The sequence below is a fragment of the Phasianus colchicus genome, chromosome 1, assembly GCF_987193195.1.
Source record: "Phasianus colchicus chromosome 1, bPhaCol1.hap1.1, whole genome shotgun sequence".
Taxonomy (NCBI): domain Eukaryota; kingdom Metazoa; phylum Chordata; class Aves; order Galliformes; family Phasianidae; genus Phasianus; species Phasianus colchicus.
Genome location: NC_143436.1, coordinates 111854435 through 111970716, shown reverse-complemented (window position 1 = coordinate 111970716; position 116282 = coordinate 111854435). Strand labels below are relative to the sequence as shown.

The 116282-nt window shown below is 41.7% G+C and overlaps 1 protein-coding gene across 22 annotated transcripts; it reads right to left on the bottom strand.

The window, feature by feature from the left end:
* Positions 1 to 15581: 15581 nt before the first annotated feature.
* AGPAT3 (1-acylglycerol-3-phosphate O-acyltransferase 3) lies at positions 15582 to 107108 on the bottom strand. Of its 22 annotated transcripts, XM_090123284.1 has the most exons (13): positions 93372 to 93596; positions 91704 to 91778; positions 91202 to 91377; positions 65721 to 65841; positions 62844 to 62910; positions 29556 to 29782; positions 24501 to 24670; positions 24169 to 24330; positions 21637 to 21790; positions 21109 to 21211; positions 18370 to 18445; positions 16261 to 16459; positions 15582 to 15767 (listed from the first exon to the last, which is right to left on the bottom strand). In XM_090123284.1, exons 6-13 carry the CDS (start codon positions 29731 to 29733, stop codon positions 15679 to 15681), a joined length of 1131 nt encoding a protein of 376 aa, XP_089979410.1. In that variant the 5' UTR covers positions 29734 to 29782; positions 62844 to 62910; positions 65721 to 65841; positions 91202 to 91377; positions 91704 to 91778; positions 93372 to 93596; the 3' UTR covers positions 15582 to 15678. The 22 variants fall into 22 exon arrangements, with proteins under 22 accessions (XP_089979410.1, XP_089979380.1, XP_031450480.1 ...); XM_090123254.1 differs by lacking the exons at positions 91202 to 91377; positions 91704 to 91778; positions 93372 to 93596 and adding exons at positions 103357 to 103427; positions 106651 to 107107; XM_031594620.2 differs by lacking the exon at positions 91704 to 91778.
* Positions 107109 to 116282: the final 9174 nt, after the last annotated feature.

The following is a 116282-nucleotide window of genomic DNA, read 5'->3' as shown; positions in this document are numbered from 1 at the left end:
CTCCTCAAATACCTGGAAGGTGCTTACAGCAAGAGCATGGTTGGTCTCTTCTCACTAGTGACAGGTGACAGGACGAGGGAAAATGGCCTCAGGGTAAGTTTAGGTTGGATATCAGGAAACATTTCTTTACAGAAAGGGTGGTTAAGCACTGGAATAGGCTCCCCAGGGAGGTGGTTGAATCACCATCCCTGGATGTGTTTAAAAACCATTTGGATGTGGTGCTCAGGGACATGATTTAGCAGAGGATTTTTAGAGTTAGGGTCGTATGGTTAGGTTGTGGTTGGACTTGATGATCTTTAAGGTCTTTTCCAACCTGAGCTATTCTATGATTCTATGACAAACCTTCCCCCTCTCCTAAGCAGTTTGCATTGAATAGCTCTCAATTAGTCATCAGAAGATACTACAATAAAGCAGCTTATCTGAGTTGTCAGAGGCAGTTTCCCCTTGCGGGCACAAAGGGAACAGCATTTGAATTCACAGAGCAAATGCTGAGAATGTTATAAGTTCATTTATCCATCTTAGTAAAGAAGAACAAACTCAAAGTATGTTCAGGATGGTAGTGAGGAGCATTTGAAGTTCCAAACAACCGTACCTCTCTCTGTATCCCATGAACAAAATGAAAGAAAAGAGGAGACAGGACATCTTTTGCTCCAAGCTAATTCTAAAGATCAGAGGAATTTGGCCCAATCACTCCTGCAGTTGAGCCATCATTATACTTGCCTCCTTTTCTTCACTTTGTCCATTTGTCCATTTCACACTTACAGTTTAGATACTAACTAGCAATGATGCAATGACCTTACAGCCTTTTGCAGCTCTGTTGAAGTCCAAACAACATTTCAGTCAGCAATCTTCCTCCACAGGCAGAAATTAAGTCAGCTGATTTCACAAAGACCCTCAAACCTCAGCAATTTCTACCGCTGTGGACTGATTTCAGGATGTCATTCTCGGGCCCAGGCTGCAAAACAGAAACATTTCTATTGTTACCAGGGAAGCATTAGGGCTGATTATCTGGTCTTAAACATGGAGATCCAAACCATTTGCACCCGTTAGATTCACCAGCATTTTGTGGGTGCCATTTCTCTGCATCACTTGCCTCTGAATGTGTTCCCTTAGTAGTTTCCTTTTTCATATTATGCAGCCCTGCTGAGCATGAAGTCACAACACCTACTGCAAGCTAACCAGTGTTTCATTAAGATTGAAAGCAGTTCTCCTAGGCCAAGAGAGAAAAGACTCAAATGGTATTTCTTTCTCAATTGCACTAAAAGTATGGGTGGGAGAGAGTTCTAGGCAGAGTCTCAGAACAGTCAGATCCCAAAGCGGGATTTTAGGCTTGCTCTCAGACTATAGGTCCGAGAAGAAAACAGGTTTTTTTCTTGTCTATCTGGAAAGTTAAACTAGGAAGGTGTTAGAAGCAGAGGAGGGTAAGAACTTGAACACTGGCTGTACTTCAGAAAAACTGAAGGCAGCATCAGGAGGAACTGGAGTATAGGAGCTTTGGGATTAGCAAGACAACTGCATTGCAACCTGCAGTGAAGGCTTCAAGAGACCGCAACTTGCTTAACCTGTTTCACAGCCAGACGATTCCCAGTTTGTAACCCAAGGTAAATCACTGTTACTGTAGCTGTGTTAGCAGCTGTACACTGTGGTCCATGCACCCAAACTTCCCAGCCTGCATAAGGAGGATGAAAGACAGCCCTTTTCTCTAGTGTACGTGTATGACAACACTTTTTCACCTAAAAATACTGTTGTTAAAGTAGGTGCATGGTCACATCTAGCAGTCACTTTAGAAAAGGTACTGAAACACTAGCAACACAAACCTTTACTGACAAATTGCATCTTTGCACGAATGTAACAGTGATTCTGGGTTTGTACTCCATTTATTCCCCTGCTTAGGATGAGCTTCCAAAGAGTACAGGTGAGTTAGACTGTAAAATTTCTAATTTGATTTTCTAGGCAATAAATATTTCTGTCTGCCCATCATACCAGCTCGGTGAAGTGCTCACAGATCCAAGCTACAATTAAAAAATGGTGAGAAAAGGAAGGAACCATAAAGCGAGTTGTACCATTATTTAAATACTCTGAATCCATCAAGGGATAGCTCATTTCATAATTAGCATGTCAAAAACTATTAGTTATTAAATTAAAATGCAGTATTAATTAGCAATCAGATTCCCTTGCAAGCTTACCTTAGGCAGGTCCTCCCTGGGTAGCAAAAATGGAACTATTACCACAGTTTTGAAGTATGAAGAGGCTCAGAAGGTCATCAGAATAAGCCTAGGAATGGATGCAAGTGGGAGTCTCCCACCTCAGAGTCCTAATTTTTCTGCAGTTCCATGAGGGAGACAATCAAGCAGCGTGCTTGGGTAGAGGGAGGATAGCTTCTGTGTGTACGCCGAAACATAATTGGAAGGATGGCAAAGGTGCTTGTTCTGGGAACGTTCGCCAAGAAAAGTATGGCTCCAGACCAGTAACAAACTGGTAACAAACAAAACCAAGCAGAGAGAGATGGTCATGTTCTTGGATTTAATTTGCAGAAATACTTCAAATGAGATAATTGCTCTGATTTTACAAGTAAAAACGGACTTTACTTTTTATTTTTAAATCCCGTTATCTCAATTATGACCTCTCTCCCTGGTTCCATACATTTCCCACCTGGTGAATAACTTCAGTGCACTGAAAAGTAGGTACAAAACTGCTTGATTTTATCATAGAATGGCTTGAGTTGGAAGGGACCTCAAGGATCATCAAGCTTCAACTCCCCTGCCACAGACAGGGCTGCTGACCTCCACATCTAATCGTAGACCAGGCTGCCCAGGGCCCCATCCAACCTGGCCTTGAACACCGCCAGGAATGGGGCATCAACCCCTGTTTTAGCTATGTTACATGAAATTCTGTTCTCGTCTTATCATTAAGTTGTATATTTCTGAAATGAGAGCTGTGCAGAACTGTCACACTTTGCTCCTTTATCTCCTCATGGTGGCCCTGTGCTTCTGTCTTGACCCTTGTTAGCACAGTAATAACTTCTCAGAGAGAACATGAACATTTTTTCTCTGTCCCCAAAGTGGACAAAGCTTAGCCTAACCCCTAGCTAGATGGGAAGAATGAAATAAAGAAGTTAGTTTTGTAGTACAGCCCAGAAGATGTGTAGATTTTTGGTATTTGTAACATGATGTAGATTTTTGGTATTTTTAATGTGCAGCAATTACAACAGAGCAGCAAGGTCCTAGGCTGCAGCAAGTGAGAATTTGCTCAAATTCTCCCATCTGGGGACACAGAAACAAAGGAAAAGAGCTGGTTATCTTCAGAAGACCTCAGCTATGCAGGGATCTCTAGCAAAGCCCTCTTGCTCCTCTGGCAATCTTTAAATGAGGTCTGGGAAGGGATGGATCCAGAAGGCTACACTCCTTCTGGTCACTCAGGCACATTACATGCACCTGAGCTCCCCTGGGTTGGCCCTGCCTTCACACCAGGTGCTTCATTACTGGTTCAGGCCATGACTTAGCATTTCTGCTACAGGTATTCATAGGCATCAGTTTCATCAGGAGGAAACTTTTCCTTACAGCACCATCAAATGGTAAGATGCTCTATTATCACTAACATTTGCTTTTGAAGAAAAGGTCTGATGCCTTAAATGCCATGATAGCAGCACCTCTTGAGTGGTAGACTGGCAGTTGCTACTTTTGATTTTAGAACATATGTGATTTTGCAAAGAAGGTGGATTAAGCATCCAAGTGCACAACGGTACTGTAAGTTGAGATTGCAGATACATCCAGGCAACACAGGGCTTTTCTGTCACAGGCTTCTGTTTCATGATCTGATCTTTTTAAACATTGATGCTTTTGGTAATAAAGATACTAAGATGACTGTAAAACAAGTAGTAACATTGATGGGTGAGAAAGGACAAGAAGGTCTGTCATTGATTCTTGCTCTGAACTCCACACCCCCAGGAATAGAGCTGTATATATTTCCTAAGGCTTACATCCAGAACCAACTAACAGCACCACAAAGAAGTGTTCACTACTATTACCTTTCTGTGTTGTAGAATATTTTTCAGCCATGCTGAACAATAAATTAAAGATGGATGGACACTGTGAACTTTATACTAAGCACCAGATGTAAACTAAGCAAGATTGAAAGCCCCTGCCAACTCAGTTGCTGGTCAGTGAAAACAGGTTTCCTCTCGTGAGTGAAAGAGTACAATCCTATTATTTAATTTTTGCAAAGATACTATTTGAATGTAGGTATTTTGTTTTGTTTTAAATCCTGAGTGGGAGCGAGTACTCTTTTATCACAGGCTACACAAGGTGCTCTCCCTAGGAAAGGCCACATACCCTTTTGATGGGGATTTTATCTCTTCTTGTTTGGGGGGCAGCCAGACAGCAAATCTGGGCATAAAGACATGTGGGTGCAGCTTATGAATCCAAGCTGAATCAATCTCTGAGAAGCCCAAGAGATTTAAGCACTTGACTCCCATCAGAAAGAGGAGGAAGTCATGTGCCTAATCCTATTAGTGCCTGTAATATTCCCAGATCAAATATTAGCTCCAGAGGTTGCTTCATTGAGGGATCCCTTAGAGAGTAAGAAAAAAACCCCGTTGCTTCAGTGCAATTTGTTCTCCCTAACTATGTTATCGCCTTGAAGTTAACAAGAATAATTTATGTTCCATTATGTGCTGTACTTAATTTAGATAGGCCAACTGCCTTCTTGAACAGTTGCCAGCAGGAGAGTGCACAGCCTCAGGAAATTACCAGTTTGCAGGTTTCCCATCTTGCTGGGCTCAGGTTGGTGGCGGTATGATTATTCTGATTGGACATGGACCTAACCCTGTCTGAGCAAATTTCTTTCCTCAAATGACAGGGTTACACTCTCTAGTGTATAAATGCTATTTTGTCCACACCTCACAGCTTCAGGGTATTCAAAAGCCCTCTCATGTAGGCATCTCCTAGTGGTCTGAGGAAGTCTTTTCCGTCCTTTAGTGAGCCATTATATTAAATTCATCAGATTAGAAATATGGGATTTGCTAAACAAAGTCATTTACTGTGGCCATTGTGTCTGGCTCCGAACCTAACAGCTGGCAGACAGAAGTGCTTCCCCACCTTCTGTACTGCATAACAAACAGGTCATGCCATTATGATTCCAATGAGCATACTGAAAATCTTCACTGTCTTTAAAAAGAGAAAGAGGAAAGGGAAAAGAATATACACCTTTATAATATTGGACATTTGAAATAAAGCTTTGTAAACAATGGAAGTTACATGATTACATGCTAGTCATAGCACAAGAACAAAGCAGCAAAACGGGAACCTAACAAAGAGAGAGTTGAGTCTACCTCTTTAGCACTGACTGCATTTTCTCCATGCCTCATTCTTCTACAATTGCTTCAAGTAATGCCTTACAGCCTTACCCACGCGTGCATAAAATGGCTCGGTGCTGTTTGCTCAAACATTACACTTGGAAGAGGTTGTTTGAAGAGAGGAGTCACCACAATGGAAAGATTTTCTCCTGGGAAGCTCCTGGAGAGCCAGCTGAGCTCTGCAGCACACACAGTCCACAGGACCCCACCATCCGCAATCTCTTTCCTATGCACTGAGGTAACCACAGCCCTGCCAGCTGTGTGGGGCTGTTTTCTGGCTGCTGATCTCTATGGGATGATTACACAAAGTCCAGTCACTGCAGTGGTCCAAGCAGGATGGGAAGCATACAAGAAATAGCATTTTCCTGAAAATATTTGTAGAGCTTGTACTTTGTTGCCAAAGTCAAGGAGGAGATTTACACGTGTTCTTAAATCCTGCCTAGTTTCTCTCTCCTACTGACTTTCCTTATAAAAATGGATCGGACCCTAACACATAGGTGTTTGTAACCTCATTGGACAAGTAAATAAAAGGTGTCACAAGTAGGCAATAACTGAAACCTGCTTATGCAAATGTTGCTCTGTATCAGCAAGATGAGAACCAAAGGCAGTTCACATCACAAGCCACAGTGAGGAAAAGCAAAGCGACCTCTCTTCAGAGTGAACTGTGCTCTTTGCTGTTCTCTTTGCTCTCAGTCCTCTGGAAGCCTTGCTCTCACATCCTATTCATTACAGGCTTGCATCTGTGCAAGACATTTAACACAGGTGGTGACAGTGAAAGGCAGAGGTGTGCTTTTGATGGTCTGCTTTCTGGCAAATACCTTGGGAAACCTCATGCTTTGCCTTTCCAGCGATGAGCAGAAGTGCCTGCTGCTTCAGCCTCACATCCACGCATGAGAGTGTCTGTATGCAAAAGGCAGGCTGTGGCAAATCATACCTGGACTAGATCCAATGCAGGATACTGAAAGAATCCTGAGGGAATGTAGCAGTAGTCCAAAAATGTGTCTCCTTTGTGGCCATTATGGTCTGTCTTTCAGTGTGTCAGTCGGACAGCCTGGGGTGGAAGACAGCTGTCCATGCAGGCACCCAGTAAGATGTACTCTTTAACTTCCCAGAAGGGTTAATTCACAGAAATAGGTTCTTTACAGAAATGACAGCTCTATGGCCCCTCTGGGCAGCTGGTCCCAGAGTTCACAGTCTAACCTCCATGTGTCTGACCCTCCTGCAGCAGCCATGATATTAACCTGAGGGTGCAGGAGGAGATGTGGGTGATCCTTGTGGACCCTCTGACACCTGGAACGAGAGCTATGTGCACATACCATCAGTCAGCCACCAGCTGTGAACTGCTTCAGGACATTACTGATGTCCTCTCTGTTTAAAGATATTGGAATTAAAAGACATTTAAAATTAGTTTTTTTTATAATAGGAATTCAGCTGCCCTTGTTGCCAACTAACAACCGAGATATCAATTTTTCTCTCAAACAGTGGTGAGAATGGAGATACACAGACATACTGCACGTACTCAGTTTACCATTACTGCCTTGCATGAAGGTGCAGCCATGTACAGTGTTATCTATCGGGACCATACCATTAAAATGTGACCTTCAACATTGGATAACATGTTGAGTAGTGTTACATTGCTGGCTGAAAAGGATTCCAACACAGCTTGCTCAGCCTGTTTGTTAGATCTCTTTTCCATGCTGTTTTCCTTGTCTGAGCAATTGTTGCCCTCCAGAAGAGATGCCAGGTCCTGCACTGTGGCTAGGAAGTTTGTGTTCCCAGCACAACATGGCTAAGTGTCACGTGCCACCCTGCCAAGAGTTAAGCATTCACTGGGTATCAGAGAACACCTGAGCCATGAATCTGGACAAACAACATCGATAACCTCCTTGCTCATCACCTTTCAGGTGAGAGGGACTCACCACCGGTGAACAAGCTTCCAACAGCAGTAGGTCAGCAGTAGTGCCAATCCCAGCAGGTTCACCATACAGCACACCACAATGCTGCCCCCTGGCATATAACATTACTTCAGCAGGAGCATGATGTTGCATTATAGGATATATAGAGAAACATTATAGGTTTATGGGTGTGAATCTGTAAGGTGGCAAAATCTAGAGAAGCATTTCATTAACCCATACCAGAGTAGTTAAACCACATCTACCTACAGATGTCTGCTATACTTGCATAAGGCTTTGATTCACAGGCTGTCAGCCTCTTGGGAACAGATTCAAGTTTCAGAAAGATGTAAAAATTCACCTTTGAACCCATCCCTCTTCTCCCTACAAAAAGACCTTTGCTGAACTTACCTGCAGCCAGGAGCATGGTGTATCTGAAACATAAATAGTACAGCAGCTGTTTGCATTTGGTGTTGAGAATACTGCACTGATTTTATGGAACTCCAGGCTATTCTCCCAAGTGTGTTAATGTGGTATTGGAAAAGAAATAGTAGAATAAATGAGAATCATGTTAACCTAGAAGAGCCAAGCCCAAAAAGCAAGCAGCTCAGTAAAAAGGATTTGCAGAAGAGCAGGTTAAGAGGCAATGAGGTAAGGCAGGCAAAGGGCTGTGTCTCTTCTGTAGTTCACAATAAGACAGCACACATGGAGGAACCAAGCTCTGCCTTCAATTGAAGTTTTGATTTTCATGGCTTGGCTTTTGCATGTATTAAAGATTATCTTAGTCAAATGAATTCTTCATTACACTTCACTGAGAGAAATCTCAACTCAGATTTTTCATTTTTAAGCTGAAAAAAATAGTCCTAAAAGAGCATTCAAGATTCCACATCAAAATAATTGGCTTTTAAAAATGAATTATGGATCTGAGGAGATTCAGTGTTGGCAAGGAACTATGAAAAGCTGTTTTTGTGCAAGCTAGTGAAGCAACAAAAACAAGTTTCTGCTTGCATACTTGTAAAATCAGAACCCATCCTCTGCCTTAGAAGTCTGCCTCTGTACAGTGAAACACGGTGCAACTGAGCTGACATCTTAAGGCAGCTCAGCATAACCTGGTATTTGCAAAGAGCAAGGGATCAGGGAAGGGAAAACTTACAGTGGAAGCCAAGAACTCAGAGCTGGCAGTTCAGCTAAAAGATGACAAGAGGAAAGGGATATTATTGCATGATGATCTGTTACAGGCACGAATATCATAAAGAAGAACTAATGCCTTAGGCGACAATATTAACACCTTGCAGGTACAGAAGCAGGCCAGGAATATGTCTGAGGTAGAAACTGTAGAGATCTGCTTCTCTTGGGCAGCCCTCTGAGAGAAATAAGAAGAGGGAAGCTAAGTCATCTTCCACTGGGTCTTCAATTGTCTTCAGGCAGACGCATAGGATGTGATGTACAGATTAGGAATGGGGATGGCCTTTAACTTCTGGTGAAAAATAGAAACTTGAAAGATGGCAGATTTGAAAAATTAGTTTAATCTACAGCATCTGTCTGTACAGCCAGCTTAACCTGCTGGATTCATTCCTAACATCATACAGCTTTGTACTTACTTGGGAAGACACATCCCATCCTTTCCCATCCTGGTAAAGTGAAGGAACCACGTGAAACTCCAGTATACCACTTACATGAATGCTGCAGTAATGCACAGTCCCTCCACAGTTCTTACCCACAGGCTTAGTGCAGCAATGGAAGTTGTGTTAAAGTTGTGTTAAGCTTGTTACTTACTCCCAGGATCCCAGCCCTGACCATAACGATCCACACAGATTATTGCTGCAGACACGTGGCCCTCACATGGATCAGTTTGCAGGACAGAGATTAAAAACAAAACAAAACAAAACAACAAACAAACAAACAAAAAAGCATAAAATGGAAACAAACCCAGACCCAAACCAAAGCAGAAGGAAAATAGCCCTTAGTGCATATTTAGTTACAAAAATCAGTGTGGCAAATAGGGAAGGAATGCAGATCTTCAATTTATGTATCAGCTACTTTTTCAGTAACACTGAAGAAAAGCACATGCTGGGCAGCCAACCTTTTTCACTTGAATACAATTTAAAAAAAAAAAAAAAGGATGCCAGCATATTATGTACAAAGTCACATACAAAGAGTTGAGCAACTGAAAGCATGAATGACATTCTACTATACAGTACTTTCACACAGCCAAAGCTATTTTATTTTACAAGATGAATCTTTTGCATTAATCCTTTTTTTTTTTTCCTGAAAGCTCAGTAAAAACAGTAAAATGAACCCCTTAAACAAGATTTAAGAGACAACTTACAAAATGAAATTTGCATAGCACTGTAAATCTGTGTAGTTTTTTGGGCACAGTTCTTTTTTGAAACTACAGCGGGTGACAGAGTGAGGGTTGTTTGTTTACTTTTCAAGCAGATTCTGATGCTTCTGAACACCAAAAAAAAAAAAAAAATCAAGTGTAGGAAATAACTGTAGAAGTGTACAAAAATATATACACATGCACAGTAAATGTGTACCCTGTATACAGTTTTATTACTCGTTAGATTTGGTTGCTAATGATCATCCAGGACTTTACACTTCCCTCCCAATTATGAGTTTGTAACAATCAGTCGAGGCTAAGGAGGGTTAGTTTCCTCAAAGAGATTTTCATTAAAGCTCAAGTACTTGCTGGTGATCTTGATAAGTGAGTAACATGTCAATTTACACAGCTTGCTGGCTTTCAGGCAAGCAGCATTCCATTGTCACAGCGTACATTTCTGACAAAGCTGAAGCAACATAATGCAAATGGGTACAGCTTGTCTCTGTGCACAGATGCAAATGCACATAATAAAGGAGATCTATCTGATGCCTTGGGAAAAATTTGCATTCCTGATTAGCTTGTGCTGCCCACTCTGCCACTCTTTTCAAATTAGATGGTGATGAAGCTAAATATGTTTTCCTTGAAAATATACCTTGGCTAAAAACAAAAATATAACCCAAAACCTCATATAAGACTGAAAATTGGTGCTAGCAGTCCCCACACTAAAGAATACTTTCAATTTAGATTTGAAAACTACCATTATGTTCCAGTTTCTGTTAAAGTTTCTATTTTTAAAATACATTTCCTCTTAAAAAAGATAGAATGCTTCTCTTGCTAATGGAGTTTGTAAAGTGTTGAAGAAATAGATGATCAGCTACACTCAAGTACTCTCAAAAATGAAAATGAAAAAATTAACCTTCTTCTGAGTTTCAGAAACTGCAGAGTAGCTTCTAACCATGGGGGTACATTCAAAGAAATCCAGGTAGTTCTCCGAAAACCTGGAGAGGTCAAGGATAAAAGGAAACATGACACATTTGGCGTATGGATGCCAACCCAATGTCTTCCCAACTCCAAAGTGTGAAGTATTTCCATGCCATTTTCTGGTGGTAGCAATTTGAGGCAGAACTGGTAAAGCTAGTTTCCAGAGCTTTCCCTCAAAATCATAGCAGTTAAAAGAAATCTGCAAGTATCTTGGTGCAGAGATTGCTGAGACGAACAGATAAACTATTCTTCAAAATAAATGGGGTGGCAGAACAGAAATTGCCATCTGTAATGAGGAGATAGTCCCTTGCAGACCAATTCTGACTTCAGTCGCATAGGAATAAGTGAGGGTTACCGTGTAAGTTGTCAGAGAGAGGTTTCACTTTTGTGTTAGGGATCAGAATTTGCTGCCCACAGATATATGCTCATCTCTGCTTTGCAGAGCTCTTGACAATCTTTCCGTTTCTTGGGGGCAGGAATTTAGCTGTATCTGTGCATGCTTCTCTGTTCAGCTGTGCGTACTGCAGCTCAGCTCTACTGTCAGCTGCTTCACATCCCTGCATCACACTTATTCAGAACTGGCAGCTCTGGAGCAGCCCATTATGGATCAGAATGTTCAGAAATAGGGAAATGAGCAGCTGTGATAAACTGCGTCAATGTACAAATCCAACCTTACCATGAAGAGGATGGACTTCTCTTCACGGACTTAAGCCAGGATTGTGCAGCTGGGACTGCCGTGCACAGCAAACTTCATACCAAGTGACATAAGTGGACATCCAGGAGATGATATGAGCTACTCCCATGCATCCAGTGTTCAAAAAGGAAACTGGAAATGGATTTTTCACTTGCATCTGTATTTATCTGTGGCATCCCAATGAGACACAGTTAGGCAAAGTCTGTCCAGTGTTGGCCTTATGCTCACCTACATATACTTCTCAAGATGTCAAAATAAATTATTGTCCATCTTCAATCTGAAACACTCCACACAGTGTGAACTCAGCATTACAAAAAGCTTCCATCCTTACATTTCTGTGATCAAAATGCACACGAAGCAAATACAGATTTTGGGGGTAGCCCTAGGAAGAAGGGCTTTACCTTTAGCAATTATCAGCTGTACATTGACCCCCACTTGCTTGTTGCTCCAACTATAATTGAAGAGCTTGTGCCAGCTTCCCTTTTACTGGTTTCATCAATGCCAGAAGAGATCTGTTGAGGTAATGAGTGCCTATTTGTGGCAGGCCTGGGAAGGACTTACACTCACTAACAACGTTTTGCTCAGAACCAGCAGAGTTGCATTTTCAGTAGACTTAAACACAACCTTCAGACCTACTGGGCACATCAACCAGTGACAAAATGCAGGAAGACAAAGCCCCAGCTATGCGAGGTGATTATAGGAGGACTGTTCAAACTGGAAAACTCCAAGTTCCAGCCAGGTTGTAAATGAACCATCTGCGGAAAATACAGACAAGCAAATATACAGACATCAGTAGGTGGTGACAAGTGGTAGGTATCACGTGGAAGTGAGCAGACACGTTCACTTTTTTTTTTTTTTTGTGAATACTAGGCAATTAGGACAAAGGTAGTGTCATATTCATTGGTCAGCAATTAAGTATAGAGCCCTTCGAGATATGTTAAAGCAGAACAAAGGAACGTTGCCAGTGCTTTTTGTGTCAGAGACAAATATTTTGCTCAGTAACACTAAGTCAATTGCAAGAGCACATTCAGCCCACAAAGAGCAACAGAGAACTGTAATCCCTGTTGAGCCAAGACGTCTGGATACCGGTTATCCAAACATATCACAACCGGTCCTTCTTCAGCATCAGCTTTTTGTGTCTTCCTCACTGAAAGACATCAGCACACCAGCAGTCTCAGAGCTCTCCCTTAGCTTCTCAGATGTAAGTCAACATGACGCCATCCTGGAACTGCAAATCCCACTCTGAGAACAATATTGTTGTTCATTACAGTGCTCAGTGCTGCCATGGCCCATTTCAGTCATCTTCAGAGCCGATGCTGAACTCCACGAGTCAGCTTGCAAGTCCATACTGAAAGACATGGTATTTAATCTAATCAAGCAATAAATGAATGTTTTGAAAGGTGGAGAGAGAAAATGCTCCTATAGCTTTGTGTTTATTAAACTTACACAGCATGTTGGAAAGCAAAAGACAAAAAACATGATATATTTTTATTTATTATTGCTCTTAAAGGGCTTGGTAGTCAAATATACAAGCTACGTTCTATTAAACCAGAAGAAAATTGTGTAAGATATAAAATCTACGCTCACTTTTCCAACCCAAGCCACTTGCTAATTTTCGTCAATGACATTAACTTTAGCTAGTTCAAGTTATTTTAATTTATACATACTGTGTATGTGTGCGTGCGTGTGTACATAAAAACCCCTATTTTAAGAGGCAGAATTCAAAATGAAGAGCTTTGTGTTGGTTTTGTACTGTTCTGTGCACTGCTGTATATTTCAGTTTCCCAAATGGTTACTGATATGTTTGCTTAGAAGAGCAAATTAATTAAATGATGATGCGTGTATCATATTTTCAAAAAGAAAGCATGACCAATAAGTTATAAGAAAATAAGAAACGTGGGTTATTCTCCCCTTGATGTACATGCATTAGTCCCATGATTCCTAGTAGGAAGTTGCATGCACTGAGAGGAGAAGAGTATCCCATAAAGAGAAAGGCTATTAATTCCTTTCTCCTTTAAACACTTCCCCTCTTCTCAACATTAAGAAGGGATTTATTTTGTGAAAATCTTGTCATGCCCCATTAATATACTGCTCAAAATGTAAGTATAAAACATAGTGATCAGCCTGCTTTGCAAGCCTCACTTTGCCAGTACAGTTTACTTATACTCAATATCATCTTCAGGAAGCAAGTATACAGCATTTGTAACACCTTTCTAAGAAACAAGAATTATACCCAATATGTCCATTAATGAATTATTTATGGGAAAAGAAAAGGGAAGGGGAAAGAAAAGAAAGAAAAGCCCACTGGTTTTAGCCTTCTGGTTAAAAAAGTGAAAAATCAGAGAGTTAGCTTTATCAGCATTTGGAATCCTAACCTTCTTTAAGTACAAAAGCATTCAGTAAGGAAAACAGAGTCATGGCTAGGATCTGTTCTCAATTCCTAAAGAGTATTCCAAATTTCACTAACAACAGTTGCTTATCCTCTCTTATAGGGAAGATTTTTGGGGGTAGAAAGATAACGTAGTAATGCTGAGGCTATGGGTTCAGTGATTCAGTGAGAATAAGTCTAAGCAAAGACAGACAACACAGGTCATCTTTCAAATTCCTTTTGTTGGAAAAATCACTAGTAAAAATTGAGTGCATGACAACGGTGATTGATGACCCTCAGTAAAATATTCTTCAAAGTTACAAAATTCCTCTTCCAGACTTTGAAAACAGAAAAAACATGTAGGAGAAGAGGTTACAGTCCAACAGAAGAAATATGAAAAGAAGGTAAATTATTACTTTTTTTTATCTTTGTTACTAGGGCAAAGATGAAAAATAACTATCAGTGCTCTGATAAGACCTGCTGTTTACAGAAGTGAGATAAATATTCTAGTGGCAGCTGGGTTAAACTGACAGACCTTGAGGGTCAGCTTCTGCCCTCAACTATGGATCTGCAACCCATTTCCAATTGTAGCTAAATGCAGATTTTGGCCATCAGACTTAAACTCGTAGGTAACTCCCATCTATCTGTAAATCGTTCTGTAGTTGTGCATACAGCAGCAATCTGCACAAATCTCAGAATGTGCATTTAGAGGGAAAAAAAAAAAACAAACAGGTACAGCCATAATTCTGATCTCTATTTTCAGTGGAAAAATCTAAAGGTCTACAAGTAAAACTAAAGGTATTTAATATCCCTGAAGAGACCCCATACTCATTCTAATGCTTAACAGCAATGAGTCACCTTGTAATATTCTTCACATTAATATCTAAAGCACAACCAAGTAGAAAGTGCAGCACACTCTACTGTTACACAGAGTACGATCCTGTTTTCATCTGTATCGACACCAAAACTCCCATTAGAAGTTCAAGAGATGCCAGTATTTGGAATCTGATTGCTACAGACCTTTCCTTTCAGAATTCTTGCAAAGGACAACATTATGAAAACTATTGTGCTCATTTCTGCTATTATCTCCCTTTTTACTAAGAGACATTGATTGAACCGGACTTAGGTGATGACAGACACCAACAGAAATAGGAGGAGAAAACATCAGGACAACTGAACAAATTTCCTTCTTTGCACAACTCCAAATCCTGTGATCAAAATTCAGAAAACAAACCAAACTCGAGCAAATTCAAAATTACATATGTGTATGTTGTGAAACAGGGCAAATAACATTCAAGACTGAAGTACTATTTTGTGATTAAACAGCCTTGAGCGGTTGGCAGGAGATCTGATGAGAAATCTATACTGGATAAATACTAGTGGATGTGTTCTATGGGATGTACTGATCAGTAACACAATGCTTCCAAACTCCGCTATCCATTCTCTAACGTTACAGAAGTTTTAAGAAGTTGCCTGAAAATAAAAAGTATCAGTGTAACATACAAATAGGATTTAATCTGTAGCCATGACAACACAACCTTTTCAAAATGACTAACCCGGTGAACATGTCAATTAACTCAAAAATGGTTGGTTTTTTTTTTCCTGGATTGTTAATTAAAAAAGTCGAAAATCAGTAAATGTTGTTGGCTTTAGCAAGAGGAAACGTTCTGTGGCTCCTCTTGTAAAAGTGAATGTAGTGCTCTTGACAGAAACCAGTGTATTCAGTCATCTGAAGATGCACACAGCCTATATTCAATGACATCTTTTCAACCCCTACCCCCAAATCCCCAACAAAGCAAGAAAATTTAGATTCATCCTCCCTCCGCCCTGATTTTCTCCCATAGTTTGACTACAGTAATCCTTAAACAGGCAGAAAGTCGATGCATTCTCTTCAGGTGATTCCTCCAAATTCTTCATTCTTGGCTCAAGTTTTATTCATTAATATTAGTCATCAGTTATTAAGAAAAAGATAGTTTCTAAATGTTTATTGTTTTTGTTTTTTTTGTTTTTAACTGAAGTTAATCGGATACCATAGTCTGGTTATATGTGCTGAACTGCAGCTGTCAGTTATTCCTTTTTCTTGAATTCTTGGTTGCCATAGCTGGAGCCTTTTTCTATTTCAGTTACTCCTATCAGTCTACGAACTCCAAAGGAAGCTTTAAAACATAACAGAGAAATGGGATGTATATTAAAGCCAGTTCAAGGATTCAGAAGATTACATTAAACACAGAAGCAGAACAGACATACAAATATGAGTTATTTCAAGCCTAACATCAGTAGACACTACAGAACGCTGCTTTTCAACTGCACACTGTATGAAGTTGCATGTAGACCACCTGTTTTTGTGTGTTTTCTTCTTTTTTTTTTTCTCCAAGATCATAGACAAGATGTGCAGTCTGAGTATTTTCTCCTTCAGACATGGACTACAAGACTCACTTGCTATTGATTGCTATAGATACTGCTTAAGATATGAAGGCAAGTCTGCCTGGATTAAAAGCTTTTCAGATAATAAAAACACTACACAAGGTAAAAGACTACATAATGAGCTCTTCTGCAAGTCCCATTCATATCCATAATGCACAGAACTTATTTGAGCTAATGGATCCTATTACATGTTACTGGGCTTAGCATCTTCTCTGCTTTTATTACCTGCTCCAACAAATCCCAGGAATGCAAGGATAAGGAGAGGTGATCCACTTGCAAAAACTCCAAAGCCAAATGTGAAGAGAGGGGAGAGAAGAACTGTGGCCCAGAAAAGAAAGTTTAGGAGGGTCCATGGTCTCCTAGGTGGTTTAAACTGCTGGCCAGGAAATGTGCCTTCTTGATTATACATCTCTTGCAAAGCATCCTGGAAGAAAGAGAAGATAGAGAAAACATAATCATATGTTTGCACTAAGCAATCCAAGACTAGTTAACTCTAGGACAACATCGAGGACATCCTCTGCAGTAAATACTTGTCAAGAGTACATGGCATTCATTTCCATCTGCTGTTGCAGTTTTTTTGCTGTTTGGGCATTTCAGTTGACTGCCAGAGCTACTACCAGCTGAGCCCTTTGAAGGCTGTGTTGGTCATGATCAGAAACTGAAACAGTATTGGCCTCCCCACCACCAAATAACTTCATCTGCTTTCTTAATCTCTTAGGAATTTAGGGCTGCATAAGGCCACAGTTCAGACAGCAGTTGCCTCTCTGCTGGATGCTTTTTCTTCCCATTTTTACTTCCAGAAAAGTCAGAGTGATTTGAGTAAATCACAGCACAAAAATGCTATATATTCAGCAAAAAAGAGGAAGACAAATCACAAACTGACCAGCAGAGACAGCACTGTACTAACCATAAATGCAAGACTTATTCTTCTCTTGGTGTGTAGGAGTGCTCTATAAGATATCCAAGCCACTACCAAGGATGGTTCAAGTTAGGTTATTTCTCTTTTTTTCTCCCCTGCTTAAGCTGTTTTTCTTTTAGCTTCCCTTATGAAGGGCTGAGATGTTCAAATTGTTCTTTGCCAATAACACAGCCTTTTGAGGCCATATCCATAGTACAGGAAGAACATTTTAAGGATTCCAGTTACAACATACTGCTACAATCGTAAGATCAATATATGAAATACCCACATATATAAATAATACCTCCCCTGACAACATCTCTCATATCTCTCAAGTTTAATGGAGGAGCAGCACACATCAGCAAGGAACACCAAGCCCTCAATTTGCAAGCAAAGCAGAGCATTCTGTCCAAAGAACGGAGCCAAGCAGAATGGATGCTCTGTGCTGCATCTGTTTAGCCCTGCCATTGGTTGTTTAACAAAGACACGGAGAAAGAAAGGCCCTGTAAAATACCTCATGAAGTTTGCTCTTCAAACCAGGCAATTTCAGCAGGAATTTTCATACCTAAGAGTATTCCAGACCCTTACAATTTGCTGCCTTCCTATAAACCTAAGGTTAAGTGTAAGGTTGGAAATGCTGCAGTGTAGGCTAACATAGCAGAAGAAAAGCAAAGACAGTTAATATGTGCTCCCCGTTCCCCACACACCCTCCAGGGAGGAGGAGTACAACAATAAAATACACATTTCAAGTTCAACAATCCACCAATTAGGGTTGGGCAATGTAAATTACAGTTCTTTCCTCTCTCCTGTTCAATCTGTGGTCATGAAATAAACCATCTAATGGGAAAAAAGATAAGAAATGAGAAAAAAGCTTTGAGTCCTCTGAAGACACTCTAGCCATTTGCAACATCTGTCCCTGGCAGCAGATCCCAGGGACTATCTGTACCATGCCACATACTGTTTCAAAGGTATTACAAGAAGACAGAGAAGAAAAGTGAGTGTGGAAGAAATATAAAAGCAAAGGACCAGTGTTGCTAAGAGCCTGTACTGGCTGCCCCTGGCACAGTTATTACTCTTCTTGAGTTCATAAAAGCATCCATGGGGAACATGGGGCCTTTAGAAATGTATGACAGAGACCCAAGAGCTGAAGAACATAAAGAGATGGTTGACTGCTATTAGTCTTCTGCAACAGTCTAGGAAGCCCATTGTGCTTCCCAACAATTTGAGACATACTCAATGGCTGTACAGGGATGGCTAAAGGGGTTCCCTTAACAGCACGCCTATACTGCTCCATTCAATAGTCTGAGGAATAGCTACCAAATTATATATATTTCCATCTCTTCTCTTCCTCTAGTGAAATGAAGTGCATTTCTTAATTCTTTAGTACACTACCCCTGAAAATTCTGAAAGAAAGAAAAGAAAGAAAAGCTATTTACCTTTTCTTGGTAAAGCTTATGAAGCCAGTTTGCAGCTTCCTTTTCATCTTGAGGGATATCTTCCAGAGGAAATCTCCTGGTTTAGTAGAGAGATGAAGGAATAAACAAAAAAAGGATTAAGAGAAAAATACAGGTGTTTGACTTTAGACCTCTGTTAGAGAAGATCTCTCATTGAATAAAAGACACGGACTAGATGTAATAATGTCATTGATGGCAAAGTTTTTTCTATGTACAGATGAATTGAGACCTAAATAACTGCTGATTCACCACCTAAAAACTTAGATTTTTAAGAAAAAAACAAACTGTACGGGCTCCCATCAATCTCAGAGCACATTAGTAAAAAAAGCATTTCACATTAAAACACTGTTACTTCCTCACTGGAGCCATCATCTGCTGATTCCCAGTGGGCTCAGACTGAGTCACCCAGGGCTGAAATAAAGATGAGCAAAAGTGACAAAACTCAGGAAAACTGTTACATTCTTTTAGTGAGGAAAAGAAACAAATTAGAAGGTATGGAAAGGGAGTAGTTACAAATTCACTTTGTACCCACTCCATGGAAATCACCTCCTACAGACTGCCTTCTTGCTCTCTCTCTCTGGCCATACAAATAAAAACATAAGTTCTGGTGCATATGAAAGCTACGCTCAGCTCTGGGCACTGACTTGACCTCACTGAGAACAGCTGCCTTTTAACAATCCCCTTCCTAGCAATGAAGAGCCAACCCATTTCCTGCATTCTTTTGTTTTCCGAGATATGCTGTTAACACATTCAAAAATGCATTGTCTCCTTTCTCAGTGGCACACATCTTGATGTCATTGATCAATTCAGAAAGAAGATGCATGATTTGTAGAGGTGAGGGACTCACATCTCCTACCCTCAGCTCAAGCATATTTCGGTAACACTCCAACAATATGAGGCCCCTCTTATAGCAGGGCATTAAGAACAGAAGTGTTATTTCTGGGAGAGCTCCAGACTCAGTGATAGCACATAAAATTTATTTGCTGCTGTTCAATCAGGGAATGTGTTTCCACAGCTCAAAGTGAAGCTTTTGAGCCTGCAGCAGCAGAGGGAAGATATTCTAACACATTTCTAATAATTTCTGCATCCCATAAACAAATGGAAAACTAGGGTTTACAGATTTCTTTTTAATAGCTCTAACAGGAGGAGATGCTCAATTAATATAAGTAATGCTCAGTAAGAGCTCAGTAAAAAGTCATTTGCTGAAAGCTCTTTGCTACAATTGTTGCTGTGATGATACCACCACTAGAGGGTACTCACAGCAACAACATTTACCAGTTTAGCTCTGGAGTCCCTCAGGACAAAGATTGGATCATCTGCTGCTTTGCACAGGTATCTGCATATGCATATATGAAGAACAAGAGCTTCCTTTCTCTATCTAAGCCATGTCTGCTGGTACATCAAGGACAGGTAAAGATTTAAAAACTGGTCTCCTCCCTAGTACAGAATAATAGCTTCAAGCATAGAAAAGCATGGTGAGAATGTTGATTCACTCCACGATCATATTATAGATCAAAATTACTGAACAAGATAATTACTAGCTTCTTTAACAGAGTATCATTAATAATTTCACCTGGCAGCCTTCCCTGACATAGCATTTCTTCCACAAAACCCTTGCTGTGTTACCTCGACACAGTGGATGACCACTGTGATTCCTACAGACCCTTTCAACCTTGGAAGATCTGGCACGACACACCTGCTTTCACTGAGACATTGTATAGAGCTGGTGCTATGCATCTACCATGCACAAACCCAAGGGCAGTGGTGAAAGGAGTGAGAGAAGTAGCAAGACTACCTGCTACCTCAAATAGCTGAAGTGAGCTGTCAGAAGAACAACGGAAAGAACAATCAGATGGTTTGTCAAGCCCAAACATAAAAGGGAAAGGAAGAGAATCAACAGGAAAGTGTCAGTAGCTTCTATTATCACAAGGAGGCCTTACAAGAAGAAGGCGACAAGAAGAAAGAAAGAAAGAAAGAAAGAAAGAAAGAAAGAAAGAAAGAAAGAAAGAAAGAAAGAAAGAAAGAAAGAAAGAAAGAAAGAAAGAAAGAAAGAAAGAAAGAAAGAAAGAAAGAAAGAAAGAAAGAAAGAAAGAGAGAGAAAGCACATGTATGTGTGCATGGGTGAAGCACATGCTGTAGTGTTAGGTGTTAGCAGTCGCTCTTTCAGGCAAAAAAGTAATGAGGAATGTGAGGAATATATCACCTCATTCATACAATGTTTGAAATTCAGCATTATTTAATTTCTAATCTGCTAGTCAAACCATGTGACATGAGAAGGAGAGAAACTGGCACAACAAAGAGCTTTACACCACTCACTATTAGAAACTACTAGTTTTGGACAGGCTATTCATACTATGTGTATGCTTTACAAGAGACTGGAAAGGGGACAGAAGAGTTAGTTGGCTTTCTGTTCCCAGCAGAGAAAAGAAGGCGGTATGTAAGTGTCCTCACTGCACAAAGCTTGGGGAATTCCCAGCTGGACTGACAGTGCAGTCATATCCAGCCTTAAAAACCTATCCAATGTGCTGTGACTTGCTAGGCAAAATCAGGGCATGATTTTCAAACATGAAAGCAAACTCAAGCAGGGGAGAAACAGGGAGATTTCAATGGCCCGCAGAGAAAAGAAAACTACAGCAAAAGACATTTCCCTCCAATGTCTGTATACACTTCAACATGCCAAAGCATGCATCTTCAGGCTCACCTCCATCATGAGATGCTCACCTTACACACATATCTGCTTCATATTTCTTTCCATAAAGAATTCCTAATAAAGATGGGTTCTTGTTTCCTCTGAAATTTAGTGTTACATCATACACTGCTGAAACTGTTGTAAAGAAGAAAAAAAATGGCTGTTACATCAGTGATTCTAGCAACCACGTTGCCAGCACCCTTGCAATAAACAGCACCAGGGCCCTGTGCAAGCCTTACATTAATGATGTCATGTGGCAGAGTCCTTCACCACTTTGTGCTTACATGCTGTATTTGTCTATTTCAGCCACCTGACGCTCCCAACTACACTGCACGTGTGTTACCAAAACACAAGGTGACTTGGTGAACTAGGCAACAATGGCATACATAAGAAGACTATTTTTTTTAAGCAGTAACAAAGTTACATGGCACAAATAACAATTGACACAGTGAATGTTTATTACTGCCAACTCACTAGTTGTAATTAATGTAATGAACAGAGCATACTACACTGTGCTACACATTATAGTTAACATGAAGAAAAAAACAGCTTGCCAGTACCTGTTCCCCTGAGACACTGGACAGCAGTGGTAAAACCTTTGGTTCTGGGCAACAGGTGGTACTTCAGTTTGGGCAGCCCCTTGGATTCAGCTACCTCCATACTGATACGATGCTTGGTCTCTGTAAAACGAGTTCCTTCACAATACAGGAGAAACTAGTACAGCAAGACAAAAGGCAAGAACAAGGATATCTTGTGACCACAAGAAACCAAGCAGAAAACCAACATTTTTTGTGTTATGAGCATATATCTGTGCATGTGTACATAAACACTTCAGGAAAAAGTGTATTAATCATTACCTTGCTCCTTTACAATTTGTACTGTACAAGCAGAATTACTCATCTGAGGACAGACCTGTTTGTCTGATAGCTTTTCCAATTGTTTTTTATTATTATTTGTACCAGTTGTGTTCATAAACAGTGATGTCTTTTCCTAAAACCTTTACCTTGTTCATCATGTAAAACATCAATCTAACTGCAAAATCCTCCCATACGGACTTCAGGCAGCACAAAACTATCTGTCCTTTTCCAGCCTCTACGTTACCACTGCTCTGCTTAAGAGAGAGACCAGAAGCAAAGCAAAGCCATGCCAAGAACCCACAAACAAAGCACATCTGAGCACCTTGGGGTGAAGATGTGTTTAGCCCTGGTCATTTTGAAAGGTGGACATCATTCCCATCACACTTGGATTTTACCTTGAAAACACTGCAGGACTGAAACACAAATCTCTGCACTATAGGTGCAACAGGCACAGGGGGAAAGCAAAGGTTGCTACTCCTCTTTCTCACAGCAGTACCATGCAATGCTGTAACATTGCAATTCAAACAGAGGACCTGTTGAATGAATCACTATATACCTGCAATTTGTTAGAGCTGCAGCTGCCCAACTTTTCCTTGGTATTGTATATAAATAATGTCCATCACAAAAGGTAAGTTAAACAAGTGTTAAAACTACAAAGCCATGCACACAATAGTTGGAAGTGCCTGAGTGTGTGACAGCATGGAGCAGGTCCTGCAATCTTTATTCTGCCCTTGAGGGAATACCCCTTATGAAAACAAGACCAACCACAGGCAGGTGCCACAGTTGGAGGTATAGAGGCTGATGCTGCACACTGAGCTTCTGGTCTTGAATTCAAGTTCTCTTTCCCATATACCAAACTCTCATCTTCTTGTAACTCAATGGAGAAGCAACCCTTTTGAACCAAGTACACAAGCAAGGCACAGACTGCACTGTGAAAATGACCTAATGAAGGAAGGTTGTACAGGCAGTGCTAATTACAACACTTGGAACGCAAAAAAAATAGGGAATTGATTTGTTCAAGTCAATTTTAATCATTTAAATTACGACGCAGGAAATCTTGATTTAAGTAATCAATGCTATCTATATTTTGCATTTATATTTTTTAAGTTGTTTTCTCCAGAGACCAGTCCTTGGATCTCAATACAGAGTCATTACAATATATGGATTTACAACTTTCATGCAGTCTTGATGAATATTAATGGGTATGTTTTTTTCTTCTTTTATTTTTAAACACTAATCAGAAGGATATATTAAATTTTGTTCATACTCACATATTCTAGTTATTCAATACTTGAAAATACATTGGCCAGAATCCTCTTTTTCTAAAGCTTGTAGTTTTGCAATGATAGAAAATCCTGAACGATGCACTCAGTGTGAACAAGGTAAGCCTACTATTTCACCATTCATTTTAATAAGCTGTGTTGAATGGCATCAAAATTCAGTTAAACTGTGCATAAAACCTCTTAAAATGTTTTATGAGCCAAATAACCGTACATTTAATGTACTGCTAGAAAATCAAAACAGTAAATTTATCTCAATATTTTAATTCAAAGCTGAAAGAAGTTTACTAGGTTGACTATTCCATAGCAAAGTCTAACAACATTGCATGTAATGAAATATACACGTTTACCCTTGGCTTCAAAAAATGTCAAAATAAAAAGGAAATACGGTAAGCTTACACTTGCTTTTGCAGTTGTGTATTTTCTCATACAGACTTTAAGGAAGCATATAATTTTACAGATCAAAGAACACACCAACACATGAACTTCCTATTAAAATCCATGGTGCGTGCATCCCTCCATCCCACCTCCTTTTCCAGCAGAGACTTTTGTTTGTGTTCTTTTATCCTACCACAAAAAATGTAACTTAATAATATACAGATTTAGTTGTCAAATATTGGCTTTTAATTAGACGGACAAGAAAGCATAAATGAACTTATTTTAAGCATTGCACAAGTTTGATTTCATAATCAAATTTAAGCCTGTGAATCATCTATGTAAGCTTCTGAAGTGCTTTCCAAATGCCTACCATTAAAAACAGGCAAACAGAGCAACACTTTGCATGCACATACTGAAAGATGCCCTGAAACAGAGCATGTTTTCCATGATAGCATGCAAAGAAAGTAGGGAGCAAACCTTCTCCTGATATATAAGGTATCGCACTGCAAGAGCACAACTTCACTGTTTCACTTCACTGTTCCAGCAGTCAGTACTAGAGGAGGAAGCTGACACTTACCCACATGTATTCAGGATAGTCAGCCAAACGTTTTAATCCCTCAATAACTGTATCCCTGTCTTCTTCCCATTTCCTTTTGCAGAAAACAATCTCAAGGAAGTACCATGTCCAGCCAATTAGGGGCACGTACAGTAGCTCTTTCTTAGCAAGAACTTTGGAACTCTTGGAGAAAGACAAAAACAACAATCCAAAAATGTCATTGGCTGATGTGTACGAAACGAAAGCATTAATGTTAAGGTGATAAAAAGCTGATGAGGTTTTATCTGAGAATCTGCATGGGTTTAAGTCAGACCTCTAGTCCTCCAGATGAAGGGAAAGCTTATGGCACATACCCCCAGCACTCCAAAGCGCTCCGTCATAGTCCAGCCACACAAGAAGTCAATTTCAAAGTTGTGATTCAAGATGATGATGACATGCTCTTTCCCAAAGGTATTCACCGTAGCCTCGTCAGAAAACAAGGTGCACTCTGTGCCCGACCACCATTCCAGCAGCATTACTAACTCTGAGAAACATGAAGAAGAGAGAGATGAGTTAGGGGTGATGCTTACTTACAGAAAACATCCAGTGTTTCAACAGCAGCCCCGTGCAGTGCCTGGTCTCTTCTGACTCCTGACAAGACTTGCCATCTTCTCAATTCAACCCAGCCGAGATTAAATGAGAGCTTGTAAATCTATAGACCAAATTACAATGCTATCCTTAAGCAGAATTTAGGTAACTGGATATATGCATTATGGATACTTTAACAAGTTTTTAACAGTGGCAAGTTTAGACATCGTACTATGAATGTGAAATTTTGTGATCACCAGAAAAAAAATAGCAAAAACTTCATGCCTGAAAACAGACAGCTGAGCTGTTGATTGCTCCACTAAATGAGTACACATTCTCCCAGGTGGAACACAAATTATGCATAGATGCAGCCTAATGCTTTTACTTAACATGAAACAAGTTTTATGGAGGTAAAGAGACCCATGAAGGGCTTTTAAAGGGATGTGATGCACAAATCTTCTGCAAGATATTTTAATATTAGAACACAGGATTCTTAACATTCTATATTATGGTCATCTACGGAGTAAGAAGCAACAGAGATTCAAGCTAATTTATCAAAATACTTGCACAAAGCCAGGAATGGTAAAGTGCTTCTTTTGTGTACAGCTAAAGAATGAACGAGCCCTTTCCCCTCTGTCTTCTCCAACTTTCAGTACACCAATGTATCTCTTCCTGCACTCTGTACCTTTCCTTCATTATCCACTCTTCTTATTTTCAGCTTCCATCCTTTTCATCTTAGAAAGACCTCCCATTTAAATTCAGCACAAATTTGCATAGTTGCTATGGTTTGCCTATTTATCTCCTTTCAGTACAACGAGGCAGATGGAAAGCATCGCTGGTATCATGGGACAACTATGAAAAGTATGAGAATAGTTCATTTTCCCAATATGAAGATTTGCTTTCATGCAAACTGTAGTCATTGGTATTTTCTCATTTCAATAAGTTATAGATGCAATCAAAATTTGTTTGCACAACTATGGCAGTTAAAAATTCCAGCTCTTATGACGCTACTATTACAAATATGCAGGGTCAAAACTAGGAGGAGTCCTTTCAGTTCTCTACATCAGATTCTGCCACACCACATTTCAACGTTCTGCCAGGAAACCTTGGTTTTGCAAAATGGAGCACTGCCATCCTGCATGAGGGCTTCTGATCACAATTCACACTATTCTGTCTTTTTTGCATCACATCAGAGAGAAGGCAAACATAGTACTTGGGTGAATAGTAAGGGAAAATGATCCTAATCTGCTGAAGACACATAGCTTCTGTAGCTTATCTTCCAGACTGTTCTCCTGTATAATTTTCAAGACTCACTTATTTGGAGGCCTGACAAATGTATGCAATTTGCTGACTGAGAGAATGCAACCCTGGCTGATTGGAATTGCAGCAGAGAAAAGAAAACTTTATACCAACTAGAGATTTTCATCATTTCTTTACAGCTTTATCTCCTTTGGGAAAGATGTTATTGCTTCCCTTTCTTGTTCTGATTATGCTGGTTCAGTGCAAGAATCATAGAATGGTTTGGGTTGGAAGGGACCTTTAAGATCATCTGTTTCCAACCCCCTGCTATAGGCAGGGACACCTCCCTCTAGACCAGGTTGCTCAAAGCCCAATCCAGCCTGGCCTTGAGTGCTTCCAGGGAGAGGGCATCCACAACCTCACTGGGCAACCTGTTTCACTCTCTCACCACAAGAATTTCTTCTTAATATGTAGTCTAATTCTACCCTCTTCCAGTTTAAAACCATTTCCCTGCCTGCTACATGCATTCAGAATGTCCTCAGCTTAGAGCTATGTTCTCCCATGTTGGCTTTTGGGAGAATAGAGTAGTAGTATCAAACACAGTGTAATGCTCCAAGCAATATCCCATTTTGAACAACTCTAGTAACTGCTATATTCACTGCATTTTCTTAACAAAAATAAAACGGGTCTATTTCTTTCTCAACATCAGGTAAAAAGTCTGCAGAGGCAGGTGTGGATGATTTTCTGCAAAGCATTCCTTGTACTATGGATTCCAAAATAGTGGAGGAAGCTTTGCTTAGATTTGCCAGATTTCACACTGAAAGAGGAGGGTTGATGAGCCAGAGAATTCATATGAGGAAACAGATTGTCCTTTACAAGTGTACTGATAAATGAAGCAATTATAACAAGGAGTGGGTTCATTTCCTTTTTCTTTTGGCGTGTGGGTTACAGCTATTTTGTGTGTACTGATCCTGTCAATGCTACAGCAAGCCCATATTTCTAAACCAAAAGAATGTACAACTTGCAATGTCTGGGATACTCCACGTAGCTGCCACTGAAAACTAATATTTTACTACAACAAAAATCCTTCTTATGGTGTGGAATCCAAAACACCAAAGCAAGTGGTTTTCTGACCTCCCAAACCATCCAGAAAAGAAAATAAACAAGAGGCTGCATAAAGTACTAAAATTTGAGTCTGGTTTTGGAGTTGGACTAAACTAAACATACTGCTATACAAGAGCATAAGTCATCAGAAAAGAGTTGACACAGGGAAACTTGGAATACAGACTACCCTTCATGAATTAAATATGCAGTGACGTGTTTACTTTCAGCCCAGAGTCTGACAGAAATCTCCAGCACCAAGTTACTCCAGGAAGGTGCTGGCAGAAAGGACAGGGAGGAGGGGATGCCACCTCACTAACGAAGGGCTAATCTGAACCATACCATAGATGAATGCATTTCTGAGCCATCCCTGATTACAAACAGCAGCTCTCTGAACACTGGCAACCCACCCCAGCATACAGTTACATACAGATGAGGGAAAGCAGTGCTTAAGGACAGCTGACTCTTGCTGCTCCCCATCTCTGCACCATGTCCAGGTTAAAGCTGAAAGGGGAGATGATGGAGAGGTGCTGAAAAAAGAGGGCAGGGCCAGGCTTACTGGAGCTTGTGGTGCGAAGACTCTTTGCAGGAGGGGATAAGATCTGCAGGGCTGCATTCCATCAGGGTCTGTGGGGTATGGCTTAGCCCTACTCCTGGAGTAGCACTGAGTGGGGATAAAATGCTTTGTGTGTGGCATAAAGAGAGAGCTCAACTATCACAGTGAGGAGAAGACAAAGGAGATTGAGCCCACTGGTCTGACTTGTCCTTAAATATCTGATTCACAGTTCCACCAGATTATTTGAATTCACTAGTTCTTACCATAAGAAAGTTTTCATGCCTAACCCACCTCTCTCTTCTACCTTTACTTTTTCCTTATCCAAAAACGTTTGCCATAGACACTAGATAGTCTATCTCCTTTACCTTTTGAAGCCATGCTTTATGTACTTAAGAAGATACAGTAATACAGCCTCATTTTCAGTGCACCACAATAATAGGTACACACATCAACCACTATATATCTACCTTTACACACCATTCTTCTGCCAGACTGGCAGAGAACCTCTTATTGAAGGCCATTACTGCTACAAAGAGATCCAACATGAAAAATTCTCAGCCTCAAATGAAACAGTTTCAAGAAAATGACCAAAATGAAGCATCTAGAATATAAAACCAAGCTGTAGATTGACTGCCAAAGGTTTCCTCATAATAGAACACATTTTGTTATGAAGGACAGCATTTGAACTGCCACATTTCCACAGCTTAATTATTATAAATCACAACCACAGTGCATATTCTCTGGCTCTTCCACTACAGGCCATCAGCACTGTGCAATCCCATGTAAACATTTACATTCATTTTCACAGCTTAATTTCTCGCTCATTGAATTTATAACAGGCTATACACAAGGGGTTATCCTAGGTACAATTCATCTATCTCCTTTGAATCATTTTGGACAATAATTTCCTTTCTCCTGTGCCTCTGAGACAGTAGTCTGAGTAGGTGGGACAAAAAGCACATGAAAAGGACAATAATCTTAAAACACAACCAAACTAGGTACTTCGGAGAATTTTTGTTGGTAGTACTTCACATTGATGACTTAAGAAATGTGGGTGCCTGTCAGTGGACTGCTCAGTGGTAATTTAAGTACTTGTTCAGGTGATTCATTTACCCAAAGCAGGATGCTGAGCACTAAGGTAAGTGTTGCACATACCGGATGGAAATGGAGAACAGAAATAAAATAGATGATTCACTACTGAAATAGGAGGTGACATTTGAACTAAGGAGCCTTCAGAATGTTCATTTCAGAAATCTAATTTCCTGTTAAACTGTATGCTGGCAAATGAAACCATCCGAGATGGGGAAGTTTTGCAAAGTCTTGAAAGAGGAAAGCAAAGCAGCTGAACTCACTGTGTAAAGTTCTCCCAGAGGGAGAAGAAGAAAACTGTTTACAAGAGACACAGGTGTCATCGACAGATACTGTGGGGTGTGAGAGAATTCTGAAGCTGTCACACAGTCCAGCTATAAAGGCATCTATTCTAGATACTTTAAGACAGACATCTGTCTTTGCAGACTACACAGTCAATTTGAGCTCCTAAATAAGAGGTCAACATGGTGCCTATTCTAAACACCTGAAGCAGTCTCTGTGAATTCCACCTGCTCACACTGCTTAGCAGGGGCTCCAAAACAGGGTAAAGATGTTACCCATCAGCAGTTTCCTACCCAACAAGGTAGGGTATATGGGGTGGTAAGGAGCTTCACTTCCCTCCTTTTATAGAACAGAGGGACAGTATGTCTCATTGACTTGACTTCTGTACATGTGCCCAATATTTCAGAAAACACAGTAGCTCTGAACTACTCAGAAACAGTCTACTTCCAACGTAGCAGCTCTCTTAAGTGTGTGCATATATATGTAGATTTTTTTTTTCTTCAATTAACAAAAAGAAACAAAAAACGCTCCCCTGCCCACCCCCAGACCTCATGTCTCCTTCAAGCATACTCACGGCTCCAAAGTGAATAGGCAAGGCGACAGTTTACTCGGCGATAAAACTGCTTGTTTATGGGCCAGAGGATTAGTGTGCATAGTTGAATGAAGTTAATGATCAGTCCACTCACAACAAAGACGAACCCAATGAGGAGGTGAACAATGAACTGGGTCTTCAGAAAGGCAATGAAGCCCATGATAACCACTCAGAAGCGTGTGCAAGGGCCGTCACTCAGAATAACTGTCCTGCAAGAGAAAGAAAAGCATCTAATTGAGTCTGGATTCACAAGCCCTGAGAAAGGGCAAAATAGGAGCGCAGAAACAGCTCATGCAACTTCAGCAACTGTAATCCAACCATATAAACTATTTTCTCTCCCAGTCTGCCTCGTTCAGGTTTTCATACAATCAATGGTACAAATCACTTCCAAAAAGGAACATTCATTTGCAATTTACAGCCCACCAAGAAGATCTGAAGATGAACTTCATACTTCTCTCTTCAGACAAAGATCATATAATCAGACAACAGTGGGAGGAACACAGACCCATGAACTCACACCAAACCAGCCAAGCCCTTACTAGTAAATAAGCTGGGCTGCAATTGCTGTGCCTTCTGGGGTTGCTGTCCCTGAACTGCAACAGGATTCTCATCTTCCCTGCACCCATAAACAGCATGCTGAGCCTCCAAGACTGTGTAAATGAACTGATGCCTTCCTAGCCTGCCCTCAAAGCTCAGCACACAATTCTTCTAAACAAGCACATACTGAGGGCAGCCAGGGGTTACACAGGTTTTGCTACATGTTTGCTACTACAACAGTACAGCAGTCCATCTGCAGTGCAAGTTCTTCACCCTGCAGCAGATTTCATGATAGAAAGAGCACAGCTGGTCATCAAGAGCATCAGCCTGGCAAACTAAGGCATGGAAAGGGTATTTCCACATGCAAAGACCATGCTGGAGCAAGTTTAATAACTTCTCACTTTGTCAAGCCATAAACCAGTTAGTAGGGGGAAAAAAGTAAAATAATAAAAAAATCCTTAGGCTACGTAGTAGTACAAACTTGACCTGGGAAAGTTCTTGGCACAGAACGTGTCCACTTCTGAATTAACTGGGATACTTAACCTGGGCATGGGCCATGTTTATCCCTGCTGCAGGAAGCTGGGTGATGTGTGAACCAGCATAAAGTCATAGAAGAAGTCTAATCCAGCACAAATCCTGCCACTGTGAACGTAACAGAACAAAATGTTTTCAACAAGAAACCTGATTAAGTTTATTCCAAAACTGTGTTATCTCATGCTGGCCTTTCTGATCGGTACTAGAAGATCTTCAATGAAGCCAACCAGGTTACCAAATCACAGATTCAGGGCCTCACTCAAAAAACAAAAGCACACTCCTAAATGTCTGCCAAAGTTTGCTGCAAGTATTTATGTTTTCTCTCTGCAAGTGTTGCAAATGACTGGAGCCACCAGTAGATGGTAACAAGTACATCTGACAAGATAAGCATCCAAAGGTGATGCTGAAGTTCCCAATGCCTGAAAACAAAGCACCTTCCAGCTGTGAGGAACCAAATGCCACCTGCTTACATTTCGGTACTATTTATAAAACTCAACAGTACTTTTACTTGGCAAAGCTTATTCTCTTACTGTCTTTTCTACATCTTAGTTACTGCCTTTCAAGCTACAAAGTGTCCAGCTTTTTCACAATTAAAATCTATTTGCATGATTAATAATCTAGTTACTTCAGAAGTACATTACAGAGGGGAAAGGCACTATTGTGACTACCACAGAAAGCAGAGCGAGATGAATAAGCTGATATTGAAGCTTCTGATGAATAATTAAATTTTCCCAGTGTTTTCCCGTAAGAATGAAAGAAATATTTCTTCCAATAATAAATAATTTCAGGAACAGCTGTTCGGAAGCAGAAACTCATGTTTAAAAAGAAGCAAGTGATGCCGTCCTTCCTCTATCCTCCCTCTTTGAAGAGCAGCAGGGTGTAGTTATCTCCCAGAAGCCCAAACCCCACACCACTGTTGACAGATATCATTCCATTCAGGAGTACCACCATAGTACTCAATGTCCAGTGCCCTAAAACAGCAATGGGTTCATTTATCTTTTCAGCTAACACATGCTTCTCACACAATCATCTGGGTTGGAAATGACCTTCAAGATCATCAGGTCCAACCAGCAACCTGACCTACCAGGTCCCATTGTTCCAGGTCCACTCATCTTTTAAATAGTTTCAGGAATGGGGATTTCTAACATTCCTAACATCCATACTAAACCTCATCTGACTCCAGTAATTATTTCTCAGATTGTGTCTTGCCTTCTGTACAGACACATGCAGGCAGCTTTCCTGACAACTGTATCCCTCACAGTTATCATACTAGTGCTTACTACCTCCCAAGTCACAGTTTAGCCCATTGCAGAAAAGGATTATTAATAAAGCACATACAAAAAGCATAAAGAAAAATGAAATTTCAAATATTATCCTCAAATAAAATGATTGGGCTGCACTTCCACAGTCTCTTTGACCAGAGTGCTTTGAGCAGAGTCTGGAGCACTCTGGTATTTGCCCTATAAACTAAGGACATTGCCATATTAGGCACCAAAGAACATGACATGTTACCCAATGGAAAGCTGGAGACAACATGGCATGTTGCTTCTCCAGCTTTGTTGTGTGTGGAAATAGCATCTATTGCCCTTGCTCCAGTGCCCTACCCTGCACTCTGGCATCATCTCTTTGTGGATCATGAGAAAGGTAAAGAGAACTGCAACCAAAGAAGAGCTGGTGTCCATTTTGCCAGTCCCTCAACTAATTGCTCTTGATTTCTTAAGGTATTTATTAAGTTCACCTTAACAGAGGATTTCTTTATTCTCCTGCCCATGTAAGACAGTCATGCATTGAGGACAGGCCAACAGGCAAAGGATGGTCAGCAGCTGCTTTACTGAATTGCAGAGACAGGCTGGGAAGAAGACAGAGAAAATTTGATGGAATGAGGAAAAGCAGAACTTCTACATCTCATTGACATATATGAAGAGCAGCTAAGGGAAGTGCTTAGGAACTGAGCATCTGCTTCGGCTTAGATAGCAAGTCTCAGCATGGTTCATTTCTTTTGAATACATGTTCACTGACATGCTAGCAAAATCTCTCAATTTTACTCCCTCCTTTCCCAAAGCAACTTGTATCTCCACAACACTCACCCATAACCACAAAACCTTTATTTCTAACTGTTCAGCTGCAAAGAGAACCACAGGTAACTTTTCACAGCCTCAAAAAGGTCCTACTTCTCACACTTATGCCACAGGGCAGCACTAATGTAAAACTCAGCTCAAAGCAAGTGGCATACTTCCAATGCCTTTAAGTGCCTTATCTCACAGGGTCAATTGACTATCAGAGACCACTCCCCATAATATTAATCTTCTCCAACAAGAAAATTCTTCAGCAGTCCTGGCTAACCAGGGATGTCCCGGCAGACTGGAGACTGGCAGGTGTGATGCCCATCTTCACAAAGGGCTGGAAAGATGATCTTGGTAGCTACAGAACTATCAGTATCACCTCAGTGCCCAGAAAGGTTATGGAATGGATAATCTCGGGAGCCATCATGGACCAATTAAAGGTCAGCCAGGGCATCAGGCTCAGTCAGCAAGGGTTTACAAATGGTAGATCCCATCTGACAAACCTGATTTCATTTTATGACAAGGTGAGCCTGCTTAGCGGATGAAGGTAAGGCTGTCGATGTGGTCTACCTGGACTTCAGTAAAGCCTTTGACACTGTCCCCCATAACATCCTTGTGGAGAAGCAGGCTCCCCATGGTTCGTATGGGCAGGTGCTCATCTGAGTGAAACACTGGCTGGATGGCCAGGCCCAAAGAGCTGTGGTCAGTGGAGTTAAATCCAGTTGGCCGGTCACAAGCAGTGTCTCCCAGGGCTTGGTGCTGAGGCCACTTCTATTTAACATCTTTATTAACAATCTTGATGAGGGGATTGAGTGCACCCTCAGTAAGTTTGCAGATGACACCAAGTTGATCTGCCAGAGGGGAGAAAGGCACTACAGAGGGACCTGGATAGATTGGATCGATCGATGGGCCAAAGTTAACTGTATGAGTTTCAGTAGGGCCAAGTGTCAGGTCCTGTGTTTTGGTCACAACAACCTCAGACAACCCTACAGGCTTGGGGAGGAGTGGCTGGAAAACTGCCTGATGGAAAGAGACCTTGGTGTACTGATGGACAGTCGGCTGAATATGAGCCAGCAACGTGCCCAGATAGCCAAGAAGGCCAATGGCATCCTGGCTTGTATCAGGATTGGTGTGGTGAGCAGGACTAGGGAAGTACTCGGCACTGGTGAGGCCTCATCTCGAGTACTGTGTTCAGTTTTGGGCACCTCAGTACAGAAAGGACATTGAGGTGCTGAAGCAGGTCCAAAGAAGGGCAACAAGGCTTGTGAAGGGCTTGGAGAATATGCCCTATGAGGAGAGGCTGAAGGAACTGGGGCTGTTCTGTCTGGGGAAGAGGAGGCTGAGGGGAGACCTTACTGCACTCCTCAAATACCTGGAACGTGCTTACAGCAAGAGCATGGTTGGTCTCTTCTCACTGGTGACAGGTGACAGGACGAGGGGAAAAGGTCTCAAGCTGCACCAGGGTAAGTTTAGGTTGGATATCAGGAAACACTTCTTTACAGAAAGGGTGGTTAAACACTGGAATAGGCTCCCCAGAAAGGTGGTTGAGTCACCATCCCTGGATGTATTTAAAAACCATTTGGATGTGGTGCTCAGGGACATGATTTAGTGGAAGGTGTTAGAGTTAGGGTAGTATGGTTAGGTTGTGGTTAGACTCGATGATCTTTAAGGTCTTTTCCAACCTGAGTGATTCTTTGATTCTTAAATACTTTACACCCTTCTGAGCTCCTACCTTGTTTACCTCATTCTCAACCATAGGGCAAGAGCTGAGTGCTGAGGCTCCACATTCACACAAATTTTCTGGTATCTAAGAGATACTATGTGGTTCTCAGTTATACCATCTTTCTCCATTAGCCACCTTTCTGCATTCATCACAGCCATAAAGATTAACCTGCTCTGAGACATGTACATCTCTGTTAAATATGGCTCAAACCTGCTACCAAGCTCAAAAGCCATTAAAAAGCAGAATGGCAGAGAGCAGTACTGCAACTCTTTCATTTCATTAAGAAATCAGCTTAAAAACAAAACAGATGCAGCACAAGCCCTGAGCACATTAATGTCATTTCATGAAATATATATTTATTTGTGAAGTCTAAACTAAAAATGAAGCCACTAATCATTCTATGCACACAGTATTTCCAGTTTTAACTTCAGGTTTTAGTTCATTTACTGCTGCCACATACATACAATCCTCTGACGTTCATAAGATATGCATGAGTACAAACACGGAATTAGAAATTGGTCCTCTGGTTCTAACATTCCAACACAGTGAGAATTAATGTGCTTACCACAACCAACGCTGCTGCAGCAGTCCTGACATCATTAGCCTTTTGTCTTCAGGTTTTTTAGCATGCCCTGTTTTTGTTTTCCAGTTGCTTCTGCTCCACCAGACAATGCTTATCTCCACTTATGAAGCTAATTACTGACATCTTTTGCTACGAACCTGTTGTCCCCACTTTGGTAGTCATGTCTCATCAAGAGTTTTATAAACTCTGCTTATCAGAAACACATAAAGGAAAAACCAAAACTCTTTTATTTTCGAAGTGAGGACTATTTGTTCCATGAGCTGCTCTCTGAGTGTGAGTGGGACAGGCATGAGCAGCAGCACCTGGAGCTGATGAAAACTTCTCTCAGTACACTTTCAGCCATCCAGTTTCACAGAATCACAGAATGGCGTGGGTTGGAAGGGACCTCAAGGATCACCAAATTCCAGCCCCCCCACCACATGCAGGGCCACCAACCCCCACATTTAATACTAGACCAGACTGCCCAGGGCCCCATCCAACCTGGCCTTGAACACCTCCAGGGACGGGGCATCCATAACCTCTCTGGGCAGCCTGTGCCAGCACCTCACCACTCTCACAGTAAAGAACTTCCCCCTGACATCTGACCTAAATCTTCCCTCCTTCAACTTAAAACCATTTCCCCTTGTCCTGCAGTTATCTACCCTTTCAAAGAGTTGACTCCCCTCCTCTTTATAGGCTCCCTTTAGGTACTGAAAGGCTGCAATGAGGTGACCCTGCAGCCTTCTTTTCTCCAGGCTGAACAAGCCCAGCTCCCTCAGCTTGTCCTCACAGGGGAGGTGCTCCAGCCCTCTGATCATCTCAGTGGCCCTCTTTTGGATCCCCTCCAACAGCTCCCTGTCTTTCTTGCATTGGTGTTTCCTCTAATGAACTGATGCACTTTGCTTTTAAAACCAGCTATGAAAATCAGTACTGTAAGCATCTTTGCCCTCATCTCTCTTCCTAGTATTAGAAAGCCCAAGAGCACTAACCATTCTATCCAACAGTCTAGGCAGAGTTGTGAGGGAAAGCAGTGTCCCCCCAGGACTCATTTATTTCAGAAGCACAGGTATAGAAGAACCATTGGCAACAAGAGCTGTGTAAGGAGCTAGAAAACACACCTTACATCAACAGCAGTGAGTCAGAGAAATGTATATGAAAGGAAATAAGGTGTAAAAAGAGTTCTGCTATCCATTTGAACAGTCTGTACCAAGGATTCTCCAGATATGCTGTAAAATAATAGTCAACTACTCAATCACATCCCACACAGCATTACAGACTGTCTACTACAGACTGAGTCTTTTAAACCTGAGTATGACAGGAAAATTATCTTAGTTTCTAATACAATAGAGATCTAATTTCTCTGCGCATTCCTCAACCAAATGCAAGACTGATTCAAAGTTCATTAAAAAAAATCCTGCGTGTCATGAATTTCCAAAATTAAGGTGTATGGAAGAGGACATTAAGCCAGATTCAACACACAAAGTTGAAAATTCATTTCCTAGTTGTTAGAATTAAAAACATGATCTCAAATAAGGGGGGGAAATGTAGAGTTACTATCATTAGAATTTATTCCTTGAATTATTTTCAATCTTGACAGCACCAGTTTATAGAAAAGGTCAGGAGTGAAAGATCATCACCATGATCTGGTGATAAATATGTTTGCTACACAGGTCTGGTTCTTCAGCCCATTAAACCATAGAAACTTCCACTATTGTCCATAGGTTTGGCTCAGCAAGTTTAGAGATTTTTGATGAGTCTATTTCCCCCAGATAGGAAGATTTTGTTTGACTCACCATCCTAATGAGATGATGGTACTTCAAGGTCAAAATAATAATAAGCTGTGCACGTTGCTCTGACATTCATCATCACTTAATAGGTGCACAGACTGAACAAATTACCTGGAGAAATTACACACAGCAGAAGAACACTAAGTAAAGTGTAACATCTAATGCAATGGTCAGTCAAACAATGACAGTCATGGCAACAAAGCTGTCTGTAAACATAAGTAACAAAAAGCAAGCCATGTGAGAAGCACACACCCTCAGCAGAAGCACCAGTCCCTGCTCCTGACTCATCCATTCTCCACCACTCTTTAATGTTACTACCAGATTTAGTTTACTGATAAGATTTAGGAAAGAGTAGGGTACAAACTAGAATGTAGCAGTGCTTACTTCCACGTGCCAGTGGGTGCCATTCAGGAGTGACCATCGAAGGCAGTTTTTCCACCCCATAAACCCTACATCAGGAGATGGCCACAGTGAAGGGCAGCCTGTCTGTGCCCTGGATACCACCTGTGGAGCAACTCTGCTACCCAAACTGTCCTAGAAGAAATGTCCAGAAGGGCCCATACCATGCTGAGATGTCAGCCCCAGCACTCCTGCCTGCTTTTGAAAGTGGAGCAGCTTCCTATCGAGTTGCTCAGGAAAGACAAATAAATAATAAAAAAAACACCAAGATTACCAGTTGTTTAACTTGTATTTATGAGATAGAAGACCGCAGAATATGTGAACAAAGAAAAGAAAAGCATTCCAATGACTTGATGGAACCAGGAGGAAATAAAACGTTCTTGATAATACTTATCACTGCAGTGGAGGGGCAGACTGCCCTGCCTTTCCTGCCCTAAATGAAGTGGAACTGACACGATTAAACCTCCTCCCTAGCTGCAGAGTATTGCTTCTGCCTCTGCTAGAGGTGCAATTGTATTTTTCTAACTTGTTGCAGCTGAAAAGATGAGCAGGATTAAAATGGCTATTTTCCAAATTTAATTTCAACCACTTCCTTTTATTGTACTCTTCACATACAAAAAAAATAAAGAGAGCAAGTATGCCCAAATTTAATTTCTACTAACGTGTACTCAGTTAGCTCAGTCTCTATTTAAACAAATGGATCAGACAACTGAAATGAGTCCTGGTTTGCTTAGAAATGCACCAACTGCAGGACAGCCACCGCAAGGAAGAACTGCTTGAGGAATCTCTCCTTGCAGGCATCTCTACAAAGAAAATGGGCATTTTCATAAGCAGTTTCTGCTCGTGTCATGAAAATGGGAACAACGGTGTTTTAAGTTCAGAGGGTGAAAGAAGCCCAGACAACTACACTATATGGGTTGAATATCACTGAACTGCGGTGACATAATTATTTCCTTAGCATGGATTTGCTGCAGTCATGAGACACTACAGGATTCTTGTTTCCCACCAATTCAAAGGCTGGATGTGCATCTACGAACCTTACCTTTATTTCAGGAAGACCAACAGTTGTAATGTTTAGCCAACTTAGGATGGCTTCAACTACACGTCATTCAGAACAGGTGTTTATCAGTTAGTACTCTCCTGTGTATATGCAACACCCTTTGTCACCTTTCAGTCTGCAGTTTGGTGCTTTGACTTCCGTATAAACAGTACTGAAAGTTTTGTATACAGATTTCTAGAACCATTAAGATTGGAAAAGAAAACTAAGCTCATCTAGTCCAATCGCTGAGCTATCACCACCATGCACACTAACCATACAATCATAAAATCACCAAGGTTGGAAAAAACTTCCAAGATCATCCAGTCCAACCAACTGCCTATCACCAATAGTTCTCACTAAACCATGTCCCTCAACACAATGTCTAAATGTTTCTTGAACACCTCCAGGGTCAGTGACTCCACCACCTCCCTGGGCAGCCCATTCCAGTTCCTGACCACTCTTTCAGAGAAGTAGTTCCTAATGTCCAACCTGAATCTCCCCTGGCGCAACTTGAGGCCATTCCCTCTAGGTCCCTCAATGCCACAGTGTTGTTGTCGTCATCAATCACTTTTCCCTAAAACTATACTATTACAAAAGTCTTAATTGCATACTAAATTTAGGTTAGATAATAATTTGCAAATTCCACAACTTTGCTTCAATTCTCACAGATACACGTGGTTTTTGTGAGTATATTCTCATCTAAGATACCTGCAAAACCCTTGTAGGGCTACTAGAATGAAAGCATTTGAGCTCAAGTTCTTTCTGTGACATGCTTGCTATCAAGCGAAAAACAAAACACACCTAAAAAACCAAAGCCATAACTGTGTCCTACAACCAGTCTGATTTTGAAAACCATACAAGACATTCCTCCTAGTTTTATCTTTAATGGAAGGGGAAAAATCAACAGTTAGGGATAAAAAATAAAAGCTGTTCAATTTCAGTTGCCTGAACCAAAGAGGAATTGTATTTGAGTAAGCCTTACTGCAGCAGCATGAAGCTAAACTGCACGTACATGTGCATGTTTTAAGGCACCAGCTTCCCCATTAAAGGGTGCCAGCGGTCCCACACCTCCCCTTCATGCTGACAACTATTAGGGTGGGCTATATGGGGTCTGTCTTTCTTTGCAGCACTACACAAGTCAGCCTCTCAAATAGTGCCTCTCTAGAAGAAATGAGCAGGCAGGCTCTGCTACAGAGAAAGAGATGTAAAAATCAGCCCAAGGCAATTGGGGCTCGTGTTTGCAGCAGCCTTTGGCATGGCAGGGCACAGCAGGAAGGGATGTTTCCTGCTCTTGCACAGGGAGAAGAAGAAAAGCAATGCTGCAATTTAACAGAAAGAAATATATACGGAAAGCACAGAGCAAGACATTTGATGCTGAAATGTCTGAGCTAGAGTACTGTCTGCATTCTGTGGGCTGTAAGACATAAATAGGAACTATAAGCAGTGTTCTGTATTCCTCATGGCTCCGGACAAGCAGTCACACATGACTCTGTCAGAAATGGCTGCCAAACACCTCCTGCCGGACTTTACTCCTCTTAGCAACTTGCAGGCCTCCCCCTGTTTGTGGGCAACTATTCCTCCCCTTTGCCACTTCAGCGAAAGCCCAGCAATTCCTGATCCCTGTAAGGGAGATCACAGAATCACAGAATTGGCAGGGTTGGAAGGGACCTCAAGGATCATGAATCTCCAACCCCCCTGCCGCGGGCAGGGCCACCAACCATCCCACCTAATGCTAGACCAGGCTGCCCAGGGCCCCATCCAATCTGGCTTTGAACACCTCCAGGGACGGGGCATCCACAACCTCCCTGGGCAGCCTGTTCCAGTACCTCACCACTCTCTCCGTAAAGAATTTCCCCCTGACGTCCAACCTAAATCTCCCTTCCCTCAGCTTAAAACCATTTCCCCTTGTCCTGCTGTCACTCACCCTTTCAAAGAGTTGATTCCCCTCCTCTTTGTAGGCTCCCTTTAGGTACTGAAAGGCTGCAATGAGGTCACCCCGCAGCCTTCTTTTCTCCAGGCTGAACAAGCCCAGCTCCCTCAACCTGTCCTCATAGGGGAGGTGCTCCAGTCCCCTGATCATCTTCGTGGCCCTCCTCTGGACCCTCTCCAACAGCTCCCTGTCTTTCTTGTACTGGGGGCTCCAGACCTGGACGCAGTATTCCAGATGGGGCCTCACAAGAGCAGAGTAGAGGGGAACAATCACCTCTCTGTCCCTGCTGGCCACCCCTCTTCTGATGGAGCCCAGGATCCCATTTGCCTTCCAAGCCGCAAGGGAACACTGCTGGCTCATGTTAAGTTTTTCGTCTACCAAGACCCCCAGGTCCTTCTCCACAGGGCTGCTCTCAAGGACCTCTCCTTCCAGTCTGTAGGGATGCTTGGGATTCCTCCAGCCCAAGTGCAAAACTCTGCACTTTGCCGTGTTGAACCTCATCAGGTTCACCCGGGCCCACCTTTCTAGCCTCTCGAGGTCCCTCTGAATGGCATCCCGTCCTTCAACCGTGTCGACCACACCACTCAGCTTGGTGTCGTCAGCAAACTTGCTGAGGGTGCACTCAATTCCGTCATCGATGTCATTGGTAAAGATGTTAAAGAGCACCGGTCCCAAGACAGATCCCTGGGGGACACCGCTCGTTACCAGCCTCCACCTGGACATAGAGCCATTGATGACCACTCTCTGTCTACGGCCTTTCAACCAGTTTCTTATCCATCGAGTGGTCCATCCATCAAATCCACATCCCTCCAGTTTGGAGAGAAGGATGTGGTGGGGGACCATGTCAAAGGCCTAGCTCAAGTCCAGGTAAATGACATCGGTCGCCTTTCCCTTGTCCACCGATGCCGTCACTCCATCATAAAAGGCCACCAGATTGGTCAAGCATGACCTTCCTCTGGTGAAGCCGTGCTGGCTGCCACGGATCACACGCCCTTTCCTCATGTGATCAAGCATGTCATCCAGGATGATCTGTTCCATGATCTTCCCAGGCACAGAGGTGAGACTCACCGGCCTGTAGTTCCCGGGGTCCTCCTTGCTCCCTTTCTTGTAAATGGGAGTGACGTGACCCTTCCTCCAGTCATCCGGGACCACACCAGACAGCCACGACTTCTCAAATATGACGGAGAGCGGCTCGGCAACCACCTCAGCCAGCTCCTTCAGATGCGAGGTGCTAACCCTTGCTCGCTCCCTGCTTTCCTCTTCCTTCTCTCATGCTGTACTCTCCTTTTTGTTACACACCCCAGCAGCTTCCTGGGTCTGTGAAAGAGTCCTTCTGTGTACCACAGCAGATTTATGCCATCCAACCACAGTGCCCAGCACTACAGGCACTGCCTGCCCATCTGGTATTCAGCTGGTACATCAACCCCAAACGCTGAACAATGCTGTCAAGTTTCCAGGTTGCACTGGCTCTGAGAGTAAAAGCAGGCAGGGAGAAGCTCTTGGACAACTTAGCACACTCCAACAGGTCTCACGGTTCCACTTCAGGTCCCTGACAGAAGGCCAAATATTTTCCATCCTGCTAAAGGCTCTCTGCAATTTTATTCCCAGTGCAGCAGCAAGGTGCTCTGCCCAGCTTCAAGTGCACATGACATGTAACACTGGGGTGTTAAAGTTAACATCATAGATGGTTAAAATTGCAGCACCATGATGCAATACCTGCCAAGCAATACTGAGCTGTGATTTCTCCACCAATCTTGGTGCTGAACACACAACTCTTCTCAGCCAAGTTCACTCCTCAGTGAGATCCCAGAAGGGGCTTCCGTGGCATCTTCTGCAAACACTTCTCATCTCTTTACTCCCTGTACATGAGGCAGCAGATACTTGTGAGAGCTAATAGCTAGATGGAGCTTACTGCATAGCTTGGCAGCAGTTCGCACATCTAACCACTGCTCCCATGATAAGCAAAACTACCACCAGCATTACAAATCATTCCAGCAGTTCTGAATGCTTGCCATGAGAAACAAGCTAGCAAGCCTCTAAAACCCACTGTATCTGCATGCTTCTGATTTGCTTCCTGTTACACCATAGGAAATCTTTTCCTTTATGCCAACTTATATCTGTAGGATGCTGTAGATGTAAAGCATGTCCCCACAGGCACCTTGGATTACCCACTTGCTTGCATTGCTCACATTTCCTGCTGCTGCTGGGTGAACCGGGTGCCCAAGCTGTGGCTCCCAGTTTGTGCACAGTTTGGCCAGCTGACACCCTGCAACCTCGAAGCCCCATTGGAGTGGGAGATGGATAGAGTAGGACAACAATTATCCATATAAACCTGCTCTAACAGCCCCTTATCACCTCCTCCTCAGGCACTGGTGTGGCTTCACTTCAAACACTGGATGAAGTTTGGAGTACCATGGGACAAAAAGGCCATCAAGCTATTAGAGAGTGTCCAAAGGAGGGCTACAGAGATGGGAAAGGGTCTGAGGGCAAGGCATACGAGGAGCAGTATATGACATACATTTAACACACAGAGGTTGTTTCAGCAACTTCCAGGAGAGCAATTGTAGGCCTCATAGAATTTCACCTTAACCCTGGAGTTATGCTTGTATTTGGAAGGAAATGGTCCATACGTAATCAGCATTGTAATCAGGCACAGAGCAGGAACTCAGGAGAGCACAGACTCGACAATTAACAAGTAATGCTGCAAGGCAAGGCTGGCCATAACAAACGTTCTTACAAAGTCAGCACATGATCTATTCTGTCACAGTGCAGCTTACATGCCTATGTGAATGCTACAGGGTATCTGTGATAAAACTTGCATTTTGACAGAAGCAGGAATCCTTCTTTTCTCAGGCAATGCAGACAGAATATCAAATCTCTTCCCTCTCCACAAAAGTAATTGATTCCATTTGAATTTTTCCTGCACAGTCAAGGCACAGATGATCAAACAAAGTGATACGAAAGTTAGAATTCATCTTACATATTCTCTTTCCTAATAGGACTGACAAAAAGTAGCAGCTCTTTCTAACTTTTAAGTGGCTTGGAACTGATCCTTGCTTAACATTTAACTTCAAAAATGTTAAAGGAAATGCGTATGCAATGGATTTCTGTTTTCTGCACTCACTGTTATTGTGCCATAAATACCTCAAATACTAGAGAGCACTGTTGGGCTGACCAGCAGCAGTGGTGCAGAAGCACAGCACTTGTATGCTTGTCAGCTACAGCCTCCTCGCTGCAGACTCCAGCTCTGCTTCAGGGAGAAGGTGGGCAAAAGCAGCATCACATACATACACACATATTGTGAGACAGAAATCAAACTCGGGCTTTTAGCCTGATTTCCAAAATAATTAAGCACACTCCAGTTGCTGAAAATGAGGAAAGAGGACTGAGACCAAAACTTACTATATATACATATTACAAACATTTAATTAACCACAGAAATAACTCAGGCTGCAAGTTGCCTCTGTAAGATCTTCTCAGCACAGCTGAAAACCAGCATTTCTATTATTTTGAAGAGCTCAGGACTTTTGCCCCATGTAACTAGAGGTCAAGTCAAGATTTAAGCAGCAGGAAATCACATTTTGCTTTTAGCATCTCTATTATTTTCAGCTATTCCTATAGAAAAAATGCTGATACTTACATTTTCCTCTCAAATGCAATCACTTTCAATTCCTTTTGTAAAAAAAGACTTTTTGCCTTAATTACTTCTGATTTTGATAGAGCTAGCAGGTGTAGAGAGACTATTTTCTCCATTTTGACTTGTTCATTCAAAGTTGAAAACCCAAATGGGAGGTGAAAACGCAAAGAGCCTCTCACAATCTGAATAAAAAACGGTTGGGAGAAAATGAGGCCTCAGTTTTAAATAGGGAGAGCCTTTCCATGGTACTTAAGTCTTGGTTTTTGTTGTTTCAATAGAGTTCTGCTCTTCAAGTGAACATGTTCTAGCTGTGGCTATTCTTTTCCTTAGTAGAAAAAGTCCAGAGTGGATTTTCAACATAATTCAATGCCATTCCAAAGCCTCTCATTCTTTCTGAAGTTATAAAGCTGAATAGTTTGCCTCTACAGGTGAAAACGCATAGTTATGAATGCAAAAAACAGTACAATAATTGTAAGTGGTATAATAAAATCAGAATTTGATGTCTACGTGCTAAAAGCAGCCCTTTTCAAGCATTAAATGAATGCTATGGGGAAAATGCTGACAAATATTTAAAGAACAACACACTTAAATACGTTTGTCCCTCCCTTGACTCCTGCCATACTTTCTAACTTACGCTAATCTCCATTTCCACTTTGTATCAAGTCTCTCCTTAGGTCCCAAAATTGGAAGTTCAAACAAGTTGAAGACAGTTTGTCTGTTTTTCAACAAGCAGGTTAAAAATAAAACCATTTAGTTCTTCTCCATTTCAGAGCAGGAATTTTCAATCTGACAGATTTGCTTAGAGCACCCTTTCCAAAAGTGCCTGATTTTATACTTTAAACAGTGATTTATACTGCCAGCATGTGGTTGGAGCTCTGATGATCTGCTAGTTTGTTGAGATGACAACAGAGTGATTAGCTACAGCACATGATTTCTTAAAATGTTTTAGATTTTTTTTTTCCATAGAGTTAAAAAAAAAAAAACAAACCAAAAAGACTCTAATGCCAGTAAGTTAACACTCCTCACAGATCAAGGACTTATGGAACTACAAGTGAAATTCTGTACAAAAATGCATCTTTTGGATAAATGGCCTGTTTTTAGATATGCCCACTGTCTCACCCATGTAAAAAATACATGGCTCCCAGCTGTCCTTTGGAATCACTCCCAACATGGGTGGATGTTTTCCAGTGTGAGCCATACAACTGCAAAACAGAAAACCTGATATGTGCTATTGCTGAGGTCAGCAGTCAGTTCAGTCCAAGAACTGCAAACGGAGAGAACAAACCTTCAAAACTGCAGCTTTCCTGGATTCCTTCAGAACCAAGGCAGGGAGGATGCCCAAGCATTATTCTTGAGCCTTCTGCCACAAGTGCAGCTCAGGTTATTAAGGATGGGAAAAGAGCAGTCTTGAAATGCAGACAAGCCTAGAGCTGAGAGCAGAGAAGACTAAAGAGGGATAAAGGCACAGAGTAGGACAGAGAAGCAGAACCCCCATCTACCAGACCATTCTCCCCTCTGTGATTTGAATTTGCAATACGTACACATCTTCTGTCCATCAATTTTCACCTCCAAGCCAATATATTCAGCACGTTATTTCCCTCCCCTCACTACATTTAGTTATTTATATGTCAGAAGAAATCCTCATCACTTGATTTTTTTCTCCCTATTTGCTGAATCTGTGGAGTAAAATGACAATCTGGCGTTCTGACATCAGTCTGATTGCTACTATCATGTCACAGAGGCATCATTAATGTCACCACCACAACACTTTGATTTAATCAGGCAGGAGTTACTTAATAATTGGCAGGGGGAAAAAAATAATCTATATTTGTCTATTCATTTCCTAACTGCGGGCACAGGAAGGAAGCCGCATCCACTCATGTGCGCATTTCACATTGTGGCAGCTCTCTTCAGCTCTGTCCATGCAGCAGCTTCCTTCAGCTATACTCGCTCCCCATGGACTAGCAAAGCAATCACTGGTCAATCCAAAAATTTCTCAAGACACATCAAGAGGATAGTAAACCTAAAATATCTCTATCTTTTCTCATCTTCTCACCACGCAAACTTTTATTTTCAGAAGTGCAGCTTCTAATACTGGCCTCCAGAGGAAAACAAAGGTTTCATTTTTAATTCTCCCCTCGTCATAGTAATACGTGTACTAAGTGGAAAAACAGTCAATTTAGTGAAGTGCATTTGATGCTATTCCTGAACAGAAGATACAAAATAGTACCTTAATGCTTTGTGAGTCTTATTTTTAAAGTAAGTTCCCAAGAACTCAAGTTCCCATCAATTTTCTGTCACTACAAGTCATTTTCTTTGCCGTGTTTCCAGCTAAAAATTTTCTGAACATGGGTTATTATATTTTGAGAACAATATTTTTTTCCTGACATTTCTTTTCATACAGCCATTTCTATTTAGTTCTCTCTGTAAAGATTCTTCCTCTCCTCTGCATTAATACATTCTTGATATGTACACCAATGGCACTTTTGTCCCCTTTCTTACTCCCATATATACAGCTAATTAGCCTCCTTAATCTTGCTCTGTGTGACAGCTCCTGTGAGCACCTGATGATCTCTGCAACACAACTCAAAAATTATTTTCAATTTCTAGCTTTATACATAAATTGGACTGTACAGAGATGAGCAGGATATATGCATGATAGTGACATGGGGGAAATTATCCTAGAACAGCTACAGATGAACGCGTACATCAGACCACAGGATGAGTGGGAGAAGCAGAAAGACTCCAGCTTCTGACAGCATCTTTTCCCTGATGGATTCCTAATGCAGGATGCAAGCAGGTCTTCATATAGACAAGGCCAAACTGTGGACACCCACCCAATACCTGGTTCTTTCCTTTCCAGACAAAAAGACTGCCAGCAACAAAAACCCATGGGTTGCTTCCAGATATTCTTCAGTTTTAAGAATGCCAAGCTTCAGATGTTTGTTTTACATTTTGAACATATCTCTCCTGAGAAGAAGCCACCAGAATACTTTCCTACTGCTCACTTTTGGACGTTAATACGAAAGTGTATCAGTTCACAAAATTTTGGAAACAGTTATTGGTCTTAGTCTGGAGTCATCTTGGGATTTAACAGTACAGTGTACAACCACTAACACAGCTTCTTGTGCTCTATCAATCACCCTCTATCTGACTGCACATCTGGGCAGTAGCAGAACAGAGGCAGACAGCAGCAAACTGCCCCATCTCAGCCACACTGGGTGCATGCAGGCCCAAACACAAACGTGGGGGATCAAAAACTTCCCACCACTGGCATCCCTTCATGTTTCTTTATCTGAAAGGACTGTATCTGAAAGATGCAAACAGATAAGTGTATTCCTTGCCAAGATCTCCCTTCTCATTTTTCAGACATAACTGATGACACTGATTCATACTACTACTAACAGCTTTAACAATATGCAAATAGTGCTTCAGCACTACACATCATAGATCACAGAGTATACCCTGAGTTGGAAGCAACCCATAAGGACCACAGAGTCCAACTCCTGGCTCTATACAGGACCACTCAAAATCCAAACCCTATTTCTGAGAGCACTGTGCAGACGCTCCCCAGAACTCCGTCACTCGGGGCCGAGCCCACAGCCCTGTGCAGCCCGTTCCATGCCCACCGCCCTGTGGTGCAGACCCTTTCCCTGACCCCCATCTGCCCTCCCCTGACACAGCTCCATGCCGTTCCCTCGGGCCCTGTCGCTGTCACACAGAGCAGAGCTCAGCGCTGCCCCTCCGCTCCCTGTGAGGAGCTGCAGCCGCCATCAGGCCTCCCCTCAGCTCCTCTGCTCTGCGCTGAGCACAGCGAGGGGCCTCAGCCGCCCCTCACACACCTGGTCCTCAGAGTCTTTGCTATCTTTGCCCTCTTCTGGATGCTAAGAGTTTCATGTTCCTCTTGTATTTTATCTGATTTATTTTACTTCCTTAAGGTGTTAGGATTGCTATGTTTAAAATGTTATTAAAAATAAATAAATGAATGCTTGTAAAATTATGAGCCTTCTGTTACATTTCAATAGGAATAAAAAAGGATGTTAAGACCTCATATTTGACCACAGGAAACCATTCTTGGATCCCTTCCCTCCTTGAAATGTCATCAAGTGCATTCTACAGGAAGGCAGGCAACACACTTTGAGCAATAATAATTAAGTCCAAGCTGCCTGAGTTTTCACCACTTCCCAGGTGGTTTTCACAGCCTGCAGTGAGCTTTATGTTGCCATGGCTACTCTTAGAAGCATTTCACCCCTCCTTTAAAACTAATCATTTCACAGTTTCAGTACACGCATACCCAATCAGCCACAGATTCATTTTTAACTCTACCAGCTCTGAAATCTAACATTTGATTTAAAGCAAGTTCATCTGTTTTCTTTCTTAAGGCAGATGTAAATTAATTATTACTTAGAGCATTTCTTTCATTACTGTTAATCTTTTCAGTAGCATTAAGAAAATGGGCCTCTCTCATTGTATCTTCCAAACTTCAGCATTGCAGAGGGTACACAAATCTACTGCTGGGGACCAAATGCCTGGGGACCTGTACTGCTGCATATCCCAAGTGAATGGAAACAGTGCCAGCCTCTCCATAATAGAGGTCTGTCGCAGAGCAGTCAATGCAATGGGCACAATCAGCAAAGTCCCTGAGGTCAACTTGGTTTGTGTTCAAGAGTAAGAACAGGCTGTGCTCTGTAGTCAACTGCTTTTGCACTCTTTCCTCCAGACTTTAATATCTCATGTTTTTCCTTAGCTCCAGCAAATATGTCAGGATCATCATTTTGTTCATCCATAATGATTGCTCTAGTTGCAGAGAAGAGCTAACGTAACTGGCCATTAATCATTAGAAAGCAACCTGCCAAAGAAAGGCATTTAACAAGTAGTTCCAAAAGCATAGTTCCCTACAAATGTGTATTTTAATGTTGACTGTCACTTTTACAATCTCATATATGTGTAAATGTATGGATACCAAAGAACATACAAATTTATGCCATAACATTTCTTTAGGGCAAGACTCTTAGCACCTTCCTCCTCTCCCTGGTCACCTACATGAATCTCATAGAAATCCATATTTTGGAGATGTCTTGCTCTGCCTCTGCTTTCCAGCCAAGCATGTCTAGAGAGCTCTCAGTGGCTTCAAAAAAGATGGACAGAGAGAAACACATTGAAACGTACACTGTTAGGCTGTGCTATTTCCACAGCAAAGCAGGTTGAAAATTTGCCAAGTTCAACCCCTTCAGGTCATTAAATTTAAATGCACAGCAGTGCTACGTTAGACTGGATGAACTCTTCAGTGCACATGGGAGGAATCACAAAATTCTCCAAATAATGAGTTTTTAGATATTCAAGATTTCCACGTTTGCAGGTCTATGAACAGCAGCCATAAACAACCCCCTGAAATCTACATTAAGAATAACTGTCGTAGAATCATAAAAGCACCTAGGTTGCTAAAGATCTTCCACATGATTGAGTCCAACTGCCAACCTGAACTACTGAGTATCATCGCTGAACCACATCCCACAAAAAGCTTAAACTTCTCTGTGAACTCGTGATTTATTTGAATAGTCTACATTCTTAAAATAGAGTGACTTGGTGCTATGTGTGTGTTACTGGCAGTTTAATCTCCACGCACTCATCTCATAGACAATTACAGAGTCAATGGAGGACACCTATCTTCTCAGTACTTTATAGTTTAAGCTGCCTAAATAAAGCAGCAGAACATACAGTGGTTTTATACAAATGCGGTGATATTTAAAGCACAGCAGCCTGTAGATTACGGGCACATTATCTACAAATAACAGAAGTTGTAGAAATATGTAATGTTGCACTTTGTGTATCGTAATAGTCTATAGATACACTCAGAAAAATGAGCTTCCATACCACGCTTAGATGCATTCTTCCTCTGCCATGTCCTGGGAGGAGAGGTTGAAAACACTTGGGTTGTCCAGATTGAAGAAGAGGCCAAGAGATGACCTCATTCCTCTCTACAACTTCTTATGGAAGGGAAGAGGGAAGTGCTAGGCTACTGCTTCCCATTCCCTTCCAATTGAACAATTCTATTCTCTCTCATCACTTTATGCTTGAAGTATGACAGAGAACTTGCCAGGCAAATCTTAATTCTTCTCCCCACTATTCAGTTTTGAGAAAAATGCCAAGTCTCAGCCATGTCACTAGCTTCACAAGACCTGTAAGCTGCAACTCCTTCGGGCCCAGGTACTCTGCTCCATCTCCACATGAGAGCAAGGGCAGAAGTGCCTGGGGGATACTAGGTATTTCACCCCACCCCACACCACCAGTTTGTTGGAAGGGCAATGCAAACCTAAGTGCTGAAGTCTTCGATGTCCATGGAACTAATCCAATTTTAAGTCCCTAGAAGAGCAGATGAAGTAGACTGGTATTTACGTATGTGAATAATATACTTTGCATAAATGAGACTTCTGTTATTAAAATCTCCATCCTAAAAGTTCACCACCCTGAAAATGGCACTCTCTCCTTTTCAATCAGGCAGGAAAGATGAGGGCTCAGAAGAGAAGCAGGGCTTTCTCATCAGCTGTGCTGCTCCCCTAACAGCTTGCCAACTGGTGCACAAACAGTAGGAGCAAATCTGCCTATTCCATTTTGGCTATTTAATTCCCCCAGAAGTCAATCTTTCTTTAAAACAATATTTTAATAGGCAGTCACTATAGAAGTTCTCCACTGAGCTATTCTCTTCAGAAAAACACAAATCAAATACCAACTTGACAAAAGCAGAACTTTAAGTTCATATTCGATTAGTGTAACATTTACATTGCAGTAATTCCCAGTGTTCACCATCCTGAGGTCCGACTGCACCAGACTTTGCACTGACACAGGAACTGCCTCTCCCCATGGTGTGTAAATCATTGCTCTAATAAGCAAAAGTAGAAATCTCCAGATAATTCCCCCTAAGACACTAGACTGATGGCAACAACAACAACAACAAAAAATCAATATACAATGTAAATATTCAAACATACAATAATGGCAAATACTAATAAAACCTGAGTGAAACTGAAGACAATATGAGAGATCATGTGCTAAGCTACTGTTTCAAATACGTTAGAACAAGAGAGCAAACCACAATTATGATCAATAAAGCAAATAAAACAAATGGCCAATGAAACTAGATAGCTCATTAAAACACCTCAAATATACATAGGTTTCGCCAAAAGTAATGCCTCCTATTTATTTCCAAGGAAACTACAACAGATACAAAGAGCACAATAACACTATTTGAAAGAGCAAATTCTCAGCTACACAACACTGTTTTCCAACATGGCCACCACCACTAACAATGCATTTCCACCAGCAATGAACAAGAACTGTCATGCCACACTTGTAAAAATCTGTACCAGCAGAGGTGACCCACTGTTTCACAGTGGCTTTGGCAGTGTCACTGCTAGGAAAATGTTGCCTATGCAGCCCATCTTTTATTGACCTGAACAGATAGAAGGCAGAAGGTGCAAAATCTAGACTAGAGCGTAGGTGTGGCAGGACAGTCCAGGCAAGATTGGCAATGTGCTCCATGAGCTTCAATCTTGTGTGAGGTCTGATGTTATAACACATATTAGTATTTCAGGTTCCTTTGCTGGCTGAAAGCTGGAGCTTTGAGGGCATATCATGCAGCAATTGCCATAATAAAATAAAGGCATGTGCTTCATTTTGCACCTTGGAATGGTTCAATTAAAAAAAGAAAAAAAACATAAATGAAAAAAAGTTAGAGTTGACGATTATGAGTTTATTTTATATGTTAAGTGACCACAAGCACATATGGAATGATAAATCCATTATTTTTGTGCTAAGCAATTTGTTGATTGGTAAAAAATGACAATTCTTTCATGGTTTCATGCGGGAAGACTTTAACCAAATAAATTCCCTGAGGAAGTAATGACTGAGCAAAGACAAAAAACTGATGCCTTGCGTACCTACAATATTTGCAAACTCTAATTTTGGACTGTAGGTTATACAACTTGTATATACAATGAATTGCTGCAGTACATTTGTGAGGTGTTCACACCAGTATCAGAACAAGCATTAGGTAGACAGCAAGAGAGCCAGATCCAGATGAAGGAATAGATCCCCTCTGCATCCTTAGATGAATTCCTTGAGAGTTTGAACTACATTCAGCCCAGAAGGTGAACAAAATGGCTCCTATCCAGCAAGCTAATAAGGGTGCTCCAATCTAGGAGAAGCAAAAGATCACAGATGGAATTACAGAAAAACCGGGTTAATCTCTCAATATGCAAAGTCGATTCCCTGCTGAACTGGTGATCTCTGATCCTAATCACTCCAGCTCTGTACGAGGATATTGAAAGAGAATTGCAGCAGCCAAAGTAAACAACAAACAAACAGAAAGTCTTTCTAGGTATTTTCTATATAGAAGACGTGTTAAAAATTTGTAATAAAAAATGTTTACCCAAGTCAGTTAATGGTAAGAAACAATAAATGAAGCAGCAAAAAATTAAAGAGCTAAACAAACTAATCCAACAAAGCCGGAGAAGCACTGAAGTATTCTTGTTAAGGTCTCATCCATAACTAACGAGAAAGCAGCTCTCATCAAACCTTTTTCACAAACAAACAGATGATGTCATTAATTTTCTCTTGAACCTTAAGAGGTTGTTAAGGAAGAGGATCTGATCTAATACCAGTTAATTCCTACTGTGTGCAATATTGTAATCTGTTCTGCAAACCAGATCTGACCTGGATTCAAGTCAAGAATTTGTGAGTTAACAAAAGAGGAAAAAAAATATTACATGACAGATGTATACACTATGCCTATGTATACCATGCACACAATTTTATATTTTTATCAGTACAAAAGCATAAGTGATATCAGATACATACTACTCTCCAGTATTAAGACATGGAGAATTAATAAAAACCACAATTTTTAACATACACACCTACTATATAAAGATTTTTATTTTTATTTTTTTAAAAGCAGAACCAAAAAACTATGGCTATTAACACCCTCATGCTCTTTGTTTGCTGTTTTTTAACATTAGAACTGTAACAGCATTTATGTAGGTCCTGTTTTCTTGAATATTTTGAAGACTGAAGAGGCCAGTAACCATGCACATTTTAATTTGTGCTGCTATGCTGCACGGCTGCAAGCTTACACATCTGCAGAAATTCACTGTAAAGCTGAAATATAAATAAACCCATCAATATTGGAAGTGCGTGCATACACACACAGAGGACTGTAGGCTTGTAAACAGCACAGGCGTAACTGCCTGGAGGAAATACTTGGCAAGAACAAAGACAAGAAGATCACCCCGCAGATTTTAATTTATTTGTCTCTTCATTGCTTAATAAAACAAACAAACAAAAGAACCCACACAATGCTCTGGAGAACTGTCTTCTGCAAATTCACATCCCTCAGAAAGCCTTCCAATTGTAGCCATATTAATTACAACTCCAGCAGGCTTTATTTTACAGCTGAAGTGGCATGTAATTTTTCCACTAAAACTAGTCAACAGATTGCACTCAGGCTTCATAAAGTTGTTATTTACTCCAGACATAGCTCGACAAACTTCCAAGATTTCTTTTGGCTGGATATCTTAGGCAAATGTAGAAATATCCAGAATTGAAGCCAGCCCAAAAATCTAGGGCAGCTCTGTGCTACTTGCTCTTCCCTTTCCCTTGCTGAGGGCTCCAATGTGCAGGAAAAGCCATCTCAGCTTCCATCTCTGTGCCCCGTTTGCCCTGCCCCAGTTAGGGTTGCTTGCCCCCAGCTTGCAGCAAATCCACCTGTCTGAAATTTCTTTTGAGGTGCTAAAGACATGGGTGTCACAAATAACATGACAGAAACACAAACCATAACTATGAGCCTGTAACAGCCTGATTTCCAAGTTCTGTACCAAGAGAGACACAACTGCACAAACCAAGAGCACGAAAACTAGATAGAAATTTAAAAGCTCTTACAATTAAGAGGAAAGACAATTGCAGTTTTAACAAATATTTCCTATGGCATCGAAAACCACTATCTCAGTGGAATAAAAGTATACAGCAACCTTGAACAATTGTAACAAAACTGAGTCCCACTGCATCTAAATGGGCATTGTCACAGATGGGCAAAGAATGAAGGATGCTATCTAAAGCTAGCAACAAGTTATTAGGTGAATCAGCCTCCAAGAGCATTTCTAAAAGACAGTACCTTTTAGCTCACTCAAGAAAGCATTTTAAAGAAGCCATCACCGTAGACACAGCACAAAAATTCAACTTACCAGTACAAGTAATAGGCTAAAGCCAGCGCAATGAGTGTAGCACAGACTCCAGCTAGCAAGCATGCACCCGACTGGCCTACCAACATCTTTCCAATCTGTTATTGATTAATAAAACAAAAAAAGGAGTAGAAAAAAATGCAGGGGCAAAAATGGGCGATGCAAGTCCTTGCTGGGAAAGCAAATCAGTCTTGACATGGAGGAGGGATTATGATGACAAAAGCACATCGAGGTAAATCTGGAAGCAGTGTAGCTACTAAAACTGCTGGCTCAGCAACAGGAAAAAAATCTGGGTGTCCTCTTCTTCGCTTGGTTTCCTAAAACACCGCACTGAATGAGCTCCTCTTACCTCCAAGAATGAGCATGTGATGGGGGCATAAGTGAATTCCTATTTGAAATAGGTAATACTTCCCAATAAATATTACTGTCAGGTGGTGTTGCTCACAAACCAGGCTTTTGTTCTAATCCAGTAATCTTCTTACAGCAAATTACCAGGCTACAATCAACTGGATTCGCTCATGTGGTGAGGTACGTATGCCCAGCACTGCTGTTTGACACGTTTTGTGTTAGGCTGGGTTTTTTTTAAGAGCTGAGAAAAGACAACCCTAGACGCTAAGGAAGAGGAGGCTCTCACCCACTACAGCCTGTCTCTCTCCCACAAGGACCCAACACAAGGTTTGAGAGAGCAGGGCTGCAGAGAAATGGTTTGGTCTGCACCCAAGTACAGCCTTTCCAGGGCTGAAGGACTATTTGCCTCAGCACTGCAAAGAAGGGAGGTCCTAACACGAAATAAAGGGGCTTTGCAGCCAGCTGGGTGTTTTTTGCAGAGGGTAATTTGAGATTGCACTGCCTTTACCTTTTCCCTGTAGCTCTTGGAGGAGAGCTCTACCACTCTACAGGGAACAGCATTTTCTCTCTTCTTATTCAGGGCTCTGGGGAGGCTTGAGCCATTGCAGACCTGCTCCAGTAGCCTAGTTTAGAAGAAGGCACTAGAGGAGGCCAGGGATGAGGGGCAAGAAGACTATAGTCACATGCTGTGAGCCCGGTGCCCATTGGGACATTTTGTGCCATGGTCTCAACAGTCCCAATGGAGACTTGAGGCAGCACCCATGCAGTTATGGGATGGTGAGAGAGCATGATTTCTTCTCGCCTACAACTACACCAATGTCCTCAGTGCAGTGAGGCTGTTTCAACTGATGTAACTGGTTCTCATGAGGAAAGGGCTAGACCACCAGGAAGAACAAAAAGAAATAAAATTCAAACACAATCCTTAAACACTGAGGAAAAATTGAAGCAGTCATTGCAGACCCAGCAGTTCTGCTTTCTGACCCAACTCCAGCACTAGTGCTGCAGTAAGCTGTGGGGTACTTCTGGCCCTTCCAGATTCCTTGCTGCCCTGCACTTGTGGCCACAGAGGTTTTAGTGAAATAGGAAGAGAGGGCCAGAAGCACCTAAAGCACAAATAAACAGGGAATAGTACAATCAAAGGAAGTCACAATGCTTGCAACTATTTAGAAACATGGCCAAAAAGGAAACTAAGGAATGGATTTGAAAATCACCAACCAATAGGAGATTTCATTGGGTATGAAGTTCAGCAGAGCTGGGCAGGAAATAGCAATGAGTGTAACAAGCCACCTACTAGTTTAAAAGCAAGCACAAGATAAGCATGCCACATCCTATAAAGTACATTGAGAAGGGTTCCATGCATCAGGTCATGCATGAAATCAACTTCTCAGTCAGGACAGAAAAAATCCAGTATTCATGATGTTAAGGAAAATTTCAAGCGCCCTCTCTGCACCAGTTCAATAGATCCTCCTATCCTGCTGCATCTTGAGCAAACTCCAGGGCTATTTGAAACGCTTTTTCAATCTCACCTGTAACTCAGCCACATTTCTGATGTGATTACACAGGCACAAAATCTTACTGCTATTCACTTCTTTGTCAGTTGAGGAGGCAGCTTGTAACTAGATCCACTGCTTGAGAATAATAAGCTCTTGTGGGATCCAAAGGAATTTCTATGGGTTACATTCCCCAGTCTCATTTTGAGATTGGTCACATACAAAATTATGTATTGAAACAAAAACCTCAGAGAAAACACACATAGTTCAGAGATGGCAGGAGGTTTATAGACATTCACAATCTGCAAGCTGGTGCTAGCAATGCTGCCGTAGGTGAAGCTTAATCACCAGTTTCCAGCACTGCTGACCAATGCTTTTCCAGACCAGAATATTCACTGCAGAAAGTACATATAGTGGAATATGACTGAGTGAAGAACAGCCTTACAATTTTGTAAATAAAACAATAAAACCAAAGTAGCAATTATCTAGAGGCCTCGTTTAATAAAATAATTAGGAATTTGCAATAATTGTCTATATCTGGAACAAATCTTACTTGTTATTCTATTATAAAAACAATTCTAAAATTATAGTGCTGGTATTCAAACAGGGATTCTATAATACCAACCTTACATAACAAACAGAAAGGAGTTATTTAACAGAAGCACTAATAGTACAAAATGATTTCTGAGTAATAAGCCTCTTGAATTGTGTGAAATAATCAAGTTATATAATTAAACAACGTTGCCAATCTTAGTCTCTGATGATTAAGAAAAACCTCAACAGCGTCTACTCATCTTTAAGACTACACAAAATGCTCCCCCCTGCTCCAAGTGGTTGAATTTTCAAAGCTGGTGGGAATTCATACTTTGCATTCCGATAAAGTACAAAAGAAATTCAAGAGCATTTGTGCATTTACACCCAAAATTGTAAAACCTAGAGGCCCATCCAAAAGCCCACTTCCAGCCACAAAGGCTTTAAATATAAGAGTAAGTAAACAGAAGTAGGAGGAGGAACATAGGCATAGAGGCAGGCATTTATAAATTTTATAAATGTTATAAATTTTATTTTAGTTTAGTTTATTTATTTTATAAAATTCTAGATAAGTTTGTGTGAAACTGGAAAATGCTTGGTTTTCTTACCTGTTTTTTCTTACAGTTTTCTTCCCTGTTAAAACCAGGGACAAACAAATAAAGCCCCATCCATCACCATCCAATATTTAAGTATTATAAGAAGAAGGATACCCTTTGCTCTCTGGATGGTAAATAAGACATAAGTTGACCCTCAAGCAAAAGAAACAGAGTCAACCAAGAGGTATCTGTCAACATGTAACTATGCTTTTGCTGAACAAGGAGAAGCTTCTGACTGTGGCTAAAGTCTCAGCAAACACTATATGTGCCCCCATTCAAGTTCAAAGCTTTTCTTTGATGTAATGCACACTAATTGGGAAGAAATTGGGAGAATTTCAAGAAATGCCAATCTGCTTTAAATTTTAGATAGGGAACATTATTTTCTGCAAGACAGGACCAATGTTATTTATCTTATGATTGTAGCCACAGTAATACTTTCTCACAACTTCTAAGGGGTTCAAACTGGGAAGAAGGTGTGCAGTGGGTAGGAGAGGGAGGGAAGATGAAAGCCATTGTTCTGAACTATTTGGCTTTGGAAGATCTCAGTAGCAAGAGAAACAAGGAATAAAAATACTGAACACAGAAACTGTAGGTGTTCTGCTGAGCAATTGTCACTCACATGGCTTCACATAAAACTCCATTGTTTAGAGCCATGAAGGAATACTAGGTGAAATGATAATAGGTAAAAAACGTGGCTTGGAATAACAGCAGGTAGAGAACCCAAACAGCTTCTCTGTCAGTTCAAGCAAGCTGAGTTGGCATGCAAAATTATACTGGGGAGTTTGATTCCATGGAGGAGTATGTTCAATGCAATGTTACTTTGTACAGACTGCCATTTACAACCCAATGGGGAGAATGCAAGAAAGGTGGTGTAACAGAGAAGTCACATCACCTCCACTCTTCCTTATACAGGATCCAACTTTTGTTCTCTTTCCTGCCACCTCAACTGTCATCAGGAGTACATTCCAACCCAACAGCTGGGTCTCCTTCAGGTGATTTTATTGACAAATATTTCACAATGCTGTTATCAGTCTGAATTCATAATGATCCCTGTGGTCAGTTCTCTTTTTGCATATACATAAGACAGATATTTTTCAAAAAAGATAGAGCACGCTATCAAGCAGACTGATAACAAAAGCAAATACATGCTGGGCAAAGTTTCTTGTTCTGTTCTCTCAAACAAGATCACACCAGCCTATTCCAGCTTGAATACCAATGCTGTCAGCAGCCACACAGCATACAAACTTTTTGGTGTAAATGAAATCAATCAATCAATCAAACAAACAAACAAAAAAACACAAACCAAAACCACAACCAAAGAACAACTCACCCCCCAAAAGAAGAAACAAACAAACAAAACACTTGAACACTTCATTTTGACTGTAAATTTGAATGTATTTTCACATATGATGAAATCTTTCTGAATTAGAACCAGCACACTTTATAAATACAGTATTCACTCATTCAAAAAATTATCTTGGAAGTGGAAGGCTTGTATGCTATGAAAAGGTGGGACTGTGGTTGGCTATTCATCTGGGACACCCAATAGAAGCTGCTCTGCATAATAGCCGATCTATTTTAAAACCTATGTGAGAGAAAGACCTGAAAAGAAACGCTTATAGCTCTCCCCATGTCTTAAAATCTTCCATCTCCTGGTAGCTTCACACCCTATTGATAAATAAGATAAATAATCCTATTGATAAATAGCTAATTCAAGCCATTAAGAATTCTTCAGAGCACAGCATCCTTCCATGGTAACACATGCAGGTTTTGAACACCAGCAAAGATCTGAAATCAAAGACCTGTTAGTGTTTTCATGATTCAGTTTTCTCTGCTTACCTTTCTACAAACAGTGGCCTTCTAATGCAGTATTGGAGAGGCAGGTAACCTAATTATCTTGCTGCCAAAGACTAGGGATATTTGAAATGACTAGCCCACTAGAAATGCATGTTTCTGTTGTTCCAGAGGGCTACTTTGCACAGGGTCTACTCCCCAGATGACAGTAAAAGAACCAACGTTTTCACAGATGCTCTCCGCTCTTGTTATCTTCATATCACGCACAATAGCTCAGACTGGATCTTTACAAAACATCATTTAACGATGGCTGTGAGTTCCTTCTCAGTCCTACAGGTGCTATAGCATTGATTCTAATCTCAGAGGTTTCTCAATAGCCTAACCCAAGCAAGGTGGGCAATCACTTGCATGGAAATTTCTACGTTACAACCACACCATCATTGCCACTCCTGTTAGAGATATACAGCATCACTGAAACAGAGATTGTTTTCTGTTTCCTGACGGAGTTATAAAGCACCAAAAGAAATGTCAGGTGAAATTAACATATAAAAGTAGGCACCCGTTTCTCTTGGAGCTTGCAGCATTTCAAAATAGATGGACTGCCAAGCAAAAGTTTCTCTCCAACATTCAAAAAACTAGAAGCTAATTAGTAAACAGAGGTGTTTATTGTATCAAAGCCTAACATTTAAAAAAGTCTGTGTGCTGTGTTTGATTCTGGAATGCCATCGCTCTAGCTTGGCACTGCTCTTCAAAAGCTCTTCAGCCAGAAACCATAATGGTTTGAGAAGCAGCATCTATGTTATTATGAATCATTTTTATTTGCTAGAATAATCCTTAGCTCATCTGCAATTATATGCAAAAAAAAAAAAAAAAATCAGATATTCAAGGATATTAAAAACTGCCTGCAGCTCAATGTTTTGTGTTCATATAGAACACATTTATAGACAGCGAGTCTAGCAAGCCAAGCTAGCTTCATTTTAAATAAGCAAAGAAACTGCTCTAATTACCAAACTAATCTAAAAGAATCAATATTTCTCCAATCAAGATATATAACAAAAACCTTCATGCTATTTACTCAGCAATGGATAATTGCTTCTTAAGTCTGCAGACTACACTGTTCACTTTCAAGCCCATTAAATGTGAAATAGTTATTTTGATTCATTCTATTTATATTCCTCTTACCTCCACTATAAGGAGTCAAATTTTGGAAATATTTGTAATAATTGAAACTTCTCTGCGTTAATAAGAAAAGTATTTTTTTGTAACTAAGTTCATCATTATTCCAGGTGACTGGAAGCTTATTTAGATTCATGGTTTGACTGATTTCTCAAGAGTCCCCTACTCCAGGCACTCCTAGAGGCTCGCTCTTAACTCATACTTAGGGTCAGCATGTCCTGACATTTGCTTGTATTGATATAGCCTGGTTGAGTAGTTGGGATCAATACGTATTAGATTAAGGACCAATATATTAATCGCTCAGGTTGGAAAAGGCCTTAAAGATGATCGAGTCCAACCACAACCTAACCATACCACCCTAACTCTAACAACCCTCCGCTAAATCATGTCCCTGAGCACCACATCCAAATGGTTTTTAAACACATCCAGGGATGGTGACTCAACCACCTCCCTGGGGAGCCTATTCCGGTGCTTAACCACCCTTTTGGTAAAGAAGTTTTTCCTGATACCCAACCTAAACTTACCATTTGCTTTAACTTAGCAAAAGGATTTGATCTGCGTTAGTTCTAAAATGTTTCAGTTTAGCTTTGCTTGGTATGTGAATGGTTTTGTTTTCCACAGTCCTTGCTTCACTGAAGCCACAACAGGCTGCTTTTTATCTATATACTATATACTGGGAGCTTCTCTGTATCCACCAGGTGCAAGGACTTTTTCTTGGGTTTCATATAAATTGTTTTGAGTAATAGTGTACCAAGATAAAAGTTGCTCATTATGGCATAACAAGCAATGGAAATATGTGAAACTGGGGAAAAACAGCTGAAAATCAGCCAAAGGTCACTATGATTAAACTGAAGATAAAAGAGATGAAGTCAGCAGTCTTCTGACAACTGAAGGCCTGTATTGCATATGTTCACAGGATATTAGCATATATTAATGAGTTCTTGGAAAAGAATGAATACATATGCCATTTCCAGTAAATACATCACATATGTATCACATATATGTCTTAACTGTGTATACAAAGAACCTGAACTCTGAGAGTGCATGCTTGCTTTGTCAAGTCACGCAGTACGTACCATGAATAAAGGAATGCCTACTTTCTAACACCACACAAGGGTTAGAGAGTTTTCTTCTGGACTTTCTAATGACAGCAGAAATAATCTTACAGCAACCCTCATTCCTGATCTGTAAAAACAAGACGTATCTTAAGCTAAGCTGTAATCATTTCAAGGAATTGATAGTTGTAGGCACAGAGGGATGAGCAGCCTGAACACAGCAACACCTAAACAGCTCTGCAAGTTTATGTTACCAAATTTCCCAGCACTATGCTGGCTCACAGACATTAATAGTACAGACATTCTCCTATGAGGTATACATCAGAAGAGTAAGCAGCATTGCTATACCTGCAATACAAAAGAAAAAGAATTGCAGGATAAGATGGTTCTCTATCTGAGCCCTTTTGCTGCCGCCTTCTGATATAGATCTAAGGCATCCAGGTGACTCCTTACTGAGTATGGCAGAAGCTCAGGAAGGGGGAACGAGTATCTTCCTTGAGAGTTATCCAGAAATGACTTGCTAAACCACTGCCAGACAGACCCAGCAGTGCAGCTGTCCTACACACACACTGGTTGCTCCACCATGGTAGAACAATTTCTAAAGCAGCCCAGCCACCACAGGAATCATCTAGAGCTCAATGGAGGGTCACAAAGATGATGAGGGACCCAGAGTATCTCTTGTATGAGGAAAAGCTGAGAGACTTGGGACTGTCCAGCCTGTGGAAGAGAAGACTGCAAAAGATCTTATCAGTATTTCTAAATACCTCAAGTGTGAGAGTCATATGGATGAGGCCAGGCTCTTTTCAGTGTGAGCAGCTAGAAGACAAGGGGCAGTGGCCAAAACTGGAACACAGAAAGTTTCATTTCCATACAAATGTGCAAAAGAAAGTCTTTGCTGTCAGAGTGACAGAGCAAAGGAATAGGCTGCCCAGAGAGGTGGTAGAGTCTCCTTCCCTAGACATATTCAAGACCCACCTGGATGCTTTCCTGCTCAACCTACTGTAGGGAGCCTGCTATAGCAGGGGGTTGGACTCTGTGATCTCCAGAGGTCCCTTCCAATACCTGTAATTCTATGATTTACCAGACATTTTCCATCACAGATATATATGGTTGCACAACCTTTAACCTCTCAATCTTGGGTCAAGCCACACTTGTGCATCAGGCTACTGGTCCAAATGAACATGAACACCAAAGCCATGGCAGAAACAGAGACTCTCTGAAGGAGACCATGAAGGAGCAGAGTCTTGTGATAAAATTGGCCTTGCTTTTACGGAAAAATAATAATGTCTGTTGCAACTGCATATCATTCATATTCCCACCTGTACTCCCTGCTGCTTTAGAAAATACTGTCCTAAACGTGTGGCCTTCACAACTTAATGAACATGTGAAAACAACTGCTCCCAATGCAGTGTTTACATTATCAGAGCAATTATAAAAAATACATGCCTTTATAGCTTCCTACAAAGCATTTTTAGTTTGGATTATTTTTATCTCTCAAAATAAATAGCCTTACTAAGCATTCAATAGTCAGAGGATGTCTGAACAAAGGAAGTTGCCCGTATATAATCCAGGTCCATGCTGAGTGTATTTTAAATGAAATGGGCATTAAAGCAAACTTATTTAATGCTAAGCCTTTTGCAAGAGAGTCTATAGGCTAAGGAGCACATTCACCAAATTTTAAGAAACTTAAGTAGGACTTAAGTTGCTTTTAGGCACCTGCTCCTAGGAGCAGCAGTTACCAAACTCTCTGGCCCAAAGACAACTTATGGATCTTTGATGTCCCCTGAATTCCCCTGTGCTCACACTGGTCCTTAACCACCCTAGTAGGACTCACCAGAGGTGGGTCCTGTTCCCAAGGTAGCCAGCACCTTCTGACAGTGTTGTTCCTTCCTCTCAGCCTCCTAGGGAACAAAACATAGTGTGGTGTAGTCCCACTGTTTTCAAATATCAAGAGGACGGAGTGCTTCACAAAACACAGCTGGTACACTTGTTTCTTTCAAATGAAAATCAAGAGAGCTGATCTTCTGTTGTCTCTCTCCTAAATGGAGGCTCAGTAGTTAGAGGAGGCATACTCAAATGAAAGATGTGATAACAATATTCTCTCCATATTGAAATAGCTCAGAGCCACACTTCTCACTTGGCATAAGAACGCTGCATGCAATAACTCATATAATAAACAAACAAAAAAATCCAACACTGAGAAACAACCCAACCTATTCAAGTGTTTCTGAACTACCAAGAAAAACTATTCCTTCTTATTTTTACAGTGTCCCATCTCAGTGTGCTATCTATTAAAAACAGATGGGAAAGAACATTACTTTTTATGTTGTGCAGAATTGACTCTTGGCTTAAATATCATCCTACACCAGACTAACAGTAGGGAATATGTCTCTGGTTGCAGCTTTCCAGAGTCTCTCAGAGTAGAGGCCTCTGCTTTACAGGCTTTGAAGCTGCCTCTTAATGCTGATAAAATAAGTACGAAAACAGAGAATGTAAACGGTTTCTAATGTATTCTACACCTCTCCTTGCTTGAACTAAAAGAAACATGTAATTGTGACTGTCATTACTGCTTTTGTGATCCACTTCTTGTTTTAGTCTGCTAGATCTTTATGTCCACAACTGCTTTGCAAAGGTTTTATTTTTTCGCCCAGCTAACTTATATTAAAAAACAAATCTTCCAACAACTGTTACAAATTGCCACACTGGTGAGACTGAAAAAAATATATCCCCCAGGATGATATACTGTAAGGACAAAACCAGCAGGTGATACCTGCAGGGCCTCTGCTTGTGCACAAGCCCCAGAAAGAAAGGGCAGCCATTAGGAGATGTGCAGACGTAATTCAGTCTCCCTGCACTTTATTCCCTCACCTCCTCCAGTGTGTGCCCATTGGTACCAGTTGTGCTCTTGTTCATGAAATGGAGATTTGTTCTGCGTCAGAAGTGTCCACTGGGACACTGAAAAGCTCTCAGTGAAATTTCTCTAATCCATATTAATATCTATCGACCCACTCAGGATTTATCTGAACAATCAAGAAGGCGAAGGCTGAAGGAATTATTCAGGGGATTATTCAACCTGTGCAGCTTCCAGCATGGCCATCCGCCTCACCTGGGACATTTCATTTTCAGAAGAACCTTCCATGCACTATCAACCCGAGATAAAAGAGTCAGGCATGCACTATGGAGGGCACAGACATCAGGCTTTGCAGTCTGCAGGGCTGGGTTAGAAAAGCCCAAATTCTCTCTTCTCAAAGCAGAAACAGGGCTTAAAAATTCACCAGCTGTGCATAGTTCATACAATCCTGTCCTCTCAATATATTTTAGCTTCTCACTAATGCTCACATTGATAGCCTTAAACAAACGGAAAAGAAAAAGAAAAAGGAAAAGGAAAAGGAAAAGGAAAAGAAAAAGAAAAAGAAAAAGAAAAAGAGGCAAAAATCGCGGCTGTAAAAACTGAAAAATAAGCCAAAAGGCAGCAAATACATAAAAACAGGTTCTGATGCATTTCTGTGGCATTGCTTACACACAGCACCAAGCTCAAGAAAAAACACTGCAAAATCAGCTTTGAAAGCAGTTGGTCACCATTACAGCATAACAAGGCTGTTTCATCTGCAACCCTTACCCACTAAAGCTGCAGATGGTCATCATTAGCCAGATTCAGGTAAAATGGCTAATTGTGAGTGCTTGTGCAAAATTTTGATCCAAGAATATGTGGAGGTTGTAGAAGTGATAATTTGCCCATCCAGTATGATCTGGGATAAATGTTTTAGCTCTCTCTATAGCAGGATAAAAAAGCAACTTATGGGGTTACCTTTGCATGAAGTGAATACAGACTGTGGCTGATACAGCACACGTTGCTTTGTGAGACTGAGCTTTGAAGGGAATCTCACAGAAATGAAAGTTTTGTGGGAGATGTCTTGTCCTATAATAGACCTTGAAAGGTTATAAAATACCAAAGCAACACTGTGTGTTTGCAAAATCACCAGAGTTAAATCACTTTTCTATATAAAAAGCCACTAATAGCCCGTGAAAGGGGCAGAGTACCACAGAGATCATCATTAAAATGTCAACAGCTGACACTAGCCACTCCATTTTTAAAATTTTGTCCTGGAAATTTCTGTCCTATTGCTGTGTCAGTGGGATCTCAACAGCTCATCAGCTTTTTGCTTTTGCTGCCACCTTCTATGGAGGAGAAACCACCAAAAAAAAAAAAAAAAAAAGTCTGTTGCTGTAACTGAACATTTTCATATCTGGTTACCAGATAAAATTTAAAGGCTATCTGGCTTAAAGGCAGCCCGGACTGAGATGACTTCAGAATCAGCTGTCAAGACATTTCCAGGACCTCTGTAAGAATCACTTCAAAGCACATTAAGGCCACAGTTCCAAGTACACTCCCAAGGAGGGAGGAGATAATTTAGCATTTAAGGAGTTGCCTCAATAAGGGTTTATCTGTGATTGAGTCTTTGCTGCAATTAATACCAACAGGTACAGCATGCATGAAAGCACACAAGTCAACTCTACAGCACACACCAAGCTGAAGCACAGGTTTCCCTAAACTAAATTCAAAGAGTGGGAGATGTTTGATTGCCTCTCCTGGCAATCCATAGAGATCTATGAGAAAAACAGGATGTGCACCCCCTTTTTTTTCTAAAAGCATCTAATTGCTACAGACAAAACATAAATACAGAAACGTGGGGGATGATTTCTTTCTTACCACCACCACTGTGGACCACTTCTTGCACCTGGCAACACTCAGAGCAACAGGAGAATTCCCATCTCCTCCCTCCAGGAAAGTACCACTGCTTATATTTCAAGAGATTTGCTTTCTCATTTGCCTATAAGCAAAAAAGATATTCTTCAATGAATGAGGGTAAAAATATTTTGTTTAAAAGCAAAATACAATGCAAATAACACAGAGCTGCTAATCCCACTCACCCATTCTTTAGCTCAAACTCTCCCTATAAATGTTAACTGTCTTTCTCTTTCCTTTAGGTAAAGAAAAAAAAGAAAACAAAACCAAAAATCGACTCCATCCCTCTTCCCATGTACTAATGTTACACTCTGCTCCACATGCATCAACTACCTTTATTTTCAGAAGGTCTGGCTGGCACATATCTATGAAATTAAAAGCAAATGTGCTCTATTTATATTTAGTAGTAAAATCGCAGCTCCTATTCAGAAATGAGAAGGGGTTTGCATACTGAAGAACTAACCTACTTTTCCTAGCTTTACTAATAAGCATAACAAAGGGTATTTCTTCTACCTACAAAACCCCGTCTTCATAGAAGTTATTTGAAAATGAAGCAGAAGCAATTATCTATTCTCAAAACACACACTTAATCCCTATATTTTATTAAGAGCGGGGTTTTTTATGATCTTGAAGCAATTAAGTTAATCATTATTTAATTTTAGATTTACTGAACTGAAGATTTACTTCAGACACAAGCTCACTTTCCACATAATTTAGTCTCAGTAATTAGAGATGCACTTTACCCAGAGGTGGCTTGTTTAAAGCATGCTATCTGATTTCACAAGCCCTGCAAACTGTATGCAACGTTTATGTAGAAATCTACAACTCAAACTTCAAAACAAGAACATCCCTCAATAAAATCTGATTTAACAGATTGCGAACCTGTTTTTCTCAAAAATAAATGATAATAATAAAGCCATTCAAACATCTATCCTGCAATTCAGGCAATCACAAAAGTGAATGCACAACATTTATCAAACCCACCAGTCGTTTTACCAGAGTTTAAAGATGTTGAATCATAGTTTATCCCAAGTTGGAAAGGACCCATAACAATCATTGAGTCCAACTCCCAGCTCCACATGGGACCACCCAAAAATCAGGCGATATTTTACTCAGGTCTTATTTTAATCAGGATGTAGGGCCTGCAGAAAAATGCATGCATCTAAGAGAATGCCCAGCAGACATCTGATACTGGAAGTAACCAGAACTCCACAGAATTCTGTGACAGTTGTATGAGAGAAGCAGAAATGACAACCAGGCATATAGGCTTATATAGTGAGTTTAGAACCATAGAATCATTAAAGTGGAAAAGACTTCTCTATGTTCATTAGATTCAATGGTGGTCCATCCCCACCATGCCCACTAACTGTGTTCCTCAGTGCTTGAACATCTAAAGGGATGTTGACTCCATCACCTCCCTGGGCAGTCGGTTCCAGTGCCACACCATTCTTTCTGAGAATAAATACTTCCCAACCTGAATATTTTGCACCCTACACCATTCAAAAACTATTTTAACTCTGACCTACTTCAGAGAACTTTGTGCAACCACACTGTTGACATCAAATCACACCAACAACTGTTAGTGAGCCATTCAGCAAGCCGGTAATGCTCTACCTCAGCTTTAGGTTTGTACACAATTAATGGCATCAATGCCAGTCCAGCTGGGCTGGCGCAGCTACCAAGGTCAATTTTATGTCAAAATGTGTTTGCATGGTTTTGGGGCAAAGGGTACCATCATCCATCATTTCCGTTAGAGGCAAGGGAAACAGATGACCAGGCAAGCATTTTAAAGGATTACATCACTTTCTACAGTTCTCTCTTGAAAGCTGTCCAACAAAACACAACTGCTCAATGCTCAGATTCAACTGTTTTCAAATCAAGAAAAATCTCATTCTCTCCAAATATGGAAACTATAGATTTATTTCAAGATTTTAAAATCCCTACTGTTATGATGTAATTTGGCTTTCTGCACAGAAAGCGCCACATAAACGTGGCATCAACCGCACACAAGGCTTTCATAAAGACTGACAAAAATTAAAACACGAAGCTACAAAGACACCGGGACATGAAAGTTTTACTGAAGGGAGATTACTGAAAACAAAGGTAGGTAAATTTAGGTAAGATATTAGGAAGAAATTCTTTTTTCAGAGGGCAGTGAGGCGCTGGCACAGCTGCCCAGAGAAGCTGTGGTGCCCCATCCCTGGAGGCGCTCAAGGCCAGGTTGGATGGGGCCCTGGGCAGCCTGAGCTGGTGGGGGGCAGCCCTGCCCATGGTAGGGGTTGGGGTGGGTGGGCTGTGAGGTCCCTTCCAACCCAAACTATTCTGTGATAGATTTTCAGCTATCTGGACTTCCAGAAAACATTAAGTAATACTTTTCTGTGTGGCGTTGCATGAAGCAAGCAAGTTGGAGACCTGTCACTTGGAGCTGACATCTGTAAGGATCCTGCCCAAGAGAGACGGTGACAGAACAGTGTGGAGAGAAAAAGCTGCAGACTTTCCATGAGTCACTAACAAACACACTAAATAAAAAACAATATCAGTTTGCTGGTTCATTTTCATCAATTACAGCTTACATAAAAGATGACAGCAGATGATGACAAAGTTGGAAAGCAATTTCAACAGAAATGTGAATTGAATGTCATACAACAGGTACCACAGTCTTAAAAGCTGGAGCCACACGAGCAAGATGGAGAGCTCCTAATATACAGTGCATAACTCCACATGTAAAACAAGAAGCCCAGACAGATGCTGGAAGCTGGTGAGTGCCAGGAGTAGAAGGGCCTCGATGCACTAGCTGATCTTAGCACAAAAAGGCTGCAAGTCACCACAGAGATGCAGCTGTGCAAAATGCTTATGCAATCCTGGGATATATCCAGAGAAACATTTCCAAGAGAGGCAGAAATACATGGAAATACAGAGAAAAATCTGCTAAAATCCCATTTGGAATATTGTGCAAGACAGACCACCTGTGCTCAAAAAGAAAGCTCTAGAAACAAGAGAATCTGACAGAACGCTTCCACACTGAGAGTATGCACAGTGACCTGCATGCATGACCTGAACAAAATGATTTAGATTGGATGCATTTGCCCCTGTAAGACAATAAAGATAAATGTGAGAAGGGGAATAAGCTATCTGAGCCAGAAAGGCCGCTGATAAAAGAACAGAAAAGCATCAGCTGATCAGAAGCGGGTTTCAGAAGGAACCAAACCAGAATAGCAGTACTCTTGGTGAAACTTTCAGAACAACAAATCCATGAGCTTAAGGAGTCCTTTGTGATATTTGTGAGAAGGGCACAACGATACAACACCTGTTCTTTACAGTTCACAGTATTTTTGGGCTACTCTATCTAAACATTCATTGAAGGGTTTATGAAACAATCACCAAAAGCAGCTGGTTCTTTGTGGGGTAAGTGGTACAGTGTGTGGCTTACAGAAGAAAAATACATAAATAAAGCTGATTTATAGGGGAGACTGTAAATAGCTCAACTGATCTTCCTTGCAAGCCAAATAGACAAACAAATATCTCCTAATTTAAAGTAGTAATTTTAGCAAAATTATTTACATTAAAACTTTCACATGCCAAGTAATATAAAGCATGCATTATAAAAGCTCAGCATAAAAATATTCGAGTCCTGCTTCCCAGCATCCCCCAATAGAGCAATCAGCAGAACCAAAGCAACAAAGCATGCTACAGTTCAACAAACTGCATTGCTGGAGCCAAGCTGCTCTTGGAACAAGTAGATGTTCTGCTTTCGGAGTAATTCTTGAGCACTGCCTTCGTGGCATTTCAGAGGGATCTTTGCCTTTTCACTGCGTACAGCTCTCATGCAGACATTTTACTAAAACTGATAGCACTGAGGTCAAAGTTCCCATAGTGAGACACTACAACTGGTAGGAGAAAAATATCTGGTTCAATATTGAAACAAGGCAGTGTTATGCAAGAGAGCGGGATTTGAAAGCAAGTTTGATCTGACACATTCTGCTGGTGCATGCATGAATACCGGAGCCCTCAAGTAAGAGAAAAGTAAGAGAATCTTTCCATTTAGGATTCTTCTCCCACTTTTTAATTTATTATTCATTTAGTAAGTATAAGCATGAACTGGAAGTATATCAAATCACTGCTTGGATGTCTGCCAAGACTCATCAAAAGCATTTATACAGTACATCGAGCACAAAAAAAAAGTTGCATCTGAGTACATACATTTCTCCATTTCAAAAAGAAGCTCTTTCAATTAAATATACATGTGCATGTACTTAAATGCTTATACAGTTTCTCTTGCGTCATGCCTTGCACTGAATGCAATATGATAACCCCCCAAACCACGTCTCCACAAGCTAGTTTGATATCTCAGGCTTTGAAAATATTCTCAGCACTCCAACATTCAAGATATACAGGACACAGAGTTGAATGCAACCAGTTTTGTCTTCAGCATCATCTTACAAGGACAGCGCTTTGTGACCATTCAGATATCAATTGAAGAGCTTCAGGAAACTACTTCCTGCCATCATCCTACAATCATCTCTTAGAAAGAATATCCCTAAACACTAACTGCTCCCCAAATAACAATTAAAAATGATAGACTCTGAAACTGCTTTCAGAAAAGGAAGTCTTCAATCACATTAAAAAAAAATAAGGCAATATCAATAAAGGTACAAGGGTTTAAAACACAATTAGAAATATCGGCGCTCCCAATGCATAACTGAACTCTAAACCTTCTTCCTAAGGCTGTTACCAGGTGGCTTAACAAGGCTAGGAAGAGAGCAGCTAGACTAATTAGATAAATTGAAATTAGGAGGACATTACAGTGAAAATACCAATCCTGTTGACTGTAAATCCTTCTACAAGGTATTCATGATAAGTCAAACAGACTACTGACCTAGATAGACAACAGATGCTCTTCCTTTTCAAGATGGAAATTAGGCTTCTACAGCAAACAAAGGGTTTAATTTCTCAGATGTCATGGTTTTATGATTTTTGGTTATCAGTATTCCACATCTAACATCATGTAGTGCACTGGGAGTTAAAGAGTTAATGCTCCAGGTCTGTGGATTGTGGATAGCTCTGCATACCTGGTTCTCAGAAGAGAAGAACTACATACCACATACCCCAGAGGACTTTGCGTTACTCTGTTTCTGTTTTCTGTTCAGAGGGAAAGATAAAACTGTTCTCACATCACGAGATGTTCCCTTTTTTCCCTTCTGCTCGGCCTGGCTAGATGTCTCACCTCAGCATTACAGTAAGGCCTTCAGTTTTTGGATGCTTTCTCTCATTTTACTTGATTCAATTCTAATTACATTGTATTATATTGTATTATACTGTGTTACTTTGCATTCTGATATCTTATTTAGTAAATCAGTTTGTTTCTCCTCAGATTGTTGCTGCAGTTTTGTTTTTAGGCTCCATCTCCCTACTCTTACCCTCTTCCCCTTTTCCACTAGTCATGGAACCAGGCTGAACCAGCCCATAAACTGTTGACACCAGTGCAACTTGCAAGCAACCCTACAGCTTTGAGCTTCTTTGTAAGAGGGGGAAGAGAAAAGCAAGAATGAAGGAGATAAGTTTATCTGCGTCCTCCTGGCTCATTCAGCTTCTACATTCATCTTGAGCAAGGTTGGGCAGCAGTTCATAGAATCATAGAATGGCCTGGGTTGAAAAGAACCACAACGATCACCTAGTTTCAACTCCATTGCTGTGTGCAGGGTCACCAACCAGCAGACCAGGCTGCCCAGAGCCACATCCAGCCTGGCCTTGAATGCCTCCAGGGATGGGGCATCCACAACCTCCTTAGGCAACCTGTCCTAGTGTGTCACCAACCTCTGAGTGAAAAACTTCCTCCTAATATCTAACCTAATTGTGTCTAATCTTGTCTGTAGCTTCCTGTGGAGACAGAGCTCTGATGGTTAAACATCCTCCAGCAGATCCAAATGTGGCAGCTAAAACATGACTGCCCTCTCTTGTATGTTCTATCCTTCTATTACAGTTTCAGAAGGGGAACACACATCTGAACCTTAGTTGTCCCAGTTGACAACTCAATGCCTTACTTTAAAAACTCCAATAAATGTGGCATTCTTGCAATGCCTTCTTTATGTTTGGGTGTTTGGCTTTTTTTAGGGTAGCTGGAAAATTCTATTGGAGTTCCCTGTGAGCTGCTGGGATTGAAGGATATGCACACAGTCCCTCCTGCAGCACCAATAGCTGATAATATCTGGAGGAGCAAGTGATGGCTGACATCAAAGCAGCGAGATTTGCTGGACAATTCTGGTCTAAGCTGAAGAGGTTGAATTATTCTTGATTAAAGAGGCTATAAGACTTCCGATACCTGAGACATCCTAGCAACAGAAACAGGGTGAATCCTCAGCAAGTTAAATCAGATGTCTGTGTGATACTACAGAGCTTAGCTGAAAAACTTGTTTCACTCCTAGCTTCCATCCCAGGCTGGATGTGGCTCTGGGCAGCCTGGTCTGCTGGTTGGCAACCCTGCACACAGCAGGTGGGTTGAAACTAGATGATCATTGTGGTCCTTTTCAACCCAGGCCATTCTATGATTATATATGATATACACAAAAGGAAATCATGGCCATGCAGTATTAGGCAAGCTGGAAAAGCCGCAGCTGTCCTAAAAAACTATGACAGAACATTGTTGAAATAAGGTAAGCCTGCACAATCCTGAAAAATATATTAGCCCAGTTATAGTCAAGAAAAGCTTATTCCCAAGAAATCTAATAATTTATCTGCAGTTTCTTAGAGATCAATTATGTCTGAGGTTTTGCAGTGAATAAATGCTGATTGAAGTTAAGATGAAAGACAGCACAGAAGAGAGGATATATGAGAGAAATTTGAGTAGGCTCAGGCTAGGTATCTGAATTTCCCTGTGTTTGGGAGTGCTTGGTATACAAGGCTTTTGGTAGGCTTTATTAAGGAAAAATACATTGTGAATACATTCTAAATGTGGATACAAGCTCACCCATGCTTTATAAAAGAATTATCCAAACTGGCTCCTGGAAAGCAATAGACTGTAAAGGAAGACCTAAATTATATTTTTGTAAAGCAAATGGATATTTAATTGCAGGCGTACGTTTTTTGCACAGCAATATATAAGTCTGTCATGTTCAGAGTAACTCCAGTGATCTTTATTTTCCTTTTAAACACTGGATTTTTTTTTTTGTTTAGAGTATTCCTATAATAAAAAATATTTATGGTAACACAGTTCTTCTTAATACAGAGCTACATAAAGAACTGCCTTCACAGAAACACAGATAGTTAAATGTTGTATTCAAGACATAAATACTATAGCAACTGACCTGTGGGGTAAGGAATAATCTTTTATTTCCCCAATCTTTTCATCTTTCAAGTCCATTAAAAAAAATAATGTATTCCTCTGTATTCCTCTGATTGACCTTCCCAATGGCACCTTCCTTTGCATTATGCTGCACTTCTGCATTCATTTTGTGCACTGCCTCAAACTTTGGGACCAAGGGTCCAAGTACTGCCTTCAGGGTAAAACCTCCAGCACACTACTGAGGTTGTGCAAGCTTTTCTCCCATTACTCCAACGTTTTCTTTGCTGTGCAGTGGGTTTGTAGACAGATTTTAGCTCTGTAGATCTTTTAGTGGCCATCAGTCTGGGAAAAAAAAAAAATCCCAGAACACAATTCTTCATAATTAGTCACTAATGAGAAGAAATTGATCGCTAATTTTTCTGCTCTGATCTTCCACAAGCAGACTTTCCAGGTACTCCAAATTAACTGTTTCTTATGAATTCATTGGTAAAGTTAATATGAAGGAGTCATCTGCTGGGATTTGAGACTGGCAGTTAGTATTTGGCAGAAATATCTTTATATATACTCCAGTTTCTAGCAGTTCTAAAAAGAAAGTGAGTACGTGAAGCAATAGTCTCATCAGGATTAAAGCTCCCAGCCAGCTTGGCATGTGCAACACACTCTGGCCCAGCTGGCCACCCTGACTGGGCTCTGCTGGCTGTCCCACCTGCCAGACAACCACCCTCTGTGCCAGTCACCACTTCAACAAGGCTAGCAAAGGGGACGGACCCATGTCCATACAGGGATGCCTTCCACTGGGAAGCTAGAGGCTGCCCTCTTTGCAAGAGATGGATAAGTGGGCTCTGGGGACCCAGCCGCATGGGATGCCAGCTGGTCCCACCCACAGTTGCATGTTCCCCGGAGGTTCCTCTCCCCACTGCCAACTCACACAGTCCTGCTATCCCTCTGCAGTGCAGGAAAGTCTATTTTCCCCATCTGTGAAGCAGGAAAATGAGTCACAGCCAGGCTAAGTAATTCAGAGACCAGCCACGTAGCCTTCCAGGCCCCTTAAAGGCACAAAAGATCTCCTTGAGCCCATCCCTACAGATGCCTCTTCCCTCTCCACACTATGTCCCTTTTTTACAAGGGACTGCCACTAGGGCCATGAGTCAAGCTGGCTTGGCTATAAATACTCCCAAATACCATTCCTCATCCGCTTTACTGTTTCCCTTGTGACCTTCTGCCTCCACACTCTGCAGACCCTTCAAGCTTCGAAATATTTGGAAAGCACCCATGGTATCTACACCAGCAACCTGCTGGCTGGAGACAGGCACACCCCAGCCCTGGGCACAATCCTGAGTGGCAGCTGGTGGATCATCCTCAGCTGTTGTTCCACTCCTCCTGAGTAGGCCAAACTACCTGCACTGCTGTTTATTCACTATTCATGCTTAAAACACAAGTGAAATTAAAAGGATGTAGAACAGCAATCTAGTTAAGAACTTTAATGAACACAAACAGCATTTTAGAAATAAAATCTATTATAAAGCACTTGCAGGCCTAATTAGAAATTTACTCTCTGCCCAAAAGGCTTTTAAAGAAAGCTTTAAACTTCTGAACTTCCACAGATAAGATCTGAACAGGCAGCAATGGAACTCACCACAATGCCATCATATCTCATTCAGCAGTGCGAACAAGTGAAGTTAAATACACCTGTACTCCAGAGCTCTCCCAGACACCAGGGCTGCCCCACTTGCAGCAGGTGGAGAAAGCCTGCCCAAAATCTGGCAGCAGAGGCAGTAGAGCCCCGACTCAACCCAGCCAAGAGAGTGACTGAAGCAGATGCCAGCTATTTTTACACCTACACAGATCTACATTTGACCTGCTGCTCAGTTGGACAGGAGAAGCAGCTGGAGCAGCACTGATGAGGAGACAGGCCCATTGTGGAAAAGGGATACTGATGGCCAGGATGTAGCCACAACCTTGAAACGCTCAGCAGGCTGTTAAGGTGTGTTCTGCTCTCCACAGCTGTGGCAAGCTGGCTTTAAAGAGAATTGAAGTGCACCCAGAGAGACATTTTAGAAATAAATAAATAAATAAATAAATAAATAAATAAATAAATAAATAAATAAATAAATAAAAGGCATTTTCATACAGGAAAGATGGTAGCGTACAGTTATACTGTGAATAAGGATGTGGGTGGGGAGCAATTGTGAGAAGTACTTACAGGCAGGTTGGGCTTACATCTGTCGGGAAGGAGAGCAGAGCAAGGAGGATAACACCTCCTGGGCCCCCTCCAGCTCCACCTGCTGTAAGCCAGCAGCTGCTGTACACCTGCAAGCTGCCAGAAAGGCTCAATGCCCTGCCCCCTGTGCATCACCCAGTGCACAGCCCTTCTTGGCAGCAGCAGACTGAGAGCAGCACACACCTGCTTTGGCTAAATCTCAGCATTTCCTGATACTGCAAGGTATGCACTTTTTGTAAATAAAAGAACATTTCTTGCCTGCTAGGCCACTGAAGCAATACTCTAATCTCAAACTAATCTGAGATTAAAACTAATGTGTTAACTGATACACCAGCTTGTTTTCACAATGCAGATCTCAAAAGGCTATTCAGAATGTAATGGCTAGCTATGTGCAAGGAATCTTGTGTATGGGAGATCATCTGCAAATTGAGAATTACATCAAAATCCATCTCAAGTGTGTCACTCTCCTGCTCTGAATATCTCAGTTTCTAAGATTAGAGATCTTTTGGATGATTATTCATCCCCTCATCTCACACTAAAAAAGAGGCCAGAATTACTCTATTCCAAACTGTAACTGAAGCCATTCAGTGCAAGCAGCCTTCCTATCAAGGGACCCTCTTTGCAGTGAGACCTTTTATAGACCTTGGAGTTTGAAGGAAGCATTTATTGTCATTTTTTCCAGAAACATAAGAGCTGTGCAGTCTTCTAATCTCTGAGACTGCAAATCAAATGCCCATCTTCTACAGCTGCAGTAATTAAACCAACTTCTCATGCCATTACCCACCTCAAGTCTCTTGCTCAGCATCTGCTCTATTCCCACAGTACATTCTCAAATCAAACCAAGAGAAGCTATTTTCCAAGGTCAGCTGACTTGTTTCTCCCTCAAAATCACTGCAGCCAAAATGATTCTGGTATAAAGCATCGTGCTAAATATCCAAAAGGTCTCTTTTAAAGGGAAAAAAAAATGTAGACGTCAGTGCATGTGGATATTTTTAGCACCTGAGTTGTTCTATATTTATTCCTTTATGTCTCTCTGAAAAAAAAGAAAAAAAAAAAAAAGAAAAGAAAAAGAAAGAAGCATTATTTCTGATGAAGCATTACCAGAAAATAGAGCCTACTGGTAAGGCTGCTTTATGAACCTGAGATTGATGAACACTGTAACATGCTTGTCACACTACCCATTAATCTCAGGGTTAGGAGCATACACAACATACCTAAGCACAATCTTTTTGCCATTCTATTTAGATGTAACACCTTAGACTCATGTTTTAAAAATGGGAGCCTGAAGTATTTGTAAAGGCCTACATCCCAAGGCCCTGTGCGACATAACCTCAAGAAACTTTCTGAGTTAACAGTTAAAAGCAAAGCCAAACCACCACCTCAGTCTCAAATCAGCAGCAATGGCAGCATCTTGAGCAATATTCAGGCAGTAAACGATTACTTCTCTCTTCCTTATTCTGTTTCATTATAGCTGTTACCTTCTTGGCTCAAAGACTCCTGTCCCATCACCTCCAACGCTTTTACTCCAATATTCTCATGCCCCTGATCATCAAAGGCATGGTTTATTCACGTAGGAAGAGATGCTTCCAATAGACAGGAAAAGCAGACTGTGTTACGGAAGCTACACCTAATTGTAGTACATTTTCATTTAAGAAGGAAGAAAATAAATGAAGACTGGATCATATATTGTCAAAAATCAATTTTTTTTCAATAAATCAATTGTATTTTGCAACATGCATGTGTTTCAATTTCCTGCTCTATAAACGTACCGGTTATCCACCCACAGTTATGTTAGACATTTGATTTATGGCAGATCTTTTAGCATATTATAACAAGAAAACTTGGAGTAGTGGAGGAAAGAAACTAACTGAATAACTATCTCTCTGTAAACCTGAAATTCCTCTCTTCTCTGAACTCAGAGGACCCAGTCTTCCTTCCAGATATCCCCTACCTGTAAGACAGGTGTATCTCATCACTCAGCCATACTCTCCAAGTGTTTTTCCAGCAGGCATTGCCTACACATAGCTAGCTCTCTCATCTCAAAATAAGCAATACACAGCGAGGGACTCTACAGCATGAAACTAAACTGGCAATAGCTCAGGGCACACACATATGAATGTTTGGCCAATGACAGGTTATTACTGATTGCACGTGGTACAAATCACTTGAGTCTGCAACTTGCTGCAAAATATGGATTTTCAGGACATTATAGGCCTTTCCAAGTGAGAAGTATATGTGCCTCACTTTACATCAACCTCAGACTGACCTTTGTATATTTACCTTTGAAGACATTGCACTGCATTACTCTTGCACTGTAGAAGCCAGCAAGACTTCAGGTTACACTTACAGAATTTTAAAACAAACTGCTCTGAAGGCTTTCGCCTGAGCAAATTCACCTGATGGTCCTACCCAGCTTTCAACTGTTTTTAAATGAAACCACTGCTGGATGGGAAATGTTTCATCTGAGTCTTCTTAAGAAAATGAAAAACAAGGAAATTCAAAATTCCTCTCTTCTTAAACATACAAAATCATCATAAAAAAAAAAAAAAAGAAAGAAATTCTCTCACTGTTGCCAGCTCCTCTTTTACTACTGAATAACAGTTTATCATTGTAAAGTATCCCAAAGTAAAGGAACAGAAACATCAAAATTTGTAGAAAGAGAGAAATCAAATGCTGTATGCCCTCTATGGTTATTTCAAAACATAACAAAACAGAAAACATATACTACAGCTAAAGCAAAGAGTTTGCATAAGAGAAGCACAGCTGTGGGAGAAGGAATAGCATAATAAATTTATCCTTATTTTTGGGATTGGAACCACTTAAGCTCACACAACAATTCTTTCTCAGATAATTTGTCTACCTTTTGTGAACTGCATAATCCTTTCTTTCAAAATGGATTGAAGTCATGAATAAGCACGGCATGAAAAGTTTGTCCAGGAAAATGCATTCCAAATGAGAAGGGTTTTATGTTGATGGTGGTTTCTTTATTTATTTTTACCTTTGTCAGTGTTCCCTTCTGCTATATTATTTGTTATCCAAATTAAACTCTTTTGCAGCTTTTGTTAGCTTTCTGGTGTCAAACTGATCACAGATAACCTGAGCACTGAAAGGTCAACAGGCATTTAGGTATAACCCATTTGTAATTACAGTCACTCACGTACCCTTCTCAGTACTAGAGCCCTCCAGCATGCTTCTCTGAGCAGACCCCTGAAGACATCCTAAACATATGAACTGATTTGTTAACCAGAGCCCTAAAAACTGACTCACGAGGACATCTCCAAACTACACAGGGGGTCACTACCAGGACAGCAATGATGCAATCCAAAGAATCACATCCAACACATGAGCTACAAAAATAGCTTCTTTCAGAGGAATGAAGACTGCAACAAGATCTCCAGCACCGGAAGTTTTTCACAGGGAGAGTGGTGAGGTGCTGGCACAGGTTGCCCAAAAAAGCTGTGATGCCCCATCCCTGGAAGTATTCAAAGCCAGGTTGGATGGGGCCGAGGGCAGTCTGATCTATGCACATACCAGACTTCCTTTGGATGAAACTAAATCAGAAGATTCACTCTGAACATCGCTCCAAAGCAAGGCCCCCAAGAGGGGGCTAACTAAGCAAGGAGCAGGGCTGCTGACTTGTAAGTGCAAGAGGACTGGCAATCAGCGTCACAGAGATGAAGACTGCTTTCTTAAAGGCAGGGGTTAACATGGTAAACAGATAACAGATCATTGAGCACATCATCAACCCTGCTCCCAGCAATGGGATGTACACATACTGGAGCCGGGGTCATCACACAGGAGATTCTGAAAAAAACAGCAGCACAGTCTCTGGCATAATCTCTCTATGATTCCCATTCCCAGACTCTGCAGGTAATTTCTGTGGGGGAACATGCACAGAATAGACACTTTTTGTTCTTTCTGCTCCATGGCCAGTGCCAACAACCTCCAGCTTTATTACCTTTGATTCCAACCCAGTGTATTGCCTTTCTATGACGACTGCTATGAAAGATGGATGCATACACACCAGTTGAAGCAGACTTACACTGTTTGGGTTTGCTGAGAGCCAAACAAACGTCATCAGCCTGACTGGAAAGGCTGTCATGCTTTTAAAAGCAGTTCCACAAGGGCAAAAGATTGCTATTGCTCACAGCATAGCAAGTTGCTAAACTGCTAAATCCTCCAGTCCTTGCTCCATACAAAAGTCCTGTGACCAAGAACATCCACACACAGTGTGTTCTGCTAACACAGCACTTCTAGGGCTTCCCCGCAAAGAACCTGACATATCCCCCCTACTTTCCTAGCATACTAAGGTACATAGCGATAATATGGTAAAAGCACTACACACAGCAATAGTTTCAATCACAAATATAGCTACCTGATCATAAGTTGGGCTGTTTCCATTTATTTGGAACGCAAGGTAGGGAGCAACTCCTGGAGTGGTCAAGCGTGGTAAGACCCTTCCCCTTGTTCTGGTCCCTTTTTCATATTTCAACAAGCCTTCTGATATTTTAAGGAAGATTATAAATAGGAAAGAAATAAACTTTTTAAACAGCTAGATAGTGATAGAACAAGTTGGAATGGTTTTAAACTAAAGGAGAGATTTAGATTAGATGTGTAGGGGCAGTTTTTCAACTGAAGCCCTGGCACAGGCTGCCCAGAGAAGCTGTGGACGCACCATCCCTGAAGGTGTTCAAGGCCAGATTGGATGGGGTCCTGGCAGCCTGATCTAATAGCTGATGCACCATGCACTATGTTAATGTAAGAGGCTTGGAAGACAGCTTTGGAAACCTGCACTCACACCCGACTCACCCGCCTGACATCAGCTCATCACTGGTAGTAGGAACTGAAGGTACTGCTACTTTACAGATGACAGTTGTTTTCTTGTGCAAGGTCTGGACTGCTAAAAAATTCATCTGATGACAGCAAAGATGTGTTATGGTCTGATGGCAGGTCTTGAATCTTCATACGCAAGAACTCCGTGCCCAAGTTTGTCCACTAGGAACAGAGACAAAGCAGCAGCAAAACTTTCAACAAAGCTGTTACTTCTGACTTATTCCTCGAATAAGATGTTCAAGAGGGAGAGATTTTGGTCATTTGGATGTGCTCCTGGAGCAGGTGATGGTGAAAAATACCAATCTCAAGACTCAGGAGGAGATTCAGGCAGCAGGTTAAATGGGTCACTCAAGTAAGCGGGAAGATAAATTAATTCTGTTCCCACAAGAGGCCTGCACAGCCACTAATTAGTGACAGGACAATGATATGTTGGCATCCGTCCTGTGAAACAGGGAAGAACCATCAGATATTTCCTGGAGGAACAGTCCAAAGAGCAGAGGTTAGTGAGACAGTTTTCCTTCAGGCACCTCTGCAGTGCATGCACAGAGAGGGCAGCGTGACTGGGAAGAAAGCTAACTTGAATTTAAAGAACAGTAAGCAGACAAACATAAAACTGAAGCCTGTTTCAATTACCTGCTCCTGCTAAACTGCACATTTGGTTAAGGCAAGCACAGCCAGCTATGACTTCTAGTAAAGTGCTTCCCTCTTCCATGCATAAGAATCCATGGAGATCAGCTCCAAACTCCAGGCCAAAGGCCAACACCGCACTGCTGGGAAGAGACTTATTTTCTCCTTAAAAGCATTATGAGTACTACGTGCTATACTACAGTACTTGTTTGTCTTAATAAACTTTTGTTTCAGATGCCTGATAGAAAGGTGCCTTTTTAGCCCTCCCTTTCCTACAATACATACATTTGTTTTTATTGTTACAATCAGTGCAACTACTAAAAACCATAGAGGCAAGCATGTGTATTTAAGCAACTGATAAGGACAGAAAAGCAAACGACATAGTCCTTTTTCTTCCAGTTTGAGCAATATCCCAAGTCTGAACATTTCACAAGGGTATATTTTCCCGTTCTTCCTCTAAACACGACATTCAAAAACCCTGATGTTATCAAACACTGAACTAGTATAAATCAGCCTCTTGGGATCCGAAACCATGGGCTGAAGGGCAAACTTCTGTAGCAGCCTTTTTGTTCATTGGTGGACATGGTACTGATTCTGAAGTTATAGAGTTTAATGCAAGGGTACAACTCTGTTTTGGCATGTACCCTGTCAAGCAATGTTGCCACTATTACTTGAGGCAATGCTATTTTACAGTAATTATTTGTTGTATTTCTGTGCTTTCCCAGTTCTTGTACTAGATGCTCTTTGAACTTGGTGCTGGCACCCCAAAGACAAGAGAAACAGCTGCCGAACAGAAGGAAAAATAAATCAGGTGGTTCACTCACTCTTCTTTTAGGAGTTCCCAGCCAACAGGGAATAGCCAAACTGTGTGACAGGATGAAAAGGTAATCAAAATGTAAATTCAGGACTGGGTAAATTGAGTAAGCTGCCTGTGAGAGAGGATGGAAGTGGCTCCATCTCTGAAGAGATATGAGATAGACCTTCAGATATGATGAGGGAAAATCCTTACCAAAGATATAGACTTAAGTCTATAGAGTCTAAGAGTATCACACAATCCTATTTGTGTTTGGACAATACTCTGAGGTCTGGAGAGAGAACTTATGTGAGCACAGCTAGTCACTGGGCTGATGAATGAGCTCTCCAGTGTACACTCTCCTTAGGGAGAGAAGAGAGAATTGGCAGAGGACAGTGCTGCAGAAGATAGCAATATTAAGAAACAGCTGCTGAATTTGATGCAGGAGCATTTTGGTGCAGTGTTCTTGGTCAAAATCATCATCCTCAGTGAAGCATATCCCACAGCCTGTAAGAAACAAACACATTTCCTTAGGATATCCAGTCACGGCTGCTTCCTTTGCAAATCCGAATGCTGGAACAACACAGCCCAAGGCTTTTGATACTGTACATTCAAGTAGCAGTGAGACAGAAAACACAGCAAAGATCAAGGAAAATCAATATTGATGAAATTCTCTCAAGGATAATAGTATCAGTTGTGTGCGACAAAAAGCAATGAGCTTATAACACATCTATAGCTCTATTTCATGAAACCTGCACTAGTCAGAGGATCATTTTTTGTGGTCATTGGCCTCCATCATCAACTTGTGGTCCATTGGCCTCCAGTCAGCATTGTTAGCTTCACTTTATAACCTTTAATTGCATTATATGCAAAAATAACTGCAGTTTTTATTGTTATTTTATAAAAACCTTGAGCCACACTAAAACAGGAGAGCAAAGCTCCAGATAGGACTATACACAGCCCAATAGATTTGCTGCAACTTGCAGAAGTAACTTCAGGTGTTGCACACCTCTTCTGCTAATTGAGGTAGAGGCCCTTTCCTCTCCTTTTCAAAGAAAAGCTCCAACACCTGAAAAGCAGCAGTCAAAACTGCACTATCAAGCCTTACTGTGAGACAACCTCCCTGTGGACTTCAAGGCTACCGTTAATTCACCTTAAACACTGCTTGTGAAGTTAAGGGAATGACAAGCAAGCCATTAGCCAGAGTAACTATAGGAAAAAATGTCCTTCTACAAAACAAGTTATTTTCTCACTGACAAAACCGATAGAATGAGTTTAGGGATCCTGACATCACCAGCCTCTTCTAGTTAGAAGCTTTCTAAAAAGTTTAAGTTGCCAATTCTCCTCTTAACAGACTAAGAGGCTTGGCTAGGAGAGGGATAGCTCAAAACTGATGCCTTCATCAGTGACCCCAAGACCCTCTGGGAGCCACTGCTGCCCTTCAGCATACCACCATATGGCTCTTCACACCAGAAGCAGGCACAGTTATGGGAAGATGTGGACCAGGAGCAACGAGACATGGCAATTTTCTGGACAGTGATGGCTGTGGAGCAAGCAAGGCAGAGAGGAAATATTGCATCCATATGCTCCCACATAGAGCTCCCCTGGGCCAGCATCAGTGCTGCCAAGATGACCTTCAGCACAGGGGCTGTGCTTACATCAGCAGCCAGCCTTGCCCTTCATGGTTATCTCTTCCTATCAGGCCACACTCATTTCCATATCCAAATACACCTCCTGGAGAGGTGCAGATAAAGGCATACAAAAGCAGCAGTTACCTTTCTTCCTTCACACAGGTGAGCTGAGAAGCCAGGCTGCTTGTTCAGCCTATGCACGCTGCAGCTTAAATATCTTCACAACCCTCAGGATCACGACACCAAGCAAAGGTTCCACTTTATTGCCTGACAGCAATGTCAAAATGGAAAATGTGAAGGGTAGAAGAGTTGCAGGAACCAGTATTTGGGCTCACATGTGCAATATTCTGCAGTCCTTGCAAAAACTTCCTAGAAAGTGAATCCCAGAGCACAGAGACAATACTGAAGAGCTTGCTAATTGTGCAAAAATAAGCCGCCATGCAAGAGTGTTGATTCAAAGAGAGGTAAGGTTAAAGCTATCAGGTGGACATGCTCTGGATTATTTCAACCTAAAAAAAAAAAAGTATGCAAATAAGTGCCTGCACAGAAGAATTTATGTGGAACTAGTCCTTATCTAAAACAAATATGCTATCAGTATTTCACATGAAAATCTGCCCTGCACAAGTTGAATTCTTTATTCATCCCACAAGACAATGCTTCCAGCCTGTGAGAGGATGGCTGATAAACAAGTACTGCTCACCAACTGGATTTATTGGCCACAAAGATTTGAACAGTACCTTCAGTTAAATTAGACCCATAATAAAAGGTACAAGCCAGCTCCACTCCTGATGAGCTGTATTGTGCATCCACTTTGATGTGACAGAGAGGTACACAGAGCAAAGCTACATTTCACACTTTCGTTCAACCAAACACTAGTTTACCACTTGTCTTCTCACCTGCAAGTTTCAATGGCAGTAACATCCTACCTCCAGGACTGATGTATTCTTCCTGGATCAAAGGCAAAGAATTACATATAGAAAAATCACAACCATGAACATAAACATTCTCCAGGAGCTTTTCACATAATGCAGTCTATTCCAAATAATTTTACACTTTTTTTCACAAACAAAAGCAAGCTTTTATTCTATGCAACACTGACAGATCCTCTCCTCCCTTTGAAAAACAAAGGAAGAAAACACCTGACCTCAGTTCTGTCACCTGAGAGATGAAGATCTAACCTCAGCAGAAACTGCACATATCTTCGCCTTTTAATTTTTCCTAATGCTTCACATGTGTCCCATCAGGGCATACTACAGTTTTAGTTATTTCTTCCTTTTTTCCACAGAGCCGAAAAGAGCTTCCAGTCTGCATGAAAGATGATGCCTCAGCCACTCCCAGCAGGCCCTTTATTTATTGTTCACTGTAACTTCTTTCTCCTACTAGCAACCAGAGACTGGCTTGCTAGATTTCTGTGATGACAGGTACAATAACATGCAAGCAGATATCTTTTATTGTGATTCTGGACACCTGCTCTGAAAGAGTTTTCTGTTTCTGTCTGCTGTCATTTGAATATGTGAATGACCTCTCAAAGACAAGAAACAGTTTTCCCCAGAATGCAGGCAAACTGTCAAAGTGAAGGGCAGAAAAGTGCTCCATTTCCTCACACATCTTTCAGCACTGCCTTTGTACACTGAAAGATCAATGGCTTCCAAGAACTTATTTCAAGCCCTGTAAATTCTAAGACTTAAAACAAGTGGAGCTATACAGTTGTAGTCTGGATAAATCTAATGAATTCAGATTGCCTACCAAGGTTTTTATTAATACCAAGTCCCGTGAATCAACACTGCTGATTTTTTCCACTATCTTCCTTCCAGGTGACCAAAAGGATCACTTTCCCAAAAAAATGCCTTGTTTTGACAGGCATCTGGAAGAGCAAAAAGGCAACTCTTTTATTTTAAGTATCAAGGCATGGAAAACAAAGGAAGAACTCTATGTATGTATTTAATTCCCTAGGCAAGTGAGCCTCGTGACTTGGGATCATTACTTCCTTCAAAGCTAGCCTTAAATGGAGAACCATATTAATAGTCTCTAAGTATTCGCTCAATGGTTTTCAAATTGGTCCATCTCTCCAACCAAAAGGAATACAAAAATTAAGTCCTGGGGCAATGGAAGAGGAAAATATCCACATCAGCAGAAGTTAGGTCCTCAAGCAAGGAGAAGAAGAGCAGTAAAAGGAAAATCCATAAGAGAGGTGGAAGAAGATATGAGAGCAAACAAAAGATGAAGAAGATGCAAGATGATGGTCTGGCTATAAAGAGAGACTGATATAAACAGGAGAGGGGACAGTCATGCATCTGCATTGCCACACCATGTTCTGCCTTCAGAAGCTCAGGGATAATGCAGGGATAACAGACTGAAGAGTATGCTTAGAGGAGCTTTGGACACAACATCAGCCATCAGAGAATTAACCTTTAGCTGAAAACAAGAACAGCTGTTTCAAGAAGAGGGGAGAAAAAAAAAAAAAAAAAAAAAAGATCCACTGGCTTCTGAATGAAACCAAAAATTCTGGTCAAATGTCAGGTACATCAGCAAAGACGACCAAACCCTGGACCAATACACAAGGGCTAAGTTAGTTTTCATGGCTAATCATTTCTAAACTTGATCTGGATGCTTCTCTTGGAAACAAGCTGTAGTTCAAGTATGGATTTATGAAATAGAGGATTAGCCTGGAAACAATTCTTATGGTCTCCTCTAGCTTTGGGCACCTACTCAAGACCCAAAGAGGTGGATAGGTGGGTGAAAGAGGTGGGGCAGGGAAGGAAAGCAAAGAGGTAGAGGGAAACAAAGCAAGCATGTTGATAATCATATATAATCATAGAATGGCCTGGGTTGAAAAGGACCACAGTGGTCATCTAGTTTCAACCCCCCTGCTATGTGCAGGGTCACCAACCAGCAGACCAGGCTGCCCAGAGCCACATCCAGCCTGGCTTTGAATACTTCCAAGGATGGGGCATCCACAACCTCCTTGGGCAACCTGTTCCAGTGTGTCACCACCCTCTGAGTGAAAAATTTCCTCCTAATATCTAAACCTAATCCTCCCGTCTCAGTTTAAAACCATAATTAACTAGAATGAGGAAGAACAGCCTAAAAAGAGAAAGCATGATATACATAATCATTTTATTTCTTATCATTGAACACTGGGAAATAAATCGGATAAGAGAAACCAACTCTGTGCAGGAGAATGGGGCTGAAGATAGAGAAAGAAAGCTTTGGGTTTTTTTCTTTTTTTCAGAATATTTTTTCAGGGGTGATTGTTTTTCAAGTGTGCAGTTCTTAGCACCAGAGAACCCAGGTTCAGCTCACCCCGTGGCACATTTACAACCAGGTGATGCACAATGCTTCGTGACAGTGTGGCAGAAAAACGCTCAACACGTCCCCCAGGCATGCTTACACTGCCTAATTCTTGCAGATGACAAGAATCCTTACAGCCAGTGACCTCATCTCCAAATGAAATGTATAAACAGATGCTCTTTTAAAGCCACTATATTCCTCCACATGCTGCCTCGATTGATATAGTCGTTGTTTATTTACTCCACTGCTCCAAGCTACGTGACAAGGTACAACAGTGAAACTCTACCTGGATTTCAGCTCTGGGGGCGGAATCGGATGTGTGCAGGCATGGCGATGTATGCAAAAGAGAAAGGAGACACCAGGATATGAGGTATCAATGTACAAAAGCACAGGAAGCACAAGACTACCGATGTGAAGTGTCTCTCATGGCATCCTCCAGCAACAGCTCTGGGGTGAAGCCACATCAAATTGGATTCTCTGCATAATGGCACGAAGACCTGAACATTATAGTCAGGGGTAGCTAAGCAGGTAAATTGTATAGGGCAAATCTAAAAGCACTGATCAATTTATTAGCCACAGAATCTTTAGAGCAAGTTATTTTGTCTTGGTTATAGCTCTATCAATGAACACAGCAAGGAAGTTGGCTTACTTGCAGCAGAGCATGCTTCTGTTGCCTTTGCTGAGCAGTAAGGGAGATCAGTTCTCTCAGCAGATCCCAGCTTACACCTGTTTTTGCTCTTAAAGCCATGTCCAGAAAAACACATGCAGCAGGAAGTTCTCGGTATATAAACACAAGGTAAAAGCTTACACTTTCTGGAGCTGAGCACTACCATTAACAACATCAACAAGAAGGCACAGCATCATACCACATATATATAAGTCATAGGCCAAAGCTCAATATTTGAGGATAAATATGACACCTAAAAATTAAAACCAGGACTTTTTTTTTTTTCTGCAAACCTCCTTTTGCTTTCACCTACATTCATGTTTCATGCACACAGCTTCTTCATTCCAAGACAAAAAAAGAAACAAACATCTGACAGCCTCTTCCCCCCCTCCCCTTCATCTTTTCCTCCTTCAGTCCCAAACAGTCTCTCTGCATCTGGTGCAATACTACCCTGGATCAGCTCAGTGACCTGCACTGCTCTGAGCTGCCCCAAGCAGCATTCACTGTGAGATTATCAGAAAGAGAAACCAAAATGCTCTTAATGTAGAGATATGCTCAAATAACTATAGAATTACTCAGTGAAATTGAGTGGGGTTATCAGTGGGGTGCAGTTCTTTCTGAACACTGAGGCAGTTTACTCATACCCCACACACTTTTAAGTGTTACATTGCATATTCATAAAAAATAAAATGTATTCCTTCTCATGTGTGTGTTTTCCTCTGCTTCCAGTCACTCTGCTTCTTGGAACTCTGTTGCTCTTGGTAAAAGGAACAGTCCTTTTTTTTCTACCTGTTGCTTTTCAGATTAATTTCACAACATGCTTTTATTAACAAAATAAAGAAAATCAAAGAAAAGAAGACAACATTTGACTGTGAAGGAACTAACTGCCCAAATATATCATTTGTAAAATTTTTCACCATATGAAATCTTCAAACAGAAAGAGTAAAATAAGGAAAGTGAAAGGTGGAATCTTGAGGAATAAAGTTTTTTTTTTTTAATGTTTTATTTTTAATAAAACTTGACAGATTTGGAGGCCATCTCATGCCCACTAAAAAGCAGTCCTGGCATCTACATGTCAGTAGACTGTTTTTACAACTAATTGCCAGTGTTGTCAGTCAAAGTACAGGGTGAAGTTTTCTCCTATTCTCAAATCACCAATGCCACATGCAACTAAAATGGAACGGTAGAGTCACTACATATTCTACTAAGAAGCTAATTTAATTAAAAAAAAAAAAAAAAAAAGAGGACTGAGAAGATCACAGAATAGTTTGGGTTGGAAGGGACCTCACAGCCCACCCACCCCACACCGTGCCGTGGGCAGGGCTGCACCCCACCAGCTCAGGCTGCCCAGGGCCCCATCCAGTCTGGCCTTGAGCGCCTCCAGGGTTGGGGCACCACAGCTTCCCTGGGCAAGATGCTACACATTTCACTACATCCATAGCACTCACTTAGTTTTCACCTCCCATGAGATGTAGAAATGTCTCCCTATTATCCTTGCAGGAAACAGAAATCCATAGATGAAGACATCTCCTACATCTTTGAGAGATTAAAAGATCATTGTTTCAGAAGTGCAGGACCCATAAAAAGATGAACCAATATAAATAATGAAAGATTAAAATATTTAGTGGCACATGGAAAATAAAACTTCACATTGATAAAGCATCATAAGTACAGCACATTCAGCAGTAAATGGATTAAGCTCCCAGACAGATGTATAAGTGGACTTGCCGAAGATAGTTAGACGTATTAAGCTATTTGGCTGCCACTTTCCCTTGCCCCCAAGCCTAAACACTGCTTTAAAATAACAAGTCATAATCCCCTTTTAACAAACTGACAAGTTGTTTTTTTTTTTTTACCATGCATAACTGAAGACCTGCTAAGCAGACAGAAGTAGGCCTTCAGTGACATCCCTGCGAAGCACTGCATACTGCCCAATAAGCTGCAGACATTAAGATCACTCCTCTAAGACGCCAATGACTTGAAGGTCTCCTTACAGACAGGGTCACAGTCACCAGGTGATGTGGTCACAATGTCCCCCAGGAGCAGCCTCAGGATCTTATTTATGCTTGAACTCATGTGGCTCCAACTTACCCTGGCCCAAATGGATTGCTCACTCCAAGTTTGGCTTTCAATATCTAAAAGAGGGCTATGAGAATGAAAGGTACAGACTCTTTAGCAGGGTCTGTTGTGATAGGACAAGGGAAAACTGTTTCAAACTAAAAGAGGGGAGACTTAGATTGGACAGAAGGAAGAAGTTTGTTACAATAAGGGATGTAGGGCACTGGCACAGGTTGCCCAGAGAGGAGATGGATGCTCTGTCCATGGAGACACTCAAGGTAAGGCTGAATGGGGCTCTGAGCAACCTGATGTAGCTGTAGGTGTCCCTGTTCATTGCAGGGGAATTGGATCAGATGGTCTTGAAGGGTCCCTTCCAACTCAAATGGTTCTATGAATCAGCAGGAGACACCCCAGCAGAAGCTATGCTCCTCATCACTACAAGAAGCAGCTGGTGAGATGCTTGCATGTTAGCTACTGCCAGATGTGTCCAACTGCATGCAAGCCAAGTGATTAGAAAGACATAGCTAAAACAGCTGGACCCAGCCTGCATTGGTTCTAATCATGTCCAGAGCAGAACAGCAATTATTTACCAGTGCTTATTTACATAACACCACTCACATCAGTATTCAACACACAACATCCTTCAAAGATCTGGCCGCAATCTCACCTTGCTTGAAATCTAAATACCTTTTGGAAAAGTTACAGAACTAGGGGAAAGTGCACAGGCAAAGCAAACACAGAACGCCCTCTGCATCTCCTAGGTCATCGCTCCACATACAGAGTGACAGATGAATTTGAGAAATACTGTCATAATCTTCAACAAGTTTTACTGATGGGCTAAAGTCAACCTGAGCAGATTTCTCTCTGTGCTCATTTCATCTGGCAGTGCAGCCACAAGGAATAGCAAAGTTCTTAGCAGCACATTTCTCCAAGTGCCACACTTGGCTTTTAATGCCCATCCATTCAGACTCTACCAAAGTGCCCCAGGCTCCCCTGCTGCCTCCTGCTCAAGCTCTGCTCACCCTGTGCAAACATGCTCAGCCACGGCCAGCAGTTTGTTATACCACAAAGCAGCATTTGATTACAGCTCTCAGATACATGCTGAACTATTTACAGAGCACAAAATTACAGTAGTCTTTATAACATAATATGCTGTTGTATGAAAGACTGTTTGCTTTACAATGTATGTAGGTCGTTCCAAAAGTAATGCCTCCTATTCATTTCCATGGAAACTACAACAGATATAAAATGCATAATAACACCGTTGGATAGGGCAAAATCTCAGTTGCAAAACACTATTTTTCAATATAGCTAACACTATAAGCTATTCATTCTTGCCAGCAGTGACCAAGAGCCTGCATGCAGAATGTGGGTGGGAAGGTTCAATCTCTACTGCCACACCACCAACAACCACCTCTGGCATCACGGGCCAATATAATAAAATAGGAGGCATTACTTTTGGAGCAGCCTTTGTATATACTAGTGAATAGGATACATTTTCAGCCATATAAGAGCACTGGCTGATTTTTAGATAAAGAAGCAGTAAAAACAAGCACACAGTTAGCATTTCATTCTGAAGCCAGACATATCAACTACAACTATAAGCAGCACTTCATGCATCCCAAAGGAAAGAATGCTTGCTTCTCAGCAGTACAATAACCTGGATTACATATCATTTAAAAAGAAAGAGAGAGAGAAAGAAAAGGAATATATGCTTATTAAAAAACAACAACAGCAACAAAACCAACACATAAATACATGCCTTTTCTCCTTCCACTGCATGCTTTCTTTCTTCCTGGAAATGTATTTAAAACATGAAATGCTTCCTTAAAATACTGAACAACTAAATCTGTGTAGGCACCTGCATACACCCATGTTGTTTAATTTTGTTGTCGGTTGTGGGTTTAGGATAGGGGGAGGTTGTTTGCTTGTTTTTTCTTCATTAGAACTGAATGCTTAATAACCAAATAGCTTGCATCACCTAAATTGCTGATAGATGTTCAGACACCAAGATCGACAACATTCATCAACTCCACAAGTCTTACCCTGACTTTGCATCATTGATGAGACCACTATTCAGAGGCTGTGCTTTCTCTTAATACTAACACTGATCCCCTCACAGCTCAAGATAGGGGTTGCATTTCCTGTTATAAGGTGGTTTGGTAATTATGGCTCCTTCATTCATAAATGGTATTTCAGACTTGAATGATGATCTTGGCAACTGCAATAAAAAGTAGCTGCATTTAGGACACAAATCTCTACATCAGGAGGACTTAAACATAAATGACTTTAAGTGCTTTGGTGAATCAGGAAGGATTGGAAAGCACAGAGATGCTAATAATTTTTGCTAGGGAATTACTTTGCTCTTCACATGACAATTATTTTTTCAAAGCTAGAAACCATCAATCATATTTTCTTTTGGTTCTTTAAAACACCAGATTTATCACAAAGCTATCACACAGTGATATTATTTATTTGTTTAGAAGGACAGTGCTGAGGGCAGTGGGAAACAATGAACAAAGCCCACCACCACAGCTCATTCCCTACCTTGCTCAATTTGTCAGACAGCATGCCTCTGTTAGGATAAAGACTGTTTCACTAAAACAGTTATGATACTGCCAGCTGGGAATAGGGAAAAAATAAAATAATCAGACTCTACTTCGCTTAGCTGCCTGGAAATTATTTAATATATAGTAAAAATATTGATCCTGTCAACAGCGAAAATTTGAAGTTTGCAGCACTCAGTCACATAAGCCCATACATCTTTAAAGCCACACGGTTTAAGTGCTCAGACATCTGGATTTTTGCAGTGGTGAATCCACAGATTCCACTTCTCAATCCATCCATTCAACCTTCAAAAAGTAATCTTATAGCAATTAAATTACATCTTTGTGAGAGTCAAGTAACTTAAACAGAATCCACACACTACCCCATGGTCAGATTTGTTTATTAGCTCTTCCAGTTTGGGCTTTAAACACAAATGCTGAGGCAGGGAGATGAACAAAACTGAGGTCTGAGGAAAGGTCTGTTGATGATGAACTCTTCCAGGTTACCAGGCAAATAAAAAGCTGCAGCTTTGCGATTTTTACCAACACTTACAGGAGAGTTCTCTGTTTTTAAACATAGACAACAATACCATTTTTAAATGTTTCTAAGGTATACCCATGATATCTTTGAGGGATGAGCTAATGTGACACCAGACCCCTAGAAAACCTGTATTGTTGGAGAGTGGTGGTTCCATGCCAAAAGAATCACAGAATCACCAAGGCTGGAAAAGACCTCCAAGATCATCCAGTCCAACCATCCACCTACCACCACCATTTCTCCATTAAATGCCCCTTAGTGCAACACCTCCAGGTGTTCATGCAGGGATGGTAACTCAAACATCTTCCTGAGCAGCCTATTCCAGTGCCTGACCACTGTTTCTGAGAAGGAGTTTTTCCTAATATCCAACCTGAACCTCCCCTACACAACCTGAGGCCATTCTCTTTAGTCCTATCACAATTTACACAGAAAAAGAGGCTGATCCCCACCTCGCCACAACCTCCTTTCAGAAATATCAAGTGCCTAAAATGACGTCAGATGCTCAGACACCTGAGTCGCCCCACAGGACAAATGAGAACTGGATTGGCCAGAGAAGCTGTGGATACCCCATCCCTGAAGGTGGTATTCCAAGCCAAGTTGGATGGGGCACTGGGCAGCCTGAGCTGGTGGGTGGCAACCCAGAGGAAACAGATCTTTGAGGTCTCTTCCAACACAGATCATTCTATGATTCTGTGATTAGTCCCAGTCCAGTTCACTTTCCTACTTCCTTTCAGCACGTTCCTTTAATGCAAGGCCACATGATTTCAGTGCGCAAAAAAAAGAGTCGCTTCCTCAAAGCAAGTATTTGAAACACTTTGCATGGTATAGGTCTGAAACTTTGAGAATAGTGATCATGAGAGAAAGACTGCATACTAAAAAACCAAGCTGCACAGAAGGCAAATTGAGGACGGCAGCACAGAAGGACTTTGTTTTCACAGCATGTAAAGAGATGTGCTGTGACTCTACTCCTGTACAGACCTCTGGTTCATGTACACTATATCCCATTATCACTTTGTGAGATGTCAGAGCAGTTTCTCTTTTAATTTGGAACAAGATAAGGCTCAAATATGTATACATGCATACATCACAAACTCAAAAGCATGTTTTCTAGGTATCAAAACCATTAACTACCTGATATGCACGCTTTCTGAAGGCATTTTCTACCCAGGCATTCCAAGGCCATTGTGATTACAGAGGGAAGCACCACGACACCACAAACATGACAGAAGCATGGCTTACTACTCCAACATCTTCACCTCATCTTACCTGAGTGTTTTATTAAATTTGCTCTGCTCACTGGCAGAAGTGTGAATTTCAAACCCATATTAGGAAAGAAAGAGGTCACAACTAAACATAGCCACAGCTAATCTATAAGGGGAAAAAAAGCACAAGGAAATATTTTTGTTCCTCTTTGGGTTTTATTATTTTCACCAAAACATTTCTGATAGACAGACAAATGTACATTTAGTACAGAGGAGAAAACAGCATTCAGCAGTCTGAAATGAAATCATACCAGGAAAGCCACTATTTGCAGACAGGAAAGACCACTTGGAGAAATGAAATTGAATGATTTTTCCAACTTCTATCGTAAGCAATGCCCAGCAACCAAAACATACCTATGCACAACAGATATGCACAAATGGCTGAAGTTTGATTTTTGACTTGATTACATTCTTGTTCCTAAAATAACCTCTCATCATATAACCAAAAAAGCTGCAGCAGAGAACTGGCCAACGTAACCAGGGTCTTTAGCAAGCTTACACAACTCCCTCAGTGTGTGCAGAAGCTATCACTTCCATCACAGGAACTGTGAGAACAGTTAACATCTGAACAAGTCTTAAGATAGGATCTCTCCATAATTTAGAATCGCATCCAGATCTGAAGCAGCAAACTAGAACTCCCTAGAAAAAAGCAGAGATACTGCCACCCCCCCCAAAAAAAGGGAATTGGCCCTCAGACACTTGCAGAAGCCCGCTAAAGAAGAGCTCTGCCTTCTCATCCTCTGGGAGGCTTCTTCCTATCCTCCAGGAGCTGGGAAGCTTCTCAGCTGGGTGTGGAAGGGAGGAAGAAGCAGAGACAATGCAATGAGCATATGGTGGAGAAAAGAGGAATTTCATAGAATAACAGAATGGTTTGGGTTTGGAATGGACCTTAAAGCCCATCTAGTTCCAACTCCCTGCCGTGGGCAGGGCAGCCCCCCATCAGCTCAGGCTGCTCAAGGCCCCATCCAACCTAGCACTGAGCATCTCCAGGGATGCAGATGGATATGTGACAAATAGAATCAAGATCTAAACTCACTTCCACCAAGGAGATGAGAGAAGCTGTAAAGAGAGGCCAGGAGAGATCTGCTTCAGGAGTCCAGAGTGAAGCAGTCCAAGAAAGCAACAGGCAAAGCAAATGATTCTGTACAGCCTCCCCTCTCAGCATCTCCTCCACAACCTCCACTTCTTTAGCAAGACCCTTCCCCAAGCCCTGCTGGCTTAGTTTGCAGCTAAGAAATACCAGCAGTACCAACACAGGGTACTGTTAGGCCTAGAGAAGTTCCCGAGGTTACCAGTGCCACGTGGAGCAGAGAGGGACTTCATTTACTCTTCAGCCACGAAGCTCAGGTCCTGTCAGCCACAGAAACCCTGACAAAGCAGACTGCTGGGCAATGAGCCTCCTGGCAGCATCGCTCATCATCAGCCAACACACACACAGACACAAATCCAAGAAAACGTGGGAGTAGTTCAGTCTTGCTCATTCCCTCCATGCTCCTCCATCCTCTCCTATTGTCAGTACAAACCAGTTACAGGGAGAATTAAGAAAATCTGATCCAATTACACCACAAGTACAAAAATCAAATATGCAGACCAAGATTAAGCACTGCTAGCACAATGACTTCATCTGTCATGCAGCACAGCATTAAACTTACCTGCTCATTACTGTAATTTGGCAACTGAATTAAATGCTTAAGAAAGAGCTCTGACGAAACCCACAGTAAGTGGAATGAAACAAGGAAGAGGAGGAAGAGGTGAGCAAGAGAAAACTACACCAGGAGATCAGGATAAGGTGGATATGCATAAACCCACCTGTCTGAGCAGATCTGCCTTCCCCTTGCTAAGGTTTCTTGCAAGAATTCAGCTGCAGGGGGGGGAATACATCCAATGGTGTGTGTCTGACATTGTTAGAACCTGTTAAATAGCTGCCCTAGGACAGACACAGCTGCAGACAGGATCTGTATCAGTGCAGCAGGCTTTTAATTTGTTCAACAATTACTCTCAGGTACAGAAGCACAAAGCTCAGGAGGACTCACCGCTCCATGAGACCAAGCACCAGCTTTCTGTTATTTACATCTTCTGTCTCAGAGAAATTTCACTGGGTTACACTGTATTTGTGAATTCCAATTATTATGTTATTTGTTAAAAAAACAAACAAACATGGTTTTCCAAGACACGGGTTCCACATACCAGACACTATGTACTACCCACAACGCTTCCAGAATCACATTTTAAGGGCACTCTGGATTTAAGGCAGGAACCCAGCGGGGCTCCCCTCTCATAAGAACATATGGCACTTTAAAAGGCAGCGTGTTACAAACTCGCACAAAAGCTATTGAGTCACTCAATAGAGGCTTAATTTATCTCTCCTCTCTCTCTCTTCTACCTAGACATTTGCACTACAGTCAGCGACAGGAAGACTGAAATTCCTCACAGTCCTAAGGAAGCAAGCTGTCTCTCATTTACATTAGAGATATCCATGCTTTCAACTCAGATGCAGCTGATGACAGTTTGGTGATGCCAAGGTTAGGCATTGGCCATTGCTGCGGAAAGAACACTAAGAACAAGAAGTTCCTTGCATGGAGCATCCTAGATCACTTGTGTTTTACCAACAGGCAAAAAAAAAAACAACATATATCCTGCCAAAAACTTTGGGCACACCACACATAAAAGAAAGCATTTCAGGAAGCTGGTTAATGTTTCTTTTCTGTTCACACAGAGTGACAGACAATCACAGCCCATAATTTTCTGTTACATCATCTCTAAAGCTCATTCGTCAGCACAGGGAGCCAGAAACTTGACTCAGATTTTAATTCATCACTTATCATTTTGCAAAACTACTCAGGCACCCACCAGCTTTGTGCAATGGCTGTAATGCCAAAAAAGGGGAGCAGAACAAGAATCAGAGCTTGCATTGAAATTCTGAGGGCACAAGCTGCCTAGCTTCTGAATGAGGGTTACCCAGCCTTTCAGCTTCTGTTCAGTGCTTTCCACACACTGCTGGTAGTTACAGCTTCTGGCCTGAGCAACTCTGAGTTACTCTGACTGGTTGTCGGGAATTAATTTGGTGCCACAGAAATTTATTGAGCGCTGAACGGATGAAAAATAGCGAAACAAAGGAAATGGACATGAAGGTCTTTGTAGTAACCGGATTCGGGCTCCAGTCTTGAGGCTGATCCTCGAGGTCAACACATCCTCCTCTGCTTCACCTTCTGCACAGAACACATGGACCACAAGCAAATTGTTTCCATACACTTACAAAGGAAGGCATGAAATGGTTGCTATGTGAAAGGACCCCTTGCCAGAAGAGTGAAAACACTGATACCCTTCCCAGAGTCATTTAGTCTGATGCACAGATCGCTGCCCTGTGCTGGAATTTACAGCATGTGAGGATCCTAGAGCAGAGCTGGCTTGGAGCATGAGTCTTGATCAAAATTAAAGGGCAGTGTGCACAGCTGAAGGGGATTTCAAGAGGTCATGTCATCCAGCTGTCCCCAGTCTTTCATAGCTAAGCTTTGCCATCACCTTTCACTTCACTAAGAACACCGATTTCTTGTTCTCAACCTCCTCCAACCCATTTTTGCACAGCAATGTTAGGGACATGAAGAGGCTGCCAGAACTTATGTTCTTTGGCTTCTCCTTGTCTATACCTAAAATTGGGGCCCTTCCTATCAAGGACACAGTGCTCCAGACCCCGGAGCAAGAGCCCCAAGCCACAACCCTTTCCAGAGGCATCTGCCAAGATCTGCTCTTTTTGAGTTCTCTCCAGCATCAGAGATTTCGTAACTCCCATTTGGCAATGGAAAGCTTTTTCCAAAGCTTTCCAGCTTTCCCTTCTGCATCTTAAACCTGTAACTTCTTGTCCTCTCTCCAGTGGGCAAGGAGAGCAAACTACTCCCTCCTCCTCCACAGTAGACTTTCAAGTGCTATCTACATAGTAGGCCCATTATTCTGCAAACCTTCCCTTTGGTGATGTTTTCTAGACTTGCCTGTGACTTCTTTCATTTCTCTCAAAGCTTTGCCCTTGGAAAAAAGGGTTTCTTTACACGTAATGCCTATGGCTGCACACCATACTATTGCTTGTGCCATGCAGAATCACAGCACGGCAGTGTGCATGCAGCCCAGTATGTCTGGTTTCTTTCTTTGGGGTAGGAAGCTTTGTGGGTTGTTTTGCAATCATGCAAGACTGACTCACATTGAAGTTGGTGAACTGCTAAGTGGAAGCACTACAGTTTTGGTTATTATCAAGCCAGGTACTGGTATGAATACAGACAAGCTTGGGGCTCTATTTTCTCTTAGATGTTCTGCCAGCCTAGCAGAGTTAATGAACAGCAATAAAGGGACTCCAGTGTAGGCACAGAGGCACAAATTAATGCAGGCAGTGATATCACCAAAAAGTGAAACTGTTGCGGTTGTTCTTATTCAGAAAGATTAAGAGCACCAGCAAATGGGCTCCTCCTCTGACCAACTAAATTGCAGTCTCACTGAAAAAGATGCTGCCAGCAGCTTTTCAGTGCTCATATTCCCAGAGCACTGGGGAGGAGCCAACTACACAGGAGTAGAGCAGCCAGCTCTATCTGCTCAGTGACAAAAAGCTCCCAGGTGTGCTCCATTATTCCACTGCTCCACAAGCCAGATCAGGTAGAAACGTGAATGCACAAGCATATGGCTCTGTAGCCAGGTCTTGGGAAAGGTAATACCAATCAACAAGAAAAGGAACATCCTGCTGGAGGAGGGGGGTGGGGGAGTGAAATAAAGCTTAATTCATTTATTTTAGGTCACCTAGTGAAACCAAAGCATCTACATAACACCGCTAGGTTCACATTTACTACTGCATTTGTAAGGTTGTAAGTGGAGCTTACAAACTGCATAATATGCTTTAGATCACTCTTAGAGCTTTTTGGCCTGAACTCGGCCCTTTAAATACAGCCATTTCTTCACCTAACCTACCTGCCCCACATACCTCCTTGTATCAGAGTAACCATGCAGGAGATACTTCTCACCAAAGAAATTGGATCATCTTTTCCTCAAAGGATGAGGGTCAGGAGGACGAGGGCACCATAATTTCAATAAAGGCATTTAAAAAGTAATGATGATAACGGAAGTATCAGCACAATTTTAAGACAGACAGTAATATTTAAGCTTACTCTCAGCTTGCTTAAGTATTCGATCAAAAAATTCACATAGGCAAAGTTATTAATCAAAATAAACCAATCCAGGAAATGAGTATTAAAGTAACCTTAAGCTAACATTCTCTTTGGAGGTTTCTTCACTGAAAAAAGATGTCTCTACACTGACGTTATAAACCTAATCACATCTCAATGGATGTTCCTTTGTTTGCAGCAGTTGTGGGTGTATAGAGCATCCAGTGCTAATTCCAAATGCAACACCAGAGCTGTAAAGCTTTTGACAACTTCATCTGAGCAAAAAAACACCATCCTTTCCCTGGCATAGCAACTCAAGTTATCCATAGTTAACGTTTCCAGGTAATTCACGGTATCCTTTGGGACTTATCAAGACAGCCTTTAAACTGGCATCTGGAGGACCAGTGCAGATAATCATAAAGCACTGCCTTCTCACTTATTATGCCTCTGAAGAAAAGCAAAGGTTCAGCCTTCAAACATCAACTTACCATATGGGTGCTAACTGAGAACACGGGAGCTCGAAGAAACCAAGATCCCAGCATCTGCAGAAAATGCTAAGGTTTGGGATTTATATTTTTAAAAAATTAAAAAAAAAAAAAAAAAAAAAAAAAAAGAAGAAGAAAGAAAAAGAAAAGGGTATTGTAAGAGAAAAATAAAGAAAAGGATTATATTACTTTCTTTTGCTGCAGAGAAAAGTATGGGGACACTAACTGAAAGAGATAAGGCTCATAACAGGTTGCATACAGCAGGTCCTGTTATTTCTATGATGGTGAGAGCTGCTTATTTAGCTTTCACTGTGAGATACAGCAACGATGCTGTAAATGTCAGTTAATAAAGTACATGGAAAAACAAGGAAACTTGTTTTTTCTAGTAATGTTAATAATAACTCCGAATCCTGGAAAGCTACAAAGCCCAGTTTGGTACAAAAAATATATACTTTATCAGTACCACCAAGGTCAGTTCTCCTTGGCCAGCATGACACTGCTACTAAGAAACCAACATATCACTCCAGCAGTACTGGAGTACGCTGTAAAAACCCTGCAATACACAGTTGGACTAACTGAAACTCTTCAACCAGTAAAAGTTACTTCCTTATTGATCAGCTACCATCACAGGTTTATAGATTAAAAACAGAAAAGTATTGTCAAGAGGGCTATTGTATAGGCACAGCTTCATCCAGGGCAGCTTGCTTATGCTATCAGATATACAGTTTGGAAACATACATGGTTAGCTGACATCTTCATTCTAAGAATGCACTCCAAAACTTTTCTCACAAATAAAGTTACGATCCTCGGCTCACAGCTAGAGTGGTGAGAAGTAAGTTGGAGAAATGTTTTAAGATATACTTCTGCATGGTTTTTAAGAAACAAATACGAGCTCAATACACTCTGGGTGTGCACAAAGGGGGAGCTCATTGCTTGGCTTCTGGTGAATATTTGGACAGGAAAGCTTGGAAGGAATCCAGTAGCATTTGGGAGTAATAAGTCTTGAACCATCACAGATAGACACTGGGGAAAATGCAACTGGAGAGCTAAGCTAGCCTGGTTAGGTTCCACCATCAACGACAATTGAACTCAAGAAAGCAAAAAGCAAAGTGAATTACTCAAGGTATACATTACGTTTCAGCTTAAGCAATCTCAGTTCTTAAGAGAGATCACATAAGCATTCTTGCCACTGTACTAGCTGTATATGAGACATTTATTTTCAAATAGTTGTCCTTCCTACAGAGCGATGCTGCAAAGAAAACTCTACAAGAAAAATGTCTGCAAATTTCAGAAGGGTTAGTTAGCAAACAGACTACTAAAAGACAATGGCACTCAGTCTCATCAAGGAGAGCAGACTTGGAGAAGGCCAAGAGGGCAAGACTTGGCCAGAAAAGCTAAAGACAAGATAAAAACCTGAAAAAAACACAATATCAAAGACCACCTTGACTCACTGATCCCAGTGATAAGGAAACTGCTGTTACACCCAGAAGGAAACGCAACTCTGTTTAGTTAGCCTGCGTGCTTTGCCTTAGATTTTCATTCCTTGAGCTCAGTTAAGTTGCCCTCTTTTCCTTTGGTTTCATCCCTCTAACATTCAAATTTACAGAAGAGGTTGGCCATATCGTTAATAACCAAGGGCTGTAGGCACCAGATTGATGAGAGTAGCTCTGCTCAGACATACTGGTAATGGGAACAAGAGTACAGGAAGGCATTTGGAGTAAGGGAGCCCTTGGAAAAGTACACCACACAGCACGGCATTGGATCCACCACAGCTGCGACTGGGAGCCAAAAAGGCTTGCATCAAGCATTAAAGATAAATGGCTCAACTGTATAGCCATGAAAAGATGTGACACTGAAGGCCATGGTCAGTGCGCATGGTGGTGATGTGTCAACAGTTGGAATAGGTGATCGCAGTGGTCTTTTCCAACCTTAATGATTCTATGACCTCTGGTCAGCAGGGAGAAGGAAGGATGCTACCACTGCAATCTGATGGAATGCTACCAGTCAAGCTCGTGGGTTTTAAAATTTATCTTTATAAAATAAACTGATTATAGCTGCATTATCTAATGGCGTGTCAACCATGATCAACATTTGGGTCATAAGCGGTCTAGCTTACAACACTACCAGGAATTTGAAACCTGATCCAAGACTGAAAGTTGAATTTTCCAAGGCTGAAAATTGATAACACTAAACCACCGTATGAGTTATGCTAAAAGTCCTACAACAGGAAAAGACAGAACATTTTTGAATCAGCAGATAATGCACATATTTCAACTATCGTGCTCCACTGGAAAGACCAAATCTGCATTTCAAGTACCAACAACTTGGAATTTCTAGGGGAAAAGAAAAAAAAAAGTGTTTTTTGTGCAGAGTCAAGCTTAGGCAAATCTTGCAGCAGTGATTACAGAGAGTGCCTCCCCCCAAACCATCTGCTGTGGCATTTATAACTCCTGGAAGGGCAATAGGCGGTGATGGTGGAGGAGAAGAGAGATCTCAGCAACCAAAGACAGGCTGCAAAGAAAACCCAAGGCACCGGTCTGACCTGGCACAACATGGCCACATCCCAAATGGGAAGTTATGCTCCAGCTTACCCTGCATATTGACAGCTCCTGCATCTGTAACAAGCTTTCATCAGTAGCACTACAGTGGGAAGAGCTAGCACAATGGCAAGATTCAGTGGCAGGCCAAGCTCTGGGCCCTTTGAATATCCCACTGTCGCAGTACAGATGGAGACAATGCCGGTTAATTGTTCCGCCATCCATAAAAAAATTACTACAATACCCACTTCTTAGGGTTGTCACAAGGATTACTTAACAGTTCTGAAGAGCTTTGAAGGAGAAATAGTGGCTATTGTTTTGCGTCGCACAGAATTTGGAAAGACTGCACATGAATTTTACACAAGTGTGCATCTGTGACAGATGCAGCACCAATAGATTATTTTCTCTACAAAACAAACAACACCAAAAAACCAAGCCTCACAGAAGCTCGTTTACTCTGGGCCATGTTTTAGTCGGAAATACATTTTGTTTTGCTCATTAATATATTCTAAGTAGACATCAATTGTGACTAACTGATGGATTCAGGTGCTGGTTCTAGTCTATCTTAATTAAAAGGGAGACACTACATTTTTGACAAAGAACTCAGTTTAGACTGTCAGGGCTCCAAACAAACACACTATAATTACCCAAGTGATTCTAATGCATGGGAACAACAACAAAGAAAAACAACAACTAAAAATTGTGCAGACATTCCATTTTCTTCAGAGCAGATGAGGAAGTCTGTCAGCACAGAAGTGCTACACACACAGAGAGGGGCCTATGGTATGTACTCAAACCCAATCACCAAAGAGCTCTGAACACTGATGCAGATTTTAAAGGTTTTGAACACTTCTTCCACAGATGCCCAAATACATAGGAGGTGTTGGATTCACAGTGTTCTAACATACACTCTGATTCACCTCTTCCCTTCGTAAAATGTTTACTATTTCATTCCAAACGTCCAGGAAACCCGTCTGTCCCTTCATTCTCATAAAACTCATAGAGAGCTCAATGCCTACTTCAAGGACAAGCACTTTTCCAGGCAGACTCAAGGCTGTACTGAAACAGACACAGGTGGAGCTGGCTGAGAGAACTAACTTTTCTACTAGAAAAAGAAGTTTCAAAGGGTCTTTAAGCTCTTTGGGACACAGACCATTTGTTTGGAAAGCAAACAAGACATTATTGATACTACCGCAAGACAAATAACACTGCTGGGGCCTGCCACTACCCTAGCTTCCATTCCCCATCCAGGATGCAACAATGTTTTTTCTCTTCCATAACTATGTCATCCCAGCTCTCCACTCAGGAACCAGCACCTACACGCACACAGAAAAAGAGAAGGATAACATTGCAGCATTTCTTTCTGTCTTGGTAAGTCGCACAAAGCCCAGACCTCCAGTTTCCTGAGTCTCGGGGGAATCAGCAACCCAAACTGCGTGTTCTTCGCCCAGGTTTATTTCAGGTAAAGACCAACGTCTTCATGGAAAGCTCAGGTAGCTGGGATTATACCAACTTCCTCATAAAACACAGGTATGAAACAGGAGAATGAGAACAGTACTCTCTTTTGCCCAACAGACCAATGGGGCTGTATCCTTTTGTGGTTTGAGCTGTACATAGCTTTGCTACCTTCTGGAGAAAAAGGAAGGAAAACTGCATCATAAATGTCACCCAGCATTTCCCTGGTTGCTTACCAAGGTATCCCAGCACTGTTGGTCACTGCTCTCTCCTACTGAAACAGCTGTTTTCACGTGGCTTTACAGGCCTGGAATACAAAAGGAGTCACTGTAGTTTTCAGTTCCTTCTTACCATACTGAATACTCACTAGCACATGGACAAGAACCCAAACTTCCTCCTGCTTCCTGTCCCATCTACTGAACCACACAGTCATGCTGTCTGCCCTGGACAAGGTTGGACAGCTACAAATAAAGATACAGAAGCAGAAGGTGCCGTTGTAAATGACTGGATCAAAAAGTAGCACTCATAGATTGATCTTCACAAACAAGACAGGTATTTCTTTCACTTTTGCTATGACTTCAATGCAGCAGCTGCAATGCCCAGCATTGCATCACTGTCATGTCTTAGAAACTCTTCAGCATACCTAGACTGAGAGGAACAAGAAAATTTTACAGGTAAATTGCAATTTATTCTCTCATTGCAAGAGAATAAAAAAATACATAAGCAAGAGTTTGTCACCTTTTTAACCATTTCTAATTTCAACTTTTGCAATTAATACACCAGAACAGGGAGCAGAAATTACTGTGCTGGTGCATAAACCCCCCTCTTAGCTCATCCAGATTTTATCCATTGCTGCCTGCATCCTTGCAGTCCCTAGCCTGGGTGCTGACTCACTTCTAGAATCCTGATATGATCATGTATTAGATAGCAAACTGATTTTAACCTAACACTCTTAAGGATATCTTCATCGAATACACTGCAGAGGCTTTGGAACATGTTTCTTTTGTTCACAGTTAAACAAGAAATGTAGATAACGCCTTCTAATGCCTCCACTTTCCCACCCTTTTAGTCTCACTTCAAAAAGATGGTATTGATTACTTATCAAAAACTAACCACAAGCAAGTTTCCTGATATCAGTCTGAAATGCAAGTGTACACACAAGAGCCTTACTAGAGGCTTGGCACCAGAAGGCAGTGGAACAATCTGAGATGCAATGACATATTTGGTTCCCTTTGCTTTCTGTCATTTCTTGTACCAATTACCTGCTCTTTGTTCAAGCACTGACTATAAATGGACTAACATACGCCCACCAATGATCAGTACTGCCACTTAAGAGCACTAAAAGAACAAGACATTTCTTACCATTTTGAATGCCAATTGTGTTTGTCAGTACCTTGGCCATTCCTAGCAAGAATTACATTCTTCTAAGCCAGAGGAGCAAGAACACAACCTTTGTTGGGGTTTTTGCCTTTCTGGAAGGCATGGAAGCAGCCCATGGTAATTTATAGATATCACAGATTTAATCTAGGTGAACTCATTTCCGTTAACAGCAATGCTTTATTCATACCAATCCCCCATAACAAAGTAAGCTTCGCATCCAATTACTCAATAAGAGCTTTGTAAGTACACAAAACATCACTTCGGATTTGAAAACAATGCATCTTTCTGCAAACAGAGATAAAGAAGAAAACTGTTAGAGAGTGTCACACAGATGTGAAGGCTCTGAGGGCAAGGTGTGTGAGGGGCGGCTGAGGCCCCTCGCTGTGCTCAGCCCAGAGCAGAGGAGCTGAGGGGAGGCCTGATGGCGGCTGCAGCTCCTCACAGGGAGCGGAGGGGCAGCGCTGAGCTCTGCTCTGTGTGACAGCGACAGGGCCCGAGGGAACGGCATGGAGCTGTGTCAGGGGAGGGCAGATGGGGCTCAGGGAAAGGGGCTGCACCACAGGGCGGTGGGCATGGAGCGGGCTGCACAGGGCCGTGGGCACGGCCCTCAGTGCCGGAGTTCAGGGCGTGTTTGGACACCTCTCTCAGACGTTGAGTTTGGTTCAAGGCGGTCCTACGTGGAGCCTGGAATCTGACTTAATGAGGAGTGGGGCTCCTCCAGCTCAGGATATTCTGCTATTCAAGGTGTGCTCCCATTGCTGGCTGAATCCAAGCTGTGCTTGGGAAACCCGCTGCTGTGCACACTGTTTAAGCGAGTGTAAAGGGTGGAGAGGTGGAGATGGGAAATAAAGACAGATGGAGATGATAAAACTTTCTTAAAGAGTCCTCAAGGTTGTCTTCACAAAAAGCTTGAATAAAGGTATTGAATTTAATGCGTGCAATTTTTATACTGAAAGTTCAGTAATAACAGAAACAAAGGGAAAGAGGACCAGAGCACAAAGAAGGCAAACAAAAGTCAAGGTTCATATGGGAAGGAAAGCCCAAAACATTGATGTTTCAGAGCCAGGGCCTCAAACTGTTCACACTGCAAGGAGCTTTGTGAACAGCAGCAAAGCAAGTTCAGGGCAGGCTACACCTCCATTATGCTCCATCTGGAATACAGCTGCACCCCCAAAAGAAAATCAACAAAGACTGCACAGCTTTTACTGCTAATGGAATCAAACTTTACAAATACACATCGATGGCTCGATATGATTCTGCTGAACTTCTCCCAGCGACCCACAGTTCAAACAAAGACCTCAAGTCAAGAGTGCCACAACACAAGGAACGCTGCCAGGACCAGCGGAACACTTACCACTTCACTCCCAAACAGGCTTGTACCTACTGGCAACCCAGCCACGGCCAGCTCACAATCTTGGACCCCTGCCTACTTTCCTCAGAGCAGGCAAAGGCCATCAAGTTTATATTGGGTTTGAAATTAATGAGTTCGATAACATGACGAATGGCATGGGCAGAGGAGACGATTGCTGCTTTGAAGAAGGAGCACCAAGACAACTGCAAACTCTGCCTCTTGCCTCTGCCTCAGTGAAGGGAGGAGAGGAAGACGCCAAGAGGATGGAGCAGCAGAAAACACACAGGTGAGGCACAGAGCAGGTAGTGCTAAAGTTGCCTCAGAACACAGCTTAATGAGAGCAATAAAGCCATAGATAATCAGTGCACGCCTGGTTTAGATGCCTGCACGTTAGGCTAGCAGCCCGTCAGACCCATCAGCATCATCCAGGCACAACAACACCCCATACGCTCACAGATCGATAGGCTTTTGCTCTTCTCCATTTTCCACTCGCGAGCGGTGCACCCAGGTGCAGCCCAGCTCGCCGGCAGCACGCTTCTCTCCGATCGTCAGCCTCATTATTCCTTACAACTGCCCTCTCGTTTTCCACCATCCTTCCCTCCCACCCCCTCCCCCCCCCCCCAGCGCCGGGGCACCACGAACCTCCCCGGGCCCCGCGCCGCCCCCCCCCCGGCCCCGCCGCACAAAGCGCTGCCGCAGAGCCGGGGCCTGGCGAGAGGGGCGTCCGGCGGAGCGGGCACGGCCATCCCCCAAACCTCCCTTCTTTCCCTCCCTCCTCGCCGAGCGGAGCGGCACCAACCTGCGGTCCCCGCCGCCTCCTCGGGAAAGAGCCGCCCGCGCCCGTCTCAGCCTCCAGCCTCCAGCCCCGGCCTCGCCCGCCTCCGCCTGCTGCTGTCCGCGCGGCCCCCACGGCGGCGGCGGCGGGCTGCCTGTGCGCGCCGGGACCCTCGGGAGGCGGGGAAGGGGCGAGCGGGGCGGGCGGCGGCGGCGGCGGTGGCTCCGGCAGCTTCTCTCATGGAGTGCGGCAGCCCCAGCTGTCGCCGCCGCTGCTCCCCGCAGCCGCTACTTCCTGTGCGGCGATGGTTCAGTTCCTCTCGGGCCGCTGGGGGCAGGAGAGCCGGGCGGCGGGGAGCGGAGGAGGAAGGTCGGGGCAGAGCGCGGGGCTGCGGTGCGGCAGCTCCCCCCGCTACGCGCTGGAGCCGGCGCCCCAGCACGGCCCGCCGCCCGAGTCCCTCCCCACCCCCCCACCGACGCGGCCGCGAGGGGGCGCCGCTGCTCCCGCCCCGCGGAGGCCGATGGCCGCCGAGTCGATGGGAGCGCGAAGGCGGCAGCGCGAGGGGTCGATAAAGGAGATTCTCCTCAGCGCAGGAAACCGCTGCGTAATGCTGTGAAGAAGTGAGGGGACGGGGCTGGATCGAGGAGAAGCGCTGAAGCGCGCACCTCTCCTGTGTGCCGCGGAAGGGACAAGCCTATGAAACCTTCCGGGCTAGAAGACCAGGATTTGAAGTTACCCTTCTTTGTGCCGATGTATGTTTTTACTTCTGAAGATGAGGAGAGCTCGCGGCTCCCAAAGCCTTGTCACTGAAATTGCGTGTGGTCTCGCCTCTGAAAATCGGTTCACCTTACGTGGATCCACAGCGCAGGTTTTGCGTTAGGCAGCGATGCTGGCGAGCAGCAGTCAGAGTGCACTCGGGGTCATGGGAATAAAGCACCGCTCCCCTCAGCGGCTATGGAGAGACCCTGGGGGGGGGGGGGAACGGCGTTTTTATGGGCTACTGAGGCTCTGAATGCTTCTCTCCTTCCCCTGCGGTCCGTGGCATTCAGACCACGCTAACTCGACCTACTTTAGATACCGCTCGCTGAGCTTTTCCAAATACTTATGTTCCGTGTTTACTTAAGGTGCTATTAAATCCTTTATTGGCTGTTTTACTGCTGCAGGATTCTCTTCCAGGCGTGTGCGAATTCCAGTGCGAAGCAGAGGCTCTGCTCGAGGTCAGGTGTGTGTGGTGCTTTCCATCCTTCCCTTTCTCTGCCAGCTCTGACAACCCTATCTAATGCTGCTCAGCCCACACTGGCTTGTCCAATCACAACACCTTTGGCTGCTCTCCTGTCCTGCTGTATCTTTAGAGCAGGCTGCCATAAACTCAAGCAGCCCTGGCAGCTGCCTGAAGAACATCACAGGTGATTTCAGACCCCTGTGTGTACCATTTTTCTGAGAGTCCCAGCACTCATTTTGCCTTCATGTTACCAGCAAATAGCTTGCTTTTGTTCTTCTTCTGGTTTGGCACAAGGAAAATGGAAGTGTTGCACATTATGCAGCTTGCATTTTTCCCTAAATAAGCTTTTACTATACCGGAAATATACCTCGGAACTCTGTTTCCAAACAAGAGATGGTCACTGAAGGAAATGACCTATTAGAAGCAGTTCCCCACAATCTATTGTAAAAACAGAGCAGGGCACAATTCCTCCAGTCAGAATCGTTTTCTGATTGTATTGCTAACAGGAAGTCTATTCAGCTTGACTAACCTGTTTCTGGTCCACTCAATTGTTAACTACAGAATAGAGCAAATACCCTACTTCTGTTACCTAGTAGCAGTCCTTCTGCACAGTGCTTACCGGCTTGTGATGTAATGTAATGCAACGCAATGTCTGCTCAAGTCTGCCTAAGTATCGTGTGTAGAATAATCAAATGATCAGAACTGAAATCTGAAAGAAGGAGATATATTAGCCTGAGAGATATAGAGAAACAGGGGAAAGAAAATAACAAGTCTGGGAATAGAGACGGTGAATAGAGAAATATCACGAAAAAAAGAATAGTAGTATCTGTGAAGAATGCCAAGAAATGTATTTCCATCTCCTTGCCCAACTGCATTCTGACATCTTACTGGCAAGTAGTGTCTTCTCTTCCTGAGTTACTAAGACAGCTCTGTAAAGAGCTGACCATTACCCTGGAGTGACCATTACCCTATTTACCCATTATTATCCCCAGGCTTAAAATGAGCTGTTCTACAAAAGCAATGCTCGCTTTGTGCATGAAGCAAGATGGCAAATAAAGCAGTATTCATCTTTTCTATCAAGGAAAAAAATACTTAGAACTTCAACATGGCTGAAACCTGTTTAGGAGTATTGGAAAGACATCTATTTCACATCGCCCCAACTGGTCTACAGCATCTGCTGGAAAGGAAAATTTTCACATTGCTCCTCAATTGTCTTGGTTTTGGTTTTTTTTTTATTGAAAATGTGAATAGAATTATGAGATACACACTTTCTCTCCATTTCATGAGACTTTCAAGAGGTAATGGGCTTAAGTATGTCAGGGAAGTTCAAGTTGGACATTAGCAACAATTTGTTCTCAGCAAGAGCAGTGAGGCAGCGGCACAGGCTGCCCAGGGAGGTGGTGCAGTCACCATCCCTGGAGGTGTTCAAGAGCCGTGGGGATGTGGCACTGGGGGACATGGGCAGTGGGCATGCTAGGGATGTGTTGGTGTTTGGACTAGATCATGTGTGTCCAACCTGTGGCCCAGCACAATTCACAATGTGGCCACCTCCTGTGTTACTGCGCTTGTTGTATCTGTTGCATTTTCCACAGAAATAAATTGTAGCTGTTACTTTCAGAGCAGCCTACATATATGTGGCACTAGACAATTCCTCTTCACTCAGTGCAGCCCAGGAAAGCCAAAAGTTTGGATACCCATGTATTAGATGATCTTAGTAGACTTTTCACGTCTTAATAATTCTGATTCTCTCCAATGTTATTAGCAGTTCAGTTCTCTTTGCCTTTGAAATGTATCATTTTTGTACCCATTGCACCCCAGACACCTCATTCTGGTTTTGTCAGACCTTTAGAAATGACTAGTGGACATTTTCATGTTAGTTCCCATGTTAGGGTTGTGCTTTAGTCACGTTCAACACCTCATTCTGAAGGCAGCTGCTCATTTCTTCCCATCAACCACAGTGATGTGCTGATTAATTCCTGGAGTGAGCAGACACCAGGCAACCATCTGTAGTTCTCTACAGTAGATACCATGTGAGCCATGATGCATCAGCTGTCGAAAGGTCAAGGAGACTCAAATTGGACAATGAATTTGTTCTCATCTGTACTTGAAAATCCAGGGGCACTCCAACAAATGCAGATACACAGCAGTTCTTACATAAGTAAAAGCACTGTTACTTTCTACTGCTCCCACATCCTATCCTAAATTCAACTGCCACTTCCTAAGAAATGTGAGGTCTTAACAAAAGAAAGCACTACCAACAGAACAACAACAAAAGATGCAGACACACCACGTAAACATGCATGTGATTTGAGCAATAAAAATGAAAGCCAGAAGAGGTTAGAATCTTGACCACAACCTGAGTGTCCTCTGAGCTCACCAAATGTTCAACATTGCCTCTATAATCATTTATACAGCATTCTCTACTTTGTTGTGTTCTCGTTTTTGTTGATGCTGATGATTCTGACAAACATTCAGAACAGAAACTTTATGGCAATTACCTGAAGAGTAATTAGTGCTACAACTGAAATTTCTCAGTGCATAACACTTTTTTTTTTTCTGTTGGGAAAGTGAAATCAGCTTTCATTTGGTCAGTTTTTAATTACATATGCATTTAAAAAAAAAAAATCCTATTGCTGTAACTACAGATATGTCCAGCAGATTAGAAGATGAAGAAAGTTGCAAGCTAGAAGTATATATGTATCAACTGTTTCAGAAGGCACCTGATTTTGTGTATCTGAGGACACATACTTTCAGGTGACTGCTTTTCAAAGGCTGTTGAGTTCATACCACTAGTTTCTTTCCAAATGTCTTTGTTAGTGTTATTTCTCTCTCTTTTCTCAGCTCTGGTGTTGGTCTGTGTTAGGAATGGACCCTAATAGCGCTGTTTTTGAGGCTGGGACATGAGAATACCTATTTTATGAATGCCACATCATTTCAGCCGGTGATGACATACACAGATTTTCAGCTCTACATGCATAGTCAATAAAACCCCAGGCAGCAAAGCAAAATATGAGCAGAAAACTTCTGTATCAGTGCGAGTCAAGTGGCTTGGGAGGTGGCTTAAATTGCAGTCACGCATTTTACATAAGTGCTTGACCACTATAAGAGATGGTCTTGAAATCACAGTGAATCCAAGTGCAATTTAGCTTGGGTTTTCTCTGATACGTAGGCACATATACTTCATACACATGCAGCTTTCAAAAAGGTTATGAAGTTCAAATACAAAGAGGAAAAACATTATAATGTTGTACTGGGCATAACTGAGGAAAATCAGTTTTGTTTCTTTCTCCCTGGAAAATTCTATTTCCACAGAAGTCTTCCAGTAAAAAAAAAAAAAAAAACACCTCCCATGATGCTGAGAAATGGACCACGCTGCTAAGCAAATAACAAAACCTCACACAATACAAATACACAATACATGTTTTCCTTAACTACAAATCCCTACACTTTTTCCTCAAATTGCATTCTTTATCTTCAGATGCCCTGAGGTGAGTTTTAGTTTTGTTCATCTTACAAGGCACTCTGAGCTAAACCAAACACTCTTGACTTATATTGAAAATACAAACTTTCCATGTGATCTAAGAGCTGTACTTGGTACATCTTCAGGAAAGAAAAAAATCCATTAGAGGGAGGTTTTCTTTATATTATGACCAGGATCACAGTCACATACGTAATTAGACCTGAGGAAACTTTGGATACAAGCTACCTTGATTTAACTTCTCTCCTGGAAATACATATCTAGCCTCAAATGCCCAGGCTAGGCTTGCTCTCCTTGCCTTTCTTCCCAGTGACGTGAGAGCACAGCTAGATATAAATGTCTGCATTGGAGATGCTTCATTACCTAACCCAATAGGAGGAATACATTAAGTGCTGTGACACTGCAGAAGTGTGGGTCTAAAAGGGAACATGGAGATCCCTTGCTCATTTTTTTTTGGTTCATGGGCTACACAAAGTCTGGAGAAAGCCCTAGGTTCCTCTTTGCCTTTCTCTTTGTTAGGTTTCCTCTTGTGAACCTTGCATATTTTCTTCCTCTTCTGCAGGGAAAGAAGCATTTCTATTTGATACTGAGTTTTGGTAGCCTTTTCTGTCAGCCACATCCTGACAGCTCATGCATGGGCTCTGACCACAACGTGAGGAAAAAAGGATCCAGGCCACCTAGGGAAAATATCTGTACAAACAAGTAGGATGAGCTAATGGAAACTACTTAACATCTCAGACCAAGGAAAGAGAGCTGAATTTACAGGTGATTCTTAATTCAGAATTTTCTGCTATCTGCCATAGACAGAGGAAGCTGATTTGGCATTATTTCAGTCTTGAAAACAATTTGGGAAGTTTATTCAGCTGATTTTCCTTTGCCTCTCCAGAATGGTGGATAAAGGCCAAAACGTGAATGCAAATTGGACTCTCCAGCTTCTATATTGTGACAGAAGAACTTTCCTGCCAACTGCAGTACCTTGCTCTCTAACTTGAATGGCAGTAACTTACAGTTCAGTTTTGTTGCTAATGGCCATCAGCTCTATGGAAAGTGCCCCACTACTTCAAACTGAACGTTAACAAACTACTGTACCTACTCTGTGCACTGCTCCAGCAAAAACCTACCCACTCAAAATTAAGCCATCGCTGCTGGTATTGGCCTGAGCTACTGGCAGGCTGCCCTACTGTGTATAAACATGTAAAACATAAAAAGACTGCAATGTGCCAGATTGAGACAGATGACAACCTGTTCCCCCCCCACCCCCGGTCCCTCCTTCCCCATGTGGAAGAAGTTATTCTCTCCTAACTTGGGAAGCATGATGTGCACACAGCAGTAAAATGCTGTTACATGGAAGGGAATATGCTTGTATTGCATGCTTTGATGCATATCAAACTGCTTTTCTTCAGTAATCTGTGGCTTTGCCAGCTTGAAACTCAATAAATATAGTTTAAATGTCAAAGTTTGAGCGACACTGCTGAACACATCATAAAATAAATCACCATTGATTTATTAATGTATGAATGAAGCCAGAGAGATCATCCAATATTATCCATTGACATCATATACAACTCCCCATCTATGAACTTAACTCCTTAGTTCCTCAGGTATGGCTTTAGTGACACTAGTGGAATCAGACTGGTTCTACAGCAATATACTCAAGAGCAAAACCAATTCCTACTTGCACCACCAACTGATGCAGTAAACCCCCAAACTCAGGTGGAATTATTGTGCATGGTTGTGGCAACATTTCAGTGGGACAGGTATGATTTTGTAGTCCTTCCATACATGTTAAGCTTTCCACATGAGCAATTTCCCCCAAGACATAAAAATGAAAGTTAAATATCACAGTACCTCTTCGCTCTGTGCATCTTTTACCAGTGTCATGGTTTACATGATGCTGGTAAATTGTTTGCAGGTTGAAGCACATACCACTTTTTATTACAGATGTTAATGTAACTGTCACATTTCTTGAGTTATGTAGACAAGAGAAAGGCGGAAGTGGCACAAGTGAGCATGAAAGGCATTGTTAATTCATACAAGTTTAGAAACCTCACTGATTTCTAACATGGCATTGCTTCAAATTCAAGAAACACATGTGCTGAGAAATTGCAGTTCCACAGTCATGTTATAGCCTGGATTTGCCAGGAATGGAAATGAGAGTAAAACACGACAGATTCAATGTTGTCAAAAGTGCTTTAGCATATCTGCAGTTGGGAAGAAGTGTTTGGGTGCATTTGTGTCAGAAGAAAAAAAAATAAAAAATCAGCAATTACTGATACAAAGTCTCTGAGAAAGATCCAAGTGGATTGTCATGAGAAACAGAAGTCTCTGCTGTCAGATGAGGAAAAAAGAAAAAGAAAAAAAAAGCACAAAACCCCCAACATATTTGAAAGACTCAGTCAGCACTTCCTGAATTGCTAAGTGTAATGCACAGTAATCAAATGTCCAAGTAAGAAAAATCTGCTGCAAAGAAAAAAGACAGTAGGTGCTTCACAAGTTTCACTAGTGAGGTTGAAGCTGGAAAAGTCTATTATCATTGTGCTTGTTTCTATGTCTACTCCAAGAATAGAGAGATCAATATTGCAAAGTAAGTGTGAGATTTGTAATCTTGAGTCTACATTAGAAAGCCCTTTACATGCAAACATCTTCTGGGTAGAAATAGTGTAATTAATCCAAGTACAAGAGCTATGATTGACTTTAAAAAGATTGATACCTCTATATGAGTCAGTAAGTAAAGTATTCGTGGTAGAAGCATTTCCCATTGTAAGCCAGAATGAGTTTGGGGAAATATCTTTCATAAGAAAAAAAAATAATACATCTGGAGAAACTGATTCTAGCATGCTTACTGTAGACAAGCTAAGTGAAACCTTCTTGAGTTAAAACCAATTAAATCTTAAGCAACGTATAGAGAAGAGGTGTTCAGTAGGGCAGCTTTACAGGTAAGAGTTGAATTTACTCACAGCACCATGTGAATCACCATGAAGAAAAAGGGATAGGCAGAAATGAATACTGGGCCTGCAGAAACTGACCCAGGAGATATCGTGACATTACAAAATGAAACTATGGTTGGACAAGACAATACAGTGGTCTTCTCTAACCTAAAGAATTCTATGATAGTCATCAAAAGGATGACTACTTATTTGAAAATCTTTTGGAAGATCTGTTTGTGAAGACTCCAATAGGGAAGTTGTATATTCAATATAACACTTGACATTTCTAGGAGAGAATAATAAAGGCAGTGCATGGAGCAAAGGAGGTTGTTCTTCCATAGAGTACCCACAAGACACAAGGTCTAGGAGCAGAGAGGTGGGCTTTTTGCATGCAGCCCTCTCTAAATCAGGATTCATCAAGCTCTCACATGAAATGTGACATATGATATTCACATACCACACTCTCCCCTGTGCCAAACATGGGTGGCAAAGAAAGCCAGGAGAGAGGAATTAACTCCAACCTTTTACTACCATGAAACCTCTGGCAGTGCTCTTCATGCCTTGAACGCGTGCTTGTAGGTATGAAACTGGAGATGATACCAACTGTGCTAGGTCCAATTAGCTAGGGATCCTTGAAGGACATGTGAACAGCATCACCACAAGGCAGAGCCAAACTCAGTTTTCCAATGTGGGACAATAAACAATGGACACTTTAGCAAAAAAATCCAACATGCACAGAGCTGTGCCAGATGCCAGTCCAAACTAACTCAAAGATCTTTGGTGAAGGCCATGGTATGGTGTATGCACTACTGAGTTTGGAAGAGAAGAAAAACACACTTGTCACTGATAGGAGGATGTCACCAGAGAAAAAGATTGATTACTGATAAAACTACCACCAAGAGAAGATTATCATATCTAAATCAAGCCTAAAAATAGTTGTTTCCCTAAAATGCACTGTACCAAGTGCTGTTGTTTCCACATTTAACTCTATGACCTTTAGAGAGTAAATGAAGCAGTATGCTCTGGTTTAGCTGTTATATTACCATCTTCAAAAGAATTTCATTACAAAAGGGAAATATGTGGCAAGATATTAAAATCAGAAGCAGTTCAGTGCTGGAAGGAAGTGTTGAAAGATTTTCTCAGTGACTGAATCAAATCTTGTCAAAGTCATAAAATATAAAGAAGTCCAATTACCCAAGCAATTAGAACATCTAAGAAAGCCTTCTTAGAGACAAGTAGTCTTTCCTTTGTTTAATAATTTAAATGTGGACCAGTGAATGTACTACTGCAAATAAATCTCTAATATGAATATTGACTGCTCACATTTAAAAATGAGTCCCATTATTCATCAGTAGTGCCCAGCACACATTAATATCAAATTAATTTCCTTTATTTTCATTACTGACATTATATCACTCAACACATAGAATGCAAAAATTAAGCATTGGAATAAATATATATTAAACTAGGTAATTATTTTAGTAAGCATATATATAGGTTTGGTTTGTGGAAAAAAAAAAAGTAGCTACTATGTATCTTGCAAAACTCCCTACTTAAACAGTTTTAATGCAATAATTGTCAACTTTTCCAATGAAAAGAGATGAATAGAGATGACCAAGAAAGACTGATCACATAAAAAAGCAAGTACCACCTATGCCTTAAATCATGACTGAAATCACTATGGATTCAAAATAGAACTACTGGGTGCTACAATTTCCAATTCTTGAAGTACATGGATGGGATACAGTACAGATGCACATGAATATATGCAAAGGTACATTCCGCCTGGCTGTTGGCTTCCCAGTTGCTCTTCTGGACAGAAAGAAAAATGGGTGTGACAAAGGAAGAGAGAAACTAGTCATACAGAGCCATCAACCACAACCTGCTGTGTTTTCAACCCAGCTGAGGAATTTCAAGTGATGGCTGAAAACTGAGCTATGTGCCACAGTTCCTGTCACTCAAGAAGGACATCTGAGAGTTCTGTTCTTGTAATGCCTTCAGCTTTTCCCAACTTATATTGAAGTGGTGG

Bases quoted from the DNA above. Each gene is read 5' to 3' on its own strand.
- AGPAT3 (XM_090123254.1), bottom strand. From the start codon at position 29,733: ATGGGCTTCATTGCCTTTCTGAAGACCCAGTTCATTGTTCACCTCCTC. The intron at 16,460-18,369 runs GTAAATAGCTTT...TCTTTCTTCCAG, and splicing joins ATAAGCTTTACCAAGAAAAG to GATGCTTTGCAAGAGATGTA. The intron at 15,768-16,260 runs GTAATAAAAGCA...TATGTTTTAAAG, and splicing joins CCTGGGATTTGTTGGAGCAG to CTTCCTTTGGAGTTCGTAGA.